At 42.6% G+C, this 144,179-nt stretch overlaps 2 protein-coding genes, 2 long non-coding RNA genes and 1 pseudogene across 11 annotated transcripts; 4 read left to right on the top strand and 1 right to left on the bottom strand.

Annotated features, from left to right (window-relative positions):
• Positions 1-1,803: 1,803 nt before the first annotated feature.
• On the bottom strand, positions 1,804-5,276 carry LOC100300153 (RNA N6-adenosine-methyltransferase METTL16-like; annotated as a pseudogene).
• Positions 5,277-8,993: 3,717 nt separating this feature from the next.
• Positions 8,994-9,968, top strand: OR2BB11 (olfactory receptor family 2 subfamily BB member 11). Its single transcript, NM_001390809.1, has one exon. The coding sequence runs from the start codon at positions 8,994-8,996 to the stop codon at positions 9,966-9,968; it is 975 nt and encodes a 324-aa protein (NP_001377738.1).
• A 42,428-nt stretch (positions 9,969-52,396) lies between these two features.
• LOC132345734 (uncharacterized) lies at positions 52,397-58,173 on the top strand. The gene is made up of 3 exons (XR_009495241.1): positions 52,397-52,543; positions 55,153-55,215; positions 57,932-58,173. It is a non-coding gene; the product is annotated as an uncharacterized lncRNA (long non-coding RNA).
• Positions 58,174-62,413: 4,240 nt separating this feature from the next.
• IFI47 (interferon gamma inducible protein 47) lies at positions 62,414-140,271 on the top strand. Of its 8 annotated transcripts, XM_059888195.1 has the most exons (11): positions 62,414-62,611; positions 95,884-96,224; positions 98,454-98,561; positions 104,589-104,849; positions 132,389-132,664; positions 136,680-136,955; positions 137,067-137,164; positions 137,493-137,525; positions 137,773-138,768; positions 139,369-139,500; positions 139,805-140,271. In XM_059888195.1, the coding sequence occupies exons 3-7, from the start codon at positions 98,498-98,500 to the stop codon at positions 137,141-137,143; spliced, it is 954 nt and encodes a 317-aa protein (XP_059744178.1). In that variant the 5' UTR covers positions 62,414-62,611; positions 95,884-96,224; positions 98,454-98,497; the 3' UTR covers positions 137,144-137,164; positions 137,493-137,525; positions 137,773-138,768; positions 139,369-139,500; positions 139,805-140,271.
• On the top strand, positions 113,161-121,787 carry LOC112447402 (uncharacterized). The gene is made up of 2 exons (XR_003035592.2): positions 113,161-113,407; positions 121,580-121,787. It is a non-coding gene; the product is annotated as an uncharacterized lncRNA (long non-coding RNA).
• Positions 140,272-144,179: the final 3,908 nt, after the last annotated feature.

Below are 144,179 nucleotides of genomic sequence, written 5' to 3'. Positions count from 1 at the left end.
CTCATGCAAAGAGTTGACTCATTGGAAAAGACTCTGATGCTGGGAGGGATTGGAGGCAGAAAGAGAAGGGGACGACAGAGGATGAGATGGCTGGATGGCATCACTGACTCGATGGACGTGAGTCTGGGTGAACTCCAGGAGTTGATGATGGACAGGGAGGCCTGGCGTGCTGTGATTCATGGGGTCGCAAAGAGTTGGACACGACTGAGCAACTGATCTGATCTGATCTGATTGCTATTTTCTTAGTTGTTTAGGGTGTGTTTTTGTTGAACTTTTTTTTCTCTTATGCTTCTTGCTAGAAAAGTTCCTTTAGTATCTGTTGTAAAGCTGATTTGGTGGAGCTGAATTCTCTTAGCTTTTATTTGTCTATAAAGCTTTTGATTTCACCATCAAATCTTAATGAGATCCTTACTGGAAGAGTAATCTCGCTGTTCAGTCAACAAGTCACAATCGACTCCCTGAAACCCCATGGACTGCAGTATGCCAGGCTTCCCTGTACTTAACTATCTCCTGGAGTTATTCAAACTCATGCTTATTGAGTTGGTGATGCTATCCAACGATCTTATCCTCTGTCACCCCCTTTTCCTCCTGCCCTCTATCTTTCCCAGCATTAGAGTCTTTTTTGCCATGTGTCTATTTGCCATGAAGCTATAGGACTGAATGCCATGATCTTAGTTTTTTGAAGGTTGAGTTTTAAGCCAGCCTTTTCACTCTTTTCTTTCACCCTCATCAAGAGGGTCTTTACTTCCTCTTTGCTTTCAGTCATTAGAGTGGTATCATCTGCATATCCAAGGTTGTTAATATTTCTTCTGGCAATCTCCATTCCAGCTTGTGGTTCATTCAACCTGCATTCTGCATGATGTTAAATAAACAGGATGACAATATAGAGCCTTGATGTACTCCTTTCTCAATTTTGAACCAACCCATTGTTCCATGTCTGGTTCTAACTTGTTTTTTGCCTTGCATACGGGTTTCTCAGGAGACAGGTAAGGTGTTCTGATGTTTCCATCTCTAAGAACTTTCAAGTTTGTTGCGATCACACAATCAGAGGCCTTAGTATTATAGTCAGTGTAGCAGAAAGTAGATGTTTTTCTGAAATTCCTTTGCTTTCTCTATGTTTCGATGAGTATTGTCATCTCTGATTCCTCTGCCACTTTAAATCTAGCTTGTACATCTGGACTTCTCAGTTCATGTACCATTGAGGCCTAACTTAAAGGCTCTGGGGCATTACCTTGCTCCCATGTGAAATGAGTGCAATTGTATAGTAATTTGAACATTCTTTGCCATTGTCTTTTTTGGGGATTATTATGAAAACTGACCTTTTAGAGTTCTATGGTTGGAAGTAATCTTGGCTATAGAGTAGTCAAGTCAAAGTCAATCAGTTGTGTCTGACTCTTGCGACCCCATGGACTATGTAGCCCGCAAGGTTCCTCTGTCTCTGGGATTCTCCAGGCAAGAATACTGGAGTGGGTTGCCATTTCCTTCTCCAAAGGTGATCAGCTTAAGTCAGGTTTAAATCCCTTATGAGTTTGCTGATGGCATTTTGTTGATGCTGATCACCACAATTCTTTCTCTGAACTACCATACTACAATGCCTTGTAATTTTTTTTTTTTTTAAAGGAGGCAGGTGTTTAAAAATGCACTCATTTGTTGGTTTTTTAAGACAATTCCACATAATGTTACTAGTGGGCTAATGATGGAATTCAGCTTGCCACCCCTCCTCCCCCAACTCCACCCCCACCAGGCCACTCTTCAAAGCAAGCTGCTTTATAGAACTTCCCCAAATGTGTGAGAATTTTGGAGTTAACTAGCAACAAGTCTGAAAATTTGGTTATGTATATAAGTACAAAGCTGGTTCATCAAATCCCTGTTCTGGCCTTCAACCCAGGGCATTTCAACTAAGGTGTCATCTACCTCCTTCTTAACGTTTATCAGACACTTGAATAAGTAACGTCCAGCCACTCCTTGGAGATGGTTCCCTTTTTCAGATACTGGGCTGCTGAAGGGCTCAGGAGCCTCATGGTCCTGGGCTCCATTACTAGAGCCTTTACAACCTTCCAGAACCTCCATGCTCCCCTTTTCCTCACTCCTTTCATCCTCCGTGGGTTCTCGGTTTTCCTCCTGGGAAAGCGAGTCCTGGCTGGGGCCGTGGCCCCTCACAGTGGCAGACTCACCTTCCGGTGGAGCAGGGCCCCCCAGGTCACTCTCCTGGGGGCCCTGGGCAACATCCTGGCTACTGCCAGACTCTGAGGGGGAGACTTTTTCTCTTCCAAGGCTTCAATCACATCCTTGGGAGCTAGGGGCACTTCTCTCAGTTGTCTCACTCAGTCTCTTTTCTTCCTCCTTAAGTGAATCCAGGAGTTTTCTATGGCCATTAGGAAAAGGCTGATTTCCTCCTTTCCACAAAGAACTCATTTATGCTGGACCTTTAGATCAGTGAGGATTTTTTCAATCCATGTTGTCACAACCACGATGCCTTCCACTATCTCAGGGACCAGAGATGACGCTTTGAGGGCTAATTCTTTCATCACAGACCCCAGGACTACAAACGTAATGGGCTTCCTTGGCTTTTCTAGTTTTCTTCACTTACTGGGTTGTGATGGTACTGTTACGTCATCATAAAAACTCCAAGCCAAAGCCCATCTCATTGTCCGACCCTAGCAGAATTCAGTATAGGTGACTTTAGGAACCCCTTGTATGCGAAGTTCTTCCTTCAGAGGAGGCAGGCTGCATTTCTTTCCCAGCACACAGCTATACCATCTTAATCTTTTTTTAAGCTGTAAACTGTCATGGATGGTCCTTTTAACAAACTCTAATTCACCTCCTTCTGGCATGATCTCTGTGATTCCTCCTGTATTTATGGAACTGGGTGGGGATCTTCGAGGATTTCAAGAATTTACTCCCTTGGCGTCCAACTGATTGGAAAAAAAAGGGAGGGTTGCACATGCAAAAGTCATAAATTATCTCAGATTCTTCTTTAAAAGCATCCATCAGGAGTGTCTTCTGTGGTACTTTAACCACTTTTATAAGATCAGGTAAGTTATTCTGCTCCACGTTCTTCTTTGCGTAGTTGAAGCACATATCATCTACTTCTGTTGCAAGGAAATACCAGCCGTTTAAGGTTGTTCCAAGTAAAGGACAGATGCAGGATGCCCCAGTACCTATGTCAATTCCTCTTCGGAGGGTACTTTTGTCACAGTTCTGATGACCGATCAGATCTTCTACCCAGTGAATATAATTGAGTCTCAAGGGAACTGTAGAAATCAGTCTCTCTGGAGGAATATCAGTAGAAAATCCAAAATCTTCCCTTAGCAGAGTACAAGTCAGAGCTCTGACTGCTTCGAGGTCTTTAAAATTAAGACTCACTCTTCCATTCAAATTTATCTGAACATCTATAGAGTAATCTTGACTATATATATATATATATAATATATATGACTATATATATATATAATATATATATGACTATATATATAATATATACATATTTCCCCCCCTTTCATACTTTAAATATATCCTGTCACTCCCTTTTTATCTACAGAATTTCTGCTGGAAAATCAGCTGTTACCCTCATAGGGATTCTTTGTATGTTATTTTTTGCTTTTCCTTTGCTGCTTTTAATAGTTTTTCTTTGTGTTTAATTTTGATTAGTTTGATTAATATGTGTCTTGGTGCATTTCTCTTTAAATTTATTCTGTACAGGACTTTCTGGACTTCCTGGACTTGGGTGGTTATTTCCTTTCCCATGTTAGGGAAGTTTTTGACTATAATATCCTAAAATATTTTCTCATAACTTTTCCTTTTCTTAGGGATTTAATATTTAATTTAATATTCAATATTAATATTGTCCCAGCAGTCTCTTAGACTGTCTCTTTTCATTCTTTTTTCTTTATTCTGCTCCTTAGCAGTTATTTCCATCATTCTATCTTCCAGTTCACTGGAATCATTCTTCTGCTTCAGTTATTCTGCTATCAATTCCTTCTAGAGTATTTTTAATTTCAGTGATTGTGTTGTTCATCACTGTTTGCTTTTTATTTCTTTTATGTTTTTGTTAAATATGTTAAATATTTCCTGAATTTTTTCTATTCTATTTTCAATATTTTTAAACATCTTTACTATCATTACTCTAATTTCTTTTTCAGATAGGTTGCCTATTCCCTCTTCATTTATTTGGTCTTGTAGTTTTTCACCTTGATTCTTCATCTGTAATCTATTTTTTGTCATTTCTTTCTTTCTTTCTTTCTTTCTTTTTTTTTTTTTTTGATGGGTGTGTCTCTGCTCCTGTCTCACTAGTTGTTTGGCCTGAGGTTTCCAGCAGTGGAGTTTGCAGCAGTGAAGGGGTCCACAGAGGAGAGGGACCCTGGAGGGAGGAGGGAACCAGAGAATAGAGGGTGACCCTGGAGGATGGAGGGAGACTCCTGGATAGCAGAGGGATCAGCCTGGAGGGAGGAAGAGGGCCTCAAAGGAAGAAGAGGGCCCTGGAGGGCAGAAGAGAAACTGGCCCAGTCCAGAGGCCAGATGGGTGTCCCTAGAAAGAGGATGGGGGCCCCAGGAAAAAGGGGTCCCAGAGGGAGTTGGAAACTAGAAGGCAGAGGGCAGCCTGGAGGGTAGAGGGGGGCCCTGGAGGACGGAGTTGGCTCCAAAGGGTGGAGAAGGTGGCCTGGGGACCTTAGGAGGCTCCCCAGGGCTGAGCGGGTGGGAGAAGACCAGTCAGTTATCTGTTCCTGGAATCCCGCAAGGTCCTCCCCTAACTGGCCCACCTTTTCCTCTCTCCACAGGAACCTCCTCCCTCCTTCTCATGTCCATAGGACCCACACAGGTAGAGGAGCCCCTGAAGAGTAGAGAGTGCCCCAAAGGGGTGAGGGCTCAACTGGAGGTAGATGGGGCTTCAGAGGCCCAGGGGTCCCCAGAAGGCTCCCTGGGACCAAGTGAAATGGGAACCACAAGGGATTCCTTGATGGATCCTCTGATCCCATCAGGGGTCTCTCTTGGCCAAGCAATCATGTTGCTCCTAGCACCCAAAGACACCCAGATGACTCCCCCTCCCCCAGCAGCCCCTCAGTCAACCTGGCTGAGTGATGGAGAGCCCCAGAGGCTTCCCTCAGTGGATCCTCCAATCCCAGGAGATTCCTCCCTTTTGGCTGTGCCAAAGTGTTTCTACCGGCACCCAAGGAACCAAAACCACTCCTGCACCCAAACAGTTTTTTGAGCCCAAATCTCTCCCCTTCCCCCAGCAGCCCCTCAGCCGCTGGTCCCCCAACTTCAGCCTCCCCCATTTCCCCCTACCCAGTACCAGGTTGCCCCCTGGGCTTCTCCTGCAGCCTGTCTGCCAGAGGCCCCCCACCAGCACCTGCTAAGTATCCTAGGCCTGAGGAGACACAGACTCTGTGTCTTCCCTCATTGTCATCTTGATTCTGCCCCCTGTCCATTTTTTGATTGGGTTGTTTGTTTGTATGCTGTTAAGCATCATGAACAGTTTGTAAATTTTAGAGAGTAATTCCTTGTTAGTCACATCATTTGCACATATTTTCTCCCAATCTGTAGGTTGTCTTTTCATTTTGTTTATTGTTTCCTTTGCTGTGCAAAAACTTTTGAGTTTAAGTAGGTCCCATTTATTTATTTTTGTTTTTATTTCCATTATTCTGGAAGACAGATTGAAAAAGATACTGCTGTGATTTGTCAGAGAGTGTTATGCTGGTGTTTTCTTCTGGAAGTTTTATAGTGTTTGGCCTTATATTTAGGCCTTTAATCTATAATGAGCTTATTTTTGTGTATGGTGTTAAAAAATGATCTGATTTCATTTTTTTGCATGTAAAACTGTCCAGTTTTCCCAGCACCATTTGTTGAAGGGACGATGTTTCCAATATTGTGTAGTCTTGTCTTGTGTAGTCTTTGTCATAGATTAACTGACCATAGGTTCATGGGTTTATTTATGGGTTTTTTGTTATGTTCCATTGATCTATATTTCTGTTTTTGTGCCAGCACCATGCTGTTTTGATGACTGTAGCTTTGTAGTATTGTTGGAAATCAGTGAGCCTGATCCCTCCAGCTCTGTTTTTCTCTGTCAAGATTGCTTTGGCCACTCAGGTCTTTTGTGTCTGCATACAAATTTTGAGATTTTTGTCATTGTTATTCTATATAACTGAGTATTTTCAAAATTTTTATTTATTTATTTATTTGATTGGATTGGGTCTTAGTTGCAGCATGCAGTATCTTTAGTTGCAGCATGTGAACTCTTGGTTGTGACGTGTGGGATCTAGTTCCTGAAAAAGGATTGAACCTGAGCCCCCTGCATAGGGAGTATGGAGTCTTAGCCACTGGGTCACCAGGGAATTCCCTGGTCTTGCAAGTGAATATTTAAAAAAAAAAAAAAAAACTTTATTTCTTTTAATATACTTAAATTTCACTTGTGGAAAGCCATTAGGAAAGAAATTATTTGAAAACCAAGATGGCCAGTTTTCATGATGATGAATAGCTATGTTTGTCCTGAGGGACAATGCCTTTTGAATCTGTGTGAGAGAAATATCCCTTCTGTATGTGGCTGCTACTGGAAAAGGTAAATTTTACTATGTTCAGGTCAATTCAATAAAGATTTAACAGAACATACTTGTTGATGAGTCAGAAATTCACCCAAATAAATGAGGCTCCATAAGAAGCCAAAATGAGGGACGTATTTAAGCAACCCAGGATAATAAAATACCAGATAAACAAAGTGATTTACCCTGCCCACCCTCCCACATAGAGTCTTGTTTTAAGCAAAATGCAAGGCAATAGAAAAAAACAAATTGTTTAATGGGTATCTAGGGACTCCCTTCCTCTGTGGTTTCCTACTTTTCTCAAGGATCCTCTGGAGTACTTACTTTTATCAAATGTATGTGTAATTGTCTATATGATCTCAGAAATATTGCTTGCACATGGAAAACAAAATGCTCCAGTCTCCCACAACAAGCCTTCTTGGGGAAGTAACCAGGAGCATCACTTCTTTGGGGGAAGCATGTTGTGTTGAGGAAAACCCAGTGTGTGTAGGTACACAAGTGCAGGTAAAATGAAGAGACTGGCCTGGCTTCCAATAATTCTACCTACTGTTTTGCCTCTCTTCAAGGGAGTATTTCCACTTAATAGAGTCCTTTGTAGCATCTTGAACAACCAGAGGGGAATATTTTGTTCAATTAACTGGGCGCAACTTAAGGATATGGAACAAACATTAGGAACATTTTTATTAAACTAAATCACCTCTTGCATCTGGTTCTTTCTTCAACTTTCACCTCCTTGTCTCACTGTTCGTAAGAGTTTTCCATAACTTCTGTCTAGAAATTTAGTAGTCAGCTGATGGGAAAATGCAATTATTGGGTCCCAGGAGTAAGTAAATCTAGTAAACATCAATGAAACAACATTAAGAGTAAATTGTCAGTGTTACCTTCATTTTCAGTGGTAAAATGAAAATGAAATTTACACATAATCACAGTTGCCACCAGGAGGTACTTGGTGGTATTGGTTGGGAAAATGGGAAATCTTAGAGCTTTTCATATCCCAATCAGAGCTTTCCCTTTGAAATTTGTCCCTTGTAGATTGAAGTTTTCTTACTGCCTACATACAACCTGAGTAACTAGTGATACAGACATAAAAGTTAAAGTTCATGCTTAGTTGCTTCTAATCTGTTTCAAGCTACTTAGAGTAGAAAGTTCTCCATTTCTATTTCCATAAACTTGTAGAGAGGAACATCCTCCCTCTTGAATGTAGGCACAATCTTATTTCTCATTTAGAGTTTATGAAATCTAATTTCATTATTATTTCTGAATTTATCTTGATGTGGTTTATATAAGTTTCTATGAAAAAATATAAAGGAGAACACAGCTTTGACTATATTGGTTGATTTCTTGGCTAATGTATATTGTTTTAGAAAATGACCCCCTAGATTCAAGTACAAGACAACAGTTTCATTTTGACATACTCTATTTCATATTTATCTATGGTTTCTTCCATAAATATATGTAACTAGATCCACAGGTAGAGGAGAGCTAAGAAAAAATTTATGTATTTACCTATTGCATGTCTAGTCATGAATGTAAGAAATTGCTACATATGACCTCAAGGCATTCTTTATAGTGAAAATAGTTTGTGATCATAGGAAACCCATAGATCTTTATTACTGAGTCTTAGTAGAGCGTATTAAATAGGATACTAAGAAATTATGAAATATCTGAATACCCAGCATTAAGATCATAAAATTGAGAATGATAGAGGCAGGAATTCTGAGAAATGTAATAGATCATATTAATTGTTTCTAATTCTCTCTTCATGCCTCATCATTTTAGAGTTTGCTGTCGGTGGAGCTTACTTCCCCATCATATTGATGTTGGGTTTCTGCTTGTGACTTACTTTAGTCAGTGGAACATGGTAGAAAGTAATAGAGTCAGCTTTAAGTTCTGCCCTTAGGGGAAATCCCTGGTGACTTAGAGGGTAAAGCATCTGCCTGCAACACGGGAGACCCAGGTTCCATCCAAGACCCAGGTTTGATCCCTGGGTCAGGAAGATCCCCTGGAGAAGGAAATGGCAACCCACTCCAGTACTCTTGCCTGAAAAATCCCATGGATGGAGGAGCCTGGTAGGCTACAGTCCATGGGGTAACAAAGAGTCAGACACGACTGAGCAACTTCACTTCACTCACTTAGGGGAAATCAGGTAATTTGCTTGTCCCTTTTTGGCTCCTGCCATCTTCTTTGAGAAGAGCAAGCCCCAGAGTGAGAGACTTATGGTGGAGTATATCTGTACTTGACGGGCATCCTAAAGCAAAATGCCTCCACCTGACTTACAAACATGGGAGCAAGAAAACACATGTTTACTATCATAAGCCACTGAAATTTGTGGAGTTACTTTTTACCTCATATTATTACAGCAATACCTGACCAATAAAAATATTTTCAAAAGCTTTTATTTTATTTTACTTCTGTTTCCCTTTCCTTCTTCTTATAGCTCAACCAGATCAGTCAACCATGGAAGAAGAAAATGAGACATTAACAGCAGATTTTATTCTCTCAGGACTCTTCCCCAATATGAACTATGTCAGTATTCTTATCTACATTATCATCTTAATTTATCTTGCTGCAGTAACAGGAAACTTCTTCCTGTTCCTCCTGATATGGATGGACTTGAGTCTCCACACTCCAATGTACTTTCTGCTTAGTCAGCTTTCTCTCATAGACCTGGCCCTCATCAGCAGCACTGTTCCAAAGATGATGGTAAACTTTTTCTCTGGAAGGAAAGACATCACTCGGGCAGCCTGTGGAACCCAGGTATTTTTCTTTTTTACTCTTGGGGGTGCTGAATGTATCCTCTTGACTCTCATGGCCTATGACCGATATGTGGCTGTCTGTAACCCCTTGAGATACGCAGTCATTATAAACCATGGGGTCTGTCTGAAAATGGTCATAGTGTCTTGGACTGGGGGAATTTTAGCTTCCACAGCCCACACATTCTATACTATGAGCCTGCCTATCTGTGGCTCCAGAGAAATCCACCATTTCTTCTGTGAGATGCCAGCAATCATGAAGATCTCATGCAAAGACACTTCCATCTATGAAGTGGTGGTCTTCGTGATGGGCATTTGTTTCATCATCATCCCTTTTGGATTTATTATGGCTTCCTACATGCTCATCTTCCACACTGTCCTTCATATGAAATCCCCCCAAGGCAGGAGCAAAGCCTTGGCCATCTGCTTCTCCCATCTTACAGTGGTAAGCTTTTATCTAGGACCATGTGTTTATATGTACATGACACCTGGTTCTTCTCATACCCCTGATCAGGAGCAGGCTGTGTCTGTATTTTGCACTGTGCTCACACCCATGCTCAATCCATTCATCTATAGCTTGAGAAACAAAGATGTTTTGGGGGCTTTTCAGAAGGTCCTGAGGAAGCATCCAGTCTTTAAATGGACCACATACATATCAAAGTGGAAAACAGTTATCTAGAGGGTCAAAAACAAAGACTTCAAGAGCATCTCAGTGGCATTTTCAAGCATGAGGAACTTTGCTGTAACCCCATACACAAACCACATTATTGAATTCAATTAACAATATTAATTCAATAATAAATAGTTCATAAGGAGCTTTTTCTCAGTTTCTAATAGCTTGTTTTCAAAACAGATCAATCCAATTGCTATTAATCAAATCAGCTCATAAGCACAGACAAATTTCCAATCTTCTCTTCTTAAACATCAAATATTTAGACATTTTTAAGTGTCCTTAAGCCTCAGCTTTATTTGGCATTATTGGTAATTCAAGTCTTGTTAATTTCCATTGTTAGAAGTACAAAGTTCCTGTGAAAGACATATGTGACTGATGTAAAAAAAGAATTGATTTTATCAAGGACAATAAAAAGATAATTTTTTTTCTGTTAAATACCTGACTCTTTGCGACCCCGTAGGCTGTAGCCTCTGTCCATGAAACTCTCCAGGCAAGAATACTGGAGTGGCTAGATAGTCCCTTCTCCAGGGGATCTTCCTGACCCAGGGATTGAACCTGGGTCTCTCACATTGCAAGAAGATTCTTTACCATCTGAGCCACCAAGGAAGCCCTAAATACCCTAGAAAACGCAATATGTTGTCTCTATTCTCTCTGCCTATCTTGGATAGAAGCTTTTCTTGGACAAGCTTTGGATTCTTCATTCATTGAGTGCATTTGTAACTCAAGATAAAAAGTAGAAATAAGAGTATCAGAAGGCTACACCTACCCATCAGCTATTTAGAGGAGGTACCCTCTGCCTATGCCAAATATTTCCCAGACTCTGGAATCAGTCCATATTCACACCTGTTTTGTTTTTTTTTTTCCCCCGTATGGGATACTTTTAAGCTCTTATAAAGCACTGTCATTTATCCATAAAAAATGTGTAAATAAGTCAACTTTGATGCACAGAGTTAAAAAATTGGAGTATTTTTGAAGAAACTTATGTAAAGCAATTGCAAGTTTCATCAAAAAATGAAACACATTGAATTACGAATGAGGCTGAAGTAACCAATAAAAGTTAGCAACATTTCACAGTTGATTATATAAATATTAGAGAGATGTTGCATTGAACTCCCAAGAGGAGATCCATGACTGCATGTGGAAACACATGCAAACCCAGATTGCTAACTAAGATTAGAGTGGGTGATGCCTCTATTGCTTAGGACATAGACTATAGACTCTCTATTGCTTAGAACATAGACTACAAGCAGGAAAGCGGACCAGCTGCTACTGAGAACATGGGCTGTAAAAAGCATTCGGGCAAGGCTCTCTCTAACATTGTGTCATGTGAGGCAATCCCACATTTCACATGACAAAAGAGGATAAAGTCAGGTTAGAATTGTGAGTCCCAGTAATAAGGCCCAAGACAAGATTTTCTAGATGCAGAAAAGATTTTATTTAGTTTTCTATGTCTATGAAAATAGTCCTTGATATCAGGCCATATGAATCATAATAAAACTTTGTGATTGAAATACATTACAAAATCTAAGCTTGTTTTCTACCTTCATGAGTCTGTTTCTGCTCTGTATATAGATTCATTTGTATTATTTTTTAGATTCCACACATAAGTGATATCATATAGTATTTTTCTTTCTCTGCCTGATATACTTCACTAAGTATAATATTCTCTAGGTCCATCCATGTTTCTGCAATTGGCAATATTTTATTATTTTTTTACAGCTCAGCAATATTTTATTGCATATGGATAACACAACTTCTTAAGCCAATCATCTGTTGATTGATTGGGCACTTTGGCTATTTTCATGTCTTGGCATTTGTAAATAGTGCTGCTATAAATATTGAAGTGCTTGTGTCTTTTCAAATTAGAATTTTCATTTTTACCAGATATATACTCAGGATCACATGATAGCTCTACTTTTAGTTTTGAATGAAAAATCCAGACTGCTTTCCATAGTGGATGCAACAATTTATAGTCCCACCAATTTAAGCTGGATTTGGAAAGGGCAGAGGAACCAGAGATCAAATTGCCAACATCCATCAGATAATAGAAAAAACAAGACAGTTCCAGAAAAACATATACTTAGGCTTTATTGACTATGCCAAAGCCTTTGACTGTGTGCATCACAACAAACTGTGGAAAATTCTTCAAAAGATGAATACCAGACCACGTTACTGCCTCCTGAGAAATCTGTATGCAGGTCAAGAAGCAACAGTTAGAACCAGACATGAAACAATGGACTGGTTCCAAACTGGGAAAGGTATAAGTCAAGGCTGTATATTGTCACTCTGATTTATTTAACTTCTATAAAGAGTACATCATGAGAAATGCTGGGCTGGATGAAGCAAAAGCTGGAATCAAGATTGCCAGGAGAAATATCCATAACCTCAGATATGCAGATGACACCACCCTTATGGCAGAAAGTGAAGAGGAACTAAAAAGCCTCTTGATGAAAGTGAAAGAGGAGAGTGAAAAAGCTGGCTTAAAACTCAACATTCAGAAACAAAGATCATGGCATATGGTCCCATCACTTCATGGCAAATAGATGGAGAAACAATGGAAACAGTGTCAGACTTTATTTTCTTGGGCTCCCAAATCACTACAGATGGTGACTGCAGCCATGAAATTAAAAGACACTTGCTCCTTGGAAGAAAAGCTATGACAAACCTAAACAGCATATTATAAAGCAGAGGCATTACTTTGCCAACAAAGGTCCATCTAGAGTAAAAGCTATGTTTTTTGCAGTAGTCATGTATGGATGTGAGAGTTGGACCATAAGGAAAGCTGAGCACTGAAGAACTGATGCTTTTGAATTGTGGTGTTGGAGAAGACTCTTGAGAGTCCCTTGGACTGCAAGATGATCAAACCAGTAGATCCTAAAGGAAATCAGTCCTGAATATTCATTGGAAGGAATGATGCTGAAGCTGAAACTCCAATACTTTGGCCACCCAATGCAAAGAAATGACTGATTGGAAAACACCCTGATGCTGGGAAAGATTGAAGGCAGGAGAAGGGGATAACAGAAGATGAGATGGTTAGATGGCATCACCCACTCAATGGACATGTATTTGAGCAAGCTCCAGGAATTGGTGATGGATAGGGAAGCCTGGCATGTTGCAGTCCATGGGATTGCACAGAGTCAGACATGACTGAGTGACTGAACTGAACTGAACTGAAGTACCATCTCTCTGCAGCTTCTTCTTTGTCTTTGAATGTGGAATATCTTTTTTTGGTGGGTTCCAACATACTTCTGTTGATGGCTGTTCAACTTCTAGTTGCAGTTTTGGTGTTCTTGCAGGAGGAGATGAGCGCACATTCTTCTACTCCACCATCTTGAGCTAAAAGCCTGAAGTAGCGTATGTCTTTAGACTAAAGAGCGTTTTTTAGTTTTTCTTTTAGATAGATCTTCTAGTTTTAAATTGTCTCAATGTTTATTGATCTGGAATGTCTTCTTTGTATATTTTGGAATTTTTATACATTTTTTAAAGGTTATACTCCATTTACAGTTATTACAAAATATTACTGTATTCTTTGTGTCATACAATACATACTTGTAGCCTGCTGCTGCTGCTGCTAAGTCACTGCAGTCGTGTCCGACTCTGTGCGACCCCATAGACGGCCACCCACCAGGCTCCCCCGTCCCTGGGATTCTCAAGGCAAGAACACTGGAGTGGCTTGCCATTTCCTTCTCCAATGCATGAAAGTGAAAAGTGAAAGTGAAGTCGAACAGTCGTGTCCGACTCTTAGCGACCCGATGCACTGCAGCCCACCAGGCTCCTCCATCCATGGGATTTTCCAGGCAAGAGTACTGGAGTGGGGTGCCATTGCCTTCTTGTACCATTATTTGTACCACTCACTCTCACATCCTTTTATTGTTCCTCCCTACTCACCACTGAAAACCACTAATATGTTCTCTGCTCCCTTTTTCTGTTGTTTTTATATTCACTAGTTTCTAGTATACTTTCGATTTTACATATAAGTGATATCATATAATATTTGTGTTTTCTAACATTCCACTCAACATAATGCACTCCAAGTCCACCCATGTTTCTCCAAATGGCAAAACTTTATTCTTTATGGCTTAGTAGTATTCATTGCATATATCTATATGTACCACTACTTTATCCATTCATCTGTTGATGGATACAGGTTGCTTCCTTATCTTGGCAACTGTAAATAATGCTGTTATGAACATTGGAGTGTATGCATCTTCTTGAATTAGTGTTTATATATATATATATATATATATATATATATATACACTCATGAATGGAATTGCAGGGTCATTGGGAATTTTATTTTTAGTTTTTTGAAAAAACTCTACACTGTTTCCCACAGTGGCTGACCAAATATTATGTTCCCAGCAACAGCACAGGAGGGTCTCATTTCCTCCACATCCTTACCAATATTTATTACTTGTGTTCTTTTTCTGATAACCATTCTAATTGGTTTGAGGTAATATCTTATGGTTTTGACTTGCATTCTTTTGATGATTAGCAATGTTAAGCTATTTATCACTAACAAAACAAAAAGGCAGCCTACTGAATAAAAGACAATGGTTGCAAATGACATGTCTGATAAGAGATTAATATCCAACATATATAAACAGATCATACAAGTCAACATCAAAAAATAAAACAACTCTAAAATAGGCAGAACTGAATAGACATTTTTCAAAGTGGAAATGCAAATCATCAATAGTCAAATGATACCTTTATTGTATTTTTTACATATACAATTGTGCTGGGTATAATATTCTTGCTTCACAGTTTTTTTCACTGAGCACTTGGCAGAAATTTTTTGACATAAAATTTAAAATATTTCTTTGTGGTACTTACATACAATGGAATATTACTCAGCCTTAATAAGGAATGCATTTGAGTCAGTTCTAGTGAGGTGGATGAACCTAGAGCCTGTTATACAGAGTGAAGTAAGTCAAAATAGAAAAACAAATACTGTATATTATTGTGTACACATGGAATCTAGAAAGATGATACTGATGAACCTATTTGCAGGGAAGCAGTAGAGATGCAGACATTGGGAACAGACTTATGGACCTAGTTGGGGAAGGAGAGTGTGGGACAAATTGAGAGAGTAGAATTGAAACATATACATTACCATATATAAAATAGGTAACCAATGGCCATTTGCTATATGAAGCAGGGAGCTCAACTTGGTGCTCTGTGACAATCAAGAGGGATGGGATAGGGTGGGATGTGGGAGGGAGGTTCAAGAGTAAGGGGACATATGCATACCTATGGCTGATTCATGTTGATAAATGGCAGAAGCCAACACAACATTGTAAAGCAATTATCTCTAATTAAAAATAAATTTAAAAATTTTAAGAAAGGAAAATTCCAAGAAAGAAAAGAGGCTAAAGAAAGTCATATGGAATGCACAATGATGTTATTACAATGGTAGCTAATGATGGTTTGAAAACAGCAGGGAGAAGTGTGTTCCAGACTGCTTCAGTTTGTGAGATATATGTTCATGAGTCCAAATAAATGGTTTGAAGAGGGTCAAAATGAAACGTGAGATGTACATCATATTAAGCCCAAACAGGTTGAGAGTTTATGATCTGTGCTAATATTCCTAGTGCTAGAGGATTATGTTTACCACTTTAAAATCAAATGGTGCTTAACAAAGAGGAACACAAATGTCACAGTCATAATTAAAGTTAAGTTTAAGGTTAGTTGGGCTTCCCTTATGGCTCAGCTGGTAAAGAATTTGCCTACAATGCTGGAGACCTGGGTTCAAATCCTGGGTTGGGAAGATCCCCTTGAGAAGGGAAAGGATACCAACTCCAGTATTCTGGCCCGGAGAATTCCATGAACTTATATAGTCCATGGGATCACAAAGAGTCAGACATGACTGAGTGACTTTCACTTTCACTTAGAGTTAGTTATAAAAACAATGTGGTTGGTAGGTGTCAAAGTAACAAAGAAAAATTGACATTTACTGAAGAATGGGTACCCTAAAGTTGGCAGTTGAAATCACTACCAAACTCTCCCGTGAAATGAAACAGAGAATACTGAAGAATGACAGTGACAAAATATGCTGCCACAGTAGTCTGATACTTCAAGTAAAATATCTCTGGAAGGACAGTCCATACCCCAAATTTCAGTACTGCTTGAAATGAAATTGACCTTCCTATTGTCAATAAATATATTGATAAAATATAAAAAGCATCTTGCATTCTGCTTTTTGTGTTTGGTGCCCTGGCTCAGAGTTGTGGCTGAAGGGTCACTTTCCTAAATCATTCAAAGCTGCTTATAGTCTAGGTGTGACCCTGAAAACTAAGTAATACTGGCGACCATGTGTGTAAGACACCAGGAGTTCCTGGAACTAGCAAGGATACACGGAAAATCTGACATTGAGCTTTACTCATTCTGAATTGAGGGTTATTGTTTGACTTCTGTTTTTTGTCATCAGGCCAAAAGACCTAGGAAAATGAGCTCCCACATGGAACAATTTGGGACCAGCTCGTCCTACTCTGTTTTTTCTAGGAATGAGATAAGCCCCCTTTGGGGGATCCCTATGCTAATAATCCAAAGACCAGAGATGTCATGTTTCTACGTATGGCATGAAAATTATGGGCTTGGAGGGAGATGGGCTGATGGCATCCTTTCCTTATAATTATATCTAGAGAGCCTCATATCACATACATGGACTCACTTCATTGACTCAGCCTGGTGAGTTTCTGTTTTGCAAGTTCATTAATGCGAGTGCTCAAGACTCAGGTGTCTTGTGGGATGAGGCAAAATTTTCTCAATGAAGTGATAGGAGGATTCAGTTCAGTTAAGTTCAGTTGCTCAGTCGTGTCCAACTATTTGTGACCCCATGAATCACAGCACGCCAGGCCTCCCTGTCCATCACAAACTCCCGGAGTTCACCCAGACTTACAACCATTGAGTCAGTGATGCCATCCAGCCATCTCATCCTCTGTCGTCCCCTTCTCTTCCTGCCCTCAATCCCTCCCAGCATCAGAGTCTTTTCCAATGAGTCAACTCTTCGCATGAGGTGGCCAAAGTACTGGAGTTTCTTCCAATCCAGTCCACTATGATGAAAAAGACATCATTTTTTGGTGTTAGTTCCAGAAGGTCTTGTATGTATTCTATATGACAAAATAACATTTTGTGCAATGTTTTACTGTTATATCAATGTAAAAGTTATTTTCCTCATCAGATTTACTGTATACTGTGAATATCTTTATAAGATCTATGAGTGGACATCAGTAACATAAAATAATAATGGAAATTGAAGGAGACAACATGAGAAAGATTTGTTTAAGTGATAATAGATTAGTAACAAGAAAAATAAAGCTGGCAATATTATTAACGGAAAATGTTACCCACTATGATTAGTTTATAAATAGACCTTTATGAAATGTAGACAAAGCAAGTAATATATAAAATCTGCATCAGAAACCATGAATAAGTAAAATGAATTTCACATTGCATGGCAATTGAATTTAATGTATGGCGCAGGTGGAGACACGATGTTTGCTGGAAAGAATACATATAACTTGAAGATATTAATTCTCAGCCCCATTCCCCAGGGAAAAGTCATAAGAAAAGAATGTGTAACTGCATAAGCAGAACAACAAAAACAACAACAAAAACACTGGAGTGTTTTCATCATAAATCTTATACTACAAATTCTAATAAACTCAAAATCCTGTCAGGCAATGTATTTTTCTCACTACTATGTCTCATATTTTATAACATCATAATTTTGTTGTTGTTCAGTTGCTAAGTCATGTCCAACTATTTGAGACCCCATGGACAGCATGCAGCATGCCAGGCTCCTCTGTCCTCCACTATCCTCTGGAGTTTGCTCAAATTTATGTCTGTTGAGTCAGTGATGCTGTCTAACCATCTTACCCTCTGTTCCCACTTCTCCTTTTAACTTTAATCTTTCCCAGCATCAGGGTGTTTTCCAGTGAGTCAGCTCTTCCCATCAGGTGGCCAAAGTACAGGAGCTTCAGCTTCAGCAACACTCCTTTCAATGAATATTCAGGGTTGATTTCCTTCATGACTGAATGGTTTGATCTTCTTACAGTCCAAGAGACTCTTAAGAGTTTTCCAGCACAATTCAAAAGCACCAATGTTTTGGTGCTGAGTCTTCCTTAAGGTCTAACTCTCACATCCACACATGACTACTGGAAGAACCATAGCTTTGACTGTACAGACATTTGTTGGCAATATGATGTCTCTGCTTTTTTTTTTATTTTTTTTTCCATTTTGTGAATTCTTTATTCTTTTTTTTTTTAATTTTATTTTATTTTTAAACTTTACATAATTGTATTAGTTTTGCCAAATATCAAAATGAATCCGCCACAGGTATTCATGTGTTCCCCATCCCGAACCCTCCTCCCTCCTCCCTCCCCCTACCATCCCTCTGGGCTGTCCCAGTGCACCAGCCCCAAGCATCCAGCATCGTGCATCGAACCTGGACTGGCAACTCGTTTCCTACATGATATTTTACATGTTTCATTGCCATTCTCCCAAATCTTCCCACCCTCTCCATGATGTCTCTGCTTTTTAATATGCTGTCTAGGTTTGTCATAGCTTTCCTTCCAGGAGCAAGCATCTTTTAATTTCATGGCTGCTGTCACCATCTGCCGTGAATTTGGAGCTCAAGAAAATAAAATCTGTCACTGTTTCCACTTTTTCCCCATCTATTTGCCATGAAGTGATGGAATCTATGCCATGATCTTAGTTTTTTGAATGTTGAATTTCAAGCCAGTTTTTTCACTCTGGTCTTTCACCCTCATCAAGAGGCTCTTTAGTTTCTTTTCACTTTCTGACATTAGAATTCAGAAGAAAATGGGAATTCACTCCATGTATTCTTGCCTAGAGAACCCCTATGGACATTATGAAAAGACTCTGTACTAGGATTTGGCATATGTTCCATAGATTTCATAATTGTTCTATTCATGTTTCATTTCACTCAGTCTTGCAAGATGATATGTTTCCAAAAATTACCCTTTTTTCCCAGTTTGTGTAATTTGTTGCCATATAGTTTTTTGTAAGAGAGTTTTATGATAGTTCATAGTTCAACAGGAAGTTTGTAACTTTCCCCTTTTTTATATTTGAAGTTATTTACTTTGTCCCTCTCTTTACCTTGATGAGTCTGGATAAAAGTTTATTAATTTTCCTTATCTTTTCCAAGAACTATAGTTTTTTTAGTTCCACTGATCTCATTTTTTTGGTCTCTGTTTCATTTCTCCTCTGATCTTCATTATTTTCTTCCTTCTACTAAGTTTGGGCTTTGTTGGTTTTTATTCTCCTAGTTTATTTAGGTGCAAAGATTGATTGTTTTTTTTCTGACTTTTCTTGTTTCTTCAGGTAGTCTTAGTTGTTCAGTCATGTCCAACTCTTTGTGACCTCACGGACTGTAGCCCACCAGGCTCCTCTGTCCATGGGATTCTCCAGGCAAATACTGGAGTGGATTGCCATTCTCTTCTCCAGAATATGACTATGAACTTCCCTCCTAGAACTTCTTTCGCTACATGCCACGTATTTAGGAACATTATGTTTCATTGTTATTTGTCTCAATGTATTTTTGGATATCCTCTTTGATTTCTTCATTGAGAAATGAAGACATTGGTTGTTCTTTATGATGCATGTGTTTATGTTTTTCCAAGCTTTCTTTTGTCAATTAATTTCTAAATTTATACTGTTATGGTCAGAAAAAGAGTGCTTCATGTGATTTCAATTTTTAAAAATTTATTGAGACTCGTTTTGTGACCTAAAATGTGATCTTTCCTGAGGAATAATTTTTTTGTACTTGTAAACAATGTATGTTCTGCAATAATTTACTAAAGTTCTCAGATGGAATATTTTATATATATATGTGTGTGCCTGTGTGTGTGTATCTTTAAAATCAATCTGGTCTGTTTTGGCCTGTGTTTCATTCTTGATATTCTATCTGGATGATCTGTGGTATAAATAGGGTGTTAAAGTTCCCTACTATCGTTGTATTACTGTCAGTTTCTCCCTTTTTGCCTGTTAATATTTTATTTCTATATTTAAGTACTCTTAAGGTTGGTGCACACATTATTACAAATTTTATATCCACTTCTTGGATTAACCTTTATCATTATTTAATGTCCTCATTTTTCTTCTATTTCATTCTTAGTTTTAATGTTTATTTTGTCTTACATGATATTGCTACTCTAGCTTTATTTTCACTTCCATTTCTATGGACTATCTGTCTGCATCTTTCACTTTGTGTGCGTTTAAGATCTGATGTGAGCCTCATAGCAGCATATAGATGGATTTTGCTTGTTTATTCATTCAGCCACCAATACATCTTTTGTTTGGAACATTTCCTCAATTTACATTTAAGGTGATCATTGATAAATATGAACTTATTGCCATCAAAAAGTGTTTTGTGAGATGGAGCCCGTTGTTTATTGCAGCACTGTTTACAATAGCTAGAACATGGAAGCAACCTAGATGTCTTTCGACAGATGAATGGGTAAAGAATTGTGGTACATATACACACTGGAATATTACTCAGCCATAAAAATAAATGCATTTGAGTCAGTTCTAATGAGGTGGATGAACCTATAGCCTATTATACAGAGTGAAGTAAATCAGAAAGAGAAAGATAAATATCATATTCTAACACATATATATGGAATCTAGAAAATGGTACTGAAGAATTTATTTATAGGACAACAATGAAGAAACAGACATAGAAAACAGACTTATGGACATGGGGAGAGAGGAGGAAAGGGTGAGATGTATGGAAAGAGTAACATGGAAACTTAACATTACTGTGTGTAAAATAGATAACCAACAGGAATTTGCTGTATGGCTCAGGAAACTCAAACAGGAGCTCTGTATTAATCTAGAGGGATAGGATGGGGAGGAGGATGGGAGGGAGGTTCAAAAGAGAGGGGATATATGTATACCTATGGCTGATTCATGTTGAGGTTTGACAGAAAACAGCAAAATTCTGTAAAGCAATTATCCTTCAATTAGAAAATAAATAAATTTTAAAAATGTTTTGTGATGATTTTTGTAGTTTTTCTCTGTTTCTTTCTTCTTGTTTTAGTCATTTCTCTTGTTGTTTGGTGATTTTATTTAGTGTTATGTTTTGATTGCTTTTTAAAAAAAATTTTTTATGTCTTTATTATTCATTTTTGGTTTGTGGTTACTATTTATAAACTATGAGGTTTATATCTATCTATCTATCTTTTTCTCTTTGTTCCTCTGTCTCTCTTTCTATCTCTCCCTGCTTGTCTCTCTTTCTCTCTCACTCTCTCTCTCTATATATATATAATTTTATATATAATTATAGTTGCTTATACCAGTTTATTTTAGCTGATAGTTGCTTATGTTCAAATAAATTCTAAAAACAGTACATTTTTACTCCCTTACCCCACATTTTATCTTATAGATGTTATATTTTACATCCTTTTACTTAGGATATAGTTATATATATAGTTATATATGTTGTAGATATAGTCGCTTTTACTCTTTTATCTTTGAACTTTTGCACTAGCATTTTAAGGGCCCAGTCCACTGCTTTTACTATATATTTGTCTAAATCAATGAAATTTTTTCTTTAATCTATTTTTATATATCTATTTATTGTCTTTTCTTTTCCACTTAAAGAAGACCCTTTAACATTTCTGGTAAGGCCTGGTTAGTGGTGATAGACTCCTTTAGTTTTGCTTTTATGGGAAACACTTTTTCTCTCCTCCAAGTCTGAAAGATAACCTTGCTGAATAATCTGGTAAGTGTTTATTTTTTCTTTTCAGAACTTTAAATACAGCATACAGTTCCCTTCTGACCTGATTCTTGCTGAAATACTGGCTTATAACCTCATCAGTTTTTCCTTAAATGGGACTAGTTGTGTTTCTCTGATTACCTTTAAAATTCTTCCTTTATCTTTAACATTTGTCACTTTAATTAGGATGTCTTGTTGTGGATTTTTTTGTGTACATCCTATTTGGTACCTTCTGTGTTTTTTGGACCTAGGTATCTGTTCCCTTCCCAAACTAGGGGAAATTTTAGCTATTATTTCTTCAAATAAATTTTCTGCCACGTTCTCTCTTCTCTTTCTAGATTTCCTATAATGCAAATGCTGATATTTTTGATGTTCTCCCGGAGGTCTCCTAAATTATCCTTAATGTTTTAGTTGTTATTTCTTTTTTTTTTTTGGTGGTGGTTGTGATTGGAGATTTTCCACTATTCTCTCTGTCAGATATCTTATGCGTTCTTCCATATTTTCCAATCTGTTGTTTTTCTGCAATGTATTTTTCACTTCAATTATTGTACTCTTCAGCTCTGATTGGCTCTAATTCTGTTGAAGTTTTCACTGTGTTCCTGTATTTTCTCCTGAGTTCAGTGAGCATCTTTATGATCATTACTTAATCCCTTTATTAGGTAAGTCACTTATCCCCATTTCACTGTCTCACTCTTTTGTTTGAACATATTTCTCTGTCTCCTTATTTTGTTTGACTTTTTGTGTTTGTTTCTTTGAATTTGGAAAAATATTTACTTCCTCCAGTCTTGAAGGCATGGCCTTGTGTAAGCACATCCCATATGTAGATGATATGTGCTTTTTCCCCAGCAGGCTGAATCCAGCTGGAGCAGGCACAAGCCAGTTTTTCCTGGAATGTGCTAGAACTGAGCTTGTTTCTTAGGACAGTTGTTCTTGAAGTGAGGAAAATGGAGGGGTTGGTCTCAAGGTGCACTGTGCCAAGACCACATTTGTAGGATGACTGTAGTTTGAGCCAGTGCAGGCCAGATTTTTCAGAGTGCATTGGGTTGGCCTGAGGTTGCCTTGGTCACATGACTAGGGCTAGAGTGAGTATAAGTGGCAGAGGTCCCTGGGCATGCCCAGACAGCTGGAGTTGTCTTGTTAGGGTATCTGTTGCTGCAATAGGCACAGGCTCAGAGACATGCTGGGGTAGCCTTGTCAATGTAGCTGGAGCAAAACACGCTTTCAAGCTACTGCATCTGTTCTGGAACTTGATGTAAATTAGCTTGTGCATAAGCACTCTAACAGCAGAATCCTGGGTTCCAACAGTTCTCTAGCTCTCATCGGTGTAAGCCCTACTGGCTTAAAAGCAGGCATTATGGAGACTTATCCTCTGGGTCATGCTCCCAGGACTGGGATGCCTGGTGTGGGGCTTAAACCTCTCACTCCTTAGGGAGGAGTTTTATATTTGTGATAGCCTCTCCTGATTTGGACACTTTCCAAGTGGCTCAGATGGTAAAGAATCTGCCTAAAATGTGTGAGATCTAGGTTCGATCCCTGGGTAGGGAAGATCCCATGGAGAAGGAAATGGCAACCCACTCCAGTATTCTTGCCTGGAGAACTTCATGGACATAAGAGCCTGGTGGGCTATGGTTCATGTGATCACAAAGGATCGGACACGACTGAGTGACTAACACATTCAAGACAACTGACAGCCCCTGTGCAACCACTGGTCACTCAGATCAGATCAGTGAGCAACCAACACACACAGACTCCTGCTTGTGGGTCACTGCACCAAGGGTGGGGTCCTGACTAAATTGTGCTTTTGTCTTTCCTACCTATCTCAGTGTGCTTTTCCTTATATTCTTCATTTTAGATAGATGTTCTACAAATCTTCAGGCCATTCTCAGGTTTTTATATATGGATTTGTAGTTTTGATGTATTCATGGGATAAGAACAATTTGGGATGTTTCTCCTTTTCCACTCTGATCTCACCCATGTATGGTGACTTTTCATTTTGTTAATTATTTCTTTGCTGAGCAGAAGCTTTTTAGTTTGATTTAATTCTAGTTATTGATTTTTTTCTATCATTGGTGTTACTTTAGGTGTCATTCTAAAAATCACCGTGGAAGAGGTTTCCTCCATGTTTTCTTTTAGGTGTTTCATGGTATCAGATAATATTCAAATCTTTGATCTATATTGATTTAAATTTTTGTGAGTGCCACAAGAGTACAATTTTATTTTTCGGCATGTAGTTATCCAGTTTTCTGCTCATCATTTGTTGAAGATACCATCCCCCTTGGGAGTTCTTCACTCAGCATATATTAGGGTTTAATTCTGAGGACTCTACTCAGTTCCAATGAACTATGGAGTCAGTGTCTTGCTGTTTTAATTACTCTAGCATTGAATCCAGGAAGTATGATGCCTCTTGTTTCTTTCTTCTTTTTCCTGACCGGTTTGGCTATTTGCACTGCTCTGTGGTTCCACATATATTTAGCATTTTTAACTAATTTATATTTAATTGAATGATAGTTACTTTATAATATTGTATTGGTTTCTGTCATACATCAACATTACTCAGCCATGGGTATACTTATGTGCCCTCCCTCTTGAACCTCCCTCCTACCTTTCAACCTATCCCACTCCTCACAGAGCCCTGGCTTGAGTTCCCTGACTCATACAGCAAATTCCCACTGGCTATCTATTTTACATATGGTAATGTATATCAGTTCAGTTCAATTCAGTTCAGTCGCTCAGTCGTGTCCGACTCTTTGCAACCCCATGGACTGCAGCACGCTGGGATTCCCTGTCCATCACCAACTCCCAGAGTTTACTCAAACTCATGTCCATCGAGTCAGTGATGCCATCCAACCATCTCATCCTCTATCATCCCTGTCTCCTCCCTCCTTCAACTTTTCCTAGCATTAGGGTCTTTTCCAAAGAGTCAATTCTTCCAATCAGGTGGCCAAAGTATTGGAGTTTCAGCTTTAGCATCATTCCTTCCAATGAATATTCAGGATTGATTTCCTTTAGGATTGACTGGTTGGATCTCCTTGCAGTCCAAGGGACTCAAGAAATATTTCCATGCTATTCTTTCCATTCATCCCACCCTCTCCCCACCTGTGACCACAAGTCTGTCCTCTATGTCATCATCTCCACTGCTGCCCTATGAAAATGTTCATCAGTACCATCTTTCTACAATTCATATATATGTGTTAATATATGATATTTTTCTATTTCTGACTTACTACACTCTGTATAATAGACTGTAGATTCTTCTACCTCATCAGAACTGACTCAAATGTATTTCTTTTTATGGCTTAGTAATATTCCATCGTATATATGTACCTCCCTTTCTTTATGCACTCATCTTCAACGGACATCTAGGTTCTTTCCATATCCTAGGTATTGTAAATAGTGCTGCAATGAACATTGGTGTTCAAGAGTCTTTTTAAATTATGGTTTCCATAGGGTATATGCTCAGTAGTGGGACTGTTGAGTCACGCCTAGGTGGTGCTAGTGGTGAAGAACCTGCCTGCCAATACAGGAAACATAGGAGATGTGGGTTTGATCCCTCAGTTGGGAAGATCCCCTGGAGAAGGACACGGCAACCCACTCCAGTATTTTTGCCTGGAGAATCTCATGAACAGAGGAGCCTGGCAGACTATAGTCCATTGGGTCGCACAGAGTCGGACATGACTGATGCAACTTAGCACGCACCCACACGTGGAAGTTCTACTTCTAGTTTTTAAAGAAATCTTTATACCGTTTTTCATGGTGTCTGTTATCAATTTCAGGAATTTTTACATTCCCACCAACAATGTAAGATGATTCCCTTTTCTTCATATCTTCTCCAGCATTTATTCTTTGTAGATTTTTGATGATGGTCATTCTGACCAGTGTGAAGTGCTATCTCACGGACGCAGAGTCGGACACAACTGAGAGACTGAACTAAACTGAACTAGCTCTTACAATATACCAGGCTGGTTATTGGAAACTGCTCTTTTGTTTTCCACAAGGTGGCATTATAGTCTTTCTTGCCAACCGTCATGCTCTCTCTTCAGGCATCACTCCATGTTTATCAGAACTTGTTCTCCCAGACACACTTGGGAGTGCACACAAGGCGCCTGTGGCAGAGATGGGAGTTCTGGGCTTAGTGTTCATGCCCATCTGGGTTACCAGTGCACCTGCTAGGGAAATCCCTGGGGATGGTGCCCTGAGAGGCTTATGGGATGTTTTCCTGTTGAGCACAATCTTTTTAATAACCTTTAAATTCTTTTCTGTCTCTTTCCCAATATCCTCCATGCCATCAGTTGTAGAACTCCCACCTTACTACTTGAGAGGCTGGTGGAAAAAACTGAATCTTTCCAGCCGTGACTGTCACTTACTCAACACTTTTCTTTTCCTACAAGGAGTGGTCACCTCCATCTGATAAATCAGTGTTACTCAATATTTCCTTGGGGAAGGGCAGCACAGGGAAAGTTTCTTTTACTGTCCCTGCTGCAGTCAGACTGGCATTTTTCTTTTCACTCCAAGGATGAGCTTGACTTCTGCAAGTTTTCCCATGGGTGAGTGCCTGCCCAGTTCGGCATTTCCCTCATTTTTTGTCTGGTAGCAGACTAAGGAGTCTAGGCAGTTTCTCTGGCTCTGCTAGTTCTGCAGCCATATAAAATTTTACCTGTTGCTACCAGTTTGGCTCATGGAAAAAACTGCTCCCAAGTCCTTGAGAGTAAGATGCTAGGTAACAAGGTCTTGATTCCCAGGAGTCTGGAGCCCAGGATGGAGTAGAGAAGGCAGTACTCTTGTTTATATAAGACCCCTTGTTTCCACTGGGCCTCCCTGGTCATTCTGTCGTGTCTTCCAGATGGTGTAAGTGAGGCAAAAGCAGGAAAAGCAGCACCCCCCTTGCTTGTGTTGTTAAGAGTCTGCTTCTAGCTGGTTTCTGCTTTGAACTCTGGGTGCAACAGGGACAGCAGCTGCTGTAGGGAAAGTGGCAGGTGTGTAAGGAAGTGCTTTCTAAATGTAAGAGCAGGAAGATAGCTAGATATGAGCAGAGAATAACGGTTCATTGATCAGGTGGCAGGAAATCATACATCTTGTGAATGACAGGGAGTCTTGGGCAGACAAAACAGTAACCTCCAGATTGATAGAAACCATATATCTTGGGTGACAAGGATCCTAGAGGCAGACAAAGAAAGGTGAAGAAAGGTGGGAATCTCTGGTGTCAGAAGGTAAGTTTTCCCTCATTATGCTCTCATTACAATATAATTAGGCTTACAGATAAGAAGTTCCCATCATGCATCAATGCCTTGATACATCTAACCAAGATCAGATAAATATTATAAAGCAATCATCAATCAATTGATAGTAAATAAATATTTTAAAATGACGACAAACTGGAAAAAAAAAAAAAAACAAACAAACAAGAACAAAAATCCCTCCTCCCCTTGGGAAAGTGGAACTGGGATAAAAATCAGAAAATACCCTTCCATCCTCAATGGATATTCTGCCCAAACATTTTTAACCAGTTTGCCAAAGGAACTCAGGGCAGTCACTCACATGATCCTGCCCACTCTCCCTTTCTGAGAGTGTACTGTCACTTAATAAATCCTCAGTTTGCTTTCTTGGACTCCGTGTCTTGTCTCTGAATTCTTTCTGCAATGAGACAAGAACCTACTCTCTAGTAAATTAAATAGAACAATGTTGCCTACACAAACACAAGGTTGGATTTACCACCCCCTAGTTCAGAACTCATTCTTTATTGATATGAGGGAATGCTGTGGAATGTAAGTGACTACAGTAATAACTGTAAGAGCAACTGCCTAAGATGAAAGTTGTGACTGCAAGGATTATTTACTACATTATTATATTGCATATGGAAATTGCTTTAGCTAATGAAGAAAGAGACCAAGACTAAAATCCTTCTCAGAGAGCTGTGCAGATCACATGCAGATTTGATCTCACTGTACCAAAAATTACTGCTCCACAGGTTCCTTATCTTAATGGACAAGATACTGGGTCATCTGAGAGGAAACTGGGTTACCCTCACTTCCCAGCCATGTGCCAGGTCTGAAGCCTGACCTACTGGGTACAGGGACCCTGGGGACTGTGGGACAAATACAAGACTGGCAGGGGAAAGGATGAAGATCAAACTTCTTGAAGAAGATTAACTGTATTTTTAGAGTAGCTATAAGCAGTTGAGGCAGAAGAATAGCAACTTATTATAACTTGAAATGAAAAACCACTTGTGCATTTGCCCTAGGCCTGCTTTCCTAAAGAAAAAAAAAGGCTGTTAAAAGCTTTTTAGAAACATTTTAGAAACATTTCAAACAGGCACTGAAGTAGAAAGAATATAATGACCTCTCCTTATACCCACCAACCAGGTTCAGTTCAGTTCAGTTCAGTTCAGTCGCTCAGTCATGTCCGACTCTTTGCGACCCCATGAATTGCAGCACGCAAGGCCTCCCTGGTTACATAACAATTAATACCACGTTTCCTGTGTCTCTGTCCATTTCTTTGCAGAATACAATCCCAAATCAAATCCTAGACAACTTGTTATTCTGCTCCAACATAATTCAGGAAGGAATTTCTAAAAACCAGGGGCATTTTCTTACAGAATGTCATGACCTTGGCACATCAGACAAAATCAGAAGTAATCCTTGGTATTGGTTAATGCCTGGTGCACAATTAAATTTTCATAATGGACATAAACATATTTTGAGAACTAGTTTTTGGATTCAACATCTATATAAGGCCCACTCAGTCCCCTTTCTGTCTGTAACCGCCTCCCCACACCTGCCAGAGGTTAATTCTTTCTTGTAGAATGACCTCTGGAGTCCACTTATGCTTTCTATTTTCTAATAATCTTTGTAGTAGAAGAACACTGTATTTTCTTGTTATTTACTCATATGCTATTTTTAGCTTACACAGGACAACATTCTTGTCCCTAGAAATTCCGAGGTTAGAATTTAGGATATTTGCCTTACTGACTAAAACATATTGCAGAAACTAAAAGTTGAGAATTATGTTTTATTCAGTGACCTCAGTGAGGATCAATAGCCAAGATACAATCTCTCCAATAGCTCTGAGGAACAGTTCCAAAAATGTAAGGAGGGGGCCAGGATATATAAGAGATTTTGCTAGGAAAAAAAACAACAACAACATATAGTTGAACACCAAAAAATTACTGGTAATCACACAAAAAAGCCAGACATCTGAGGTTAATAAGTTTGGTGTTTTTCTATGTAAGGGCAGATCCAAGAGTCTGGGCCTATTGAAATCATTCTTTTGAGATATATCTTAATCATCTATGATGGTACCACATTTTTCTCCATACTGAATTCCCCTCAGGGTATAGCTGCAGGGGCTGATGGCTTTAAGGCCCCAACATCCTTCATTTACTGAAAAGGCAGGTGATCTTTGTCCACACACTCATGTGAGAAGAGAGAAAATGGATTCAGATCATGTCTCCTGGGTTCTGTAGCTCCAGCAGACATAGGGATACTCTGAGGTTGTGTATTAAATGTTAAGTGTGTGCTTTTTCGGGTTGGTGGTAGTGGTGGGTGGGTAGGGGATTATTGCTCAAAGATTTAATAAAGTCCCTTTGACCAGGGAAAGGTGACAATTAACTTAGAAATGCACTCTTGCAGATCCTTTCAAATGAAACAATTCTGGCATCCCACTGCCAAAAGGAACAAAATGAGAGGACAGAAGTGGGAGAGACTAGATAAGGACAGAGAGACAAAAAATGAGCAGAGAGAGAGACTGCTGGGAAAGGCATGTTCTGTGATAGCCCCACAAGATGGGCAGAGGCAAAAACCTACTTCTAATATCAAGCCCCTTGCACCCTGTCAGTGTTTTCAGTTCAAACCCAAGTGGATTCCTCAGTGGGTAAAAACCAGTCCCATAGCCAAGGTCTGGGCAAGATCATTCAGGATTGGTCTGGTTGGAACCACACTGAACAGTGAAAGTCAAAGTCAAACTAATGAAGCGTCATCTGTTATCAGACAGATTACTCCTTTTAATTTTGTATCAGTGAGGTGTAAACACCTCACCTGTTTTCTTGCTGGATTGGTCTTAACAGTTTAAGGGAAAAAAGAGAGTGTAATTCAAGTTTGTTAATTTACTCACTTATGTGAGTACCGATTTGGTCAGCTGGCCAGGTAGTTTGCCAAGTAACCAAGCAAGAAATGAACCATCACACATTTTGAGCCATTACACACTTTGGCTCTGATATAGCAGTTTGACATATGAGGATTCATAGAACTTAACTTCTTCTCTTGACTATACTTGGTTCTGGAGAATTTGTTTTTATCCTTTATGTGAGGGAAAATGTCTGTAATACTGGAAACAAAAAGTGAACAGAGAACTGGGGGTGAGGATGAGAGCAGGTATTCATCCATTCAGGGGCGCATGCCCCAGCATGACCACTGACTTCTCAATCCATCTTCACTTCTTCATTCCAACTGTCATTTCTTCCTCTACCCACAACTCTGATCACTTCTGGCTTGAAAAGGACAGCAGTGAAGTGCTGGAACAGTCTAGACAGGAAGGTGAGTAGCAGGTCTGGAGAGGGAAGGTGTCCCCAGGTGCTTGCCTGCCCTGTGCTGCCATCCCAGATGCCCCCCTCTTCATTCTTCTCTTGTTCTGCTCTCACTCTCCACCACAGGTTGCAGAAAGGTTCCCACAGGCCTGGCAGGTACATCTCAGCATCTCCCCAGTGATGGCCTCCACACATGCTCACTTCTGTATAAGGGAGCCTCATGTCTGGAGGCTTGTCCTAGGCCACTTTTCAGTGTGCTCTGCACCTTGGGTCAGCTCTTTCCTGACCAGTAGCCATCCAAGCATTGATTTCCTGAGGGAAATTTAGACCAAGAATGTCACCTGTCATTTTGGTAAATGAAGAATGTTGTAGCTTCCAAGTTATCAGCCTCTGCAGCCAATTCAGACTGTGCATGCTTAGGGGAACTGTGGATGGGATGGAGATAAATAGGATGCTGTCCCTAGAAGTTAAGATGCATATCAAAGGTGTAATTCAATATGCCTAGGCACTTGCAGCTTCTCATACTTAGAAAAGCATTAAATTCATTAACTTGAGATGTCAGATTTTCTTTCATTAGAAGTAATCTTTTCATGTTCAGACTACCTGGGCTTCTTTGCTTTTGTTTGCAAAAACTCCTATATGTCCTGACTCCTCACTTACCTTTTTGTTTTGCTGAAAGTTTTCACTTTCATCTCACGTTCAAAAGATTTGTTAACAAAATAAGCCACTCGCTATATACAAATAAATAATACAAATATTTATTAAAAAATTATCTAGCTTACTTTCAACATACTAACAGTAAAAGAAAAGAGAAACAGAAAAAGCAGAAGATACATCCCCAAATTGGGTTTTGACCAACATCCAGACTCAATCAGCACTGGGAAGTCCCGTGTCACAGCACATCTGGAGTCCCAATTGGGAAAAATGTCCCAGGCAGCACATCTGCTCTATGGGTGAGACTTCAAAGACTGCAGTTTAGAGTTCCTGCTTATAATCTCAGGATGGATTGCTCTTCTTTGTCTCTGAAGTCTAAACAAGACTATTCATTTAATTTCCCTAACAGTCGGCCCCAGGATTGTTTAGGCTGAAGAACATAGGAACAAGGCAAAATAATAGAGTCTTATTCATTCTATAAGTAACGATGTAGAACATATTTAGGTTTTAGTGAAAACAGTCCATTCACAATAATTGATGGAGTGTTCCAATAAGCAGAGTTCTCAAACTTCAGTTGGTCCATACAGCAGTCCTGCCATAGCCCTGTCACAGTCTGTCAGCAAATGGGTGCTATCAAAGCCTAGATAATTTAACCACCTTTGCAAAATTATATGATTTTATGCTTCTACTGGCCAACAGTAGGGCAGGGGATATTTTTGTGTTACCATTTGGAGATCCATTTGCTATATTCTCAAAGAAACAAACTTACAAGAGGGTTAAAAATGCATAAAAGCAGAAGAGCTGTCAAGGTGCCTAGAAGAAAGGCTAGAGAGGAGAATCAGGACCAGACACTGGCCCATGATGTTAGTGTTTCTGTAGGTATGAGAAGTAAAGTGAAGTGAAAGTCACTCAGTCTTGTCCGACTCTTTGCGACCCCATGGACTATCAGTCCATGGAATTCTCCAGGCTAGAATACTAGAGTGGATAGCCGTTCTAGGTATGAACAGGCTCAAAAATTTGGGCTCATTAAAAAAAAAGAAAAAAAAATCATTACTTGAAAAATCTGACTATCTGAAGGCCTGCTTTGTCCATTTTTTCCACAGAATGAGTGCTTTTCTGATATCCACCCTGAATTCCTTTCAAGGGGTTGTGAAGTTCAGCAGTTGTAGTGGCCATGATTTCATCTTTGCAAGCGCAGTCTACAAGTGCCAGTTTCCAGTCAGCAGGGCCCCTTTATAGCTACTGATTTGACCATGCTTTGGGGGAATTTCATGGCCATTATGTCTCATGGTGCTGGAAAGGCTTATTTCCAGGTCTAGTGAAGATTCCATTGGTATGCCACTCAGTGTGCTGTTACTGGACCAGGCCCTGTGAATAGCAAAAGTCTCCAGACCATTCCTGTCTTGCTAGTCTCTTGGTCCACGAAAATATTCCCTCTTGTCGCTTCTTCCCATATCTAGAGTTACATTATTACAATCATCAATCATTGATCTCATATGGAACTATATATATATATATATATATATATATATAATTTTGTCAGTGGCTCAATCACCTACTTGGTAATGTAAGAGACAGAAATTTTTTGAAACAGGCAACATAGAAAATAATATAACTAGCAGTTATCAGTAGGGTCACAAGCCAGAATTTAAGTCAAGAACTTTCATTAGGTATAGCCCAGTATACCACAAGTTATCTGACTTACTTAAATGATTATAGCCAGGGGTTAATCTCCTGGTTTATACATCATGGAGCATTTGATCTTTATCCAAAGATTAACTACTGATACAAGTTTTAGAAACAAAGTTAGAGTATCCTTTTAACAACTTAATTAAAATCTAAACAATACAACATAACAACAGGGAACTATCTCAGAAGTGAATAACAAGATTAGAATTAGATGTTAGGTGAAACAAACATTTTTCATTGTGAGGGCATTAACCCTGCAGCCAGGGAAGGCTTTAAACCTGTATATAAAAATGAGGTTTGTCAAGGAGATGTCTCAAATTTCCCATAGCCCTGACTGCTTAATTTACAACTTCAGCAATTTACAATTTAATTGCTTACTCATTTTAAACCTCCCGATTTAGGAGGAGATTATTCCCATGTTTTAAGAACATCAAGGGGCTTCCCTGGTGGCTGAGCTTGTAAAGAATCTGCCTGCAATGTGGGAGACCTGGGTTCAATCCCTGGGTCAGGAAGATCCCCCTGGAGAAGGGAAAGGCTACCCACTCCAGTATTTTAGCCTGGAGAAGTCCATGGACTGTATAGTCCATGGGGTCACAAAGAGTCAGACATGGCTGAGCGACACTCACTGTCAAGGACATCAAGATAGCAATAGTTGGACAGTCAGGGGTTAATTTTGTAGAAGCATGAGAAGCTTTATCTACATGTACCATAATCTTCATAGATCCCTGTAAAATAATACTTCTTTACTTCACCAAAGTAGCAAAAGATTTTAAAAAACAAATATAAATCACTTAAATTCAAAGAAATTCACAATCTGTTATCAAAAGCTGCATTCTAAGAAAACTTTGTCCTCTTAACAGAGAGATAAAACCAAATTCCAGTCTGCTACCAGGTTACTGTTAATAACAAAATTTGTTTATCTGGTTAATCTTAGAAAAGTCTTTTTCATAAATTTTGAAAACTAGCAGTATTCCTCTAAAGGCATCAGAGCAAAGCCATGGAAAGTATGTTTAACATCTGATTATATTGCAATTGACAAAGGAACCTGGTAATTGCTGTGACATGTAACACTTTAATATGATAACCAGAATTAAAATTGACAATATTTTATCAGGACATATCAGATCTTTATGAATTCCACAGAATTTAGGATATCTATATTAGTAAAATCAACCATACAGTATAACCTGAGAAGATTTATCATTACTTCAACAGTACTTCCCATGTACTTTCATGTGTCAAATGAACCCATGCAGTTTATTACCTCTATGGGAGATCTCAGGGCTCTCTGAAGCTTCCCAAAGTCAGCTAAAGGTCAAAAGAACTTCATTAGTCTTAGGAAGTTTTGCCAAAAATTAACAGGGTTTATAACACTCAGTCAGATAGGATCATATAGGTCATTGTGAAACAGCAGTTATTTGCTTAGCCACAGTTAACAAAAGATTTCAAAGGTGAACATATAACAGATCACTTCAGAGGTAAAGACATTTAAAATCCATTATCAAAGGCAGTTCAACATCTCAAGAAAAATTATTTTATGCACAGAACTCTTTTCTTGGAGTCCACTTTCAATAAAATATCTCTTTAAAAAAAATCATTTTGTTCATTTTAAAACAACCACCTGTAAGTCAGACCTACTTTCTTTTTTTTCTTAATAAAATGTAATTTCATTTCTCATAGTTTTTTCTTTTCTAAAAACACATCTTATTTTCCTTAAGCAACCATTAACTGTCCTTTATATTAGCATACTGTAGATTGTTGAACATAAATACCAGTGATAATTTCTAAAAATACTTGCTTTCATATACAAAACATCTCAGGATGGCACCAAACATATTCATTAATAGTCCAAAATCTCTCTAGCTGCTCTGTGAGAGGAAGTTAGTGTTCAGTAATTAATGTCTTCAAATCTTATTTTGTTGACCTAGCTATTCAATAAATTTTCATCACTTAGTTTAGCAGAACTCTAGAAATTCAAGTTACCCCAACCTGGAGAGACTAATTTAGACAGACAATTCTAAAATACAATTATTCTTAATAGAGTTAATTTAAAAGCCCTTGTCCCATTTATATTTCTCTTTTTTTAAGAAAAATTTTCTTCACTTGAGTTATTTTCCTTGTTGACAAATTTAGCTTACATTAAAGCTAGGCACAATAAAAGTATTATACAATGTTGATGACTCAAGACATGTCTTAATTATGTCAGGCGAGTGTATTCCCCTCAGTTCTGTCTCATCACAACAAAGATTTGGACTGACGGACATTAAAGCCCTCGGCGTGTCACAGCTCTCAGGTCTTGGACAGACCGTGTTATAGCTCTCAGGTCTCAAAAGGACTGTTTTATAGCTCTTAGACAAATCAGTGTTACAGCTCCGTGTTACAGCTCTATTTTATTTAGATAATAGCAGGAAAATCCATCCTCGAGGCGTGAGGACATGTCGACCCAAAGATGCGAAGAGAAGAGAGCCTGAGACCGCGTGCACACGCGCGCGTGAGAGCCCCAGCCCTTTGGCTCTTCTTTTTATAGGTTTTTTTCTCCCCCTGGGCCTGCCCTATGTAAATTGGACTAGCCAGGAGTGTTGTTTGTTCTGCCTGAGGTCCTCACTCAGGTCCAAGGACCTTCCTTTGTTCTATTTTTGAGGGCTTTTCCCTTCCTTGTCTTTTAGCCACCACCATTCTGGACTTCTGTTTCCTATTCTAACTACCTAACAATTAGATCAGCAAATAAACATTAATACTAGATATTTAATATTGAATATTTCCCAGTTCACGTGAACCTGAAATTCATTTAGGTTAATTTCTCTTGTAATTGATTTGTAACTTAACTATTCTTTAAGCCAATTGAATTAGAGCTCATTTAGAAATCAACCCCATATTATCCAAAAACAAAGACACATACTGAGACATAGATAAATCCAGACAGACAAAGATCTCATAGTTTTCCACTTGAAATTTAAAATGTCTCTTTGACTCTTTTCTCTCTTTTTTTTTTAACCTTGGCTTGAAATTCTAATTTGCTCTGGCAAACTGGGCTCTGTATTTCAAGGACGTGACAAAGGTTGCATGCTGTGCTAAATCACTTCAGTTGTCTCCAAGTCTATGTGACCCCGTGGACTGTAGCCCACCAGTTTCCTCTGTTCATGGGATCTTCCAGGAGATCCTCCCAACTCAGGGATTAAACCCGTGTCTCTTGGATCTCCTGCGTTGGCAGACAGATTCTCTGCCACTAGCACCATCTGGAAAGCCCAGGCAAAGGTTAGCTTCAAGTTTTTATCTAGGCAGGCCTTTGTAAAAAGCTAGCTGTTTTAAATTGCATATGCAAAAAGAACTGGTTTTGCAGTTTCGAAGGAAAAAAAAAATCATTTTAACCAGTTTTCTCCAGAGTCTAAAGAATATCATGGCCATCCTGTGTCATAAAAGTCATTTTTCCTTTCTCCTGTGTTTGATAGTTTTACAGCTAAAATATAGACCAAATAGTGTTCAAATTGACTCTGGTAACAGGGGCAGGGAAAAAAAAAAAGCTTGCTAGAGGAGAAGGAGTGGAGGAAGTTGGGGTTCCCTTGCCCCTACTGAGAGATAGGAAAGATAGAAGGGGATTAGCTGATGGAGAGGGAGACAGTGGCAGATGGGGCCCGGGGTGGGGTTGGGGGCGGGGCGGGGGGGCGAGGATGGGGTGTGGGGAGGGGGCAGAGTGGTGTAAGGCAGCAACAGGACAAAGAAAGGAGAAAGAAAGGGGGATGGGGGACACTGTTAGAGCTGTGGGCTATCTCAAGGGAGAGCCGACTTAAAAAGTGACGATATGATCAACTAAAATATAATTTTGGCATTGTAACATGAACAATCGTCCTCACAAATAGCATAATTCTTTTTTCCAACTGTAACTTATTTTCAGACAATTTCAAGTTAAATTCATGTGCCTTCCAGTAAGGAGAGGAAGATCCAACCTCTCACCTAGCATGGCACATTCTTAACCTTGCTCAGTCATTCTTAACCTTTCTCAATCAGCACAAGCCGCAAACATTCAATAGCTTCTAAAGTTTTGGCCTGCTTTAAGTTTCCAATTCTCACACAATTCAGTGAATACATCCCATTCATTAGCTAATGAGCCAATAAGGTGAATCTTTCCATCCAGGAATAAAAACGTCATCAACCTTAATCTCTTGCTTCTTAAAGAGTGGCATTGTCTCACAAATCCCACTCACAGCGCCAATTAATGTTTTGCCGAAAGTTTTCACTTTCATCTCAGGTTCAAAAGATTTGTTAACAAAATAAACCACTCATTATTTGCAAATAAATAATACAAATATTTATTAGAGAATTATCTAGCTTACTTTCAACATACTAACACTAAAAGAAAAAAGAAATAGAGCAGGAGATACATCCCTAAATTGGGTTTTGACCAACATTCCAGACTTAATTAGTGCTGGGAAGTCCCGTGTTACGGCACATCTGGACTCCCAATTGGGAAAATGTCCCAGGTAGCACATCTGCTCTGTGGGTGAGACTTCAAAGATTGCGGTTCAGAGTTCCCGCTTATAATCCCAGGATGGACGCGAACTGATATCATCATCAATTTGTGACCAAATTGCAAGCCTGGTTTCCTGTTAATGCTGTTTATTTTGCCTTGTAAAACTTGGAATGCTGTTAAGACTGGGATTTGGTTGGCCAGGCCCCTTCCAATTCAGTTCAGTTCCGTCGCTCAGTCTTGTCCGACTATTTGTGACCCCACAGACTGCAAAACGCCAGGCTTCCCTGTCTACCACCAACTCCCGGAGCTTGCTCAAACTTATGTCCATCGCGTCAGTGATGCCATCCAACCATCTCATTCTTTGTTGTCCCCTTCTCCTCCCACCTTCAATCTTTCCCAGCATCAGGGTCTTTTCAAATGAGTCAGTTCTATCAGGTGGCCAAACTATTGGAGTTTCAGCTTTAGCATCAGTCCTTCCAATGAATATTCAGGACTGATTTCCTTTAGGATAGACTGGTTTGATCTCTGTGCAGTACAAGGGACTTTCAAGAGTCTTCTCCAACACCACAGTTCCAAAGCATCAGTTCTTCGGCACTCAGCTTTCTTTATAGTCTAACTCTCACATCCATACTTGACCATTGGAAAAACCATAGCTTTGACTAGATGGACCTTTGTCTCTGCTTTTTAATATGCTATCTAGGTTGGGCCCCCTCCAGGGGCTCAACAATCTCAAGATTCCTCCCCCATTTTATCTCTGCTGCTGCAAGTCTTACACTCATACCAGGCAGTCACTCCCAGTCACTCCTAGTCAAGGCAGTGTCCAGCAGGTTAGAAGCAAGGTCAGAGGCCCACTCCGCTTTGTCTCTGAAGTTAAGCAAGACTATTCATTTAATTTCCCTAACGCTCTTCAAAACAGTCCTTCAGAGCTATCTGAGAGGCTGTTTCCCAAGCTGAAATCTTCAATAATGCCCTTAATAAAAGATAATTCTCAACTTTTAGATTCTACGGTTTTTTGTTTTTTGTTTTTTTAGTTGACAGAAGTAGCTAAGACCACAGAACTTGAAAATGGTTTCTTTCCACCTTGGTTAGTGTGTGTGCATGGGGTCAACCTCTGCTGATGGGTACTGAATTTGGACTAGTAGAAATGGAATTAGGGTGAGGCAGAGACTAAAAGGCTTGTACCCTGGAGTTCCCAACACCCATGAGCTAGAAAATAGGGGGCTTGATTAGGAGAAACCTCTTCCAGACTCTGTTTTTTTAGTTTCTGATCCCTATTAAGTTGGGGTCATACACACCAGGTTAAAGGAGAGTGGGGAGTCAGAGCTGTTGCTCAAATAAACCTGTGCATTTGTGAAGTGGCATATGTCCATAATTGTTTATTACAGATTTACCATAGATGGAAAGAACCCAAAACCTATCCATGGAGACTAGCTAGGTATGTGATGATGTATCCATATGAGTAGACTATTGTGTGACATGAAAGAATGAGAATGTTTTCTATGTGCTGACATAGAAAGATCTCTACACTAGATCATTTAGTGAGAATGGATGTCTATTGTGCTATTTTTGCAGAGGAAAAAAAATCAATGTTATTTCCTCACATATGCATAATGAAGCTATGAAAATATATCTACAAAAAATTAGGCTGACATGTAAGAAGACTCACATGAAATATGAATAACAAATAAATAAACATTTTAAAAGACATAAAAGACTTACATAAAGATTTATTCACATGTTAGAACTTCACTATTGTAGTAGTGTAGTGACCAGTATCGGAGAAGGCAATGGCACCCCACTCCAGTACTCTTGCCTGGAAAATCCCATGGGCAGAGGAGCCTGGTAGGCTGCAGTCCATGGGGTCGGGAAGAGTCAGACACAACTGAGTGACTTCACTTTCACTTTCATGCATTGGAGAAGGAAATGGCAACCCACTCCAGTGTTCTTGCCTGGAGAATCCCAGGGACGGGGGAGCCTGGTGGGCTGCCGTCTATGGGGTTGCACAGAGTCAGACACGACTGAAGCGACTTAGCAGCAGCAGCAGCAGTGACCAGTATGTAGTATGATCAGTCATTCTGTGGATTCAATTCAATCTCAGTCAAAACTTCAGAAGGATGAATGGATTGACAGATGGTTGGATGGACTGATGGAAGGATGGGTGGATGGATGGGCTTGTGTTTTTTTTATATCCCTTCCCTTTTGAACGTCCTTCCCATCTCCCTCTTCATCCCACCCCTCTAGGTTGATACAGAACCCCTGTTTGAGTTTCCTGAGACATACAGCAAATTCCCATTGACTATCTATTTAGTGTAAGTTTATCTATTTAACATAGATAAATGTTAAACAGTGTAAGTTTCCATGTTACTCTTCCCATACATCTCACCCTCTCCTTCCCTCTCCCCATGCCCATAAGTCTGTTCTCTATGTCTGTTTCTCCATTGCTGCCCTGTAAATAAATTCTTCAATACTATTTTTCTAGATTCCATATATATGTGTTAGAATATGATATTTATCTTTCTCTTTCTGACTTACTTCACTCTGTATAATAGGTTCTAGGCTTACCCACCTTATTAGAACTGACTCAACTGTGTTGCTTTTTATGGCTGAGTAATATTCCATTGTGTATATGTACCAAACTTCTTTATCCATTCATCTGTCAATGGATATCTAGGTTGCTTCTATGTTCTAGCTATTGTAAATAGTGCTTCAATGAACAATGGGATACATGTGTCTCTTTCAATTTTGGTTTCCTCAGGGTATATGCCTAGGAGTGAGATTGCTGGGTCATATGGTGCTTTTATTCCTAGTTTTTTAAGGAATCTCCATACCATCTTCCATAGTGGCTTACATTCATTAATTACATTACATTAATTACATTACATTAATTACATTACATTAATTAATTACATTACATTAATTAATTACATTACATTCCCACCAATAGTGCAATGGATGGGTTTACCAATTTAATATTCAAAACTAGAGATAAAGTTCACATAGCATAACATTTGCCATTCTAAATGACCAACTTCCTGGCTTTAACATTCACAGTGTTGCACAATATTCATGTAGTTCCAAATATTTTTATTGGCAATGCAAATTTGGAATATTTGCCAGAACATTTTCAGTACCTGAAAAGGAAACTCTCTACCCATTAAGCAGTTACTCTTATTTCCCCTCTTCTGATTCTTCTAGCACCTCTCAGTTTCTGACTACTGCTACAACAGAGTACAATAACCTGGTAAGCATACAGAAATGGAAATGCATCTTCTCACAGTCCTGAAGGCCAAGAGTCTTAAATCAATATGTTGGCAGAACCATGATATTTCCAAGGTTCTAGGGGAGAATTCCACTGTCTGATTTCTGAGTCTGAAGAAAAATGCACAACCTAAAAGTTTAGAGTTTTTTATTCAGAGACAAAATTGAGGACTTAAGCCTGGAATGCAGGCTCTCAAATATCTCTAAGAGACTTCTCTGAAGAGGTAAGGGAGGAGCCAGGATATATAGGACATTCTGCAAAAATGACCAGGTTGTTGGACCATCAAGAGATTACTGTTGACAAGGGTGTCCACTCTCACCGCTATCATTCAACATAGTTTTGGAAGTCTTAGCTATAGCAATCAGAGAAGAAAAAGAAATGAAAGGAATCCAGATTGAAAAAGAAGTAAAACTCTCACTGTTTGCAGATGACATGATACTATACTTAGAAAATGCAAAAGAAACTAACACAAAAATTATTAGAGTTGATCAGCAAATTTAGCAAAGTTGCAGGATACAAGGTCAATACACAGAAATCACTTGCATTTCTATATACTAACAATGAAAAATCAGAAAGAGAAATTAAGGAATCAATCCCATCCACCATTGCAACAAAAAGAATAAAATATCTTGGAATAAGCCTACCTAAGGAGACAAAAGAACTGTATATGGAAAATTATAAGACACTGATGAAAGATATCAAAGATGACATAAACAGATGGAGAAGTATTCCCTGTTCCTGGATAGGAAAAATCAATATTGCGAAAATGACTATACTACCAAAATGTGATCTACAGATTCAATGTGATCCCTGTCAAATTACCAATGGCATTTTTCACAGAACTAGAACAAAAAATTTCACAATCATATGGAAACACAAAAGACCCCAAATAGCCAAAGCAGAAAGAAGAATGGAACTGGAGGAATCAACCTTCTGACTTCAGGCTATACTACAAAGCTACAGTCATCAAGATAATATGATACTGGCACAAAAACTAAATATATATATATATATATATATATAAAATCCATAAAAGATAAATTCACAGAGGAAGACTGCCTCTAAGTTATTCTTTTGCACATAGTTGTCCAGTTTTCCCAGAACCACTTATTAAAGAGGCTATCTTTGCCCCATTGTATTTTCTTTCCTCCTTTGTCAAAAATAAGGTACCCAAATGTGTATGGGCTTATCTCTGGGCTCTGTAGCTTGTTCCATTGGTCTATATTTGTTTTTTTTTTTTAGTGTAGATTGCCATCCTGATTCTAAAATTCATGTAGATGTGCCAAGGACCAAGAATTAGCAAGGCAACTCTTGGGTTCCAAGACTCGTTCTCTGGAAACCTTTTAGGTACCAAGAACCTGATTCCTTTTGCCAGCTCCATGTAGGTGGGAAAGACATCTTAGGAGAGGAGAAGTGCAAGAAAGTCACAGCCCAGGGAAGTTGTTCAAGGTCCAGGGAGGCTGACACTGTCTATCTTCCTGAGCAGATGGTTTCAGACCTGGAAGACAGCATAGGAACTAAGATTATGTGAAGAGCTGCAGAGGCATGACTAAGAGCAGATTTCAAAGCAGTGGAATGGGAGGAGACTTGTGAGTGCTAAGTCGCTTCAGTCATGTCCTCCTCTTTGCGACCCTATGAACTGTTGCTTGCTAGGCTCCTCTGTCCATGGTATTCTCCAGGCAAGAACACTGGAGTGGATTGCCATTTCCTTCTCCAGGCGATCTTCCTGAACCAGGGAATGAATCTGGGTCTCCTGCACTGCAGGCAGATTCTCTACTATGTGAGCTACCAGGGAAGCCCTATCAGTCTGTTATTACTCACGGCACTGTTTGTCATCTGATGTTCCTGTTTCCAGAGCAGTGAGGACCTTACTATTTGCCAGGATAATTCTGCCTGGTCTTACTCTTCCCTCTCCTTCCTTTCTTTCCTCCTTCTGTAAAGCAATCACCTGGATTACAGGGGATTGCTGGTCACTTGAGGGAGGCAGGAACAGAGAGATTTGGAGCAATCACTTGTTTACTTCCTTTCTGAGCAAATTCAGAGTCAGGGTGCAAGACTCCACTCTGAAGAGACTGACTCTTGCTCCTCAAGATCCAGTTATCAAGAGATTTGATAGACTGTCCAGGTCCTGTGAATAGAGTACCTAGATAGTATCAGATCAAATTAATGGGCACCTCAGAAGTAAACATGTTTTCTTTTTATTGTTTGCATGCATCTAATGTTTTGCCTTAAATAAGTTTAAAAACAAGGTAGAAGCATAAATATAAGGTAAACATTAGGTGTTTAAAAACACACACACACACACACACACAGCTGTTTATGAATTTTCCACCCTGAGGGTAGACGTGGGCAAGCACTGGGTTAGACAGTTCCTTCACTTTGCATGTTGAATTGTGTCTTAGTCCAATTTCCAAGGAAAACGGAGCCTGAGAAAAATATGTGCTGACACTTTAACATATCCCTTCAGTGAGGGCTTCATCAACTTATCTTCTTTCAGCAAATAATTAGAAACACTCCTCATGTGTACCACCACTACAAGGGTGGTCTCAAACTTGAGCATATAGCAGAGTCCTGCAGAGGAGAAGAGGTCCTAAAAACTGGTTCTGGGCCCACCATTGCCTCTCTAATTGAGGAAGTTTACAGTGGGGCCTAGAATTTGAATTCCTAACAAGACCTCAGGGCACGGTGATACTGAAGATATGGGATTATTCTCTGAGAACCACAAACCATCATCATGTCACTTCTAAATTTTACTTCAGCACATGTCACCTCCTCTGCAAAGCTCTGGGCCCTTCAGCTTTAGGCCCTAGCACCCTTAAAAGCCATATCTACAGCTCCCTCCTGCCAGCATTTTGTATAAACAGTGTTTCCTTTCTCTTCTTGATAATTTTATTTTAGAAATAAAGGTGTGAAGAGTCCATGTGGAAATATTGTCTACTGATTGTGCCTGTGGGCAGCTGCTCATCACAGCACAGACTTGATTTTGAAGAAGTTGATCTCCTCCCTCAATAGTTCCATGTGTGTAGAGATAACATTTCTGAAGATCTTGTGTTAACTCTGGGGAATTTCAGAGGAAGAAGCTATGAGTAAGACATAAAGGAAAAATCAGAGAGAGGAAGAGCTGAGGATGTAGAATACCAGATGTGAAATCAGAGGAGTTTTTTATAGCCCAAACATGCCCTTGCCCTGGAAGGAGTCTGGGGTAAAAGAGGAGGTGATCAGCAAAAAACACATGCCCAAAAAAATCTATACCTTTGTGGAGTACCCTAGAACCTGAACCTGAACAGCTTAGGTTCCCATAACCTAGGAAGTGCACGAAACCCAGTGCCCACTTTGGAGTTCCCCTGCAGAGCAACACGGAGCCTCAGCAGTATAGACCAGGATAGCATACACGCTGTGAGCTGGGGCAACCCCAGCGTGGTCCATATACTGCGAACACTCCCCACACACGCCAGTGATATTTGTTTGCAGTATTCCTCCCTTCCCAGAGCACATCTGAACAAGTGAGCCTAAATAAGTGACCACCTTAGGCCCCTTGTGTCAGGGCAGAAATTAAACACTGAAGAGACTTGCAAACAGAGGAAGCCAAAATAAACAAGAAGACGGAACTGCTCTGGAAGTGACAGATGCAACAGATTAAAACCCTGTCGTTACCATTGACTAAGCATTGGAAAGGGCCTATAGAGCTTGAGAAGAAGTATAAGCTGGAATAAGGAACTATCTGAAACTGAACTGACTCCATACTGCCCTCAACAGCTCCAGAGAAATTCCTAGATATATCTTGCTATTATCATTTTTTATTTTTAAGTTCTTTATTACTCTTTTAATTTTCATTTTTATAACTTACTATTACCTTGCAAAAAAAAAAACCCTTCTATTTTTAAAACAAATTTCATATATATATATTTTGTGATTTTGTTTTGTATTTTTAATATTATATTTTTGAAAGTCTAACTTCTACTCTAGATTTTTAACCTTTGCTTTTTGGTATTTGTTATCAATTTTGTACCTTTAAGAATCTAATCTTCAGTACCCATTTTTACCTAGTGGTGTGATTACTGGCTTGATTGCTCTCTCCCCTTTTGACTCTCCTTTTTCTCCCGCACATCACCTCTATCTCCTCCCTCCCCCTTCTTTTCTGTACTTAACTCTGTGAATCTCTTTGCATGTTCTGGGCTGTGGAGAACACTTAGGGAGCTGATTACTGGCTAGACTGGTCTCTCTCCTTTTGACTCCCCCTCTTCTCCTCCTGGTCACCTCTATCTCCTTCTTCCCTCTTCTCTTCTCTGTGTAACTCTGTGAACCTCTCTGAGTGTTCCAAACTGTGAAGAGAACATAGGGAATTGATTACTGGCTAGATTGCTCTCTCCCCTTTTGATTCCCCCTCTTCTCCTCCTGGTCACCTCTATTTCCATCCTCCCTCTTCCTTTCTCATGTAACTCTGTGAACCTCTCTGGGTGTCCCTCACTGTGGAGAATCTTTCACCATTAACCTAGATGTTTTATCATAAAAGCTGTATGGATGGAGAAGTCTTGAGGCTACTGTAAGAATAAGACTGAAAGCCAGAGGCAGGAGGCTTAAATCCAAAACTTGAGAACATCAGAAAACTCCTGACTCCAGGGAACATTAATCGACAAGAGCTCATCCAAAAGCCTCCATACCTACCCTGAAACCAAGCTCCACCCAAGAATCAACAAATTTCAGAGCAAGACATACCATGCTAATTCTGAAGCAACACAGGAACATAACCTTGAGCATTAAAATACAGGTGCCAAAAGTCACAACAAAACCATAGACACCTCAAAACTCACTACTGGACACTTTATTGCACTCCAGAGAGAAAAGATCCAGCTCCACCCACCAGAACATTGACACAAGCTTCCCTAACCAAGAAACCTTGACAAGCCACTCGTCCAACCCCACCCACAGGGAGGACCTCCATAATAAAGAGGAACCACAGACTTCCAGCATACAGAAAGGCCACACCAAACATAGAAATTTAAACAAAATGAAAAGAAAGAGTAATATTCAGTAGGTAAAGGAACATGATAAATGCCCACCAAACCAAACCAAAGAGGAGGATATAGGGAGTCTACCTGAAAAAAAATCTAAAATAATGATAGTAAAGATGATCCAAAATCTTGAAAACAAAATGGAGTTACAGAAAAATAGCCTGGAGACAAGGATTGAGAAGATGCAAGAAATGTTTAACAAGGATCTAGAAGAAATAAAAAAGAGTCAATCAATAATGAATAATGCAATAACTGAGATCAGAAGCACTCTGCAGGGAACCACCAGTAGAATAACTGAAGCAGAAGATAGGATAAGTGAGGTGGAAGATAGAATGGTGGAAATAAATGAAACAAAGAGAAAAAAAGAAAAAGAATTTTTAAAAAATGAGGACAACCTCAGAGACCTCTGGGACAATGTTAAATGCCCCAACATTCGAATCATAGGAGTCCCAGAAAAAGAAGACAAAAAGAAAGACCATGAGAAAATACCTGAGATAATAATTGAAAACTTCCCTAAATGGGGAAGGAAATAGCCATCCAAGTCCAAGAAAACCACAGAGTCCCAAACAAGATAAACCCAAGGCAAAATACCCCAAGGCATATACTAATCAAATTATTGAAGATCAAACACAAAGAGCAAATATTAAAAGCAGCAAAGGAAAAGCAACAAATAACACACAAGGGGATCCCCATAAGGATAACAGCTGATCTTTCAATAGAAACTCTTCAAGACAGGAGGGAATGGCAAGACATACTTAAAGTGATGAAAGAGAAAAACCTACAACTCAGATTACTATACCAAGCAAGGGTCTCATTCAAATATGAAAGAGAAATCGAAAGCTTTACAGACAAGCAAACACTGAGAGAATTCAGCACCACCAAACCAGCTCTCCAACAAATGCTGAAGAATCTTCTCTAGAAAGGAAACACAGAAAAGGTTTATAAAGTTGAACCCAAAACAACAAAATAAATGGCAACAGGATCATACTTATCAATAATTACCTTAAATGTAAATGGGTTGAATGCCCCAACCAAAAGACAAAGACTGGCTGAATGGATACAAAAACAAGACCACTATATATGCTGTCTACAAGAGACCCACCTCAAAACAAGGGACACTTACAGACTGAAAGTGAAGGGCTGGAAAAAGATATTTCATGCAAATGGAGACCAAAAGAAAGCAGGAGTAGCAATACTCATATCAGGTAAAATACACTTTGAAATAAAGTCCATGAAAAGAGACAAAGAAGGACACTACATATTGATCAAAGGATCAATCCAAGAAGAAGATATAACAATTATAAATATATATGCACCCAACATAGGAGCACCACAGTATGTAAGGCAAGTGCTAACAAGTATGAAGGAGGAAATTAACAATAACACAATAATAGTGGGAGACTTTAATACCCAACTCACACCTATGGATAGATCAACTAAACAGAAAATTAGCAAGGAAACACAAACTTTAAATGATGCAATGGACCAGTTAGACCTAATTGATATCTGTAGGACATTTCACACCAAAATAATGAATTTCACCTTTTTCTCAAGTGCACACAGAACATTCTCCAGGATAGATCATATCCTGGGCCATAAATCTACCTTGGTAAGTTAAAAAAAATTGCAATCATTTTAAGCATCTTTTCTGATCACAATGCAGTAAGATTAGATGTCAACTACAGAGGGAAAAAAAAACTATTAAAAACACAAACATATGGAGGGTAAACAACACCCTTCTGAATAACCAACAGATCACAGGAGAAATAAAAAAAGAAATAAAAATATGCATAGAAACAAATAAAAATGAAAACACGACAACCCAAAACCTATGGGATTCAGGAAAAGCCATGCTAAGGGGAAGGTTCATAGCAATACAAGCTTACCTCAAGAAACAAGAGAAAAATCAAATAAATAACCTAACTTTACACCTAAAACAACTAGAAAAAGAAGAAATGAAGAACCCCAGGGTTAGTAGAAGGAAAGAAATCATAAAAATTATGGCAGAAATAAATGAAAAAGAAACAAAGATTACAGCAAAAATCAACAAAACGAAAAGCTGGTTCTTTGAGAAGATAAATAAAATAAACAAACCATTAGCCAGACTCATCAAAAAACAAAGGAAGAAGAATCAAATCAACAAATTTAGAAATGAAAATGGAGAAGTCACAACAGACAACACAGAAATACAAAGGATCATAAGAGACTACTATCAGCAACTATATGCCAATAAAATGGACAACTTGGAAGAAATGGAAAAATTCTTAGAAAAATATAACCTTCCAAAACTGAACCAGGAAGAAATAGAAAATCTTAACAGACCCATCACAAGCAAGCAAATCAAAACTAATCAAAAATCTTCCAGCAAACAAAATGCCAGGATCTGATGGCTTCACAGCTGAATTCTACCAAAAATTTAGAGAAGAACTAACACCTATCCTACTCAAAATCTTCCAGAAAATTGCAGAGGAAGGTAAACTTCCAAACTCATTCTATGAGGCCACCATCACCCTAATACCAAAACTGGACAAAGATGCCACAACAAAAGAAAACTACAGGCCAATATCACTGATGAACATAGATGCAAAAATCCTTAACAAAATTCTATCAAACAGAATCCAACAACATATTAAAAACATCATATATCTTGACCAATTGTGCTTTATCCCAGGGATGCAAGGATTCTTCAATATTCACAAATCAATTAATGTGATACACCACATTATCAAATTGAAAGCTAAAAACCATATGATTGTCTCAATAGATGCAGAGAAAGCCTTTGACAAAATTCAACATCCATTTATGATTAAAAAAAAAAACCCTCCAGAAAGCAGGCATAGAAAGAACATACCTCAACATAATAAAAGCCATATATGATAAACCCATGGCAAATATTTTCCTCAATGGTGAAAAATTGAAAGTATATCCTCTAAAGTCAGGAACAAGACAAGGATGCCCACTCTCACCACTACTATTCAACATAGTTTTGAAAGTTTTAGCCACAGAAATCAGAGAAGAAAAAGAAATAAAAGGAATCCAGATTGGAAAAGAAGACATAAAACTCTCACTGTGTGCTGATGACATGATCCTCTACATAGAAAACCCTTAAGACGCCACCAGAAAATTACTAGAGCTAATCAATGAATATAGTAAAGTTGCAGGATATAAAATCAACACACAGAAATCCCTTGCATTCCTATATACTAACAATGAGAAAACAGAAAGAGAAATTAAAGAAACAATTCCATTCACCATTGCAACAAAAAGAATAAAATACTTAGAAATAAATATACCTAAAGAAACAAAAGACCTATATATAGAAAACTATAAAACACTAATGAAAGAAATTAAAGATGACACAAATCGATGGAGAAATATACCATGTTCATGGATTGGAAGAATCAATATAGTGAAAATGAGTATACTACCCAAAGCAATCTATAGATTCAGTGCAATTCCTATCAAGCTACCAACGGTATTTTTCACAGAACCAGAACAAATAATTTCACAATTTGTATGGAAATACAAAAAACCTTGAAGAATCAAAGCAATCTTGAGAAAGAAGAGTGGAACTGGAAGAATCAACTGGAAGTCTGCCTGACTTCAGACTATACTACAAAGCTACAGTCATCAAGAGAGCATGGTACTGGCACAAAGACAGAAATAAAGATCAATGGAACAAAATAGAGAGCCAGAGATAAATCCATGCACCTATGGGCACCTTATTTTTGACAAAGGAGGCAAGAATATACAATGGAGAAAAGACAATCTCTTTAACAAGTGGTGCTGGGAAAACTGGCCAACCACTTGTAAAAGAATGAAACTAGAACACTTTCTAACACCATACACAAAAATAAACTCAAAATGGATTAAAGATCTAAATGTAAGACCAGAAACTATAAAACTCCTAGAGGAGAACATAGGCAAAACACTCTCTGACATACATCACAGCAGGATCCTCTATGATCCACCTCCCAGAATAATGGAAATAAAAGCAAAAATAAACAAATGGGATCTAATTAAACTTAAAAACTTTTGCACAACGAAGGAAACCAATAGCAAGGTGAAAAGACAACCTTCAAAATGGGAGAAAATAATAGCAAATGAAGAAGATCATGGCATCTGGTCCCATCACTTCATGGGAAATAGATGGGGAAACAGTGGAAACAGTGTCAGACTTTATTTTTTGGGGCTCCAAAATCACTGCAGATGGTGATTCTGTCCATGGAATTAAAAGACACTTACTCCTTGGAAGGAAAGTTATGACCAACCTAGATAGCATATTCAAAAGCAGAGACATTATTTGCCAACAAAGGTCCGTCTAGTCAAGGCTATGGTTTTTCCAGTGGTCATGTATGGATGTGAGAGTTGGACTGTGAAGAAAGCTGAGTGCCGAAGAATTGATGCTTTTGAACTGTGGTGTTGGAGAAGACTCTTGAGAGTCCCTTGGACTGCAAGGAGATCCAACCAGTCCATTCTGAAGGAGATCAGCCCTGGGATTTCTTTGGAAGGAATGATGCTAAAGCTGAAACTCCAGTACTTTGGCCACCTCATGTGAAGAGTTGACTCATTGGAAAAGACTCTGATGCTGGGAGGGATTGGGGGCAGAAGGAGAAGGGTACGACAGAGGATGAGATGGCTGGATGGCATCACTGACTCGATGGACATGAGTCTGAGTGAACTCTGGGAGCTGGTGATGGACAGGGAGGCCTGGCATGCTGCGATTCATGGGGTCGCAAAGAGTCGGACACGACTGAGCAACTGAACTGAACTGAATATTCCATTGTATATGTGTAACACAACTTCTTTCTCCATTCATCTGTCAATGGACATCTAGGTGGCTTCTGTGTCCTAACTATTGTAAATAGTACTGCAATGACCATTGGGGTACATGTGTCTTTTTAGATTGTGGTTTCCTCAGGGTATGTGGAATTGTTGGGTCACATGGTAGTTTTATTCCTAGTTTTTCTTTCTTTTTTTTTTATTTTAAAAAATTATTAATTTATTTTTAATTGAAGGTAATTGCTTTACATACTGTGTTGGTTACTGTTAAACATTAACATGACTCAGCCATAGGTACACCTATGTCCCCTGCTGAATCTCTAAGTCTGATGGCCCAGATGAAGTTGCTGGGCACTCACTCGCAACTTTTCTTTTCCCACACAGGATTGGTCACCTCCACCAGATAAATCAGTCCCATACAGTATTTTCTTAGGGAGGCAAGCAAAGGAAATATTGCTGTGACCAACTCTACTGCAACAAGACTTGCATTTTTCTTATTGTTTCCCTCCAGTGATGTAACTGGATTCTCCTTTCAGGAACGCCATACTTCTACATATTCTTCCATGGATGAATACCTGCATGGCTTAGCATTAACCTCACTTTTTGCCTAATAACAAACTGAGGAGTCTAGGTAGTTTCTCTGGCTCTGCTAGTTCTGTAGCCATATAGAGATATGTTTGTTTGTACCAGCTTTGCTCATGGGTGAGACTTATGCCAAGCCCTTGGGAATAGTTGCTGTGTCCCAGGACCCTAATGCCCAGGAGCCTGGAGCCAAAATGCAGGAGGGGCAGCAATTCTCTGGTCCATATAAGAACCCTTTTTTCCACTGGGCCTTCCTGGGCCTCAGTAATGTCTTCCAGATGGTGGTGTAAATGAGGCCAAGGCAGAAAATGCAGCAACCTCCTGTTTGTGTTGCTAAAAGTCTGCAGACCATTAATTTCTGCTTTGAGCTATAGGTGCAACAGGGGTATCAGCTGGTGCAAGGAATGTGGCAAAATGTAAGCAAGTGATTTCTAAGTGTTCAGTTCAGTTCAGTTCAATTCAGTCACTCAGTCATGTCCGACTCTTTGTGACCCCATGGACTGCAGCATGCCAGGCCTCCCTGTCCATCACCAACTCCCAGAGTTTACTCAAACTGATATCCTTTGAGTTGGTGATACCATCCAACCATCTCATTCTCTGTCTTCCCCTTCTCCTCCCGCCTTCAACCTTTCCCAGCATGAGGGTCATTTCCAACGAGTCAGTTCTTTGCATCAGGTGGCCAAAGTATTGGAGTTTCAGCTTCAGCATCAGTCCTTCCAATGAATATTCAGGACTGATTTCCTTTGGGATGGACTGGTTGGATCTCCTTGCTGTCCAAGGGACTCTCAAGAGTCTTCTCCAATACCACAGTTCAAAAGCATCAATTCTTCAGTGCTCAGCTTTCTTTATAGTCCAGCTCTCACATACACACATGACCACTGGAAAAACTATAGCTTTGATTAGATGGACCTTTGTTGGCAAAGTAATGTCTCTGGCTTTTAATATGCTGTCTAGGTTGGTCATAACTTTCCTTCCAAGGAGCAAGTATGTCTTAATTTCATGGCAGCAGTCACCACCTGCAGTGATATTTGGAGCCCAAAAAAATAAAAGCCCATCACTGTTTCCATTGTTTCCCCATCTATTTGCCATGAAGTGTTGGGACCAGATGCCATGATCTTAGTTTTCTGAATGTTGAGCTTTAAGCCAACTTTTTCACTCTCCTCTTTCACTTTCATCAAGAGGCTCTTTAGTTCTTCTTCACTTTCTGCCATAAGGGTGGTGTCATCTGCATATCTGAGGTTATTAATATTTCTCCCGGCAATCTTGATTCCAGCTTGTGCTTTATCCAGCCCAGCATTTTGCGTGATGTACTCTGCATATAAGTTAAATAAGCAGAGTGACAATATACAGCCTTGACATACTCCTATTCCTATTTGCAACCAGTCTGTTGTTCCATGTCTAGTTCTAACTGTTGCTTCCTGACCTGCATACAGGTTTCTCAAGAGGCAGGTCAGGTGGTCTGATATTCCCGTCTCTTTCAGAATTTCCCACAGTTTATTGTGATCCACACAGTCAAAGGCTTTGGCATAGTCAATGAAACAGAAATAGATAGTTTTCTGAAATTCTCTTGCTTTTTCAATGATCCAGTAGATGTTGGCAATTTGATCTCTGGTTCCTCAGCCTTTTCTAAAACCAGTTTGAACATCTGGAAGTTCACGGTTCACGTATTGCTGAAGCCTGGCTTGGAGAATTTTGAGCGTTACTTTGCTAGTATGGGAGATGAGTGCAATTGTGCAGTCGTCGTGGTGTCATTGTGAAGTCGCTCAGTCGTGTCTGACTCTTTGCGACCCCATGGACTGTAGCCTACCAGGCTCCTCCCTCCTTGGGATTCTCCAGGCAAGAGTACTGGAGTGGGTTGCCACTTCCTTCTCCAGGTAATCTTCCCAACCCAGGGATCGAACCTGAATCTCCTGCATTCCAGGCAGACGCTTTAACCTCTGAGCCACCAATTGTGCGGTAGTTTGAGCATTCTTTGGCATAACCTCTCTTTGGGATTGGAATGAAAACTGACCTTTTCTGGTCCTGTAGCCACTGTTGAGTTTTCGAAATTTGCTGGCATATTGAGTCCAGCACTTTCACAGCATTATCTTTTAGGATTTGAAATAGCTCAACTGGGATTCCATCACCTCCACTAGCTTTGTAGTGGTGCTTCCTAAGGCCCACTTAACTTTGCATTCCAGAATGTTTGGCTCTATGTGAGTAATCACACCATCGTGATTATCTGGGTCATGAGGATCTTTTTTGTACAGTTCTTCTGTGTGTTCTTGCCACCTCTTTTTAACATCTTCCGCTTATGTTATGTCCATACCATTTCTGTCTATTGTGCCCATCTTTGCATGAAATGTTCCCTTGATATCTCTAATTTTCTTGAAGAGATCTCTAACCTTTCCCATTCTGTTGCTTTCCTCTATTTATTTGCACTGATCACTGAGGAAGACTTTGCTTAATGTCTAGTGCATAATTAAATATATCTTTTTAGAGTTAGTTTTTAGATTAAGAATCTAAATTAGGCCCCCTCTTTCCTCTGTACATCCCCATGCCAGGGACTCATTCTTGTGGTATTTCCTTCCTATAGAATGAACCTGAGTCCACTTTTGTTTTCTGTTTCCTAATAATCACTGTAGTTAAAGTACATTGTATTTGCTTCTTATTTACTCAGATGCTCTTTATAACTTGCAAATGACAACATTCTTGTCTCTGGAAATTTTGCAGATATGATTTGGAATGTTTCCCTTGTTGACTGGATAAAAATTGCAGCATCCCAAAGTTGAGAATTATGTTTTATTTGGTGGCCTTACTGAGGATTAGTAACCAGGAAACAGTCTCTCAGACAACTTTGAGGAACAGTTCCCAAGCATTAAGGGAGGAGTCAGGGTATACTGGATATTTTCCTAAAACACAAAAATCAAAAACTCATAGTTGAACATTAAAAATTACCACTAATCACACAAAAAACTAAAATATATAAAGTTAATAGTTTTAGTTATTTTATATGTAAGGGCAGATGCAAGAGTCTGAGCTTATTGAAATCATTCTTCTGATATGCATCTTAACTATCTAGTGCCAGTATCCTGTTTTTCTCCATACTGAATTTCAGTCAGGATGCAGCTGCCCTGGCTGATAGCTTTAAGATCCAAACATCTTTTGTTTTCTGAAATTACAGGGGACATTCTTTGTCCACACCCTCATATGAGAAAAAGAGAAAATGAGCTCACACCAGGTCTCCTGGGTTCTATGGCTCAAGCAGATTTGAAAGGTTAAAGTGAAGTCGCTCAGTCATGTCCACCTCTTTGCAACCCCATGGATTGTAGCCTACCAGGCTCCTCTGTCCATGGGATTTTCCAGGCAAGAGTACTGGAGTGGGTTGCCATTTCCTTCTCCAGGGGATCTTCCTGACCCAGGGATTGAACCCAGGTCTCCCACATTGCAGGCAGACATTTTACCATCTGAGCCACCAGAGAAGCCCAAGCAGACTTAGGAACCCTCTAAGATTTTGTGTGAATTCTTGAGTGTGACCTTTTATGGGGCGGGGGCAGCGGGGGCCATGGTGGTGGTGGTGGTGGTGGATATTAATTAGACATTTAATAAAAATCTCTTAGTCCCTTCAACCAAGGAAAGCTAAGTGACAGCTGACTTAAAAGGGCACCCTCCCTAAATCCTTTCAAGTGAATCAATCCTGGGATCTCACTGCCATAGGAAAGAAGAAAAATGAGAGGGCAGAAGTAGGAGAAGAAGGCAGTTAAGGATGGAGTCAAAGACTGAGCAAAGAGAGAAAGTTATGAGAAAGGCATTTTCTGTGACAGCCCCTCAAGATGGGCAGAGGTAAAACCTCAGTCTTGCTATCAAGCCCTTTGCGGCCTGCCTGTGTTTTCAATCCAACCCATGTGTAGACCTCAATAGATAAAAACCAGGCCCAGGACCAAGGTCTGGGCAAGCTCATTCATTATTGGCCCAAGTGAACCACATTGTCCACTGAAAGCAAAAACCAAACTGATCGTGCATTATCAGTTAGGCAAATTATTCCTATTACTTTGCATTAGTGAAGTATAAACACCTCACCAGTTTTCAGATTGGAATGGTCCTAACAGTTTAGGAAAAAAAGAGATTGTAATTCAAGTTTGTTAATTTACTCATTTATGTAAATGCTGGTTTAGTCAGTTGGCCAAAGTAAATGAACAAATAAGTGAACAAGAAAGAATGTTACACATTTTAAGCCGTTACATATTTCGGCTCTGATACAGCTGTTTGACACATGAGCACTCATAGAGTTTAACTTCTTCTCCTGACTACACTTGGTTCTAGATTATTTATTTTTATCCTTTACGTGAGAAAAATATCTATAATACTAGAAACAAAATGGGAATGGAGAAGTGGTGGGGGCCGGTATCCAGCCATACAGACATGTGTGAGGAAGCATGACCACCTTCTCCTTGTTCCATATTCATGTCTTCATTCCTTCTGTCATTTCCTCCTCCACCCACAGCTCTGATCACCTCTGGTTTGAGAAGGACAGCATTGCAGTGCCAGGAACAGCCTAGACAGGAAGGTGGGTATTGGTTCTGGAGACGGAAGGGACAGACGGAAAGGTCTCCCCAGGTGCTTGCTGGCCCTGTGCTACAATCCCAGATGCCCCCTCTTCTCTTTCTTCTCTTGCCCTTCCTCTCACTCTTCACCCCAGGCTGCAGAGAGATTCCCACAGGCCAGGTCTGTCACTAGGCAGGTATATCTCGACTCCTCCACAGGGATGGCCTTCACTCATGTTCACTACTGTAAGAGAATCTCTTGTCTTGAGGCTCCTCCCAGGTGAGGAGGCTTCCAGTTGAGCTCAGTGTGCTCTGCATCTTGGGTCAGCTCTTCCTCATCAGCAGCTATCTAAGCATCTATTTCTCGAGGGAAATTTACATTAAAAAAATATCTCCTGGCATTTCAGTAAACAAAGGATGCTGCAGCTACCAAGTCATCAGCCTCCACCTCAGGATGGTGCACACTGAGAGGAACTAAGGATGGAGATAAACAGGATAGTGGCCCTAGATGGCTAAGATGCATATGAAGGAAGTAATTCAGAAAGCCCAGATTCTTGCATCTTCCTGTGAAGTGATAGACACTCAGTCATGTCTGACTCTTTTTGACCCTATAGACTGTAGCTCACCAGGCTCCTCTGTTCATTGAATGCTCCAGGAAAGAATACTGGAGTGGGTTGCCATTTCCTTCTCCAGGGGATCTCCAGGGGATCTTCTCAACCCAGGGATTGAACGCAGATCTCCTGCATTGCAGGTGGAGTCTTTACTATCTATGCCACCAGGGAAACCCCCTCGCATCTTCCTATACATAGGAAAGTATTAGATTGAGGACCAAAATGGCAGAGGAGTACTTAGATATGGAGTGCATATCTCTCTATGAATGCATCAGGAATACAGCTACAGATGCAGCGTTTCCCACAAAATACCAGCTAGATGATAGTAGGAGTCCTTGACCATCAGAGATTTTATGGATACGTGCCTGGCGAGTAGGATGAAAGAAAGTAAGGGGAAGGAAAAGAGCACACAGGACTGGATCTGTTCCTGGAAGTGGGGTAACTGAAGCACAGGAGAGACTCCCACATCCAGGGAAATTTATTGAGACAGAAACAAAGCATTTTAGGCTGTCAGAGGAGGGTGAAGCAACTGATACATGACAGTCTGAATAGAGTAAGAACCACAAAGACAATCCATGATACAGCCTTACATACCTGGGACTGGGATGTGGATCCACTGGTACACATGGGAGCTGGAAGTGAGAGTGTGGGGATTGGAGAGCAATCCTGGGCTGAGGACTGCTGTTGAATGCAGGGAGATGGCCTGATGGAACAGGAGGGAAGAAGTCCACAATGGGGAATGCCTTAGCTGGGAAGCCAGGTGGACACAGAGTCACAGCAGGGGACTTAGCCACAACTGTTGCCTCTTTCCCCACACCTTGGCACCAGCAGCTGCACAATAGAGAAGAACCCCAGCCAGGGCTGCCCTTTGAGAGCTAGCTTCTGAAGCTAGAAAAAGCACCTAATAGAGTTATATCTATTGCACCCATGGCCACCAGCTTACCTGTGCACCTGTCACATTTGGGGTCCTCATGATCCAAGCAGCCACAATACCTCCATCCCTGTCTTCACTGGGGTAGACCCAAGTCCTCAAAGGCAGCCTTGGGAGCAGACTCCTGTGGATGATCCACAAGCAGAGGTGGAGATAAACCCACAGTTGAGCTCCAGGGGTAGAGCAATTAAGGAAGAGGATCAAAAACCTTTCCATCAGTTGCACAAATGCAGATAACATCCAAGTCTACAATCAACTAGATAGACTCTGTCTGTAGAATACATGAAACCACAGTGAGTATTTTTAACAAAAGAGAGCACTGTAGATCTGACAGCCATGCACATTGGAGGCATCTGATTATGTCCAACAAAATAAAACTGGAAGTCCCTTACTTTTTACTTCTGCTCCTATGTAGGACTCAGGAGAACCACCAGAGTAATATTGACTTAGATGCTTAACATTCTTAATATTTTAAAGATCTTAGTTCACTACTAGTATTAATAAAAGAATGCTGAGTAATGGGTTAAGTACTAATATAGTCACAATTATTTATTAACTACATATATGAATAATTTTATTGGTATACAACAGGTCTCATAACCATAAACTAAAAAGAGAAAATGAAAATTCTTGGAAAAATAACATACATAAGAATTTTAGTATTTTCTATTCTTGCCCCATGAGATATCCAGCTCACCTCTTTAACAGATGCCCCTCATTCAAAGAATGACTATCATATCTTAAAAAGGAGTTGATTTTCTTGATCATTAAACGTCATGTTTATTCAATGAGGCTCTTGAGGAGAAAGGTGGACAACCTGGATAGAAAACCAATATAGTTCCCATGGATTCCGGTTGACTACTAAAAGCATAATTAATTTTAATTCATATCTTGGAAGTTTATCTCAACTGTAAGAACCAAACAACTGACTGATAGCTACTAGCAACATACTTCTGTACCTAAAAATATATATATTTGTTATTTCTCTGAATTTTAAATTTAACTATGTGTTTGTTTGTTTGTTTTTTAAGATTTGGACCATTTTTAAAACCTTTATTGAAATTTGTTACAATATTGCTTCTGTTTTATTTGTAACTGTTGGGGGAGCTTGTTTACATTTTAATTTTATTTTATTTTTAACTGGACAAAAATCACAAATATCACTTCTGTTTTATGTTCTGGTTTTTTGGCCATGAGGCATGTGGGATCTTAGCACCCAACCAGGAATTGAACATGCACCACCTGCATTGGAAGGTGAAGTCCTAACCACAGGATGGCCACGGAAACATGCAAAATTGGAGAATTTGCAAAAAATACAATGGAATAGACAGGACAAAAAGACTGACCAGAAATTTGGTCTTAGATCAAACGTCTGAATCAAAGAGAAAGAGGTAATGAAAAGAACACTTTTATAAGAACCCCTCTGCTGTTTTGCACAACATGAATATATTCTTTTAAAAAAGTGAAGTTTAATAAAATATTTTACTCATCTTCATGATAATGTGAACTTGCTAGAATGTGTTATTTAATGAATAATATTTATATAGAGGTTTTTGCACTCGGGTTGGTAGATAATTATTAGGTATATGTTCTATATAGCAAAATAATATTATGTGCAGTGTTTTACATATTAATGAAAAAGTTATTTTCCTCATCAGATTTACTGTATTCTATGAATATCTTTATAAGATCTATGAGCGGACTTCGTGAGCATAAAGTGATAATGTGAATTGAAGGAAGCAAGGGGAGAAAGGTTTGGTTCTGTGAACAGCTCTGAGCTTACTAAAAAGTCCTGTATCCATGGCTAATGTTGAGACTGATCACAGACCGTAGACATTAATTTGAGACTCTGAGTGGCCTCAACTTCACTGCTTAAACAGAGAGTAACTGTGTTTAATTATATTTGTATTTCATCTTACTCTACTGCCTAAAACCAAACCTTGCCTCCCCTCTGATGTAAAAGCTCTGGAACTTGCTACAGTATTAGCAATACTGAGTTTATATCTTCAAAAACATTAACTTGCTTCCAAACAGGGTCTCAATAAGCTGAAAGTAATCACAGTTTGGGGAATGAAAACAGCATGTGAACTGTCATAAGTTATTCCTTCCTTCCTTTATATTGTCAAGTAAAAAATTAGTCCTAACCTGAAAGTAAGAGTTACTTTATTTGGTAGGAAAGTTAAGAACTCTGAGCCTAGGAGAGAGATTCTCAGTAATCTTGAAAGACTGCTCTGAGGAGGTGGAAGAGGGAGTCAGGTTATATACAAGTTTGTAACAAAGTGGGCAAGCAGTTTGAATATCAAAGATTATTGTTAAGTAAGAAAAACTGGATATCAAGGAATTTAGCACTCTTCTATGTAAAGGAATATGTAAGAATCTGGATTATGGAAGTCATTCCTTTCATATGCATCTCAGTTATCTGGGGCCAGGATCTTGCATTTTTACAAAGATAGTTTTCTCTTTCTTGAATTTCCTTAGGGTTCACCAGCTTACCCTGTAGGGCTATCATCAATGATAGCTGTGATCTTTAAGTTCCTTGTGTAGGAAGTGGTGCAAAACCACAATGAAGTTTCCCAAACCAGTTTTTCTCATTCTAAACAAAAGAAGTTTTTATAATAAGTTAGTTTGATTTTATTACATAGGAAACAACAAAACAGTTGTTTACAATGAAAGCACTCTAGGTTCAGTAATTTTTTAGTTTCTTTGGGCTTCCCTAGTAGCTCAGTCGGTAAAGAATCTGCCTGCAGTGCACTTTATCACTTTATGCCCACTGGGTCCCTTCAGTTGGCCAAAACTGTCAACTAAAAAATTAGTCACAGCCTGAAAGCAGAGAGTTATTCCCTGGCATAATCTCAGGGTTATGTTATTTACCTCAGTTGGTAAAATCCCTGGGTTGGGAAGATCCCCTGGAGAAGGAAATGGCAACCCATTCCAGTATCCTTGCCTGGAAAATCTCATGGACAGAGGAACCGGGTGAGCTGCAGTCCATGGGGTCACAAAGAGTTGGGCACAACTGAGCGACTAACACTTACTTACTTACTTGATTTTAAAAGAATCCATCATTTGACCACCAATAAACTGTATCTCAACAGAGAGTCAAACCACTAAGATGCAAAAAGACCTCTTAGAGGCCTTTTGCTGTTGTTCAGTCCTTAAGTCATGTCTTTGTGACCCCATGGACTGCAGCATGCCAGGCTTCCCTGTCCTTCACTATCTCCTGGAGTTTGCTCAAATTGGTGTCCATTTAGTCAATGATGCTATCTAACCATCTAATCCTTTGCTGCTTTCTTATCCTTTTGCCCTCAGTCTTTCCCAGCATCAGTATGTTTTCCAATAAGTTAGCTCTTCACATCAGGCTGCCAACGTGTTGGATCTTCAGCTTTAACATCAGTCCTTCCAATGAATATCCAGGGTTGATTTCCTTTAAGAGTGACTGGTTTGATCTCCTTGCTGTCCATGGGACTCTCAAGAGTCTTCTCCAGCACCACAATTCAAAAGCATCAATTTTGGGGTATTCAGCCTTCTTCATGGTCCAACTCTCGCATTCATATATGATGGCTGGAAAAACCTAGCTTTGACTATGGACCTTTGTTGGCAAAGTGCTATCTCTGCTTTTTAATACGCTGTCGGACACGACTTAGCAGCAGCAGCAGCAAGCTATGACTCATTCCTTTCAGTGCTGTAAAGCTCTATTTATTTTTTTTTACTTTTCTATTCTCTGTCAATGGCTATCCTCTTTTCCCACAATTATGAAGTCCACTATTAGGAACACACTGCTACACATTCCCTGTACTTTTGTGCATAGTGATTCTTAGGAGTGGAGATGCTGTGATCCAAGGTGTATGAATGCACAACTTTTATCAAACTAAACCATATTGTTTTTTTCAAAGTGATTGTAACCTTTTCAATTTTATTATTTTTAGTTGATCAAAGTGATTATTTTGATTTATATTCTCAGCAACTATGTTTCAGAGATCCTACTGATCCACATTCTCACTAATACTCTGTATTATCAAACTTCTATGTTTCCAGTTGAATTGATGTAGAGTGTCATCTCATTTTGCACAGATTTACATTTTTCTAATTACTAAGAAGGCTGCTAAGCTACCTATGTGTTTATTGGCCAGACATGTTTTGTTTTGTTTTCTGTTCTTCTTTCAGAGAATGGTCTGTTAATGTCTTTTGCCCACTTCTACACTAGATTGTTTCTCATGCGCTTAGTGGTTTCTGAAATTTCAAATATACCTTTTTCCTATTGATCCTTAGTTGACATCATGTATACAAATATCTTCTCCAGGTTTTTGGAAATTCTTTAGTTTTTACTGTCCTTAAACATTTCTTTTCATGAACAGAATTTTTTCTTATTAATGTAGTCAAAGGCACCTCATTTGTCAGTCTTTACTATATAGCTATCACTTGGGTGTCTGGCACCTGGGTCTCTGGTTTAAGAAAAAGGTTATCTATACCCTAAGATCAACTATATTTTCTTCTAGAATGTTCCACTTGAAACTTAGACCTTTCCACCTTCCAGAGTTGATTATCAAAAGTGATGTAAAGGTGGGGCAGTACCTTTTTCCACATGGATAACTAGTTTGTCAAACTCCATTTGTTAGACAGTGCTTTCTTTACCCACTGAAATGCCATGCACTTCTTCCATTCCTCAGAATTTCATACATGCCTGAGTTTGACACAAGGCTCAGTACTGTGTTCTATAGGTCTGTTAGTTCATTCTTGTGCTGTTCTCAAGTACAGCATTAATATATACTTGGTTTCTTTTTACAGTGTATTAAAATATACATGAAAATATGCCATAAATGGTATGGCAAACCTTCCCATTTATTCTTTTTTCTTAAAAAATTTGGTATTTTCCCTTTAATCTTCCACATGAATTTAGGAACCCCATGACTGCCAGAGTAATCCAATCCAGGTTTGACTACGTGGCAGTCAGGTATAGGGCTCCTAATGACAAAAGAACAAAAGGACATGAGGGAGAATGAGTACGTGTATATGTATGGTTGAGGCCCTTTGCTGTGTACCTGAAACTACCACAACATTGTTAATTGGGTATACTCCAATATAAAATTTAAAAGTAAGAAAAAAAACATAAAGACAGAAAAAAGTTAGAGAAGACCACATTCTGTCAGACCTCTCCACCATGACCCGTCCGTCTTGAGTGGCCCCACACGGCATGGCTTAGTTTCATTGAGTTAGACACAGCTGTGGTCCATGTGATCAGATTGGCTAGTTTTCTGTGATTATGAATATAAAATATAAAATTAAGAAAAAAAAATAAAAACAGAGAAAGGTTAGAGAAATGTTTCTCCCTCACTCATTGGAAGCTTTGAAAAGTTGCTCACAGCCTTCCTCCTTCCCCGTCCCTTGTGCTCCCTTGGGTGTCTTCATTAGGTGACCTCCCAGGGGTCCTTGGAAACCTGCCTTTCCTCGCCTCTACTACCTCTGTGCCCTCTCCTTAATCACTGAGCTTCCTAAAGTTACACTCTTGTATTTTTTTTTTCTGGGAAATATTTCTGCTGTAGAGAAAGACATAAACATGATTGCCATGGTTTCATTTTCATTTCCTAGAAATGTGGGTTATCAACTATCATCTTTTTTTCCCCACCCCCAAGGAAGGGCTCAAGCCACAGGCTCTTATATTCTCTACTGCCTCCCATCCTGGACGTCATTTCCCAGGCAGGCTAGAGGTTTACCTGTCCTTGCTCTCTACTCTGTCTGCATTTGCCTGGACAAGGACAGCTCTCTGGAGTGTTCCTGTGCTGGGCGCTGCAGGGAGCGATTCACCAGACTGCATTTTCTGCTCACTTAGTGGAAACTTTCAGATCTGAGCTTTGACCAGAAATATCTTTCCTCTTTCAACTGGTAAGTGAGCAAATTCTTTGTACTTGAAGTGATGGGATGCTGGCCTTCTGCTTGGAGGCCTGAAGGGCAGAGCTGGCTGGTGGAAAGCTGAGAGTTGGTGCAGAAGACCTGGTCATCCTCAGGTAGTTAAGAGAGTGAGTGACAAGCCAAGGGCTAGGCAACGATGATGGAAATAAGCAGAGTAACTGGATTCCAGATAGACTTGGGGAGGTCAGAGGATTGTAGATATGAGATAAGAGTGAAAGACAATTATGTGGATGACCCCATGTGCAAACAAAGGGTGGCACTGACATTACCTGGAAGGGAGAAGACTATAGAAGGAAAGGGATGGGGACTTGAGTTAGGTTTGGCCTTGTTCAGTTATTAAAGATCATTCTAGACACACAAGTGGGAGATGTTGTGTAAACAGTGGGATATATGTGAGTGAAGTTAGGGAAGACTTCAGCACCTTCAGCACAGAGGTGGTGCTGCGTAACATGGGACAGGGTAAGAAAACCTAAATGGTGAATGTATGTGGAGCAGCATCAGGACTGAGCCTGTTTTAGGGGGGCAATAATTTTCTTCTACACTTGTGAGTGCATTGGGCTGGTCTCACAACTAAAATGACATGAGACAGATTAATATGAGGAAAAAACAAATTAAATTTTCTATGTTCGGGGACTCCATAATATATAGCACACAGACATTCAGGCAACTGGTGCTTATATGCCATTTGGATTTCAGGAGAAAGGTAAGAGCCTAGGACTTCAAAGGGGAAAACAATTTTAGAAAGATGGAAAAACAAATGTTTGGTAAATGTTTGCCATGCCAGGCAGAAAGCAATGGGAGACAGAGAAGACTTCGATCAAATAGGCCTTGCTAAGTTTCCCCAAGTCTAGTCTACCTAGCACATACTCTGTAGGTATCTCTGGTGATAGTTCTCCTTCCTAGAATAGGCCGTTTATCTAAATTCTTTAAGGCAGTTAAGGTGAAGGTAAAAGCTCTTCTTGAGTCTTTCGTTTCTTAAAATTAATTATTCTAGATAACCCTAATGCCAAGGAGACACATTTGGGGCAGCATATTTTGTTCCCTTACAACATAGACACACCCAATCGTAGATCTCAGTTTGCAGTGGGGAAGTGCAAACAAAACAAGATTGGTCAGCCACAGTTTTTAAACTGCTTTACTTTTAAAAAAATGATTTTGGGGCAGAAAAGTTTTTCTTCTACCTTTCTAGGTTCTTGTAGCTGGTCTAAGAATTAAATTGACATGAGATAAATCAACAGGAGGAAAATAAAAGCAAAAACAATTACTATACATAGGTAAGGGGGGTGGCTGTAGAAGAATATGAGACTCAGAGGCAATCAGGCAATTAGAATGTATCCATTCTGAGCAAAGTTGGTGGGTTTAGGGGGCTAGTACTTCAAAGGTGAGGAAGACAATGCACATAGTAATGGGAAGAGCAAAAGTCTGGTAAACAAGTAGTTGTCTTGCCATATAGAGACAGCGGGACACAGAGCAGAATGTGAGCAAATAGGCCTTGGTCAATTTCCCAGCCTACTATGCCCAGCTCCTATTGGTTTTAGTTACCTCTGGTGATAGCTCCTTTCTTGGAGGAAGCCCCCTATCTAAATGCTTTTAGGCAGTTAAGGGGGAGGTAAAAAGAAAGCTTCCTGAGCGTTCTGTTTCTGAAAAATAAACAATCTAAAATAATCCTAATACCAGAGAAACATTTTGGGGTGGTAATTTTGCTCCCCTACACTGGTCATTTATCTTATTTTTCTTTCACTTTGAAACAGAATGTCTTCTCATTGCTCAAAGTTCCTTCCTTTGTATCCCTTAAGAGTCACATGTTTTTTAAAACATTTAAATGCCCTGCTTCCAGGCTAAGATCCCTGATGCTAGTGTCATCCTCTCAGTCAGCTCCTATTCTTATAATGGGAGAAAGAAAGAGAGGAGAAGCTGGAGAAAGAAAGGGAAAGAGAGGAGAAGTTGCCTCTTTTCCTCTCCCTGAAGCAATTGCCTCAGTTGGAGGAGGGACTGAATCAGGGCAGTTGAGATTTCAACTCTATAACCATTTGGAAATTGTTTATTAGACTGTTTGGAATTTTGTCTACCTGATTGGGACCAGGAGACAGGATATTTTCTGAGCCATTCCTTGCCTCTGCAAACCAGGAGCTGTGTACTTTGCTTCTGAATTTCAGAGACCGTATGATGTCCAGATATACTTGCCTCCCCCTGAACATGTTATGCCCAAAGAAGATGAAAATATTAGAAGTCTAGCCATGTCAGTCACCACAGAACTGTTATCACTGCCACTGAAAACCTTAGCAAGCATTTGCAGAGTAATTCACAGACTCCACACCTTTCCTACTTAAGCAACTGCTTTTATAGTTAAACCGGTTGCAGAGGGTTTTCTGAGTAAAATGAGGCTGAAAACTGCTGGTCCACACCACAGCCTGAGGGCTCTAAGCAACTCTTTTTATACCCATCCTCTATGGAGTCCTCTCCCAAGGCCAAAGGTGGGAAGCCTTACACAAATGCCACAGAAGTAGAGCCCAGAATCAAGGTCATCTCCAAAATTGACTGATCCCCATGTAATCATTGCCAAAATCCCCTCTGATCCTTACAGGCCAACTTTCTGACCACAAATTAGGCAAAATGCCCAGCCCAGGACACACTCTCTAGCACCCTAACAAATCACCTAATGCCACCCTTCCAGCAGTATTTTTCTTTGTTTTGAGACCATAAAAATAAGCTACTAACCCATGAAAAGTGTCAGTTCTCCCTTGAGCCTGCCTGCTGTTCTAACGGTGTCCCATTGTCTCCCTTGTCTGTCAGGAGGTCAGCCGCTGTGCTCACAGCACCCACATTACGCCTCTTGTTCTTCTTCTTTTTTTTTAATAAAAGAGAACACCCCTACTGCCTGACCATAGCTGAACTGCACAGCTGCAAATCCCAGACAAGAATTGGTAGTCCCGTGGTTGCTGAATTTGTGGTCTAAATCAGAAGATTTAATTCTAAATAAAAGATACTTCTATGTCATTTGGAAGCAGGTGTCCAGAGTAACTTTCTTTTTTAAATTAATTTATTTATTTTTAATTGGAGGGTAATTGCCTTACAATATTATATTGATTTCTGCCATACATCAACATGGACCAGACATAGGTATACATATATCCCCACTCCCTTAAGCCACTCAATCCCACCCCTCTAGATTGTCACAGAGCACCAGGTTTGAACTGCCTGCATCATACATCTAATTTCCACTGGTTATCTTTCTCACATATGGTAAAGTATATGTTTCAGTGCTACTCCCTTGATTTGTCCCACCCTCTCCTTCCCCCATCGTGTCCACAAGTCTGCTATGTCTGCATCTCCTCTGCTGCCCTGCAAACAGGTTCATCAATACTCTCTTTCCAGATTCCATATATAAATATTAATACACAATGTTTGTTTTTTTCCTCATTTATTCCACTCTGTATTGTTATACAGGCTCTAGGTTCATTCACACATTAGAACTGACTTCTAATGAGTTCCTTTTCATGGCTGATTACTTAACCATAAAATGAGTTCACTTTTAAAATGAGTTCTTCTTTATGGCTGATTACTCAGCCATAAAAATGGCTGGAGGGGGTTTGGAGAAGAGGGAACTCTTTTGCACTGTTGATGAGACTGTAAATGGATACAACCACTATGGAGAACAGTATGCAGATTCCTTAAAACAAAGTGGAATAAAACTACCATGCATGCGTGTTAAGTTGTTTCAGTTATGTTTGACTTTTTGCAACCCAATGGACTGTAGCCTGCCAGGCTCCTCTGTTCATGGGATTCTCCAGGCAAGAATCCTGGAGTGGATTGCCATGCCCTCCTCTAGGGGATCTTCCCAACCCAGGGACTGAACCTGCATCTCTTATGTCTCTGCATTGGCAGGCAGTCTGTTTACCATTAGCACCACCTGGGAAGCCCCATAAACTACCATATGACCCCAAAATCCCACTACTGGGCCTATACTCTGAGAAAATCATAACTGAAAAAGACACATGTACCAACGTTCATTGTAACACTATCTACAATAGCTAGGACGTGGAAGCAACCTAAATGTCCACCAACAGATGAATGGATAAAGAAGTTGTGGTACATATATGCAGTGCTCGTTGTGCTTAGTAAACTCACTTCCTTCTGCAATACTCTGTCTGGAAATTCTTTTCCAGCCCACATTCAGACTGACACAACATTCTTCCATTTCCTCCTGTTCCCTGCTTTTCTTACCTGAATCCGCGAGCCTAGTCTGGATTAAATGGAGGCCTGGCACTCAGCCTCATGGTCCACACTCCAGCCTGCCCAGTTCTGGTTGTGAACGGATGACATTTAAGCATCTTATGGGCTAAGTGTTTGTCAAAAGGTGGGGGAACATGAAAGGAGGTGGTAGGAGCAAAAGAAGCTGAATCTGGTCTCCTTCCTGGACCCTGTGAATTCCTTTGAACCCAGTCCCAAAACATTTCAGGCATTTAATGGCCAGATTAGCCTTGAAAGTGGAATCCAAACATAGAAAAGCTTTTCAAAATGTGACTCTAAAGTGCAGTCAGCAAGCAACCTTGGTATGTCTCTTGTGGACTCTGCCTAGATTCTACTTTGGATTCCTACTCTGTGTGGGAAGAAGGCATCTTCGCAGAGGCTCACAGACCTCTGATGGGGCCTGTTAGGAGTTCCTCCTGAAGAAGCAGAAGCAGTGTTTGTGTCCAAGGAACAGTTCGACTCTGTAGGTGCCCAGTAGTGACCCTGACAAATTGTGTCATCTCTTGTCCTTAGGAAGATTTATGTGATCTTAGTCGACCTAGGGCTACAAAGTTTGACTATTGATTGTGAGTTGTGCATTCAGGGACATCATGCCCCAGCCCACTGAGAAATGGCCACTCCATACCAGAGTCTAGCAAATGGGGCGTGAGACTTGGAGTGACCCTCAAAATAAGGACCAGCCCAGCCCTGAGGAAACCTGAACGGTATTTTTAATACTGAGGTCTTTCATTCGGTGTTGGTGTGTGTTCATCTGAATCCATAGCTAGTTGTCAAGTTCATCGTGTTTTCATCTTTGCCTTGCAGTTTTTTCTTCGTAGAATGCCAATCTCTCTTGTCCCCACCACCTCCTTTAAGAATTCCTCAGTTTTCCTTTTTCCATCATAACATTGATTGTCTCTGTATGTCAGACAGAATATTCCCAAACTAGGGAAGGAGGGAGAGATTCATGACTACAGATGAAAAAATAAATGCAGCACCAATGTGCAAAGAACTGAGATATTTTCTTTTTTAAAATCCTTTATCACCTACACACTGTACAACCATTCCAAGAAACAGAACACCTTCAATGACTATACCTACTTATATGTTCCTATTTACTCCATGCCCTGTCACCAGCCCTTGGGTAACAACTTCATAAACTATGTGTTTGACAGCTTTGTTTCATTTGTTATGTTATCACTTAATATGCCTGCCCAAACAAGAGTTTGTTATGTTTTCTTGAAAATATATTTAAGGGTATTCTACCTTTTAAAATTTTTTTATTGATTTACAATGCTGTGTTAGTTTCAGGTGTACAGCAAAGTTAATCTGTAAATACTTTTACATATATCCACTCTTTATTAGGTTTTTTCCCCCATATAGACCGTTGCAGAGTATTGAGTAGCATTTCCTGTGTTATACAATAAATCCTTATTAGTTATTTAGTTAAGTAATTTTAATTTAGCTTTTTATTGACACATAGTTGATTTACAATGTTTTTCCAATCTCTGCTGTACAGAAAAATGACAGTTATATACATATAGACATTCTTTTCTATATATTCTTTCCTATTATGATTTATCATAGGATATGGAATATAGTTCCCTGTGCCATATAATAGGACCTTGTTGCTTATCCATCCTATATATCATAGTTTACATCTGCTAATCCCAAATTCCCAGTACTCCCTTCCCCTACACCCTCCCCCTGGCAGCCACAGGTCTGTTCCTTATGTTTGTGAATCTATTTCTGTTTCATAGATAGGTTCATTTGCACCATACTTTAGGTTCCACATATAAGTGATAGCTATGGTTCTGTCTTTTGTTTTCTGACTTTGCTTAGTACGATCATTTCTATTTGCATTCATGTTGCTGCAAAAGCATTATTTTGCTTTTATGGCAGAGTAATAGTCCATAGATTATATGTACAACTTCTTCTAGTCCTCTGTTGAGGGACATTTAGGTTGCTTCCAAGTCCTGGCTATTGTAAATAGTGCTGCAACGAACACTGGGGTGCATGTATCTTTTTGAATTATGGTTTTCTCCAGATATTTGCCCAGGAGTGGGGCTGCTAGATCATCAGTTCAATTCAGTCGCTCAATCATGTCCGACTCTTTGCGACCCCATGGACTGCAGCACAACAGGCTTCCCTGTCCATCACCATCTCCTGGAGCTTACTCAAACTCATGTCCATCGAGTCGGTGATGCTATCGCATCCTCTGTAGTCCTCTTCTTCTCCTGCCTTCAATCTTTTCCAGTATCAGGGTCTTTTCCAATGAGTGGGCTCTTCGCCTCTGGTGGCCAAAGTATTGGAGTTTCAGCTTCAACATCAGTCCTTCTGATGAATATTAAGGACTGATCTCCTTTAGAATGGACTGGTTGGATCTCCTTGCAGTCCAAGGGACTCTCAAGAGTCTTTTCCAACACCACAGTTCAAAAGCATCAGTTCTTCAGTGCTCAGCCTTCTTTATGGTCCAACTCTCACATCCATACATGACTACAGGAAAAATCATAGCTTTGACTAGACGGACTTTTGTTGGCAGAGTAATGTTTCTGCTCTTTAATATGCTGTCTAGGTTGGTCGTAGCTTTTTTTCCAAGGAGCAAGTGTCTTTTAATTTCATGGCTGCAGTCACCATCTACAGTGATTTTGGAGCCCAAGAAAATAAAGTCTCTCACTGTTTCCATTGTTTCCCCATCTATTTGCCATGAAGTGATGGGACTGGATGCCATGATCTTAATTTTTGAACGTTTAGTTTTACACCAGTTTTTCCACTCTCCTCTTTCACTTTCATCCAGAGGCTCTTTAGTTCTTCTTCACTTTCTGCCATAAGGGTGGTGTCACCTGCATATGTGAGGTTATTGTTATTTCTCCTGGCATTCTTGATTCTAGTCTGTGCTTCATCTAGCCTGTTATTTTGCATGATGTACTCTGCATATAAGTTAAATAAGCAGGGTGATAACATACAGCCTTGACGTACTCCTTTCCCAAGATCATATGGTAACTCTATTTTTAGTTTTTTAAGGAACCTCCATACCATTCGTCTTAGTGGCGGTGACAGTTTACATTCACACCAACAGTATAGGAGGGTTCCCTTTTCTCCATACACTCTCCAGCATTTATTTGTGGATTTTTTGATGATGACCATTCTGACTGGTGTGAGGTGATACCTCATTGTAGTTTTGATCTATATTTCTCTTGTTTAGTGATGCTGAGCAGATTTTCATGTTCTTTTTACCCATCTGTATGCCTTTCTTAGAGAAATGTTTCTTTAGAAAGCCTGCCAGATACTATAAAACTCTTTGAAGAAAATATAAGAAGAACACTCTTTGATATAAAAGGTATTCTACTTTTTTTTCCTATTGTTTTTACTAACTTCTGTTTATACATTTTAATCTCAACATCGTGTTACTAAAACATAGTGTTTGTTAACCTATGCATGACAATGGCAGAGAAGGCAATGGCAACCCACTCCAGTACTCCTGTCTGGAAAATCCCATGGACGCAGGAGCCTGGTAGGCTGTAATCCATGGGGTCACTAAGAGTCGGGCACGGCTGAGTGGCTTCACTTTCACTTTTCACTTTCATGCATTGGAGAAGGAAATGGCAACCCACTCCAGTGTTCTTGCCTGGAGAATCCCAGGGACGGCGGAGCCTGATGGGCTGCTGTCTATCGCGTCGCAGAGTCAGACACAACTGAAGCAACTTAGCAGCAGCAGCAGCATAACAGTGGATCATTCTTATCAGTGCTGTAGAACTCAATTTATTTGTCCATCCTCTGTCAATCTGCAGACTGCCATTAGGAATACTTTTTACATGTCACCTGTACTTTTTTGCACACTGACTCCTCAGTACCATCTTAGGAGTGGAGATGCTGGGTCACAAAGTACATGAATGCACAATTTTATAAAATTTATCCATACTTGTTTTTCAAAGTTTCAGAGACCCTAATACTCAGTGTTGTCAAACTTTTAAAATTTTCCAATTGAATTGATATGCACTGTCATCTCAGTGTGGAGAAGGCAATGGCACCCCACTCCAGTACTCTTGCCTAGAAAATCCCATGGATGGAGGAGCCTGGTAGGCTGCAGTCCATGGGGTCGCTAAGAGTCCGACACAACTGAGCGACTTCACTTTCACTTTTCACTTTCATGCATTGGAGAAGGAAATGGCAACCCACTCCAGTGTTCTTGCCTGGAGAATCCCAGGGACGGGGGAGCCTGGTGGGCTGACATCTGTGGGGTCCCACAGAGTTGGACAGGACTGAAGTGACTTAGCAGCAGCAGTCATCTCAGTGTGCACAGATTTGCATCTGCCTCATTACTCTTGCCTGGAAGATCCCATGGATGGAGGAGCCTGGAAGGCTGCAGTCCATGGGGTTGCTAAGAGTCGGACATGACTGAGTGACTTCACTTTCACTTTTCACTTTCATGCATTGGAGAAGGAAATGGCAACCCACTCCAGTGTTCTTGCCTGGAGAATCCCAGGGACGGGGGAGCCTGGTGGGCTGCCGTCTATGGGGTCGCACAGAATTGGACACGACTGAAGCGACTTAGCAGCAGCAGCAGCATTACTAAGGAGGCTGTTAAAGTTTCTGTGTGCTTACTAATCACAGGTGGTTTTTTTTTCCTTTTCCTTTTCTGAGAAAGATCTGTTTATTCCTCTCTTCCACTTCCATACTAGATTGTCTTGCTTTTCAGTGTTTCTACATTTTTAAAATATCTTCTTTGCATTGATTTTTAGTCTAACACATTTGTGCAAATATCTTCTCCCTGTGTCTAAAGAAATTTTTACCCCCCGTAAGCATCTCTTTTCATGAAAAGAAGCTTTTCATTTTAATGTAGTCTAAGCACCTCATTTGTCAATCTTTTTTTATACAGCTATCTGGGTATCTTGTTTAAGAAATTTTTTTACTCTAAGATCAGTTATATTTTCTTCTAGAGTTTTCCATTTGAAATTTCAGTCTTTATTCTCCTTCTAGAGTGGATTATCAATAGTGATAGAAGTAGAGAATCAGTAACATTCTCCATATGGATAACCAGGATAACCAATTTTTCCAGCTCCATTACTACACAGTACCTTCTTTACTCACTGACGTGCCATATATGTCTCCTATTAAACACAATTCCACACACACTTGAGTCAAACATAAGGATCAATGTTGTGTTCTGAGGGTCAGTTGCTTTATCTCTATGCTGGCACCAAAGTGCAGTATAAAATATGCTTTGTTTATTTTCATGATGTATAAAATATACCATACATGGTATGGAAGTTCCTCCCATTTTTTTTTTTTCAAAATGTGAGTTCTAAAATATCAACCACATCTTCCTGTTGTTGTTTAGGCATTAAGTTGCGTCTGATCCTTTGCAGCCCCATGGACTGCAGCATGACAGGCTCCTCTGTCCTCCACTATCTCCCAGAGTTTGCTCAAATTCTTCCTGAGAGAGACGTTTAGGTTAGAGGCTTCCTGATGCCTCCCATTCGGGCCTCATTACCCAGGGAGCGCAGAGACTTGCTAAGCCTTGTTCTTTACAGTGAGCACAGAAGCACACTCTGATTGCATTTCCTGGTAAAAACAGTTCTGGGAAGTGTTCCTGTGCAGCATCTGCTGTTTTCATGGAAACATTTGGATCTGCTCTGTCATAGGAAATCTGTTTTCTCTCTAGAACTGGTGAGGAAGCATGCTGTATATCTGCAGTGGCTAATTCTGGCTTTGTGCTTGAAGGACTGAGGGCAGGGGTGGCTGGTAGAGAGCTGAAATTCCATCCAGAAGTTCATGCCAACCTCTTTGGAAAACAGATAACCCTGGTGTTTAAAGATGCCTTTTCTTCTTCTCCTTTTTTTAAATTGAAAAAGTTGTAAGAAAATTTGGAATAAGAGAATGTTTACTGCTTTCACCAATGGTAAATTATGTAATGCTTGATGCACATTGAGAGTTTTCTGATTCTAGCCTTAATGCTTGCTTGCTTGCTAAGTCGCTTCAGTCGTGTCCAACTCTGTGTGACCCCGTAGACGGCAGCCCACCAGGCTCCCCCGTCCCTGGGATTCTCCAGGCAAGAACACTGGAGTGGGTTGCCATTTCCTTCTCTAATGCATGAAAGTGAAAAGTGAAAGTGAAGTCGCTCAGTTGTGTCCGACTCTTAGCGACCCCATGGACTGCAGCCTACCAGGCTCCTCTGTCCATGGGATTTTTCAGGCAAGAGTACTGGAGTGGAGTGCCATTGCCTTCTCCTCTAGCCTTATTACCATAGAGCTATTTAAATCTCTCTGAGTTTTGATAATTAAGAGGAATGAAAAGTAATTCTTTTCTTTGCCATTTTCTTAATCCATGCAGGCTATGACAAAATACCACAGACTGGGTTCCCTAGTTAAAAAAAAAATCTATTTCTCTTATTTTTGGAAAATTGGAAACCAAGATCAAGGCAACTATAGATTAGGTGTCTGATGAGAGCACACGTCCTAGGTGGGTGCCTTTTCCTGTAAAGTCATGTGACAGAAGGGTTAAGCTAGATCTCTGAGGTCTCTTTTATGAGGGCACTAATCCATTTGTGATGGCTCTGCCTGCATGACCCGGGCAACTTGCAAGGGTCCATTTACTAATACAATCACTTTGAGCATTAATTTCACCTGTGAATTTATGAGAACAGGAGACATATATAAAATCTGTCTGTTACAGTTCAATAGACCTCCCACCCTCTCCTTAGAAAACAGCATTCTTGTCTCACTTTGACATTCATTTCAATATTCTTGAACTACAATTGTATCTCTTCCTGAGTATTCATTCAACTAGCAGTAACATCTGCTCACTTCCTTCATAAGTCATTAGTTAATAAAATCCTTAACATGTATTTATTTTATATTTGAGAATCATGATTTTCCTTACTTTTTTAAGATTGTCCTTGCTCGATATGTAGGATGGGGGTGGAGAGCATTCAGCACACCCCTATTGGAGAGAGCCCACTGGTAATTCCTGAGACAACCTTATGTGTATAAATATTTCTTAAATCACACTTTCTTGATATAACCGTCCTTGCTCATAGTAAATGATAGGAGATTCCATCGATATAATATTAATAACTTCTTTAAATTACCTCGGTTTAAGCAGATACCCATGTTTCAAAACTGTATTGAACTGGGTAGGGAAAATTAGAGCTCTTATTTACTTCCTCTACAGCTTCTTGTTACACATTTTATATTCTACCCATATTGGTCCATGAAGTGAGGTAAATAGATATTAAGCTCCAACTGGACAGCTATACCACAATGACTATGTTTTGGGTTGTTCTCCAGGACATATGGGAAACAGATTTTATAACACATGTTTGGAATATATGTCCTGGTGGTCACCACCTGGTGGATTTGTCTCTGCTTCCTGCCTCTCCCACAAGCTAGGTCCTGTCCTGATTTGCTGCAGATTATTGGAAATGAGATCCTCTGGAAGCCTTCTGTGCTCACTAATGTCTTCACCTAAGTGATTCTTCCTGCAGAATGGAAAGGTGCTGGTCTCTGTATTCAGGGGTCATGACAGTACAGACTGTCTATATTAGTTTCCCCTTGCTGTGTAACAGATTAATTCTATTACAGATCTGGAAGTGAGCAGACAAAATGAACCTTAAGGAGCTACAATCAAAGTGTCAGCAGGGCCTGTTCCATCTGGAGGCCCCAGGAGATAATCCATTTTCTTGTCTACTTCAGCCTCTAGAAGTTGCCTGACAATCCTTGGCTCATTGCCTTTCCTCCATCTTCCTAGATCTTCTCTCCAACCTCTGCTCTATTAGCCTATCTTCTTTTCAGCATTTGGCCCTGCCTCCATCTTGCCTGTGATTCCTGTGATTATATTTAGACCACTTGGATAAGCCAAGATAATCTTTTCATCTGAGCATCATTAACTTACTTACCTTCAAAAACTCCTGAATACACTAAGCCTTTATTCTTGTCCTCAAATTTTTAGATGATATTTTTACCTGCAATAATCAAACATGGACAGCTTAAGCATTAGGTTTTGTCTAGCAGTGGAATTAAAAACTAATGTCCAGTAAAAAGTGCTTTTTGCTATGTAAAGCAGCACACTCCCAAGTTATGGAGTTCACAATGTGGACATCTTAGGAACCATTATTTTGTCTTCCATACTGTCCTGACTCTTTGGACACATAAATTACCAGCATAGAAAACAGGCAGTGTCTTCTGCAACGGTGGAAACAAAAGCCATCAAGAGGTACTACTCAGCCATAAAAGAAGAATGAACAAATGCAATCTGAAGCAACATAGATGGACCTAGATATTACCACACTAAGTGAACTAAGTCAGAAAGAGATGAATATCATATGATATCACTTATACATGGAATCTAAAATATGATACAAATGAACTTATGTAATGCTCAAACTACCACACAATTGCACTCATCTCACACGCTAGTAAAGTAATGCTCAAATTCTCCAAGCCAGGCTTCAGCAATATGTGAACTGTGAACTTCCAGATGTTCAAGCTGGTTTTAGAAAAGGCAGAGGAACCAGAGATCAAATTGCCAACACCCGCTGGATCATGGAAAAAGCAAGAGAGTTCCAGAAAAACATCTATTTCTGCTTTATTGACTATGCCAAAGCCTTTGACTGTGTGGATCACAATAAACTGTGGAAAATTCTGAAAGAGATGGGAATACCAGACCACCTGACCTGCCTCTTGAGAAATTTGTATGCAGGTCAGGAAGCAACAGTTAGAACTAGACATGGAACAACAGACTGGTTCCAAATAGGAAAAGGAGTACATCAAGGCTGTATATTGTCACCCTGTTTATTTAACTTATATGCAGAGAACATCATGAGAAACGCTGGACTGGAAGAAACACAAGCTGGAATCAAGATTGCTGGGAGAAATATCAATAACCTCAGATATGCAGATGACACCACCCTTATGGCAGAAAGTGAAGAGGAACTAAAAAGCCTCTTGATGAAAGTGAAAGTGGAGAGTGAAAAAGTTGGCTTAAAGCTCAACATTCAGAAAACGAAGATCATGGCATCTGGTCCCATCACTTCATGGGAAATAGATGGGGAAACAGTGGAAACAGTGTTAGACTTTATTTTTCTGGGCTGCAAAATCACTACAGATGGTGATTGCAGCCATGAAATTAAAAGACGCTTACTCCTTGGAAGGAAAGTTATGACCAACCTAGATAGCATATTCAAAAGCAGAGACATTATTTGCCAACAAATGTTCGTCTAGTCAAGGCTATGGTTTTTCCTGTGGTCATGTATGTATGTGAGAGTTGGACTGAGAAGGCTGAGTGCCAAAGAATTGATGCTTTTGAACTGTGGTGTTGGAGAAGACTCTTGAGAGTCCCTTGGACTGCAAGGAGATCCAACCAGTCCATTCTGAAGGAGATCAGCCCTGGGATTTCTTTGGAAGGAATGATGCTAAAGCTGAAACTCCAGTATTTTGGCCACCTCATGCAAAGAGTTGATTCATTAGAAAAGACTCTGATGCTGGGAGGGATTGGAGGCAGGAGGAGAAGGGTACGACAGAGGATGAGATGGCTGGATGGCATCACTGACTCGATGGACGTGAGTCTGAGTGAACTCCAGGAGTTGGTGATGGACAGGGAGGCCTGGCGTGCTGCAATTCATGGAGTGGCAAAGAGTCAGACACGACTGAGCGACTGAACTGAACTGAACTGAACAAACTCACAGACATAGAGAACAAACTTAGGCTTACCAAAGAGGCAAGAGGAGAGAGGGATAAATTAGAAGTTCACAATTAGCTGACATAAACTATTAATTGCTGTTGTTGTTCAGTCACTAAGTCGTGTTCAACTCTTTGTGACCCCATGGACTGTAGCCCCCGAGGCTCCTCTGCCCATGGGATTTTCCTGGCAAGAATACTGGAGTGGGTTGCCATTTACTCCTCTAGGAGTTCTTCCCAACTCAGGGATAGAACCCATGCCTCCTGTGTCTCCTGAATTGGCAGGCAGATTCTTCACAACTGAGCCACCTATAAATCCATATATGTGTAACTGGATCACTTTGTTGTACACCAGAAACTAACACAATGCTATAAATCAACTATACTTCAATAAAATAAGTCATCAGAGAAAATAAATTAACTGTAGAGACATGAGTCTGCATGAGGGATGGGACTGGTCGGTTAAGACCAGTGTATTTTCTCAGCTGACTTTGTGTCTGTTCTGTTGCTTCATTCACCTTATCTCCTAATTCTCTCTTCTTTTCCACAGATTATTCAGTTAACTGGCATGGATCCACTCCTCTTAAACGTCATTAAAAAAAATGATTCTAAGCAACTAGCCTCAGAGTTTCTGTCTGGCTACAAAACATTAGTCAGTGAAGTGGGGGGGATCCTCTCTCAGGTAAGCCTTAAACGTATTCTAAAAGGCTTTGAGAAGGGGCAACCGAAAGACGTGGCTGATGAGATTCAGAGAGCACTTCAGAGCGCCGAGAATGCTCGCCAGAATGTGGCTGTGATTGGGCAATCTGGTTCTGGCAAGTCCAGTTTCATCAATGTCTTGCGAGGAATTGGTCATGAAGGGGCTGGATCTGCTTCTGTTGGAGTTGTGCCAACCACCAGAAAGAAAACTCCCTATCCACATCCAAAGTATCCCAACGTGACCTTCTGGGACCTGCCTGGAACGGGGACCCCAGAATCCCTTCCAAACCCTTATCAAGAAGTAGTGGGAGATGATAACTATGACTATTTCATCATTATTTCGTCCTCACGGTTTAGCTCAAACGATGCTTTCCTGGCCCAGAAGATTCAGGAGAAGGGAAAAAAATTCTACTTTGTTAGAACCAAGGTGGATAGTGATTTATATAATGAAAGTAAAAGCAAACCCAGATCTTTCAATAAGGAGACAGTCCTTCAGCAGATCCGAGACAACTGTCTGATCAATCTCAGCAAAATTGTATCTGAGCCGACTGTCTTCCTGGTGTCCAACTTTAAGTCGAAGGAGTTTGATTTCCCAAAACTGCAGGAGACACTGCTGCAGGATCTCCCTGCTGAAAAGCGCTACACCGCTCTCCTCTTGTTGCCAAATTTGTCTGAGTCTTTCATTCAGCTGAAGAGAGCTACGATCAAGGAGAAGCTCTGGCTGACAGCCTTCCGGGCAGCCATTTTGGCCTTCATTCCCTTGACACCTTTCTGCTGTGGCTTTGAATTGTCTGAACACGAGAGGGACTTGAAACAGTATCAGAGCCATTTTGGTTTGGATGAGGAGTCGGTCAGTCAGATTGCCCAGAACCTGGGCACATCTGAGCAAGAGATCTACAGCCTCATGAAGTCCACAGATTTCAACTCACTTGTGAAGGATGACAGTATAATAGCCAATGTCAAGAAGTGTGCTGAGTTTGTTTTCTCAGTTACTGGACTCCTCCCGTCTTCTGTTTTCCAGTTTTATAAAGTCTACTTTCTACATTTGAAATTCATTGATACAGTGGCGGAAGATGCTAAGAGAGTCCTGGCTAAGATTGAGGAGATGAGGTCTGGTAGGATGAAGTAGAGACGGGTGGAGTTGCCTATGTGAATAAGTGAACCTCACATGTTGTGTTCTCTGAGTGGGTCAGGATCTTCTGCATACCACCAAGGCCAATGCTTCCCAATTTGAAAATATCTTCTGTTAGAGTAAGCCTATTGCTCCACATTGATGCTTTACTGCTCTACAAGAGAATTTGCCCATAGCCTGTTTACTGCACTCTCTAAGCTGTTTTCCTTGAATCATGATAGAAATGCACCATGTACCTTTCATTAATCTTCCAGTGTTATAAAGTAGCTTGCTTTTGCATGATTTATTCAGATAATAAAATTTTGGCAACAATGAGGATGACTGTTATCCATTGGATTTTTATGAATTATGATCCCCTGTTATCATTATCATCACTGGGACATTATCATCTCAATGTCCTCCTCATGAAAATGAGGGAAAATACACACATTTGGGACCATGGTCAAGTGAAGAGTTTAGAGAACTACATAGGAGAAATAGTTGAGAGAGGATTAGAGAGTATAGAATGTCATATTTTCAGATATTTCTGAGGATTAGGGGGAAGGAAACCAACTCAGGGTTTATATTTCCAGAACTTTTTCAACCCTGGGTTAACAAGACAATATGAGGGACAGAGATATGAAAGAGTAAAAATGAATTAGGAAGGAAAGCAAAGAATAAGTGAACTGGCAGAAGAGAGAAAATGAGTGCATTTTTCACTCACCAAATTTTATATCAAACTTCTGAAATACGACCTAGCACACATCAACATCACCTATCTCAGTCTTAGGGATTCTCATTCCTGATGTTATAGTAATTATAGTCACATATGTGACTTTTCTTCCTTATTCCATCACTGGTATAGGATAGTGGATCAGGATCTGTACTGAGTAAGATATGTACATGGTAGAAGTCATCCCTCAAATCCCCATATTCTGGAGGTCCTCTCAGAGGGTGGAGGGCACTGAGATGTGGAAGAGGGCATGCGTAGCCCACCATCACTTTACTCCTCCATGCTCGCCCTCTGCTCAGGAGAGGGTGCAGTCAGTGGGGGATGAAGGAGATCACTGTGTGCGCTGCCTCATATTTAATAGGTATGTGAAGTGTTAAAAGGGAAGGAGCTTGTGACCTTCTGTTATGGATGCATTGATTTTAAAAATTCTTTTGTTCCTCACATCCCTGTGCAGTATTTACACTCTCAGAATACAGTCTGTTTGTCAACTTGCCCCTAGACCTCATCTGTCCTTATAAAGAGAATGGATATTGAGGAAATCCTCCTTCTACCTCTACCTCAGCTTGTCAATCAGATGTGGCCAACACAGGGACTCATACAATCTTCTCCTCCTCCAGAAGTCATGACTTTCCAAGGTCCCTGGACCTTTTTACTCCATTTCAGTGGCCTTCCAACAAGGCCACTTGTTGCAAAGGACAATTTGCAAAGGACAAATCAAATGTATCTTGTGTGGGTCCCTTGGAAACACCCTTGCTACAAAACAAGAGTTATCAAATATTTACATCTGTGCTTTTTATTTTCAAAGTTCCCTCTTCCCAGATGAGACAGCAGCGTTAATGAATCTTTCCATCTGGGAAGAAAGAACTCAGGAGGAGGAAAATAGAGAGGCAGTTCCAGTGCTTTGCTTTAATCAACATGGTCCAAGGGTGAAAGGGAAGTTTCTTATACCTAACACGGCATTCAGGAGGGACTGAATGATTTCACAGGCAGAGCGAAGTGGGGAATTGGGAGGTGGCTGAGAAGAAGAAGGGAAGTCTCAGAGTCTGGTGGGAGGGGATGGAACTTTGAGATGTCTCCAAACTGAGACCTGTGAGTCCACCTATCAATGTGTATAAGCATCAGGCTCTTATAAGGGTAGCATCTGAGGTCCCTCCAGACTCTGTCAGAGGAGGCTTTTGTAGCTCCTTCAGGAGATTATATGATAGCTGACCACATTTTAAGCATTGAGTGAACCTGTCTCATTTGGTAGCCTTCAGCCTATAGCCAGACATATCACATCAGTGTACCATACACTTCCTTGGTCCCCATATGTCTTACTCTGTGAGTACAAAACTCCTTTCATGACAGCGAGAGAGCTGGTATTAGTGAGAAAGGAAAGAGGCCTTCTTCTAATCCCTGCAGCTCAGTGTTACTGGCTGAGAAATTACAGTCCCCATCCTGTCGTCTGTCCCAAATCACTGACTGAAAGAAAGAAAGTGAGAGTGGCTGAGTCATGTCGGACTCCTTGCGACCCCATGGACTATCCATGGAATTCTCCACGCCCTTCCCCTCCAGCCTTGCATTTGTTCCACAGCCCCAAGGGGTCCTGCACCAAGTAGTGTAGGCTCCAGGCCTGGCCTCAGCACAGGGCTGAGAAGTGAGAATGGACCAATTTCCTCTCAGATGACCCAGCATCTTGTCCGTTAATACTAGAGCGGAATCTGTGGGTCAGTGACAGTCTGATGTAGTGTGATCAGGTCTGCACGGGTCCCCCCAGCTCTCTGGGAAGGATTTTAGTTTCAGTCTCTTTCCTCATTAGCTAAAGCAATTTCCATACACTTTGTATTAGAGGAGTAAAATAGTCCTTGCAGGCAAAACTGTCATCTCAGGTAGTTGCTTTAGAGTTATTACTGCAGTCAGTCACCCACATTACACAACATCCCCTCTATCAGTAAACAATGATTCCTGAACCAGAGGATGATAAAGCCAACCTTGTGTTTGTGTAAATAGCATTGTGCCACTAATGCTATTTGTGTCTTCTCACAGAAAGAATTTAGAGACAAGAAATAGTGGCCAAGAAAGCAAAGTGAGGATTTATTAAGTGATAGACTTCCCTGGTGGCTCAGATGGTAAGGCGTCTGTCTATCAATGAGGGAGACCTGGGTTCGATCCCTGGGTCGGGAAGATTCCCTGGAAAAGGAAATGGCAACCCACTCCAGTACTCTTGCCTAGAAAATCCCAGGGAAGGAGGAGCCTGGTGCAGGCTACTGTCCATGGGGTCGCAAAGAGTCAGACACACTGAGCGATTTCACTTCACTTCACTTCAGCACACTCTCAGAAGGGAGAGTGAGCAGGCTTATGTGAGTAACTGCCCTGAGTTCCTTTGGCAAACTGGTGATACGGGTATTAAAATGGTTGGATGGAATAGGCACCGAAGAGAGAGGGGTCTTGGATCGTATTTCCTGATTTTCATCCTACTTCTGTTACCAAGCCCAGGCTCTCTCTGCCTCTCACACAATAGACAGACCAATCAGTTGGGAGACAAGTCGTTGGAACAAGAATAAAAGTTTTAGTTGGAAAGCTAGCACACCAAGAAGATAGAAGATTACCCAAAAACCATCTCTTGAACTTCCCTGGGGGTCCAGTGGTTAAGAATCCACCTGCCAGTGCAGGGGATGCAGGTACGATCCCTGGTTTGGGAAGATACCAACTACCAAGGGGAAACTAAGCTGGGCTGCCACAACCACTGAAGCCAGCACAGCCCAGAGCCCAGGCTCTTCAACAAGAGAAGCCCCCACTGTGAGAAGCCTGAGCACCAAAACTACAGAGTAGTCCCTGCTCGCCACAACTAGAGAAAGCTCGTACGCAGCAGTGAAGACCCAGCACAGCCATAAATAAATAATAAACAAACACAAACAAACCATCTCTCCTCAGTACCAATTCGGGTTCCTTTTATACAGAAGGGGGAAGAGTCCCACTGCTCCCCGACCAATGGCTGAGCAGGATCACTGCCGGTTGCTCCTTGACAGTTGCGGAACCACGAAGAGTCGCTGACTGACAGTTGCTTGCTTGGGGGAGGGGCCCACTCGGCACCGACCAATGGCTGAGCAGGGCTGCCATAGCGCTCTCCTGTCGCTCTGCGGAGAAGACAATGAATGGCAACCCACTCCAGCACTCTTGCCTGGAAAATTCCATAGACGGAGGAGTCTGGTACGCTGCAGTCCATGGGGTCGCTGAGAGTCGGACACGGCTGAGCGACTTCACTTTGACTTTTCAGTTTCATGCATTGGAGAAGGAAATGGCAACCCACTCCAGTGTTCTTGCCTGGAGAATCCCAGGGACTGGGGGGCCTGGTGGGCTGCCGTCTATGGGGTCGCACAGAGTCGGACACGACTGAAGCGATTTAGCAGTAACAGCAGCAGTCCCTCTGCTATTATGGTTCCACCTTCCGGAGGTGAGGAGAGATTTTTGTTCATATTTGGTCTTGATTGGAAGTGTCACGGTGTCAGCTTATGATGGCAAATTCTTATCTGCAAAGCTACTTCTATTGTAATGAGGACATAATGAGCAGAAAGTTACAGCTAGAGAGTCCCACCTTTCTGCCTCTTTTGTCTGCCTCTAGGACCCTTGTTACCACAAGATGTGTGGTTTCTTGCCACCTGGTCCATGGCCCCCCTTTTCTCTGCTCATATCTAGCTATCTGCTGGCTTTAACACTTAGAAAAGCACTTGCTTACACACCTGCCACTTTCCCTACACCAGCTGCCACCCCTGTTGCACCTACAGCAGCAAGAGACCAGCTAGAAGCAGACACTTCACAACGCAAGAAAGGAAGGTGCTGCTTTCCCAACTTTTGCCTCATTTGCACCACCTGGAAAACACGACAGAGGGTCCAGGAAGGTCCAGTGGAGAAAGGGGGTCTTGGGTGAACCAGAGGAGTGCCTCCTCTACTGCATCCTGGGCTCAAGCTCCTCTGACCAGCAGCTAGTTTCCATGGCTCTCTCTAAAATCCCACTCTGTCAACACCTGTTCCTAGGTCTCCAGGACACCCCTGTCTGGAAGACTCTTTCCCAGTGATGATGAATCTGTCCCTAGAATGCCATTCCCAAATAAGCCTGGCTATTCCCTGACCCTCCTTCTCCTGCCAAGTATAACTTACCTCAGTTAGGTTTCCCAGGTCACCTCTATTTTATTGTCTCCTGAGGGTTTACAGCACTGCCCACACTAGGGGGGTGGTGGGGATGGAGAATTGAGGAGCTGAAAACAATTCAAGATCAGTCAGTGGCTCCTGAGAAGGGGCCATCTCTAGGGGTAGGAACCTGGATTGGCCCCTGTCCTCTGCTTCCCCTTGTCCAAACCCTCCTAGTGTGGCTTTTGTTCCCCTCCCTGTCTCATTTCCTTCTGAGCCTATTTTATGTGTAGCAAGATGCAGAGGGATGTGGAGCCCTTGTGATTACCCAGGATCCCTACTTCCCAAAGAAGCCTTAAAGCCCAGCTCTTCTACTAGTAACATGATATACCTCTTCTTGTGCAGCCCTGTGTATACCCACCTTTTCCAGTCCCAGCCAGCCCTTCACCCATGTCCACTCTCCTGCCTCACAAAGAGATTTAGTATTTCCAGTGCAGAGACTATTGTCCAAGTTACACAGTTAATAAGGACCAACCCAGAGCTGGATCCCAGGGCTTCTGAGCCCATGAAGGGTGGGAGTATGGTGGCAAGATCACTGGGTTTTCCCTTCAGATTTGCAGGGACCCTGTGTGTGTTCTGGAACCTCACAGCCTTGCTTCCGACCCAGTTCATCTGCTTCCCAGCTCTGTGACCATGAGCAGAAGACTAACCTCTCTGTGTCTCTGTGTCCTCATCTCTAAAGTGGGGGTCATGAAAAGGCTTGAACAAGTGAAGTCAGGACAACTCAGGTCCATCATGACCTAGAGACAGGAACTTCTTCCCCTCCCAGGATCCCACTCTCTGCTGTTCTTGCCGTGTGATATCACAGGCTCACCCCCAGAATCCCTGGGTACAGTGCCTTCATGTGCCTGGAGGACCTAATGGTCACCCAGGCTGACACTGAGCATTGGAAAGTGGAGTTACGCTGGTTCCAAGACTGCCTGCATATCATGATGGGCTACTTCAGTGAGAGCCAGGGTGAGTGATTCAGGAAGCAGCATATCATCACCCCGTAGAGACCCCAGACCTGAGGTCCAGGACTACTCATCTCACCCAGCAGGTCAGGGGGCAGCAAGACATTCCCTGCTTGGCTGACCAGTGCCGGTACCCTGGGGAGGAATAGGCTCTCAAGGTTGGAGTGGTGGAAGCAGCCTTGAAGTAGGGCAGTTCACATAAAAGCACTGTGTGGAGGAGAGAATCATAAAACAGACTCAGAGAGCTTCCAGTTATCCATGTTCAATGTACCAAAAAGCACAAATACAAATTGCATATCCTGAAAGGGTCTTCAGGCTTTATTTTTTACATTTTAACATTTATTTTACATATTAAATATACTTAAAACCTTTTCACACAGTAAATATTCTCATTAATAATAAAATTTTAATAGTGACAGTGTGTTTGAATATGCATCATTATTTTTCCTTTTTTAAATTAATTATTTTTTGGCTGTGCCAGGTTTTCATTGTTGTGCAGGCTTTCTCTAGTAGTGGCGAGCAGGGCTTCATTCTGGTGCTTCTTATTGCAGTGGCTTCTCTTCTGTGTAGTTCAGTCAGTAAAGCATCTGCCTGCAATGCAGGAGACCTGGGTTCAATTCCTAGGCAAGGAAGATCTCCTGGAGAAGGGAATGGCAACCCACGCCAGTATTCTTGCTTGGAGAATCCCATGGACAGAGAAGCCTGGCAGGCTACAGTTCATGGGATCCCAAGAGTTGGACACGACTTAGCCCTTTCTTTCTTTTCTCTGCTTGCAGAACACAGGCTCTAGGTGCTCATGCTCGGTAATTGTGGCACATGGGGTTAGTTGCTCTGAGGCTTGTGAAATCTTCCTGGACCAGGGATTCAACCCATGTCCCTGCATCGGCAAGTGGATTCTTAACCACTGGACCACCAGGGAAGTCCCTTCTGGTTTTATTTTTAAATTTTTATTGGAGTATAATTGATTTATAATATTGTGTTTCGGGTGTACAGCAAAGTGAATCAGTTATATGTATACATATATTCACTCTTATTTTTAAGATTATGTTCCCGTATAGGTCATTAAGAGTATTGAGTGGAGTTCCTTGTGCTAATCTGCAGGTTCTTATTAGTTATCTCATTTACATAGTAGTGTGTATGTCAGTCTCAATCTCCCAATTTATCCCTTCCCCACCCATCATCCCCTAGTAACCATAAGTTTGTTTTCTACATCAGTGTCTCTATTTCTATTTTGTAAATAAGTTCATTTGTACCTGAAAGGATCCTCAGGCTTTGAGCAGAAAGCCAGTCTTGTGAGGCAGCCTCCCTGGGTTCTTACACCCCATCCTACCTCCTGCCCCAGAGAAACCATAATAAGGCTGGAGCCTTCCAGGGCCATGTTCTCCAGCTCATGGTCAGATTCTAGATCCTGGCTGATGGCAGCATCCAAGGGTTTTGCCAGTTTGTGAAGGACTACTGCATCACTTAGAGACTAACTTAGAGACCAATATCTGCCTTGTCATTCTCATTACCAAGTACAACTGGGAGGTGATATGGCCACTGAGAAGCAGAGTCTGGACTGGAGCATGAGTGTGTCTACCTTCTGAAGAGGTTCCTAAAGGACAAGAGCAAGCCTATGGACCAGACTGGTACCTCTCCCTCCAACCCCTCATCACAGCAGCTCACTGTGCCCTTGTAGAATGATGGCCAAGCTATGCTGCTCACTGCTTTTCCAGTGATTAGAGGCTGCGCATCCACAGTATCAACACCTCATTCAGCAAATGTGAAAGCAGTTCCCCATGCAGGGCTTCTGGGGATACGAGGCTGAGGATATCCCAGGGTCCACCTGGGCCTTACTGTCTCCTGGGCAGAGGTTGTTCTCCTACAGGAAGGGCTGAAAATTAATTAGCTTTGAAAAAATTAACTTAAGCAAGAGCATATAGCACTTGTCTTGATTCCATTTCTGCTATGCTATGCTAAGTCACTTCAGTTGTGTCCGACTCTGTGTGATCCCTAGACGGCAGCCCACCAGGCTTCCCCGTCCCTGGGATTCTGCAGGCAATAACACTGGAATGGGTTGCCATTTCCTTCTCCAATGCATGAAAGTAAAAAGAGAAAGTGAAGTCGCTCAGTCGTGCCTGACTCTTAGTGACCCCATGGACTGCAGCCTACCAGGATCCTCCGTCCATGGGATTTTCCAGGCACGAGTCATATATATCTCCATCTCTTCATTTGGAAAATGAGGGTAAATTTTTTAATGGACAAGTTGCATTTATTTTTTGGAGCCTTTTTTGAAAACTTGAAGTCACCACAAATCAATCTCATATAACTCCATTGACATATAAGGAACAGCTACATTAATATCATCATGTTTCACAGAAAGTTCAAAGTAATAGTAATTTAGCACCAAACATGATGGAGTATCTGCTGTGCACCCCACGCTCAAATGTGTGTCGTCTCAGCTAACCAACCTTTCAGTTCCTTGTGGTTTTTAACACTTCCTAAGCAAAACACTTTGCTAAACTCTTCAGTTGCTGCTGCTGCTGCTAAGTCGCTTCAGTCGTGTCCGACTCTGTGCAACCCCATAGATGGCAGCCCACCAAGCTCCCCCATCCCTGAGATTCTCCAGGCAAGAACACTGGAGTGGGTTGCCATTTCCTTCTCCAATGCATGAAGTGAAAAGTGAAAGTGAAGTCGCTCAGTCATATCCGACTCTTAGCGACCCCATAGATGGCAGCCTACCAGGCTCCTCTGCCCGTGGGATTTTCCAGGCAAGAGTACTGGAGTGGGTTGCCATTGCCTTCTCCGAAACTCTTCAGTATATTACAGTTTATCTCTGCATTTAGTGAATTGCCAGAACTTCAAAGATCTGACATATAGAAGAGTCATTTGACTGGCAGTAGAGGCCACCCAGGTGAAGCATTTCAAGCAGGGGTACAGTGGGGTCCTCACCACACAGAGAGAAGTCTCGGGCTCCAAGGGGAGGGTGATGGCAAGTGTGAAAAGCCAAGTGTTCTGGGTTCCCAGAGAAGAAGCCCTAGGCTACAAGTATTCCTTGCTCAGGGTTTGCCCCCAGAAATCAGGGGTGGGGGGAACAGGGACAAGGAATGTACTCTCACCCTGGAAAGGATAAAAGGCCTAATCAAACTTGGGTACCCCATGTGGCTCCTCGTGGTCCAAGGTGTGGATGTTAAGACCCTCTGGCGGGAAGTTCCAGCACCCTGCATCCCACCTGTAGCCATCTCTTTCCCTCCATCAAGGGTTTGCTGGGCTACCCAGGTGGAGCTAGTGGTGAAGAACCTGCCTGCCAATGCAGGAGATGTATGAGACGTGAGTTTGATCTCTGGGTTAGGAAGATCCCTTGGAGGACAGCACAACAACCCACTCCAGTATTCTTGCCTGGAGAATCCCATGGACAGAGGAGCCTGGTGGGCTACATACAGGCCATAGGATGGCAAAGAGTCGGACACGACTGAAGCGACTTAGCGTGCATGCACACGTGGGTTTGCTACCATAAAGCAAGTTTCTTAGATAAGGTTGCCAGGACCATGGTCATTTTAGCTTCTCATGCTTACTGGCCTGGGGTCCTCATCCATTTCCACTTTTCTCTCTCCTTCCAGCCCCACACATGCCCCAGTGCTTCCTGACTGTGGACCTAGACCACCTTTAGTATCTCTTCTCTTGCCTTGTCTTACTCTAAAGGTGAGTTAAGCAGACCTCGGAAGGTGGGAAAGGTGTGAGAGAGGGCAAGACCTCCAGCTCGGAGCACTCTGAGGTTCCTTCCTGCTCTCAGGCAATGCTCCCCAACCTGTTCACCAACTTCCTTTCTTCCTTCTCTCCTCAAAGATCTCAGGCCAGAGCAGTGAAGACTTTGATCAGGGAGCCTATGGTGGATGAAGGGTAGTGAAGGATAAGGTTGTGAAGGGTGAGAATTTAAAAGCTCTTACTGCCTTTACCATGTACCCATGGTAAAAAGAAACCACCGGAATCTGTTTTCAACCTGTGTGATCACCAATCTATAACAAGTCCCCTGTGACCACAGTTCTGAAAGTCAGCCAGTCAGCCAGAGTCCGGAAAGTAAACACTCTCAACTCTGAAAATCCCCAACCTCTGAGCACTGGCTTCTGCAAAACCCACACCAAAACCCACTTCAGCTTTGCTTAAAGAGACAGTGTCTTATAAGCTGTCCATGCTTAATCTCTTAACTGAATCTCACATTCAGTTTTGTGTCTCAGCTTTTAAGTTTTCCTTTCTTCCTTTAACAAGGGGTTTACACAATCAAATGAGGTCCTCTGAAATCCAGGTTGCCTGGGTTCTCTCTGTAGAAGCCAACATATACTACAAAAGCCTGTGGAAGTCCTGGCTGTAGAAATCCTGGCCCAGACTCACTCCGCAGAAGTAATGAATGTTGTTTATGCTAACATTGCTAATTTCAGAATTGTTGATTATTGTATTAACTGACTGAGATAGAAGGTAATTGATTTTGACAACTTAACTTTGATGGTGAGCCTCCCATCCTTCTAGGAGTAGACCTAGAAGGGATTCTGCTCCAATGTCTGGGTCCTTAGCCCTGATGGTGAGCTGTCCTACAGGGATTGATCAGGAATTCTGAGAATCTCAGGTGCACCTACAGGAGAATTCAGCCCTCAGCTCTCATGAGAAGCATTTGATGGAGAATCACCCCTGGATGTCTGGACGGAGATCCAGAGGAGAAAATGGAGCCAGGGATGGGGAAGAGTTTGGCCAATGTCCCTAAAACAAAGACCTTAGGTGAATGGGCCCCTGGACCAAGACTAAGTAACCATGCAAGTAGAGGAGGTCTAGGGGAAATTCTAGAAACACTGCTGATCCCAGGGCAACCAGCAAGTACATAGCAAGGTGCTGGATGGTGCCCAGACTTCTCAGAAAGCCCTTCCCATGGGGTGCTAGATGAGGATGGCCTCTTGGGGTCTTTCTCTTCCTCTGTCACAGAGCTAGTGTCCTACCCTTACCTGGACCCAGGGACAGCTGTCAGTACACCCTTTGTAAATTCCCATTAGGCAATGGCCAATCCCTTCCAATGTCTCCTCTAAACTTCTGTCATAGCGCTTAGAGTGCCCTGTGGCCCTTATGTGCTCCAAGAGTGTTTGAGAGCCTGGAGTCTGGATTCAGATTGCCTGGGTTCAAATCTTAGCTCAGCTTCTTACAAGCTGCCTGAATTAACCTCAATCTGCTTCACTTTCAGTTCAGTTCAGTTCAGTTACTCAGTCATGTCCGACTCTTTGCAACCCCATGAACTGCAGCACGCCAGGCCTCCCTGTCCATCACCAACTCCCGTTCACTCAGACTCATGTCCATCGAGTCAGTGATGCCATAGGGCCATCTCATCCTCTGTCGTCCCCTTTTCCTCCTGCCCCCAATCCCTCCCAGCATCAGAGTCTTTTCCAATGAGTCAGCTCTTCACATGAGGTGGCCAAAGTACTGGAGTTTCAGCTTTAGCATCATTCCTTCCAAAGAAATCCCAGGGCTGATCTCCTTCAGAATGGACTGGTTGGATCTCCTTGCAGTCCAAGGGACTCTTAAGAGTCTTCTCCAACATCACAGTTCAAAAGCATCAATTCTTTGGCAGTCAGTCTTCTTCACAGTCCAACTCTCACATCCTTCCATGACCACAGGAAAAACCATAGCCTTGACTAGACGGACCTTTGTTGGCAAAGTAATGTCTCTGCTTTTGAATATGCTATCCAGGTTGGTCATAACTTTCCTTCCAAGGAGTAATTTAATTTTACTTTTAATTTCACGGCTGCAGTCACCATTTGCAGTGATTTTGGAGCCCAGAAAAATAAAGTCTGACACTGTTCCCACTGTTTCCCCATCTATTTGCCATGAAGTGATGGGACCAGATGCCATGATCTTCATTTTCTGAATGTTGAGCTTTAAGCCAACTTTTTCACTCTTCACTTTCACTTTCATCAAGAGGCTTTTTAGTTCTTCTTCACTTTCTGCCATAAGGGTGGTGTCATCTGCATATCTGAGGTTATTGATATTTCTCCCAGCAATCTTGATTCCAGCTTGTGTTTCTTCCAGCCCAGCGTTTCTCATGATGTACTCTGCATATAAGTTAAATAAGCAGGGTGACAATATACAGCCTTGACATACTCCTTTTCCTATTTGGAACCAATCTGTTGTTCCATGTCCAGTTCTAACTGTTGCTTCCTGACCTGCATATAGATTTCTCAAGAGGAAGGTCAGGTGGTCTGGTATTCCCTTCTCTTGAAGAATTTTCCACAATTTATTGTGATCCACACAGTCAAAGGCTTTGGCATAGTCAATAAAGCAGAAATAGATGTTTTTCTGGAACTCTCTTGCTTTTTCCATGATCCAGTGGATGTTGGCAATTTGACCTCTGGTTCCTCTGCCTTTTCTAAAACCAGCTTGAACATCTGGAAGTTCACGGTTCACGTATTGCTGAAGCCTGGCTTGGAGAATTTTGAGCATTACTTTACTAGCATGTGAGATGAGTGCAATTGTGAGGTAGTTTGAGCATTCTTTGGCATTGCCTTTCTTTGGGATTGGAATGAAAACTGACCTTTTCCAGTCCTGTGGCCACTGCTGAGTTTTCCAAATTTGCTGGCATATTGAGTGCAGCACTTTCACAGCATCATCTTTCAGGATTTGAAACAGCTCCACTGGAATTCCATCACCTCCACTAGCTTTGTTCATAGTGATGCTTTCTAAGGCCCACTTGACTTCACATTCCAGGATGTCTGGCTCCAGGTGAGTGATCACACCATTGTGATTATCAAGGTCATGAAGATCTTTTTTGTACAGTTCTTCTGTGTATTCTTGCCACCTCTTCTTAATATCTTCTGCTTCTGTTAGGTCCATACCATTTCTGTCCTTTATTGAGCCCATCTTTGCATGAAATGTTCCCTTGGTATCTCTAATTTTCTTGAAGAGATCTCTAGTCTTTCCCATTCTGTTGTTTTCCTCTATTTCTTTGCATTGATCGCCGAGGAAGGCTTTCTTATCTCTTCTTGCTATTCTTTGGAACTCTGCATTCAGATGCTTATATCTTTCCTTTTCTCTTTTGCTTTTCGCTTCTCTTCTTTTCACAGCTATTTGTAAGGCCTCCCCAGACAGCCATTTTTTGCATTTCTTTTCCATGGGGATGGTCTTGATCCCTGTCTCCTGTACAATGTCACGAACCTCATTCCATAGTTCATCAGGCATTCTATCTATCAGATATAGGCCCTTAAATCTATTTATCACTTCCACTGTATAATCATAAGGGATTTGATTTAGGTCATACCTGAATGGTCTAGTGGTTTTCCCTACTTTCTTTAAGTCTGAATTTGGTAATAAGGAGTTTATGATCTGAGCCACAGTCAGCTCCCGGTCTTGTTTTTGTTGACTGTATAGAGCTTCTCCATCTTTGGCTGCAAAGAACATAATCAATCTGATTTTGGTGTTGACCATCTGGTGATGCCCATGTGTAGAGTCTTCTCTTGTGTTGTTGGAAGAGGGTGTTTGCTATGACCAGTGCATTTTCTTGGCAAAACTCTATTAGTCTTTGCCCTGCTTCATTCCGTATTCCAAGGCCAAATTTGCCTGTTACTCCAGGTGTTTCTTGACTTCCTACTTTTGCATTCCAGTCCCCTATAATGAAAAGGACATCTTTTTTGGGTGTTAGCTCTAGAAGGTCTTGTAGGTCTTCATAGAACCGTTCAACTTCAGCTTCTTCAGCATTACTGGTTGGGGCATAGACTTGGCTTACTGTGATATTGAATGGTTTGCCTTGGAAATGAACAGAGATCATTCTGTTGTTTTTGAGATTGCATCCAAGTACTGCATTACGGACTCTTTTGTTGACCACAACGGCCACTCCATTTCTTCTGAGGGATTCCTGTCCGCAGTAGTAGATATAATGGTCATCTGAGTTAAATTCACCCACTGGAGAAGGGAATGGCAAACCACTTCAGTATTCTTGCCTTGAGAACCCCATGAACAGTATGAAAAGGCAAAATGATAGGATACTGAAAGAGGAACTCCCCAGGTCAGTAGGTGCCCAATATGCTACTGGATATCAGTGGAGAAATAACTCCAGAAAGAATGAAGGGATGGAGCCAAAGCAAAAACAATACCCAGCTGTGGATGTGACTGGTGATAGAAGCAAGGTCCGATGCTGTAAAGAGCAATATTGCATAGGAACCTGGAATGTTAGGTCCATGAATCAAGGCAAATTGGAAGTGGTCAAACAAGCGATGGCAAGAGTGAATGTCGACATTCTAGGAATCAGTGAACTAAAATGGACTGGAATGGGTGAATTTAACTCAGATGACCATTATATCTACTGCTTCACTTTACCCATCTTCAAAATGGAGAAATAACGATGCTCCTGACTCAGAGGTTATTGAGTGGAATAAATGGCAGCTGTAAGTGAAGGGTTTGGACCAGGACCTGTCTGATCCATCCACCATTATTTATGTGTTGGGGTTAGCTGTTTACTAGGATAATTAATGTAAATCACCTTCATCCAGACTGTGGACTTTCTCCTGGCAGTAACCTTACCTGGTTCCTGCCTGTGCCAAGCACCTGCTGCAGAGCAGACATTCCTGCCCAGCTGAATGGACGGCTGTATCTGACTGCTTACACCTTGAGGCCAGCATGCAGATTCCTTAGTTCTTCACTCAAGACCCTCTGTGATCAGGCCCCCAGCAACCCTCAGCTCTGTGAGCTTTCCTTCCACCTGTCCCCTCCGCCACCCGGCACCTCCCGCTGCTCCCCACACACCACTCTATTTGCATATCCCTGCCCAGAATTGCCTTTCATCCTACACCTTCATCTTCCTTGCCCCCTTTGTCAAGAACTAGGTCAATTCTCACCACCTCTAAGAGCCTGGCCCCTCTTCCTGCTCAGTATCCAAGTTTTACCAGTGGTGGGTATCAAAGCCCCATCAGAATAGCTCTCCTTGTTACAAATATTTTATAACATCATTTTCTTTCTGAAAAGAAATTCAAAGATAATTTAATCTATATACCCATAGAATTTTTGCCTTTCTATACAGTTTATGTGGTTCTCACTGCAAAAATACTAAAGTGGTTTGCCATTCCCTCCTCCAGTGGACCATGTTTTGTCAGAATTCTCCACTGTGACCCATCTGTCTTGGGTGGCCCTGCATGGGATGACTCATAGCTTCATTGAGTTACCCAAGCCCCTTCACCATAACAAGGCAATGATTCATGAAGGCAGAAGGAGAAGAGCGTGACAGAGGATGAGATGGTTTCGTGGCATCATTGACTAAATGGACATGAACTTGGGCAAACTCTGAGAGATGGTGAGAGATAGGGAGGCCTGGTGTGCCACAGTCCATGGGGTTGTAGAGTCCGACTTGGCAACTGAACAACAACCCATAGAATTATAAATTGGAGTCAATGTAGTACTGTAATTATAACAAAAAGTATTAAAAATTAAATTATAATATGTAAAATAATAGCATGTGTTTGAATACTTAAATGTTTCAGTTGACTATATACAAAATAAACTGATGACATAAGTAATTACATGTATGCAAAAAAAATTCTGTAAATATGATAGCTATAAATGCAGATTGATTTGAGTATGCAGTGTGGACAATCTGGAGCATCCCTGAGGGTGACACAGCACTACAGAAAGCCTCTCTTGGTAAAGTACCCCACAGCACTAAGTACAACCTCTCTTTTATCTGCAGCACAGCTGCCTTCCTGAAAGATTCAGTGTGTACTGCTGCTGCTGCGTCACTTCAGTTGTGTCCGACTCTGTGTGACCCCATGGACGGCAGCCCACCAGGCTCCCCTGTCCCTGGGATTCTCCAGGCAAGAACACTGGAGTGGGTTGCCATTTCCTTCTCCAATGCATGAAAGTGAAAAGTGAAAGTGAAGTCACTCAGTCATGTCTGACTCTTAGCGACCCCATGGACTGCAGCCTACTAGGCTCTTTCGTCCATGGGATTTTCCAGGCAAGAGTACTAGAGTGGGGTGCCATTGCCTTCTCCGTCAGTGTGTACAAAGGAAGCAAAAAATGACAGTTGCTTGCTTCCTTATGAGTAGGCCCATCATGTCCTATAGCCAACAGAACCTTCAATACTAAAACCAGGACAGTTGGTTACCCTACTTTATACCTTGAAACAAACCAAAGCTAACTGGGTTGCTTTATTTGATTTAAAGAAAGGGAAGACGCTCAGTCGTGTCCGACTCTTTGTGACCCCATGGACTGTAGCCCACCAGGCTCCTCCGTCCATGGGATTTTCCAGGCAAGAGTGCTGGAGTGGGTTGCCATTTCCTTCTCCAGGGGATCTTCCCCACCCAGGAATGGAACCCGGGTCTCCTGCATCGTAGGCAGATGCCTTACCATCTGAGCCACCATTTGGCCCCCCAAATAAACCTGGATTATCTAGAAAAATAACTTTCAAAGCTATGTCAAACCTAGACAGCATATTAAAAAGCAGAGACATCACCTAGCCAGCAAAGGAGGTCTATATAGTCAAAGCTATAGTTTTTCCAGTAGTCATGTATGGGTGTGAGAGTTGGACCATAAAAAGGGCTAAGCACTGAAGAATTGATGCTTTCGAATTGTGGTGCTAGAGAAGACTCTTGAGAGTCCCTTGGACAGCAAGAAAGTCAAACCAGTCAATCCTAAAGAAAATCAACCCTGAATATTTATTGTAAGGACTGATGCTGAAGCTGAAACTCCAATACTTTGGCCACCTGCTCGTTAAGAGCCGACTCATTGAAAAAGACCCTCATGTTGGGAAAGGATGAAGGCAGGAGGAGAAAGGAGTGACAGAGGTGACATAGTTGGATTTCATCATCAACTCGAAGTACATGAATTTGAGCAAGCTCTGGGAAATGGTGAAGGACAGGGAAGTCTGTAGAGGTGCAGTTCCATGGGGTTGCAAAGAGTCAGACACCACTGAACAAGAGAAAAACAACAATGTCTGCAGCTATGTCACAATCTTTGTGAATATAATAGTCATATCATAAAGCAGATTCATTAATTTTGTAGGTTTTTTCCTTTACACACAAATTTGTATTTGCTTAAATTTTCTGATGCCCACCTTCCTCTATTCTTTTCACTCCACGTGTTTTTTTGACAATATTAAAACTTAACAAACATTGTATTCTAGACTCAGATCATTACAGTCTGGTTCCTTTCCTCCTGTTAGCTGGCAGGACACCATTTGTGTGGTGGTCCCCAGACAGGACTGCACATCTGACACTCCTGCTCCCTCCCTCCGATGTGAAAATCGTCCCCCTCACTCACCCCAATCAGGATCACCAGAGCCCTCCCTATGAATTTTCAAATATCAGAGAACGCTGGGCTGAAAACCATTTTTCTGAACATGAGAGTCCCTAGTGAGAATTCAGGGGTTCTGTGAACCCAGATGGGGAAAATAACCTTTATTTTCACTAACTTCTATTTGAAATTTCGCTGTTCTTCCCTGATGGATGGAGGTAAGAAAGCTCAGTGAGGTTAGCAGGAGCGGTGCCTTGGTCCCCAACAGAAACCACAAGAGTTTTAGAATGACGACAGTAGTCGGAGACACCTCTCGACTTGCCAGACGGCTGTAACGTGAGCTTCACCGCCTGGTCTACTTTGGTGAGGTAGTATACACGAAAGGCTGTGAGGCTGTATTTCACAATTAATCGATTGGTTTTCGTTCCTGTTTTTCATCCGAGGCCCAGCAGAGGGAGCCATCGAGGAGCTGGGGGCGGGTCCCAGTGGTGCGATAGAGTCCCAGCCGGAAGTCTGAACCTGAGCCAGGATGTGGTCGCACCCTCCGCGGCCCAGAGGGAGCTGAGCGCTCACCCGCCAGGGACCCGGGAGCGGACGCGGCCGGCGTTAGCACAACTGAAGGCGCCCCCCCCCCCCGGGGACCGGCGCCCTCGGGCGGTGCGTGAGGCTGGCGACCATGTGGCTTCGTAGTTCCGGGAGTGCGCAGCACCCGCGGCCGCCGCCACCACCATCACTGCTGCGGCTGCTGCTACTGCTGTCAGGACTGGTGCAAAGGGAGCGGCAGGTAACGCGGGGCGGCGGCGGCCGCGGGGGAGCTGCTAGGGAAGGATCCTCCAAGAATACAGAGGCCATTCCGGGTTTGGAGGAGAGGAGAGCATGGTCAGTTGGAGAGCTGACTGACCCAAGATAGCCAAAGCCACAGTTTCCTGGGGATCCCTTGGCCAGTCTGGAGGATGCCGCTCGCACTCGGCTCCCAGACCTGGTCCTCCAGGAAGGCCCCGGAGAAAAGCTCCTTGGGGGCAGGAATCTGAGCGCGGCCTTGGAATCTGCACAAGCCTCTGCTTACTTGCTTGACGAGGCACCTGCCCATTGCTATAGGTCTCCCTGGCTCCCTGCCGAGGTTATCGCGTGTGGCCCGGGCAGCTCCTTGTTGAGGTAGCGGGTGAGAGGAGCAGCGAGGATTTAATTGACTTGGCGGGGAATTTCCATCCTTTTCCAATTTCCATTCTGCACGCAGAACTGCAGGGCTGATCCTCTCCCCGCCCCTCCCATGCCAGATTCCCTACCACCACACCGAGCACCACCCATTCTAACTGCCCAGAGGCCTGAAGATTATTAGCACAGACCGGGAGTGTCCACCGTCACAGCAGTAATAATAGCTGATGTCCTTTATTCCAGGCTCTGTACTAAAAGCTTCAAGTACAAGTAGCCATTTCGGCTGTAGAAAATTCAAAATGTGCAATTTACAGATTTAAAATAGGGCCCGGAGAGGACGCTAGGGGGCAACACTGGGATCCAGATTCGGAAATTTTTTTCCTTTCTTTTTCTCAGAGTTTTTAACCGTATTTGTACTTGGGCCTTGTCTCAGAATGTTTTTTATACATAAATGAAATACATATGATTCCTAAGGATCCAAATTATATTTTTATAAGCTATTAAAATTTTTAGCTATAAGTATAAATTTGTGATATGTAATATATATGCTTCTAAGTTAACACATTAAATCACCAATTAAATAGCTACAGTTCCCAGAATTTGTAAGTATTGAGAGTAAAGCATATTTACGGGTGTCTGAAATCACTGTCATATGATTGGAAAACATCTGTGGATTCTATCATGGACCACTGCACAGGTTCTGCTAATCCTGCTGAACTTCCATTCAGCATGGAAAATGGGCCAAACTTCAGCTAGAGCTTAGTGAAAATAAAGAGGTTATTTTTTTCCTCCAAGTTGAGGCTCCTGAATGCAATAGGAGGATTCAGGGCTTCCCTGGGGGCTTAGTGGTAAAGAATTCACCTGCCAAGCAAAGGAGACACACATGTAAAGAACAGACTTTTGAACTCAGTGAGAGAAGGCAAGGATGGGGTAATTTGAGAGAATAGCATTGAAACATGTACATTACCATATGTAAAATAGATGACCAGTGCAAATTTGATGCGTGAAGCAGGGCACCCAGAGCCGGTGCTCTGGGACAACCCAGAGAGATAGGGTGGGGAGGGAGGTGGGAGGCGGGTTCGATGGGGGGAACACATGTATACCTATGGCCGATTCATGATGATATATGGCAAAAACCAGCACAATATTGTAAAGTGATTATTCTCCAATTAAATTAATTTTTAAAAAAGAATGGTATAATAAATGTCCTTGAACATAAAAAATGTGGGGGAGGATTTCTGTATCTGGGTATTCTGTTTCATATACTAAATATACATCTGTCCTCAGAAAATGAATATGTATTTTTCCAAAGATGTATATGCATGTTCCATTTCTCCTATTTACTACATAATCTGTTATTTAAAAAAAAATGAAAGAAATGGCAACCCATTCCAGTGTTCTTTAAACAACAAACATGTTTGTCAAATGAGTAATATTGCAAAGGGAGAGGTCAGGGCTGCCTAGCTGAGCAGCTGGGCAGGGCTGAGCCAGGCAGGAGTGCATGGGTTCTCCTTCTGGCAGCATATGAGCATCTCCTGGGAGGTTTCAACGCCTGCCAGTGTCCAGCCCTCCTGTACCTCCAAACCAACTAAATCCATGTCAATGGCAGGATTGTCAAAGCTGCCGGGTGGTGTTAGGCAGCCAGATGGAGACATCCCAGTCCTGGCTGCTCTCCTGGCTTTGTGCCTGCCTGCTGGGGAAGTTTCCCGTCACTCCTGAGACAAGACCCCCATGTTTCTCTTCCCTTCCAATGTGCCTCTCATTGTCATTCCATACTATCTCTCCCAGCGAACACAAGGATGGGAAGGATGTTTATGCCTTAAGATTCATACTATCCTTTTCCATTTTCCCCTTGTAGAGAGTCCCTGGGGGTTGCCCTCGGTGGCCGATGGCCCAGCTTCCATGGCAAAGGTGGTGATGGCAGAACTGGCAAACCTGAAGTTGGAAAACAAGTCATGGCCTAGAGGTAAGACCTTGCCCGCCTGCTAAAGAAAGGATAGGATGGTGGAGGCCAGGAGCCCCCAGCCTGCAGGAGACCATGTTCACTGTCTAGGAATCTGGAGGACTGTCTTGGGGTGGGGAAACTCTGCCAGGATAGAGGATACAGAGGCCAGGGCCTCTGGACAGTGTCCCAGGAACTGAGACCTGGCCTCCAGAGAGCTGACCCAAGCATCTTTCCTCACCCCACCCCAAACTCCAGCTGTCTCCTTCCCAAGGCCACCTCTCCCTTCAGAATAGGAAAAGACTGAGACTAAGAAGGTGCTGTGTCCCTGCCTGTTGTTTAGTTGCTCAGTCATGTCTGACCCTTTGCAACCCCTTTGCATGGACTGTAGCCCACCAGGCTCCTCTGTCCATGGGATTTCCCTGGCAAGAGTACTCAAGTAGGTTTCCATGTCTTTCTCCAGGGAATCTTCCTGACCTAGGGATTTAACCTGAGTCTCCCGTACTGTGGGCATTTTTTTTTTTAACCACTGAGCCACCTGGGAAGCCTGCCCCATGCCTGAACTTTTTCTTATGTTCATTATCTCATTGGATGCTCCAGCACTGTGGAGCAGGTCAGTTCATTGAGCCTACCTACAGATGAGAAAACCAACACCTGGAGCATTGAAATAACTTCCTCAGAGCCATGCAGCTAGGGACTGGCAGTGCTATATGGATCGTAGGGGAGGTGTTCAGTTCAGTTCAGTTCAGTCACTCAGTCGTGTCCGACTCTTTGCAACCCCATGAACTGCAGCACACCAGGCCTCCCTGTCCATCACCAACTCCCGGAGTTCACTCAAACTCACGTCCATTGAATCGTTGATGCCATCCAGCCATCTCATCCTCTGTCGTCCCCTTCTCCTCCTGCCACCAATCCCTCCCAGCGTCAGAGTCTTTTCCAGTGAGTCAACTCTTTGCATGAGGTGGCCAAAGTACTGGAGTTTCAGCCTTAGCATCATTCCTTCCAAAGAACACCCAGGACTGATCTTCAGAATGGACTGGTTGGATCTCCTTGCAGTCCAAGGGATTCTCAAGAGTCTTCTCCAACACCACAGTTCAAAAGCATCCGTTCTTCAGCACTCAGCTTTCTTCACAGTCCAACTCACATCCATACATGACTACTGGAAAAACCATAGCCTTGACTAGATGGACTTTTGTTGGCAAAGTAATGTCTCTGCTTTTGAATATGCTATCTAGGTTGGTCATAGCTTTCCTTCCAGTGAGTAAGCATCTTTTAATTTCATGGCTGCAATCACCATCTGCAGTGATTTTGGAGCCCCCAAAAAATAAAGTCTGACACTTTCCACTATTTCCCCATCTATTTCCCATGAAGTGATGGGACTGGCTGCCATGATCTTAGTTTTCTGAATGTTGACCTTTAAGCCAACTTTTTCACTCTCCTCTTTCACCTTCATCAAGAGGCTTTTTAGTTCTTCTTCACTTTCTGCCATAAGGGTGATGTCATCTACATATCTGATGTTATTGGTATTTCTCCGGACAATCTTGATTCCAGGTTGTACTTCTTCCAGCCCAGCGTTTTTCATGATGTACTCTGCATAGAAGTTAAATAAACAGGGTGACAATATACAGCCTTGACGTACTCCTTTTCCTATTTGGAACCAGTCTGTTGTTCCATATCCAGTTCTAACTGTTGCTTCCTGACCTGCATATAGGTTTCTCAAGAGGCAGGTCAGGTGGTCTTGTATTCCCATCTCTTTCAGAGGTGGGGCAGACACAAAAACATCTCCTGGCCTGGGTGGCAAAGGGACTGGCTCCTTCCTCCCCAACCATGGTCAGAGGAAGAAGGAGGCTAGGCTAATGGGGTACAGGACTGCTCCTTTTTGAAGACCAGCCATGTGGCCAAGAGACTAGGAAGTGGAGAGTTAGGGTGGAAGTGGGGAAAAACTAATGTTCACGCAGGCCCTGAAACAACAATGGGCATGTAGCAACTTCCTTAGGCCATGTCACTGCAGGAGCAGATACCGCTGGATGCCTGCCGTGTAGCCCCCACTTCCTCCTGCCTTGGTCTCACAGTGCCTGGCACTGACCCCAGCCTGGCAGGTGGTATCACCTCCAAAGCCAGGGAGGTGGCCTTCCTCAGCTGTTTTTGCTTCACTGTGGGCTGCAGCCCAAGGCATGATGATTCCACTTGGGTCCAGTTAGCAGGTGGCAATCTAGTCCCAGCTGAGATTGTTCTCCTAGGCAAAAATGGCAATGAGCAGTATGTGAGCCCCCACAGAGAGCAGGCTGGACTCTCAAGACTATCTGGTAGGCAGAGCAGAGACTGGTAGGATTTTCAGGGAGGGAAGGGTGACAGGCCCCTCACTGGGTACATGGGAAGCAGTACCTGAAAGTCAACTGAGGCAGGCCACAGTCATGAACTTGTGCTAAAAAGCAGGTCCCTGACTCCCAGGATGGGTACCAGATGCCAGGATGTAGGCCATGGTAAGTAGTCCAGGGCAGAGCAGATTCCAGGAACCAGACCCCTCATGGCAAGGAGGGCCAGGCCAGATCTGGACAAGCCTGGGAAAGATTCAGGATTCAGCCCCTTCCTTCACCCCACATCTGCTACACTGAATCACAGCACCATTTTATTTTTCCCTGCCTTCTTGCAGCAGCCTCGGGACACCTGACATATGCTTCTGACTTGGGACCTTTGCACTGGCTCTCCCCTCTGCAGACCTGGAATGCTGTCAGATCCTTATATGGCTGGTTCCTTCCTGTCTTTTATAAAGAATTCCCTTTTGGAGGAGGCCTTTCCATTCTAGAACTGTATTTCTTGGCACATAGTGCCTTCCTGCATCTTTCTCTGCTGGAATCTGCCTCTCCCTCCCTTTTCTAAGGACACATTTAGGGCCTGCCTAGACAATCTGGGATAATCTCTCCATCTCAAGATCCTTAATTTAATCTGCAAAACTCCTGTTACCATATAAACTAACATTCAACAGTTGCAGGGATATCTCGGGGGGCATTTTTCAGCCTACCCCACTATGCTTTCTGAGCTGTGGAGAGGGAGGCAGGACCAGAGGCCCAGCTTGTACGGCTTCCTCACTACCCAGGAGTCCCAGCAGCTACACAAAGACACAGGATCTTTTCTGTCCCTCACTTCCAGGGCAGGTAGAGCTGCTGCAGATCAGAGCCAAGGAGTGGGTGGATCACCTTGACGTGGAGAAATCATAGCCTCTGTTCTCCCCCAAAGAACTTTGTGCCCATTCACAGCTGCCAGCACAGGAGTACCCCCACACTGCCCTTTGAGTAACTCAAAGATGTGCATGGAAACAGCACCACGAGAGATAATTCAGTCATTTCCCAGGAGGCCCACATCAGTTCAGGCCTGATGTTAACCTTCACTCAAACACTCCTAACATTGACCACTCTTGCCTCCCATGAGGAGGTTCTCCAGGCATGAGAAGACAGCATGCCTTTTCTCAGTTTAGAAGAAGACAGCAGTCCCTGGGGAGAGAATCTGGGCTGCCCTCATTCTAGTACATGCCTTTGAGTACTACACTTGGTCTCCCCTGGGCCTTGATTCCCTTATCTGTAAAATGGGACCAATCACACTGACCTCTTAGGTTTATTGTAAGGATGAACTAAAATAGTGAATGAGGAGGAGTTAAACCAGTGCAGGCACAGCAGTCACCAAAAATAGCAACTCTGATTATCCTCATACCATTCATGTTCTTGTTTTTTGTCCAATTTAGCAACTTCCAGCTGTGTGCTGCTGCTGCTGCTGCTAAGTTGCTTCAGTCTTGTCCGACTCTGTGCGACCCCATAGACGGCAGCCCACTAGGCTCCCCCGTCCCTGGGATTCTCCAGGCAAGAACACTGGAGTGGGTTGCCATTTCCTTCTCCAATGCATGAAAGTGAAAAGTGAAAGTGAAGTCGCTTAGTCGTGTCCGACCCTCAGCGACCCCATGGACTGCAGCCCACCAGGCTCCTCCATCCATGGGATTTTCCAGGCAAGAGTACTGGAATGGGGTGCCATTGTCAGCTGTGTGCTAGGTCCTGGATAAATAGAGGGCAGATGGACTTCCCACCCTCATGAAATCCATAGTTTCACAGGAAGCACAGGACACTCTTGAGATCCCTCTGTGAGACATCAGGCTGAAATCGAGAGGACTTCCTGGAGGAAGGGATGCTTGACTGCAACCTGAGGGATGTGGAGAGTGGCTGAGAGAAAGCAGAAAGGGGAATGCCTAGGGCAGAAGAAACAGCAGGTACAGAGGACCTGGCCAGAGTTTGGTATAGCCTGAAGTAACAAGGAGGCAATAAAAAGAGAGCTGTGAGTGTAGAGATGTGTTTGACTCTTTTCACATGTGAATGTTCAACCAATGAGCACCCACTGTATGCCAGAAGCTGTTCTAGGTGCTGGGGAAACAGAACAATCCATACAGAAATCCCTGCCCTTGGAGAGCTGACACTGCAGAGGAAAGAGTCCATTAACAAGACAAACAAATGCATACTCTCTAGTCAGTGCAAATGCATACTCTCTCCAGTGCTCTGGAGAAAAATAACACAGAGACAGGCGTATTAGGGGATAAAAACTTCTGAGCAAAAGTTTTTTAAAAATACGAAAGTAAGCCAGGGATATCTCTGAGAAATGTGACCTGAGTTTAAGATACAGCATTTATTTGAATAGCTTGAGTCAGGACTGGCTGCTAAGTAGATTTCATCTCCAGCACCAAGTTAAATCAATGAGTTTGGAGTTATGGTAGAGAGGCAGCATTTGGACTCAAAGAGATAAGAGATCAACTAGTCTTGGGCCTCCCTGGTGGCTCAGATGGTAAAGAATCTGCCTACAATGCAGGAAACCTGGGTTTGATCCCTGGGTCAAGAAGATCCCCTGGAGAAGGAAATGGCAACCCACTCCAGGTTTCTTGCCTGGAGAATCCCATGGACAGAGGAGCCCACTGGGATACAGTCCCTAGGATCACAAAGAGTCAGACATGATTCAGCAACTAACACACAGTAATGTCTGCTGTGGGAACAGAAGGGAGTGGGGAATGGAGTCAAGGTGCCACCAGCTTGGCAGTAATGGTTCAAGCTAAGAATGATGTCCAACCTTTCTCAAGCATATCTGGGCAATGAATTAAGCTTAATTAACCACATAAATTTGGAGAAGGCAATGGCAACCCACTCCAGTACTACTGCCTGGAAAATCCCATGGATGGAGGAGCCTGGTGGGCTGCAGTCCATGAGGTCGCTAAGAATTGGACACGACTGAGCGACTTCCCTTTTACTTTTCACTTTCATGCATTGGAGAAGGAAATGGCAACCCACTCCAGTGTTCTTGCCTGGAGAATCCCAGGGGCGGGGGAGCCTGGTGGGCTGACATCTATGGGGTTGCACAGAGTCAGACACGACTGAAGCGACATAGCAGCAGCAGCAGCAACCACATAAATTAAGCTCCCAAGCAACCAACTTTTTAAAAATATCCCACCCTTTTTGTGAGAAATTGGAAACCAGACAATCACACTCACTAGAGATGAATACAAAGTATGAGTAAGTAGGCCCTGCGTGAGGAGCTGAGAAACTTTCTGAGAATAAAGTCCATAAGCCTTAATGCATGACCTTTGGCCTCAATGTTCAACTGGTTCTCTCTATATTAATCTCTTTGGATGCCTTTATGTTTTTTTTTCACTGAAATTGCTAGTGCTTACTCTTGCTAATGGACTTCCCAGGTGGCGCTAGTGGTAAAGAACCCACCTGCCAATGCAGGAAACATAGGGACTCATGTTTGATCCCTGGGTTGGGAAGAGCCCCTGGAGGAGCAGCAACCTACTCCAGTTTTTTTGCCTGGAGAATCCCACGGACAGAGGAGCCTGGTGGACTACAGTCCATGGGGTTGCAAAGAGTTGGACATGACTGAAGCAACTTAGCACGCACACACACATTCTTGCTCATAATAAATTCTCTTGGATAAGTTTCTACTGCCAACCTCACCCAGCACACTGAGGCCTGGTGCAGATCCTGGTCGTCTATGTGAACCCAAGACCAGTTTGTGTTTCCACAGGGACGCACTCCCTCCGCTACCACTACCTGGACCTGTCAGAGCCGGACCCGAGCCTCCCTAAGTTTCAGGCTGTAGGCTACGTGGATGATCAGCCTTTTATCCGGTATGACAGTCGTGTGGACAAAGCTGAGCCCCAGGCTCCATGGATTATGCCCATGAATGCCAAGTACTGGGAGAAGGAGACCAAGAAGCAGAGGAAATGGGCAGAGCTTCATCAGGTGGAGACATGGAGAATGATGGGCTACCACAACCACAGCAGCGGTACGTTGGGTGGACGCCCCATTCTCCTTCCTTCACCCTCTGCACGCTCACTCTCCGGGCAGCTATGTTTGTCAGAGGGTGTGGGGCAAGCCTCTGATACTTGGCTCTTTTCAGTCTCCTTCCCCACAGTCAAGCAGGGGCCTCAGGGCCTCAAAATCCATTGTGGGCTCTCAGGCAGCCAGGCACACAGGCGCAGATCGAAGCAAGCATCATACCGGCAGTCGCTGGGGGCCCATCGAATGAGTCCCTCCCCTCACCCCATTGCCCTACCCTATTAGCTAACCTGGGCTTCTGAAACTCAGCTGATGGGGAGAGATTTCCTCCTCAGCCACATACAGACTCAGAAATCCTCATCTTCCCCATTCCTGTTAAGCATCTTCTTCATTCAACTCCAGGCTCTCTTATGTGTCCACTTAGGTACTGAGTGTTCTCATCTTCTGCCACCAGGGTCGTCACTCATTTCCCCCAGGTGGTTTGCTTCTGAGCTTAACCCCATGCACCAGCCATGTTGCTCTTCTGGAATTCTACCAGTTTAGGCAGGCAAAAGCTTCCTCCCTTGTGGGGATCAGCCTGTGGAAAGGCTTGCATGAATGGAAGGAAGTGCTGATCAGCTCTCTGTTGAAGGAAATAGGAAGCACAGGCTTGTGTTTGCAGCCACATCTTCCATTGGCTCCCTTGTGGCTCAGCTGGTAAAGAATCCGCCTGCAATGTGGGAGACCTGGGTCGATCCCTGGGTTGAGAGATCCCAGGAATAGGGAATGGCTATCCACTCCAGTATTCTGGTCTTAAGAATTACGTAGACTGTATAGTCCATGGAGTCGTAAAGAGTCAGACAAGACTGAGAGACTTTCATTCTGTGCCAGTCATAGGTTACTCTTCTTCATCAGCCTTGGGTTTCCTTATATCTACAGGGTCAGGGATTTGGGATCAACATAGTCTCTAATTAGTCTAGGAGTTGCATCATGTTGAGATACAGGTCTGTATATGTAGATTGTTCACTGACTAAAAATTTCCCTGGTAAGCCCTTACGTGTATTGAGGTCCAGTACTTACTACACTAGCCACTCTAATGTCAAAAAACCCTGTGATTTATTTCCTGTATGTAATCTAATTGCTTCACATACAACCTCTCCTACCCTCCATTCTCTAAAGCAGTTTTATCTTGCTAGCCAGATTTAGATATAAATTTGGATATTTAGATACCCAGATATAGCACACTGCTGTTTAAAACATGGAAATAGGGGCAGGAGGACAGATAGGCTAACAGCTTGTTTCTAAGACTTAAACTGAATTAGGGTTTGAGGTCTCAAGGAAAGCCCTATAGTCTGGCAAGGAGTGACATCACAGCAAAATTTTGCAAAGTGGCAAGAAAGATATGCATGGAATAACACTTCTGGCCCCTCACAGCCTTCACAAAATGTTAGGACATCTATAAGTTTCCAGGTGTCCTAGAAAGTGGTTGCTTAAGTACTGAGGGGACCTCTGGACAAAGAGTCGATGTCAGAAAAAACAGCTCTTCAAGTGAAAGTCTTTGGTTTCTAGCTGGCAGTCAGCAGAAATCAATGCCTTCACATGTCAGATGGTCAGAGAGAACCTGTAATCATGCCAGCAGGTCAGGGCGTGCCACCCTGCACCAAAAACCACTGAGGAGAGATGGGAGTAGCAGTGTATGGATGTGAAGCACCTTTGTACAGCTGGCACGAGGTCACGTGGCATACCCAGAAAGCCATCGTGTAGGAGCGGTGTGGGTGGGGAGAGTCTGAAAGACTGCATTTATCCAAAGAGACTGAATCAACCAAAAGAGGCCTTTAAAATGGACAGGGACTAAAAATACCCAAGACTGTGATTTTCAGTGTCACATGAGACCTTCTGCCCGAGAGCACCGCCTGAGCACACTAAGCTTGAGGGCCTAGGCTTCATGAAGAAACTCAGTGACTAAAGCCCTCAGGGCATGAGTCTGGATAAGGAAGGTGCTAGAGATGTAGGAACAGTACACCAAGACACTGGCTGTGGTTGTTGTTGTTGTTTTATTTTTTGTTTCTTTTTTATTGGAATATAATTGATTGTACAGTGTTGTGTTAGTTCCTGCTGTACAACATCATGAATCAGCCATTGTTGTTCAGTCGTCCAGTCGTGTCCAACTCTTTGCGACCCATAGAGGTGCAGCACGCCAGGCCTCCGTGTCCATCACCATCTCCCAGAGTTTGCCCAATTTCATGTCCATTGCATCAGTAATACCATCCAGCCATCTCTTCCTCTGATGCTTTCCCAGCATCAGGGACTTTTCCAATGAGTCGACTGTTCACACCTGCTTCAGCTTCAGCATCAGTCCTTCCAATAAGTATTCAGAGTTGATTTCCCTTAATATTGACTGGTTTGATCTCCTTGCTGTCCAAGGGACACTCAGGAGTCTTCTCCAGCACCACAGTTCAAAGGCATCAATTCTCTGGCATTCTGCCTTCTTTACAGTCCAGCTCTCACAACAGTACATGACCACTGGGAAGACCATAGCCTTGACTATATGGACCTCTGACAGGAGAGTAATGTATCTGCTTTTCAACACACTGTCCAGGTTTATCATAGCTTTCCTGCCAAGAAGCTAATGTCTTCTGATTTCATGGCTGCAGACACCGTCTGCAGTGATTTTAGAGCCCAAGAAGAGGAAATCTGTCACTAGCTCCACCTTTCCCTTCTATATGCATGAAGTAATGGTATTGGATGACATAATCTTAGTTTTTTTTAATGTTTAGTTTTAAGCCAGCTTTTTCATTCTCCTCCTTCACTCTCATCAAGAGGCTCTTCAGTTCCTCTTCACTTTCTGCCATTAGAGTGGCATCATCCACACAAGAGAGGTTGTTGATATTCTCCCACCTATCCTGATTCCAGCTTGTAACTCATCCAGCTCAGCATTTCTCATGATGTGCTCAGTGTATATGTTAAATAAACACGGTGACAGCAGACAGCCCTATTGTACTGCTTTCTCAATCCTGAACCAATCAACTGTTCCATACAGGGTTCTAACTGTTGCTTCTGACCTGCATACAGGTTTCCTCAGGAGACAGGTAAGAGGTTGGTATCCCCATCTCTTTAAGAGTTCCACAATATGTTATGATCACACAGTCAAAGGCTTTAGTGTAGTTGATAAAAGAGAGGTAGATGTTTTCCTGGAATTTCTTTCTTTCTCTATGAACTAACAAATGTTGGCAATTTAAATCTCTGGTTCCTCTGCCTTTTTCTAAACCCAGCTTGTTATGTCTGGAAGTTCCTTGGTTCTCATAATGCTGAAGCCTAGCATGCAAATTTTAAGCATGACCTGATTAGATGATTAAGCAGGTTCTGATTTAGACCTGGGAGATGAGGCAATTGTCCGATGATTAGGTCATTCTTTAATACTGCCCTAAGGAGGGATACATAATGTGTATATGTGTACATATATCCCCTCCTTCTTGAGCCCCCCTCCCACTGTCCCATTTCCACTCATCTAAGTTATCACAGTTCCAGCCCCTAGGTCATCTCAGAGCACTGAGCTGAGCTCCCTGTGCTGTATGACAACTTCCCACTAGCTGTTTTACACATGGTAGGGTATATATGCCAGTGATATTCTCTCAGTTCATCCCACCCTCCTTCTCCCACTATGTCCACAGGGTCCATCTCTACGTCTGTGTCTCTGTTTCTGCCCTGCCAAAAAGGTTCATCAGTACCCTTTTTCTAGATTCCATATATATGCAGTAATGTACAGTGTTTGTTTGTCTCTTTCTGACGGGCTTCACTCTGTAGTTGTTTCTTAAATGATCGCTCTGACTGCAGTGTGTAGAACAGAATGCAAGAGGGAGAGAATGGGATGTCAGGAAGCCAGTTTGAAAAGCTGTTTTCGTATCTCTGCTGCTGATGGGTTGACTAGGGATTTGAGCAATGGAGTTTAGAGAGATTTCGAAATGGAGGACTGATTATATGGTGTTGGGGAGAGGTGAAGGAGAAGAGGGCTCAAGAGAGAGTTCCAGGCTTCTCTGATAAGAGGTGCCACTTCACAAGGTAAAGAGCCTTAGCAGGGGAAGTAGGTTTACAAGGAACTGCAAAGCTAGAAAAAGGGAATAGAAACTACCTACAGTGTCAGAATTAACCTTGAAAATCGTCAGTGTCCAGAGCAAGGAACATTTTTGTTAGTAATTTAATGATAATGTTAGCCACTCATTAATATATACTATAAATTCAATGGTGCTAATTATCTCCTTCCATTCTGCAATGAACACTCTATTTTTTTAAAAAGTAATATTTAATGATAGACGTACATGAGAGTGCTTCACTTCTAAACAAAGAATGACATAGGAAAGTATTAAATTAAGAAACATTTTTCCCTGCATACTCTCACTCATTTTTCTTGAAATTATATTATCACCTTTGTTTTGTCTTTTGTTCTTTAATTCTAGCTAAATATATATATATATATATATATTCTACAGAGTTTTTTATTTTCCTGACCTCCTTAGTATGACTTTGTCATGTTTAGCTCAGGAATGGTTAGAAGCTGTAGAATTCTCTGATGTGGATGGAGCGAGTGGCACAAACAAAAAACTGAAGTGGAATATTCTCACAATGTTCTCCCTATTCCATATTCTTACAGTCCACGTGTCATAACACTTTCCTCATAGGTCAGATGCAGTTACCTGAACTCCAAGAAATTGCTGGTTCTCTTGGACAAGCTGTAATTTTAGGAAAAACCAATAGTATCCTCGGATTTAATGTCTCTTCCATGTCTATTACTGATCCTATCCCAGCCCCAGTGATTCTGGCTGGGCTAAGGTAGAAAATGCAACTAGAAAGATGCATTTTGCTATTTAAAACATTGCTTCTTTCTTATTTTAACTGTTCTTCTATTTCAGTACAGTAATTTAGAGAGCATGTCTTTCTAATTATTGCCTATTTTTTTTAAGTATTGCCAAAATCATAAAGTAGTTGAAAAGGAGTGGTATCTTCTAAAAAAGTATTTATTGGTGTAAAATATGCTTTGCTTTGCTTATTTACAACAGTGCTTCATGAATATGCTCTAGAGGAAATATTGTAATAATATTGACTTCATGCCTTTGAACATACTTTTAACAAGAACGTTAAACACTTAGCCTGGCCAGAGGAGTTTGCTACTGAATGTAGTTGATCACGTGATCACCACTCTGTCGCTCGTGACCATTCACAGGTGGCTGCCCAGCCGGTTGGAAGGCTTTCATTCCTGTTCATCATGTAGCCCTTGTGACTTCGCTCTCAGTGGTCACTCAGCCAGTGGGCCACACAGCTGGGACAGCCATTTTCTCAACAGCCTTCAGTAAAGGCAGAAAGATGCCGATGTAAGTTATAACTCCAGAGATTTATTTAAGTGGAAGGAATGAAGTTACTTCACTAATCCTGGTACACTGACAACCTGGGAATGGCAACTGCCTCTTCAACGTTGGACTGTTATCTATGAATGTTGTCTTTTATGTTTTTAAAATGTGCCTTCTCTGTGAACTTGCTCCACAGCTTGTTATTTGAACTCTTTGTGTAGGAAAAAGAGCTTCTGTAGATTTAGATTTGAAATGAGACATTTAAAAAGATAAAGTTCTATATATCTTTTTTTTTTAGGAAAAAAAAAGAAGCATGGTAACAGGCCAATTGTTGTAATTCTCTACTCTTTTTTTTCTTTAGGGTAATTGTGTATCAGTTGGGATTACTGCACTGGCTTTGAAGGCCGTACTAAAGGACTCCAATAATAACCAAAATCAGTGGACTTAGTGGGAATACAACAATTCCGTTTAGCAGCTGTTGGGCCAACTACACAGATCTTACTTTCTTAGAACAGGTGAATGTACTATTTTTGATTCCCTCATATGTATACCCATAAATAAGGATAATTATAATTCCTTTAATGAATAAAGTGGTCTATACTACCTGGTCAATAAATTATAGAAATCAGAATGTCTAGCTTACAAAAATATATCTAATATGCAAAATAAGGTGAAAATAAAATTAAGCAATTAAGGGAATTAAAACAGGTAATTTGAGGATGTAAATCAAAATTATATCATGATTCATATTTTCTTCCTTATCCATGTGTAATTCTTCTAAATCATCTATGTAAAATTACATATTACAATTATAGTAGAAAATTTAATATATAGAGTTTTCAGTTCAACAAAAGAAAAGGGTAAGATAGTATCAGGTAAATTTTAATGGCCCATGCTGGAGTTCAGAGTTGGGCTGGAAAGTGGGTTCTAGTCTTTCTATAAGCCAATGCGAAGAGAAAACACGAGTGTTTTCATGATTCATAGCTCTCTAAAATAAAACAGCGCTCTGATGGAATTACAATTTGCTCTGAGACCAGAACAGATGTCTCCTGTGAGTTCTCATGAAGTATACTCATGATCTCTTCAACATGGTTAGCGTAAATATAGTCACAACTCCCACAGTGAGGTTTCTTATATTATTTCCATGTGGACTGATGGCATAGGCTTCAACTGGTAAAAGCCTTTCTACCGTGGCAAAAATGATACATCCAAAAAGTAGGTCTCTAGTGATGATAGATGAATCAATGTCAAAAGGAAGGAAATAGACTCGCTGTGCTGGACACAGACCCAGCATTACTCCGTTTACCTCAACCCAGGGCTCATTTAGGACCTTTATAAGCCCTAACTCCTGAAAAAGTTTTATCTCAGCCTCACTCTCCTCACCAATCTTATTTCAAACACACACACACTAAAAGTCAGAATAAAGCCACAGTAGGGCTTTCCTGGTGGCTCAGTGGTAAAGAATCCATGTGCCCGTGCAGGAGATGGGTTTGATCCCTGATCCGGGAAGATTTCACATGCCACAAAACAACTAAGCCTGTGTACCACAACTGTTGAGCCTAAGCTTTAGAGCCCATGCTCTGCAACAAGAGAAGGCACCACAATGAGAAACCCTTGCACTGCAATTAGAGAGTTGCCCCTGCTCAGCACAGCAATGAAAACCCAACACAAGCCAAAAATAAATTCTCTTTAAAAAACCAAAATAAAGAGTAAGATAAGTTAAAGAAATTCTAACAATAATCTGGATTTTTTTTCATAAGACCTAAATATCAAAAGCTAATATCATTCCAAAAGAGAGAAACTTGATCTTCCTACTGGGCAGCAATATCTCAACCTAGAGTTTTATGGAAATCCAGTGGCAATGAATTCAACATTGTGCCCTGGGGCAAGAGCCTGCAGTGTCCTATAAGCTCTAACAGTCAGCCTAAATGATGAGCTATGAGGCACTTGACAAGAACCCCCTCTGAAAGAAGGTTGCCCACCTCCCTGGGAAGGTGCCCAGTGGCAGAGACCCAACCTGAGGATCAAGGTCTTCATACTACGACTTTCAAAGGCAGTGTTCCAAAGTAACTGGGATCACTAGAGTGCTGAAGCAATAATGTAGATTTTGACGCTTTTCATGATAACAAAATAGTGCTCTCCTTTATCCAGTAAATTTTCCTTTAGAGTTCAAAGCTTCCCTTGGAATGTCTATCTGTTGTTTCTAATTCTCTTCCTCCCTCCCTCCCTTCCTCCTTTCTTCCCTATTTCCTGCTTTCTTTTTTCCCGTAAGTGTAGGCTTTCAGTTCCCTGCTTATGTACAGTAAGGAAGGTCAAATATAGTCATCTCTTCATGATTTTTAGATCGGTTAGCCAGTTTGTAGATTAACCACTGTAAAACTGTACAAACAACAAAGCATATGCAAGAAAAGTGATAAAATGTCTTTCCATTGCTCCTTGGTCAAGTGTACAATGATCAGACAAGGCTCAGCACCCTCAGCTCTCTTCCATACTGTCCTTTGTTTCTAACAGCCAGTCCTGGGCACTAGGAGAGAACCCCTAAGAAGTAGGTATTGACAATCCAGAAGGAAAATCTATCCAGAGTCCTCCTGTCCATAGCTGATGAGCAGATAGAAGTGAAAGTGTTAATCGCTCAGTTATGTCTGACTCTTTGTGACTCCATGGACTGTAGCCCACCAGGCTCATCTGTCCATGGAATTCTCCAGGCAGGAATACTAGAGTGGGGGATTTTCCTGACCCAGAGATTGAACCTGGGTTTCCTGCACTGCAGGTGGATTCCTGACCATCTGAGCCACCAGGGAAGTTAACTATGGCAAATAGAACACTTCTGACTCTGAGACCCTCTCTACCATTGTTTATACTTCAGTTCATTTGACTCAGTTTCCAAAGTACTTCATTAGGGGTTATACAGTATTTGTAAGTTGATGAAAACCCAGTTGGAAGTGTATGACAACAAACAGATAATCAAAGGAAGTCAAACACTGCTTATTTTTCCCCCCCAGGAAAAAATTTTAAGATTGAATTTATCCTGGATGAGTTCGTTCGGGTGGAGTCCCAGCCTCTCGGCCTGGCTTCGCAGTCTGTCTCCAGCCCGGGCAGTAGCAGCAGTGGCAGCAGCAACAGCAAAGCGTCCACTGTGGGTACAGCTGCCCAGATAGTGACTACAGTGATAAGCTGTCTGGTGGGAAGAGTGTTGCTCTTGGAAATATTTATGACTGCAGTTTTGACATTGAACGTACTCTAGGTAAGCACGGTACATGCTGTTTGTCTCCACGTACTAAAGTATCAGAAAATGTTTACTGAAGAAAGACCGCAGCATGGCACCACTATGGTCACAAAGAGTCTCGGCCATTAAGGACGTTGTTGTTCAGCTGCTCAGTTGTGTCTGACTCTTGGTGACCCCATGGACGGTTGCACCCCAGGCTTCCCTGTCCTTCACCATCTCCTGGAGTTTGCTGAAACTCGTGTCTGTTGTGTCCATGATTCCATCTAAACCACCTCATCCTCTGTTGATACAGCTAGTGAATTGAATTTGGTACTCAAAACTGAGACATACACTTTTCTTTCCTTCTTTGTTCTCCTTAATTAGTAATACTTGTTATTGTGGTTCAGCTGCTCAGTCATGTCCAACTCTTTGCCACCCCATGGACCGCAGAACCTCGTGTCTGTTGTGTCCATGATGCCATCCAACCATCTCACACTCTGTTGCCCACTTCTCCTCCTGCCCTCAATCTTTCCAAGCATCAGGGTCTTTTCCGATGAGTCAACTCTTCGCATCAGGTGGCCAAAGTATTGGAGCTTTAGCTTCAGCATCAGTCCCTCCAGTGGATATTCAGGGTTGATTTCCTTTAGGATTGACTGGTTTGATCTCCTTGCTGTCCAAGGAAGTGATAGGTTCAAATGTAAAGACAAAATACCACCCTGTGGAAATGTTATTCCATTATATGATGGGGTATAAGAATGTGGGGAGTGAGAAGTTCAGGTTACGTCAGTATTCTTTCAAGGTGCAAAAGCTCAGCTCCAGTTGGTTTGGACAATAAAGTGAACTCGCTTAACTGAGACACTCAGAAGTAATCTGATTTCTGGCAGAGCAAGAACCAAAGACTCAAATGACATCATCCAGAGCCTGAGTCTCTGTCTCTCTGCTCCATTCTCCTCAGTGATAGATTCACTCCCAGACTCTCTTTCTGCATCATCCACCCCAACCCTCATGTACAAATACCACCAGCATCTTCATGTTTACATTCTAATGCAGCTAATGCAGAAAGAACAAACCTCTTGCCCAACACTTCCAGAAAAAGTCCCAAAATTATTGTCATTGACTCAGCTTGGGTCACATGCCCATTCCTAAACCATTCTCTGTGGCCACACATTGCCATAAATTTGTGAGGAGATACCCCACGTCCAAGGGCAGAGAATCCCCAGCAAGTTGGTAGGAGGAACGAAATCGTGTTTTGAATCAAACCCCCTACTGGTCAGAGAGGCTCAGAGGGTTCAAACAAACCTTGTGCACACCAGGACCCAGAGACCTCACAGAGACTGAGACAAAATGGTGTTTGTGCGTCTCCTGTGGAGGTACAGGTCTGCAGTGAACTGCACCTGGGGCAGGGGCTCTGGATGCAGCAGACATGGGTATGGCATAAGCCCTCTTGGAAGAGGTCTCGTTAACCCCACCATACAGCTGCCAGAACTTACACAGAACTGGGGAAACAGACTCTTAGAGGATGCAAACAGAACCTTGTGCCTACCAGGTCCCAAGAGAAAGGAGCAGTGACCCCACAAGAGACTGACCCAGACTTGCCCCGGGGAATGTGCAGGAGTCTCCAACAGAGGCATGGGTTGGCAGTGGCCTGCTGCAGGGCTGGGGGCACTGAGTGTAGCAGTGCATGCATGGGACCTTTTGAAGGAGGTCGCCATTATCTTCATTACCTCCCTCATAGTTTGGCCCCAAGTCAAATAAAAGGAAGGGAACACAGCCCCACCCATCAACAGAAAATTGGATTAAAAATTTACTGAGCCTGGCCCTGCCCATCAGAACAAGACTTAGTTTCCTCAGTCAGTCTCTCCCATCAGGAAGCTTCCATAAGCCTCTTATCCTTCTCCATCAGAGGGCAGACAGACTGAAAACCTCAATCACAGAAAACTAACCAATCTGATCACATGAACCACAGCCTTGTCTAACTCAAGGAAACTCGAGCCGTGCCATGTAGGGCCATCCAAGATGGATGGGTCATGGTGGAGAGTTCTGACAAAACATGGTTCACTGGAGAAGGGAATGGCAAACCACTTCAGTATTCTTGCCTTGAGAACCCCATGAACAGTATGAAAAAACAAAAAGAGAGGACACTGAAAGAGGAACTCCCCAGGTCAGTAGGTGCCCAATATGCTACTGGAGATCAGTGGAGAAATGACTCCAGAAAGAATGAAGAGACAGAGCCAGAGCAAACACAACACCCAGTTGTTGATGTGACTGGTGATAGAAGTCTGATGCTGTAAGAGCAATATTGCACAGGAACCTGGAATGTTAGGTCCATGAATCAAGGCAAACTGGACATGGTCAAACAAGAGATGGCAAGAGTGAACATCAACATTTTAGGAATCAGTGAACTCAAATGGACTGGAATGGGTGAATTTAACTCAGATTACCATTATATTTACTACCGTGGGCAAGAATTCCTTAGAAGAAATGGAGTAGCCATCATAGTCAACAAAAGAGACCGAAATGCAGTACTTGGATGCAGTATCAAAAACAACAGAATGATCTCTGTTTGTTTCCAAGGCAAACCATTCAATATCATAGTAATTGGAGCCTATGCCCCGACCAGTAATGCTGAAGAAGCTGAACAGTTCTATGAAGACCTACAAGACCTTCTAGGACTAATGCCCCAAAAAGATGTCCTTTCCATTATAGGGGATTGGAATGCAAAAATAGGAAGTCAAGAAATACCTGAAGTAACAGGCAAATTTGGCCTTGGAGTACAGAATGAAGCAGGTCAAAAACTAACAGAGTTTTGCCAAGAGAACGCACTGGTCATAGCAAACACCCTCTTCCAACAACACAAGAGAAGACTCTACACATGGACATCACCAGATGGTCAATACCTAAGTCAGATTGATTATATTCTTTGCAGCCAAAGATGGAGAAGCTCTATACAATCAGCAAAAACAAAATCTCAAGCTGACTGTGGCTCGGATCATGATCTCCTTATTGGCAAATTCAGGCTTAAATTGAAGAAAGTGGGGAAAACCATTAGACCATTCAGGTATGACCTAAATCAAATTCCTTATGATTATACAGTGGAGGTGAGAAATAGATTCAAGGGATTAGATCTGATAGACAGAGTGCCTGAAGAACTATGGACAGAGGTTTGTGATATTGTACAAGAGCAGGGATCAAGACCACACCCAAGAAAAAGAAATGTGAAAAGGCAAAATGGTTGTCCGAGGAGGCCTTACAAATAGCTGTGAAAAGAAGAAACACGAAGGCAAAGGAGAAAAGAAAAGATATACCCATTTGAATGCAGAGTTCCAAAGAACAGCAGGGAGAGATTAGAAAGCCTTCCTCAGTGAACAATCAAAGAAATAGAGGAAAACAACAAAATGGGAAAGACTAGAGATCTCTTCAAGAAAATTAGAGATACCAAGGGAATATTTCATGCAAAGATGGGCTCAATAAAGGACAGAAATGGTATGGACCTAACAGAAGCAGAAGATATTAAGAAGAGGTGGCAAGAATACACAGACTAACTATACAAAAAAAAAAAATCTTCATGACCCAGATAATCACGATGGTGTGATCACTCACCTAGAGCCAGACATCCTGGAATGCGAAGTCAAGTGGGCCTTACAAAGCATCACTACGAACAAAGCTAGTGGTAGTGATGGAATTCCAGTTGAACTATTTCAAATCCTAAAAGATGATGCTGTGAAAGTGCTGCACCCAATATGCCAGCAAATTTGGAAAACTCAGCAGTGACCACAGGACTGGAAAAGGTCAGTTTTCATTCCAATCCCAAAGAAGGGCAATGCCAAAGAATGCTCAAACTATGGCACATTGCATTTATCTCACCTGCTAGCAAAGTAATGCTCAAAATTCTCCAAGCCAGGCTTCAACAGTACATGAGCCTTGAACTTTCAGATGTTCAAGCTGGATTTAGAAGACAGAAGAACCAGAGATCAAATTACCAACATCTGTTGGATCATCGAAAAAGCAAGAGAGTTCCAGAAAAACATCTATTTCTGCTTTATTGACTATGCCAGAGCCTTTAATTGTGTGGATCACAACAAACTGTGGAAAATTCTTTAAGAGATGGGAATACTAGACCACTTGACTTGCCTCCTGAGAAATCTGTATGCAGGTCAAGAAGCAACAGTTAGAACTGGACATGGAACAACAGACTGGTTCCAAATAGGAAAAGGAGTACGTCTAGGCTGTATTTTGTCACCCTGCTTATTTAACTTCTATGCAGAGTACATCATGAGAAACGCTGGGCTGGATGAACCACAGGCTGGAACCAAGATTGCCGGGAGAAATATCAATAACCTCAGATATGCAGATGACACCACCCTTATGGCAGAAAGCGAAGAAAAACTAAAGAGCCTCTTGATGAAAGTGAAAGAGGAGAGGAAAATGTTGGCTTAAAGCTGAACATTCAGAAAACGAAGATCATGGCATCTGGTCCCATCACTTCATGGGAAATAGATGGGGAAACAGTGGAAACAGTGACAGACTTTATTTTTTTGGTCTCCAAATGGTGATTGCAGCCATGAAATTAAGACGCTTGCTCCTTGGAAGTTATGATGAACCGAGACAGCATATTAAAAAGCAGAGGCATTACTTTGCCAACAAAGGTACGTCTAGTGAAAGCTATGGTTTTTCCAGTAATCATGTATGGAGGTGAGAGTTGGACTATAAAGAAAGCTGAGTGCCAAAGAATTGATGCTTTTTAACTGTGGTGTTGGAGAAGACTCTTGAAGAGTCCCTTGGACTACAAGGAGATCCAACCAGTCCATGCTAAAGGAAATCAGTCCTGTATATTCACTGGAAGGACTGATGCTGAAGCTGATAGTCCAATACTTTGGCCACCTGATGCAAAGAACTGACTCAACTGAAAAGACTCTGATGCTGGGAAAGATTGAAGTTGGGAGAAGGGGACGACAGAGATTGAGATGATTGGATGGCATCACCAACTCAATGGACATGAGTTTGAGTAAACTCCGGGAGTTGGTGATGGACAGGGGGGCCTGGCATGCTGCAGTCCATGGAGTTGCAAAGAGTCAGACATGACTGAATGACTGAACTGAATTGAACTGAATAATTTAGAAGGAGAATAAAGTATTTCAGTACTAAAAGCCAAGACTAAATTTAAAATTAAAAAAAAAAAAAAAAGTCAGGATGAAGGGAAACAATAAGGCTGGCTTTCTGGGAGAGTGGCAGAACAACTGGAGCCTGGGGCTTCAAGAAGAAATAATCCGTTCTTCCCTCCTCCTGGTAGAAACTAATTAGAAACCAGCTGTCAAGGGAGAAGCACAATTTGAAAAGTCCCAGCCCTGCCTCTTATAGATAATAGAGAGGATGGGTTTGGAGCTGAAGGATCAAAGGTAAACAGCAGCACACAAGTTATTGTATTTTAATGCCAGTTTTCTTGTCCCTAGAATTCTAGTAAGAGTAAACTTGCTGTCTGTTTTAGAATCTTGTGATAGGTACTGTTTAAGTTCATTTCTTTCTTCCAAGAAGCATTAAAATATAAAGTATAAATACTGCTTATTATTATTATATTTGTACAGTATTATTATATCTGTACATTTTGTGTTTCTTCATTAAACGGATTTTTTTTCCTAATTATCTTCATTGACTTCCTCCCTACTTGTATCTACAACTTTGGAATTTTACAAAATTCATAAAATCCTACTTTGAAGTCATTGGTAAATGATATTGTTCATGGTGTTTTTTAGGACTTTTTTCGCAGATAAAAAGTTAGCAGCCTCCCCTTTGCTACTAAATAATCCATAATTCTTCAATCAAGACATGAGAAGACTTAAACACTGTCTTCGTCCTTTCAGGCTGCTATAACAAAATACCAAAGATTGAATGGCTTAAGAACAACAGAAATTTATTTCTCACAATTCTGGGAGGCCAGAAGTCTGAGATCAGGGTGCCAGCATGATCAAATTAGGGCCCTCTTCTGGGTCACAGACTTCCACTGTATCTTTATGTGGTCGAAGGGGCTGGGGAATTCTGTGGAGTCTCTTCGCATTCATGGAGGCTCTGCCCTCAAGACCTAAGCACCTATCAAAAGCCCTATCCCTAATACCATCACATTGGACATTAGATTTTAAAACATAAATTTGAGGTGGGGCTTCCCTGGTGGCTCAGCTGGTAAAGATTCCACCTGCAGTGCAGGAGACCTGGGTTCCATCCCTGAGTTGGGAAGATCCCCTGGAGAAGGGAAAGGTTACCCACTCCAGTATTCTGGCCTGGAGAATTCCATGGACTGTATAGTTCATGGGATAGCAAAGAGTCAGACACATGACTGAGCGACTTTCACTTTCTTTCCCATTCAGATGGGGTTTCCCAGGTGGCACTATTGGTAAAGAATCTGCCTGCCAGTGCAGGAGACTTAAGAGATTCCTGGGTGGGTTCAATTCCTGGGTGGGGAAAATCCCCTAGAGGAGCAAATGGCCACGCACTCCAGTATTCTTGCCTGGAAAATTCCATGGATGGTGGAGCCTGGCGGGCCACAGTCCATGGGATTGCAAAGAGTCAGACACAGCACACACTCACATATTCAGCTCATAGCAACAGTTGATGAAATTCTGTTTTTCTTTTTTAATAACTTTGCATTCTGGATTAACAATATTTTAGTTTTAAGAGAGTCCTGAAATTATGCTGGGAGCCAGCACGGGAGTTCCCACCCATGACAAAGGTCATGCGGAGAGATCTGACATGCAAAGGTGAATCAGAACTCAAGGGGCCCCCCTGGACCTGCCTGAGCATCTACCCCAAAACCAAAATCTGTCTGTTTTACTATTTCACGACTTTCACCAACTCTTCTGACATTAACGGGGGGCTATTCCCAACCACCTTTCTCTGTAAGAAAATCAACTTAAAACCCTAGTTAATAAGTCTCCTGGACATAATAGGTGTGTTTCAATTCAAACCCTTCTGATGACTTTCTAGCTTGCCTGACAGGTTTGTTCGGACTCCTGCAGCTACACATGTGATTGTTCACAGCCTCCAACCACAAGAGGCACAGGAAGCTTAAGATATTCTAACAATGCAGAGCTTCTCAGAGAGTTAAAATTGTTAGAATAGAACTAGTAGAGGATTTCTTTGTTGAGCTAATGCTTGCTGCCAAGTTTCCATATCCCTTACCTATTATGTCCCTGGGAGTATATTGATTAATACAGTTGGTATATAGAAATGTAAGTAGTAGCTTTAATGTTAGTAACCTTGGACCCTTGAATTAATTCTTTTCTTGTTATAGCCCACCACACTTTTGCCCTATAGGAATGCAACTTTATCTAATGCTTTCAGAGGGTGGCGCCTGACTTTAGAATAATCACCTTTAGAGAAAAATAAGTTTTCTGAAGAAAGGGTCATAAAATGTTAACAGGCCTCCTGGCCAGAAGATGATGTAAATCACCTAAAGCTTTTGCGTATGATAAGTTTGCAGAAAGAAAGCCTGGCTTCGATAAGGATGAAGGACTGCTGACCTTGCATGACTCTACCCCCGCCCCACCCCCACCCCCCCATTATCCTCTATGCACAACTTAAGGTATAAAAACTACTTTGGAAAATAAAGTGTGGGCCATGCTCATCAAGCTTGGTCTCCCCATGTCATTCTTTCTCTTTCATTTTCCTTTTCAGGCTGATTCCCTGGAGCACAGGGGCCTTCTGTGTTCACTTTCCTGCCTGGGCTTCTAAGACCCACTTGAGAAGGTGCCTAAGGTGGGGCATCTTCAGCTATTTGAGAGGGCGCCTGCAGCCTACATGAACAGAGCAAGTCCCATGCTGGGGCTTTATTGGCTTTCTGCATAAACCAAGGAATATCAGCCTCTTTTCTCTCCTCTGTTTTCTTAACTGCAAAATTCTTTCCTTATCTCCTTCTCTATTTCTCTCAGTCGCCAATGCCGTCCTCCCAAGGGAATCCCTGGATCTAACCGGGGCTGGACCCCGGCAAAATTATACTAAATAAATAAGAAAACTTGAATGTGAAAACTACAATATATAAGGACCACTGTTCTCTCTCCACAGTTCCACACAAGAGCAACTTAAATTGGTAAACTCTGAAATAGTGATTTTTGTCTTATTAACCATTCCATGAAATAGTAAGAAAGTTAAAATTAATTAAACATATTTTAAAATTACACTATATGTTCTTAAAAAATGTTTGTATTGTTTTTAACTTTCCAGGAAGCAACTGAAGTGCTATTCTGAAGAACAGGTTGAAAACACAAATATAGAAACTGCATATTTAGGAACTGTTGTGTTGCACATCAATAAAAAGTCTAATGTTTTCAAGAAAATATGCTAAAAATATTTTGACAATATATAAAATGTATTACTTAGCTTTAATCACAAAAATCAGACTTCCTCAAAATATAAATTTCTTTTGCTTCTTTGTGTTCGTATGTTATTTCATTTTAAAAACTTTTAGAAATATTTGATTTGTAAGTAGATATACCACCTCCAAGTTGCTGTCCCAACAGATCATAAAATCCTTTAAAGAGTTGAAAGAGCTGTCTAGTTTTGACTCAATTTCTCTAGATCAAATTGAAAGCATTCTGAATTTTTATATTGTACCGGGGATCTGTTTTTCTCTATCCTCATAAGGCTATAATTTCTGATGATCTAAGCCATTTTAATTTCTAAGGATTTTGGAGAAATGAGATTGTTTTAAACCTTTTTTTTTTTTTTTCAGTCAAAGTTGATATTTTTCAAATCCACAGAAATGCCAGGAATTCTAGATTATCCTAGATTTCTGAGTCTGCCACCCCTGGTCAGTCTTCTAAGAAGAGCTTTCCTGGTGTCCTTTGTTTGAACAAATCCAAACTCCTCTGCTATCCCCTTCTTCCCACTCAAAAACTGTCACTATGAAGAGTGTGACCTCCTGCAACCCAAGATTATACCAAAAGAGATACTTATTTTCAAGAGATAAATTAGAGAGTGCAAAAAAGCCACAAATTACCATGGCTAAGTTAACCAAAAAGCTCTCATACTATAAAAATTACACTTTCTACTCAGAAAAGTCTAAAGGAAATGCTCAATTTAGAAGAATAACTCTAATCAAGGCTTTGTGGCCATGTCACAAGCAAGGAGAAGTGACATTCACAAGTCACCTTCCAGCAAGTGACAGGAAGCATATGGAACAGCTGGGAGAATGCAGCAAGTCTCAGAGCTCTTTCTACAGGATACCGCTCCCTAGAATACTCGCCCCAGGTCATTGTTAATCTTGCTAAACATGAAAAGTTTAATCTTGCTAAATCATGAAAAGTTATTCAGTTCAGTTCAGTTCAGTCACTCGATCATGTCCAACTTTTTGCAACCCCATAAATTGCAGCACACCAGGCCTCCCTGTCCATCACCAACTCCCGGATTTCACTCAAACTCACTTCCATCGAGTCGGTGATGCCATCCAGCCATCTCATCCTCTGTTGTTCCCTTCTCCTCCTGCCCCCAATCCCTCCCAGCATCAGGGTCTTTTCCAATGAGTCAACTCTTCGCATGAGGTGGCCAAAGTACTGGAGTTTCAGCTTTAGCATCAGTCCTTCCAAAGAACACCCAGGACTGATCTCCTTTAGAATGGACTGGTTGGATCTCCTTGCACTCCACGGGACTCTCAAGAGTCTTCTCCAACACCACAGTTCAAAAACATCAATTCTTCAGTGCTCAGCTTTCCTCACAGTCCAACTCTCACGTCCATACATGACCACAGGAAAAACCATAGCCTTGACTAGACGGACCTTTGTTGGCAAAGTAATGTCTCTGCTTTTGAATATGCTGTCTAGGTTGGTCATAACTTTCCTTCCAAGGAGTAAGTGTCTTTTAATTTCATGGCCGCCATCACCATCTGCAGTGATTATGGAGCCCAGAAAAATAAAGTCTGACACTGTTTCCACTGTTTCCCCATCTATTTCCCATGAAGTGATGGGACCAGATGCCATGATCTTAGTTTTCTGAATGTTACCATGTAATAAATCCAGGTATCTTTGTATATATTTACTTTGTATACATTTACTCAATAACAGGCATTCTAGTGAGAAGACTACAAAAAATAAGATTGTGTCTTCACCTTCCAGGAGTCTGCAAGGTAGTTGGGGAAATAGTAGCAGAAAAGGTGATATACAATACACAGAAGTGTAACATGGTACACGAGAGAAAGACGTAGGTGCTGGAGGGGTACAGTGGAAGGGCACTTGGCTGGAGGAAGGGCATCTTGTGAGGATGGAGATGGATGAGGGACAGATTCCAGAAGACCATGATGCCTGAAATAAGTGGTGAGATAAACATGAGATTAGCCAAGTAAGAGCGTTCTGACAGAAAGTGTGGGGGTAAGAACGAAGGCTGAAACACCACTAGATAGCAAGTTCCTTGGAGGTAGTGAGGCTCTTCCTTACTCAACATTTGTTTGCCATCTTATGAGATGTCTGACACTAGGAGATGCAGACTCACTGTTCTGCATCTGTGTGCATTCTGCATTGTGTGAATGCAGCACGGAGCTTGGGGAAATCAAGACGCCATCTGTCGTATGGGCACTGCCATGTGTAAAACAGATAGCTAGCACAGCACTGGGAGCTCAGATCTGTGGTCTGTTGATGACCTAGAGAAGTGGGATAGGGGGTGGAGTGAAGTCTAAAAGGGAGGGGATACTGGTGGCTCAGCAGTAAAGAATCCACTGCTATGAAGGATATGCAGAGACTTGGGGGTTCAGTCCCTGGGTCCGGAAGATCCTCTGGAGGAAGAAATGGCAACCCACTCCAGTATTCTTGCCTGGAAAATCCTGTGGACAGAGGAGCCTGGAAGGCTACAGTATATGGGTCACAAAGAGTTGGACATGATGACTGAGAGACTAAACAACAACAAATATGTATACACATGGCTGTTTCACTTCGTTGCATAGCAGAAAACTAACATGACATTGGTAAAGCAAATTATGCCCCAGTTAAAAAAAAAAAAAAAAAAGAAGCCATCCTGATGTTACTGGAGCACCAGTCTACTCCGTGAGGAACAGCTTTCATGTCCCGAGAGAATTGATGAGACCACACACTTGTTAATTGAGGACCCTAATAATTCCCTCAGTTCCACCCCAAAGAGGCAAGAAAAACTCTACCATTAAAATGAGGAGAGAGAGAGACTGACAAGAAAGACTTAAAAACCAGATTTCCTAGTGAAAATCCAATTTATTCTCCATTTCACAACACTTCCTTTGCTTGGAAAACTAAATTCCAAGAACTACAATTGTGACATCTAATAAACAAATTCCTACATTTGGCTTCCTGGAAGAGGTGCAGAAATCTTCACATCTAAACACTGTGAAAGCCACAAAATTGGATTACTCTCTTGTAGGCTTTCCCTTACTTCAGGCTGTAATTCAGTCCACTGGATTTTTTTTTTTTAATTTCCATAGATTTTCAATAAAAGAACTTTTTCTAATGTAACAGAGCAAGGGCTCATGGGCCTGTGGCACAGAAAGCCAAACTCGGACAGAGGGTGTTTTGCAACAAAGTAAGGGTTTCTTTGGCAGGGATGGGCAAGCAAAGAGAAAAGGAGCAGCTCCAGAACTCCCCAGTGGCTTTTAAACAGGGTTTAGGGAAGATAATTAGGATGAAGATAACAGGGTCTCAGGACGCCTAATCAGCTCATGGACATTCTGACTCACTGGCGGTGGTGAAGTAACAGGGTGATTTTCAGGAATCTCTGTCATCAACCATCTGGCCCAGGCTGGGGTCTGCATGCTTGTGGATAGCATGCAGTCATCCTCCTCCACTGGGGTGAGGGTGACTTAGTTTTTACTGAGAAACTCATAGATATGCATCAGATTGCTTTATATATTCTTCAGGAGGGACGAGGAGTCTTGTGACTCTACCTGCTCCTATCATTAGGGTAATGGGGGATATTGAAAGGACTTTTATACCTGGAAAGACTCCACAGGGTTCTAGCTTGGTTTCAGCCCCGCCTCTTTCTTTGAACTCCTCAATCCTGAGGGGAACAGACGGTAGGACAAGAAAGGGGGAAAAGTTTGGGATAGACAGTACTACCCGTATCTCAGGGAACTCAGTTTTAAGAGGACTGGATTTCTCTAGACAAATCATCTGTGAAGAGTAAAGGGACATTTCTAAAAATTTGCTTCTTAGCCACAGACTTTTGGTTAAAAAGTTTTTCTAATTCAATTGCTCTAGGATTCTGGCCTGTCTGCTTTTAAAATTTTTCCCTAAAATTATTATAGCGATTACTTGCTCAGTTGCTCAGTCGTGTTCCCAACTCTTTGCGACCCATGAACTGTAAGCCCACCAGGCTCTTCTGTCCATGCATATTTCTGGCAACAATACTGGAGTAGGTTGCCATTCTCTACCTTCCCAACAGTTATATAGTCAGTCAGTTCAGTCACTCAGTCGTGTCCGACTCTTTGCGACCCCATGAACTGCAGCACACCAGGCCTTCCTGTCCATCACCAACTCCTGGATTCACTCAAACTCATGTCCATTGAATCGTTGATGCCATCCAGCCATCTCATCCTCTGTCGTCCCCTTCTCCTCCTGCCCCCAATCCCTCCCAGCATCAGAGTCTTTTCCAATGAGTCAACTCTTTGCATGAGGTGGCCAAAGTACTGGAGTTTCAGCCTTAGCATCATTCCTTCCAAAGAACACCCAGGACTGATCTTCAGAATGGACTGGTTGGATCTCCTTGCAGTCCAAGGGATCTCAAGAGTCTTCTCCAACACCACAGTTCAAAAGCATCCGTTCTTCAGCACTCAGCTTTCTTCACAGTCCAACTCACATCCATACATGACTACTGGAAAAACCATAGCCTTGACTAGATGGACTTTTGTTGGCAAAGTAATGTCTCTGCTTTTGAATATGCTATCTAGGTTGGTCATAGCTTTCCTTCCAGTGAGTAAGCATCTTTTAATTTCATGGCTGCAATCACCATCTGCAGTGATTTTGGAGCCCCAAAAAAATAAAGTCTGACATTTTCCACTATTTCCCCATCTATTTCCCATGAAGTGATGGGACTGGCTGCCATGATCTTAGTTTTCTGAATGTTGACCTTTAAGCCAACTTTTTCACTCTCCTCTTTCACCTTCATCAAGAGGCTTTTTAGTTCTTCTTCACTTTCTGCCATAAGGGTGATGTCATCTACATATCTGATGTTATTGATATTTCTCCGGACAATCTTGATTCCAGGTTGTACTTCTTCCAGCCCAGCGTTTTTCATGATGTACTCTGCATAGAAGTTAAATAAGCAGGGTGACAATATACAGCCTTGACGTACTCCTTTTCCTATTTGGAACCAGTCTGTTGTTCCATATCCAGTTCTAACTGTTGCTTCCTGACCTGCATATAGGTTTCTCAAGAGGCAGGTCAGGTGGTCTTGTATTCCCATCTCTTTCAGAGGTGGGGCAGACACAAAAACATCTCCTGGCCTGGGTGGCAAAGGGACTGGTTCCTTCCTCCCCAACCATGGTCAGAGGAAGAAGGAGGCTAGGCTAATGGGGTACAGGACTGCTCCTTTTTGAAGACCAGCCATGTGGCCAAGAGACTAGGAAGTGGAGAGTTAGGGTGGAAGTGGGGAAAAACTAATGTTCACGCAGGCCCTGAAACAACAGTGGGCATGTAGCAACTTCCTTAGGCCATGTCACTGCAGGAGCAGATACTGCTGGATGCCTGCCGTGTAGCCCCCACTTCCTCCTGCCTTGGTCTCACAGTGCCTGGCACTGACCCCAGCCTGGCAGGTGGTATCACCTCCAAAGCCAGGGAGGTGGCCTTCCTCAGCTGTTTTTGCTTCACTGTGGGCTGCAGCCCAAGGCATGATGATTCCACTTGGGTCCAGTTAGTAGGTGGCAATCTAGTCCCAGCTGAGATTGTTCTCCTAGGCAAAAATGGCAATGAGCAGTATGTGAGCCCCCACAGAGAGCAGGCTGGACTCTCAAGACTATCTGGTAGGCAGAGCAGAGACTGGTAGGATTTTCAGGGAGGGAAGGGTGACAGGCCCCTCACTGGGTACATGGGAAGCAGTACCTGAAAGTCAACTGAGGCAGGCCACAGTCATGAACTTGTTCTAAAAAGCAGGTCCCTGACTCCCAGGATGGGTACCAGATGCCAGGATGTAGGCCATGGTAAGTAGTCCAGGGCAGAGCAGATTCCAGGAACCAGACCCCTCATGGCAAGGAGGGCCAGGCCAGATCTGGACAAGCCTGGGAAAGATTCAGAATTCAGCCCCTTCCTTCACCCCACATCTGCTACACTGAATCACAGCACCATTTTATTTTTCCCTGCCTTCTTGCAGCAGCCTCGGACACCTGACATATGCTTCTGACTTGGGACCTTTGCACTGGCTCTCCCCTCTGCAGACCTGGAATGCTGTCAGATCCTTATATGGCTGGTTCCTTCCTGTCTTTTATAAAGAATTCCCTTTTGGAGGAGGCCTTTCCATTCTAGAACTGTATTTCTTGGCACATAGTGCCTTCCTGCATCTTTCTCTGCTGGAATCTGCCTCTCCCTCCCTTTTCTAGGGACACATTTAGGGCCTGCCTAGACAATCTGGGATAATCTCTCCATCTCAAGATCCTTAATTTAATCTGCAAAACTCCTGTTACCATATAAACTAACATTCAACAGTTGCAGGGATATCTCGGGGGGCATTTTTCAGCCTACCCCACTATGCTTTTCTGAGCTGTGGAGAGGGAGGCAGGACCAGAGGCCCAGCTTGTACGGCTTCCTCACTACCCAGGAGTCCCAGCAGCTACACAAAGACACAGGATCTTTTCTGTCCCTCACTTCCAGGGCAGGTAGAGCTGCTGCAGATCAGAGCCAAGGAGTGGGTGGATCACCTTGACGTGGAGAAATCATAGCCTCTGTTCTCCCCCAAAGAACTTTGTGCCCATTCACAGCTGCCAGCACAGGAGTACCCCCACACTGCCCTTTGAGCAACTCAAAGATGTGCATGGAAACAGCACCACGAGAGATAATTCAGTCATTTCCCAGGAGGCCCACATCAGTTCAGGCCTGATGTTAACCTTCACTCAAACACTCCTAACATTGACCACTCTTGCCTCCCATGAGGAGGTTCTCCAGGCATGAGAAGACAGCATGCCTTTTCTCAGTTTAGAAGAAGACAGCAGTCCCTGGGGAGAGAATCTGGGCTGCCCTCATTCTAGTACATGCCTTTGAGTACTACACTTGGTCTCCCCTGGGCCTTGATTCCCTTATCTGTAAAATGGGACCAATCACACTGACCTCTTAGGTTTATTGTAAGGATGAACTAAAATAGTGAATGAGGAGGAGTTAAACCAGTGCAGGCACAGCAGTCACCAAAAATAGCAACTCTGATTATCCTCATACCATTCATGTTCTTGTTTTTTGTCCAATTTAGCAACTTCCAGCTGTGTGCTGCTGCTGCTGCTGCTAAGTTGCTTCAGTCTTGTCCGACTCTGTGCGACCCCATAGACGGCAGCCCACTAGGCTCCCCTGTCCCTGGGATTCTCCAGGCAAGAACACTGGAGTGGGTTGCCATTTCCTTCTCCAATGCATGAAAGTGAAAAGTGAAAGTGAAGTCGCTTAGTCGTGTCCGACCCTCAGCGACCCCATGGACTGCAGCCCACCAGGCTCCTCCATCCATGGGATTTTCCAGGCAAGAGTACTGGAATGGGGTGCCATTGCCAGCTGTGTGCTAGGTCCTGGATAAATAGAGGGCAGATGGACTTCCCACCCTCATGAAATCCATAGTTTCACAGGAAGCACAGGACACTCTTGAGATCCCTCTGTGAGACATCAGGCTGAAATCGAGAGGACTTCCTGGAGGAAGGGATGCTTGACTGCAACCTGAGGGATGTGGAGAGTGGCTGAGAGAAAGCAGAAAGGGGAATGCCTAGGGCAGAAGAAACAGCAGGTACAGAGGACCTGGCCAGAGTTTGGTATAGCCTGAAGTAACAAGGAGGCAATAAAAAGAGAGCTGTGAGTGTAGAGATGTGTTTGACTCTTTTCACATGTGAATGTTCAACCAATGAGCACCCACTGTATGCCAGAAGCTGTTCTAGGTGCTGGGGAAACAGAACAATCCATACAGGAATCCCTGCCCTTAGAGAGCTGACACTGCAGAGGAAAGAGTCCGTTAACAAGACAAACAAATGCATACTCTCTAGTCAGTGCAAATGCATACTCTCTCCAGTGCTCTGGAGAAAAATAACACAGAGACAGGCGTATTAGGGGATAAAAACTTCTGAGCAAAAGTTTTTTAAAAATACGAAAGTAAGCCAGGGATATCTCTGAGAAATGTGACCTGAGTTTAAGATACAGCATTTATTTGAATAGCTTGAGTCAGGACTGGCTGCTAAGTAGATTTCATCTCCAGCACCAAGTTAAATCAATGAGTTTGGAGTTATGGTAGAGAGGCAGCATTTGGACTCAAAGAGATAAGAGATCAACTAGTCTTGGGCCTCCCTGGTGGCTCAGATGGTAAAGAATCTGCCTACAATGCAGGAAACCTGGGTTTGATCCCTGGGTCAAGAAGATCCCCTGGAGAAGGAAATGGCAACCCACTCCAGGTTTCTTGCCTGGAGAATCCCATGGACAGAGGAGCCCACTGGGATACAGTCCCTAGGATCACAAAGAGTCAGACATGATTCAGCAACTAACACACAGTAATGTCTGCTGTGGGAACAGAAGGGAGTGGGGAATGGAGTCAAGGTGCCACCAGCTTGGCAGTAATGGTTCAAGCTAAGAATGATGTCCAACCTTTCTCAAGCATATCTGGGCAATGAATTAAGCTTAATTAACCACATAAATTTGGAGAAGGCAATGGCAACCCACTCCAGTACTACTGCCTGGAAAATCCCATGGACGGAGGAGCCTGGTGGGCTGCAGTCCATGAGGTCGCTAAGAATTGGACACGACTGAGCGACTTCCCTTTTACTTTTCACTTTCATGCATTGGAGAAGGAAATGGCAACCCACTCCAGTGTTCTTGCCTGGAGAATCCCAGGGGCGGGGGAGCCTGGTGGGCTGACATCTATGGGGTCGCACAGAGTCAGACACGACTGAAGCGACATAGCAGCAGCAGCAGCAACCACATAAATTAAGCTCCCAAGCAACCAACTTTTTAAAAATATCCCACCCTTTTTGTGAGAAATTGGAAACCAGACAATCACACTCACTAGAGATGAATACAAAGTATGAGTAAGTAGGCCCTGCGTGAGGAGCTGAGAAACTTTCTGAGAATAAAGTCCATAAGCCTTAATGCATGACCTTTGGCCTCAATGTTCAACTGGTTCTCTCTATATTAATCTCTTTGGATGCCCTTATGTTGTTTTTTCACTGAAATTGCTAGTGCTTACTCTTGCTAATGGACTTCCCAGGTGGTGCTAGTGGTAAAGAACCCACCTGCCAATGCAGGAAACATAGGGACTCATGTTTGATCCCTGGGTTGGGAAGAGCCCCTGGAGGAGCAGCAACCTACTCCAGTTTTTTTGCCTGGAGAATCCCACGGACAGAGGAGCCTGGTGGACTACAGTCCATGGGGTTGCAAAGAGTTGGACATGACTGAAGCAACTTAGCACGCGCACACACATTCTTGCTCATAATAAATTCTCTTGGATAAGTTTCTACTGCCAACCTCACCCAGCACACTGAGGCCTGGTGCAGATCCTGGTCGTCTATGTGAACCCAAGACCAGTTTGTGTTTCCACAGGGACGCACTCCCTCCGCTACCACTACCTGGACCTGTCAGAGCCGGACCCGAGCCTCCCTAAGTTTCAGGCTGTAGGCTACTTGGATGATCAGCCTTTTATCCGGTATGACAGTCATGTGGACAAAGCTGAGCCCCAGGCTCCATGGATTATGCCCATGAATGCCAAGTACTGGGAGAAGGAGACCAAGAAGCAGAAGAAATGGGCAGAGCTTCATCAGGTGGAGACATGGCAAATGATGGGCTACCACAACCACAGCAGCGGTACGTTGGGTGGACGCCCCATTCTCCTTCCTTCACCCTCTGCACACTCACTCTCCGGGCAGCTATGTTTGTCAGAGGGTGTGGGGCAAGCCTCTGATACTTGGCTCTTTTCAGTCTCCTTCCCCCACAGTCAAGCAGGGGCCTCAGGGCCTCAAAATCCATTGTGGCTTCAGCAGCCAGCACACAGGCCAGTGCAGCAAGCATCATAGGAGCTGGGGGCCCATGATGTCTCCCCCTCACCCTTGCCTACCCCTTAGCTAACCTGGGCTCTGAAACTCAGCTGATGGGGAGAGGATTTTCCTGCCTCATCCTCACTCATGCAGTACCCCCAGGCCCTCTGGCACCACCTCAGCTTCCCCCTCTCAGCAACAGTGCGCTTGGGCCCACCACCAGGGCCGCTGCTTATTCTGAATGAAGTGCTTATGGAGCACAGCTTGTTTACACAACACCATCCCTCTCTGTGCCTGGATACCCAAATGCCCAGACTAAAAGCCTCAGGTCCCCAGAGGCCTCAGAATCAGTAGATACAAAGGATATAAAAGATTGAGACTGAGAAGGGCTGTGCATCAGCCAAGGGCCCCCAGAATAAGCATGGCATGACACCCACAGGTGGGCTTCCCTGATGGCTCAGCTGGTAAAGAATATGCCTGCAATGTGGGTGACCTGGGATTAATCCCTGGGTTGAGGAGATTCCCTAGAGAAGCGAAAGGCTACCCACTCCAGTATCTGGCCTGGAGAATTCCATGGACTGTATGGTTCATGGGGTCACAAAGAGTCGGACACAACTGAGCAACTTTCACTTTCACTTTCAAGTAGTGTGGGATATGAAATAAGGATGTGTCTAATTATGAACTGGGGTGTTTGTCCCACATGAGAGGCCTAGCAGGTTTCTCAACCCAGGGTGCTTATGAAAATTACTTGGGGGATTTTTATCTAAATGATGATGCCCTGTCCCTCTACTTTTTTGATGTCCTTGTGGGTGGTGGGCTTCTCCCTGGCTATCAGGGACTTGACCCCCAGTCCCCACTAGTGACAGCTTTCTTACCTGTACTCACAGGCATGCACAGCACTCACCGCATGTTTGGCTGTGAGATCCAGGAAGATGGCCACTCCAACAGCTTCTGGCAGTTTGGCTATGATGGGCAAGACCACGTGTCACTGGACATGGAAACTCTGAGTTGGGTGTCAGCTAACCCCGTGGCTCTGTTGACCAAGCGTAGAATGGAGACAGAGCACTGCTATGCTGAGTACAACAAAGCCTACCTGGAAGGCCCCTGCCTCGCCTCCCTGCGCAGATACCTGGAGCTGGGAGGCCAGAGATTCACCCGGAGAGGTAAGGTTCAGCCTGTGGCAATGTAGATTGGCCCCATGCTCCCATTCTCAAGAGCCATCCCATTTGACAGACAAGTCTCTGGGGAATGAGAGGTGGGCTGCGTCCCCAGGCTGTGTCCCCCTGGCCCAGGCAAGCCCTCTGGATCCAGAAAGATGGCCAGCTAGCCAACTGTTTTTTGCTGCAGACTAAGAGCAAAGCCCAGACCTCAGGTCTTCGCTCCAAATAAGATAGAGTGCAGAGTTCTGGAGTCTCCCCTGTTCCAAAGTGGTCTTGGGAATAAAGTCTCTTAATCTGGGTCTCGTTTTCTTCATCTGCAGAGAAAGTGGGTTAAACTAGGTCCTCCTAAAATCCTTTGGGGATTTACCAGCCTGTAACTCTGCTCCTTGGGAAACAGATCTCAGGTTCCAGGAGAACAGCAGCCCTCACCTCTCCCTAGACCACTGGGGACTGACAGGAAAGCTTAAGCTTTTTTCCCCTTTCTGCCCTCACACCCCTCATGCTCAATGTGCCCCCAGACTCCAGGTGCATCATAAACTTCTCCTGACCCCAGCCAACAAGGCTAGAGACACAAAGGCTGGGGTGGACACTAGGGAAAGTGGGTGCTTGGGGGTGCCTAGGGTGAAAGCCTTTCTGGCTGAGGTTGCCAGGGGTGGAGCTGATCACAACACCCAGGACACCATGGATGCTGGCAATTGAATGGCGGGACGTGAATCAGCTGAGGTAGTAGGATATTCCTCAAAGGGAGGACAGGACAGATAACATCAGGAGTAGAAGATGTGATTGTGAGAGCAGGGCATGGTGGACAGAGCTCAGGCATTGGAGCCTAGCCTCCAGATAGCACATCCCAGCTCCAAGATTAACTGGCTGTGTGACCTCCTGCCAGTTACTCGCCTTCTCTGCACTTGAGTTTCCTCATCAGTATAATGAGGATAGTAATAATAGCCGCTGCCTCTCCAAAGCACCATATTGGTGTGCATTAGAGTACTGTGGAACTCTCATTTAGGTGTGCATTAGAGTACTGTGGAACTCTCATTTAGCACCAGGTTTGTCCTATGTCCTTCACCTGGGAGATTAGTGAGATTCTTCACAGAAGCAGAACCAACAGGCTACATGGAGAGAGAGAAAGAGTTGTGTTCTAAGGAACTGGCTCATGTGACTATGGCGGCTAAGTTTCAACATCTGCGGTTGGCAAGCTGGAGACCCAGGAGAGCCAATGTTGCAGTTCCAGTCTGAGACTAAAGGCCTGAGAACTGGGAGAACTAGTGGTATGGTTCCTTCAAATGCTAGAAAGTTTGAGACCCAAGAAGAGTCAGTGTTTCAGTTTGAGTCTGAAGGCAGGAAAAGACCAATGTTCCAGCTCAGCAGTCAGCTAGTGGAGCTCCCTGTTACTCAACCTCTTTGTTCTGTTCAGATTTTCAGTTGAGTGGATGGACCCACTCACACTGCAGAAGGCAGTCTGCTTCACTGAGTCCAATGATTCAAATGTTAATCTCAGGCAGAATACTCTTCAACATAAATTGCAGCAAGATCCTTTTTGACCTGTCTCCTAGAGTAATGACCCACCTCCTAGACAAAAATAAACACATGGGACTTCATTAAACTTAAAAGCTTTTACATGGTAGAGAAAACATAAACAAGAGGAAAAGACAACCCTCAGAATGGAAGAAAATATTTGTGAACAAAGCAACAGACAAAGGATTGATTTCCAAAATATACAAATAGAACATGCAGCTCAAATATTTAAAAAAAAAAAAAAAAATCAAAAAATGAGTAGACCTAAGTAGACATTTCTTCAAAGAAGACATACAGATGACCAACAAATACATAAAAAGATGTTCAATGTCACTCATTATTCAGTTGAGTTCAGTCGCTCAGTTGTGTCCGACTCTTTGCGACCCCATGAACCGCAGCACGCCAGGCCTCCCTGTCCATCGCCAACTCCTGGAGTCCACCCAAACCCATGTCCATTGAATGGTGATGCCATCCAACCATCTCATCCTCTTTTGTCCCCTTCTCCTCCTGCCCTCAATCTTTCCCAGCATCAGGGTCTTTTCAAATGAGTCAGCTCTTCGCATCGGGTGGCCAAAGTATTGGAGTTTCAGCTTCAACATCAGTCCTTCCAATGAACACCCAGCACTTATCTTTAGGATGGACTGGTTGGATCTCCTTGCAGTCCAAGGGACTCAAGAGTCTTCTCCAACACCAGAGTTCAAAAGCATCAATTCTTCAGCACTCAGCTTTCTTTATAGTCCAACTTTCACATCCATACATGACTATTGGAAAAACCATAGCCTTGACTAGATGGACCTTTGTTGGCAAAGTAATGTCTCTGCTTTTTAATATGCTGTCTAGGTTGGTCATAACTTTCCTTCCAAGGAGTAAGCATCTTTTAATTTCATGGCTGCAGTCACCATCTGCAGTGATTTTGGAGCCCCGAAAAATAAAGTCTCTCACTGTTTCCCTATCTATTTACCATGAAGTAATGGGACTGGCTGCCATGATCTTCGTTTTCTGAATGTTGAGCTTTAAGCCAACTTTTTCACTCTCCACTTTCACTTTCATCAAGAGGCTCTTTAGTTCTTCACTTTCTGCCATAGGGTGATGTCATCTGCATACCTGAGGTTATTGATACCCCGGCAACCTTGATTCCAGCTTGTGCTTCTTCCAGCCCAGCGTTTCTCATGATGTACTCTGTATATAAGTTAAATAAGCAGGGTGACAATATACAGCTTTGACGTACTTCTTTTCCTATTTGGAACCAATCTGTTGTTCCATGTCCAATTCTAACTGTTGCTTCCTGACCTCCATACAGATTTCTCAGGAGGCAGGTCAGGTGGTCTGGTATTCCCATCTCTTTAAGAATTTTCCACAGTTTGTTGTGATCCACACAGTCAAAGGCTTTGGTATAGTCAATAAAGCAGAAGTAGATGTTTTTTTGAAACTCTTTTCTACTGGGCCATGCTCAGCAAATCTTTAATCCAATTTTCTATTGATGGGCAGAACTGTGTTTCATGGCAAATAGATGGGGAAACAATGGAAACAGTGAGAGACTTTATTTTGGGGGGTTCCAAAATCACTGCAGATGGTGACTGCAGCCATGAAATTAAAAGACACTTGCTCCTTGGAAGAAAAGCTATGACCAACCTAGACAGCATATGAAAAAGCAGAGATATTACTTTGCCAACAAAGGTCCATCTAGTCAAAGCTATGGTTTTTCCAATAGTCATGTATGGATGTGAAAGTTGGACTATAAAGAAAGCTGAGCACTGAAGAACTGATGCTTTTGAACTGTTGTGTTGGAGAATACTCTTGAGAGTCCTTTGGACTGTGAGGAGATCAAACCAGTCAATCCTAAAGGAAACCAACCCCAAATATTCAATGGAAAGACTGATGCTGAAGCTGAAACTCCAATACTTTGGTCACCTGATGGGAAGAACTGACTCATTTGAAAAGACCCTGATGCTGGGAAGGACTGAAGGAAGGAAGAGAAGGGGATGACAGAGGATGAGATGGTTGGATGGCATCATCGACTCGGTGGACATGAGTTTGAGCAAACTCCAGGAGTTGGTGATAGGACAGGGAAGCCTGGAGTGCTGCAATCCATGGGGTCACAAAGAGTTGGACATGACTGAGTGACTGAACTGAACTGATTAGATACCTACTGTATGCAGGAAGTCACAGAGGAAGTAAATAAAGTCACTGAGAAAACCCTAGGATCTCTGTAGAAAGAAGGGGGTGTATCTAGGACCCAACAGCCCCACAGAGGTAGGTCCTTGGAGGTTGGGGACAGGAAGTCAGTCCCCTTCATGGCAATTAACAGGTCAATGCTTCTTTGTAACAGCTGGAAATCAGTCATCCCTGCCTGCAACAGTGATTGGGTACCTCCCCTAGAGAGAGACCTTGTCCCCATTTCCTTGTCCTCCACCCTGGAAGATGCTAGAGGAGCCCAGAATTAAGCATAAGGGATAGGCAGAGAACAGCCACTCAGCAGTCTTCCTCCCTCCTCTCCTTGCAGAACCACCCACAGTATGGGTGACAAAGCACTCAGCCCAGGACGGGGGTACCACCCTCAGGTGCTGGGCCCTGGGCTTCTATCCACAAGACATCACACTGAGCTGGTGGCTGGGTGAGAAGAAGTTGAATTCAAAGCTTGAGTATGTGGAGGCACGCCCCAGTGGAGATGGCACCTATCAGACGTGGATGGCCGTGTGGGTGCCGGCTGGAGATGAGACCCAATACACATGCCACGTGCAGCACTGCAGCCTGAATCACACACTCACTGTGTCCTGGGGTGAGAAGCTGGGCTTGGCCGGGAGGGGCTGAGGAGCGGAAGGGGAGGGTCCTAGGGGACCAGAGACAGGCCCATGATCTGGGAGTGCTCACTTTTCTCTGTCTTTCTTAGAAATGCCCTCTCATCCAGGACTTACGGCCATGGTTATCTCTCTCATCCTGATCTTGCTGGTGTTGGTGGTGGTGTGAGTTTGACCAAGTGCCTTCAAGGTAGGTGGGTAAGGAACAAAGGAGTGGGAAGCCCTCTGGCTGGTACAGCCTTTTAGGGAACAATACAATGTATCCTTCCCTGCAACAGCAAGAACTGTTTTCTCTTGGGAGCAGCAACTACTGCTGAGGTCCTGCCCCCTGTCCCCCACCTGTAGAAAAGCCCACATGTCGCCACCCTACCCCAGTTGCACACCACCAGGAGGACCTTGTGGATCCCACAGTCAGGGGAGACCTGGGACTGACTTGGGAAAAGGCCCAGCTGGGGAGAGGAAGAGGGATGGTGGGGACCCAACACTCACTGGGTCTCCTGTGTTCTTTTTCTCCACAGCCAGGAATAAGGAACCTTACGAGCAACCCCCAGGTGACTGTGGTATGGACCAGCTGGGGAGAGGAAACCCTAAATGTTCCCAACACGGCGGAGATGCCTTAGAACTCAGGATGGGGGTGGGGCATGGGGTGTATGCTTTCCCAGGCCTCAGCCCCCTGCCCCATGCCACCATCCTGCCCCTAGGCAGAGGGGGTAGGGAGCACTCCAGAGAGCCACCATCTGGGTTTGGAAGAGGGCTGGGGAGCCTGTTGGGATCACCTCCCTTCCTTTCTTCCTGCAGGTTAAGAGGACCCCCATAATTCTCAAAGCCCAGCAAGATCAGGAGCTGCTCAACTCATCTCCTGACAGAAGTCACTGTCACAGATCAAGGAAGTGTTTTGTGGGGTGTTAGGGGGCCTGAAGGCCTCCTGCCGTCTAATTATTTCTGTCTTGGGGGGTGGGAAGGGGGGGCAGTAGTAATCCCTCAGGTCCTCTTACACTTGACAGTTTGCAGAGTGATTTCATGTTAATTGTAAATACCACTTGAGCTTCTCAGGCACTCTATGAGTTTGGCAATGTTACTCTTATTCCCACTTGCCCAACATGAAAACCAAGGGTCTGGGCAGTCAGGGAAAAACCCGAAAAATATCCAAGAGTTATAGCGGCAGCATCATGTGTGAAGCTGCTAGCATCAGAAAGAAATGGCTGAATGCCTGCCTCTTTCATAGGTGTGTTCTGTATATATGTATGATCTCCTTTTGTATAGATTAGAGTGTTGGGTGTGTGAGGGTATAGGGGAGGCAGTAAGGGTAGGTGTGTGAAACTGAGGAGGTGTGTTAAGGTGAGGATGTGTGGGTGTGTATGTTTGAGGGTGAGAGGATATATGGGGTGCATGTGAGGGTGAGTGGTATGTGTGGTGTGTGGTATTCTTTTGTATTTGAGGAGAAGCTCAGAAGACAGGTACCTGGAGACCTGTTAGTTAGTCCCAGGCAACTGAAGGTTGGGAAACAATTCAGTTTCCCTATGTCCTATCCTTTTGAACGGTTGAATTTTTACAATAGGCACAGGTTACTGTTACAGTAAGGAAAGACCCCTTTTCTCTATGTCATGTGAAAATGCCTATGAAGGATATGTCTGGAGAAGGCCCAGCCTCACCTTTGCATATTCAGTGGAGCAGAAACCCCTTGTCCCCTCAATGAACAAGAATCCAATCTTAGGGCCATTTGATGTGCCAGCAGCTGGGACTCCAGAGCCAAGGCAGAGAGATAGCGCGCTCCATTGTCATAAAGGACACAAGGTCAGACCCCTTCCAGAGCACCCTCTGCCTCCCCTTCAGCTGACTCCAAAGTGTGACAGAGCCTCCTGTGGGGAGTTTGAAACCTCTGTGTCTATAGCCCTGGGAGGCCCAAAGGCCAAGGATGTGAATGATTGTAATACTAGAAAAAGACTCAACCTGCCCTGGTGGCCTGTGGGACCTAAGCAGTGAGCTTGTAATGACTGACTTGTACTGAAGACATGTCTTATATGTCTGTCTTTCTCACTGATGTTGTCATGCCCCATATATGCTGTGCAAACCACTTACTAAGCAGAGTTCTAAGCACTTTATTACATGTTAGTTGCTCAGTCGTGTCCAGCTCTGTGAGACCCCATGGACTGTAGCTCACCAGGCTCTTCTGTCCACGGAGTTCTCCAGGCAAGAATACTGGAGTGGATAGCCATTCCTTTCTCCAGGGGATCTTCCTGACCCAGGGATCGAACCTGGGTCTTCTGCATTGCAGGCAGATTCTTTACCATCTGAGCCACCAGGGAAGCCCTTTATTTTATACTTTATTGTATTCTAAGCTGTTTAATCTTCCAAGCATGACTGTGAGGGGGAATTAATACTCCTGTGGTACAGATGAGGAAACTGAGGCCCAGGGTCCCACAGCTGATTCATGCCAGAGCTAGGATGTGAGGACTGCTGCAGCCTGGCCACCTCACCACTGCACCAAAGCCTCAACAATAACTGAGCTGTTCTGTAAATGGGCAAGTAAGTACAGGTCTATAATCCTTTATTTGCAATTCTGAAATCTACAAAAACCTCTGGAAGCTAGAAGTGTCTTCCCAAATTTGTCATCAAAACATGACCTGGGAGAGGGGCAGGAAGGGAAAAAAAAAATCCTAAAGGGAAGTGAGGTTCAGTGCTTCCACTGCCAGGGGCACAGTTTTGATCCCTAATCAGGGAACTAAGATCCCACATGCCCCATTATGGAGCAAAAAAGAAAGAGTCAAGTGGGGTTATTCATATTCTTCATTTACTTCCTCTAATGTGCCTTTTCACATTTTTTTCACAGAAATATTGATTTGGGGGATTATTAGATGTCACCCCAGACATCTCTGGTTGCTGCTGCTAAGTCGCTTCAGTCATGTCTGACTCTGTGCGATCCCGTAGACGGCAACCCACCAGGCTCCCCCATCCCTGGGATTCTCCAGGCAAGAATACTGGAGTGGGTTGCCATTTCCTCCTCCTATGCATGAAAGTGGAAAGTGAAAGTGAAGTCGCTCAGTGTCCGACTCTTAGCGACCCCATGGACTGCAGCTCACCAGGCTCCTCCGTCCATGGGATTTTCCAGGCAGAGTACTGGAGTGGGGTGCCATTGCCTTCTCCATTATATAATATTCAGCATTCACATCTTGGTATCTTTCTAAAGCCTAAAGAATTCTAAATTCTAAACTATATCCGACTCTAAGGGTTTTGGGTAAGGGATTGTGGACCTGTATTAATACGGTTTTGTGGTAATAAACATGTTTTATTTTTTCAGTTCTCTGGCTGTATGGTGAGATGAGTTATAACAAAGGTCAGGTCTGGTCCCCAGCAATGGGAGGCACAAGTGCCCAGGTGGACCCTCAATGCTCCCTCAGCCCTGGGTACACTTAGGGCCTCCTGAGAAAAAGTGGAAGTTTCTTCTCTGGGGAAGGAGTAGAGGCAGAACGTTTTTGGGAAGAAGCAGATAGAAGGAGGCTTCTGATTAGTCTTTCTCTCTTTAAATTGGTATAGCCTGGTCACCCTTCTGTACCCCAAGGTTATGGGGGTTCAGGTTCCTCTATAGACCCTCCAGAGCCACCTCCCAGTTTTGATCTCACCCAACCAAGTGTAGCCCTTAGACTGACAATCTGCATGGCTTCTTTGATGCAAGGAGGTGGTATATTCAGGGAGTCTTAGATATAGGGTCTGGCTTCTGTAATTATGCACTGGGCAGAATAGGCTGGAAGTTCATGTCCAGTTCTGGGCTTCCCTGTGTCTAGGACCCTGAATACTTCTGGGGCTGTGGAATTAAAGGGACAGAGAGGCCATAAACTAGAACAGTGCCATAAGAGCCCCTGTAGGACAGCAGCAGGGCCCCAAGCACCTGCCCCTTAAAGGTATGGTCTTTCCTTCTTCCATTAGCTTCATTGGCTAATTGGCTTAGAAACTGCCAGAGGGCAAGGGATGTGCAGTCTACATCTGTCCTGGATATCCATCCACAAACCCTGGTTTTTACACCTCACTGCCTTATCCTGCTGGTTCTACTCATTCTGTCCACCCAGCCTCTGATCTCCTCATCAGAACATAACATTTGCAAGAAAACCTGGGGCTCTGGGACCAGGGGTCTGATAGAAATGCCTGAGGCAAGGAGACAGCTGTTACACTGCCTACCCTGGCCTGAGGGGCCTTCCTCCCCTTTCCTGAGTCCCACTAACCCTTCCCTGGTGGAGTAGCCCCCACCCCAAACTTGACACCCCAGGCAGAACCTACCAGCCTTTTTGCTGCCAGTGGCACCACTGTCCTGATGTTCAAGAAGTGTGTGTTCCATAAACAGATTATGAAGTCTTTGGTAACTGGATCGCTTTTATTTTGTTTTAATCATACCTCCCTTATAGACTAGTTCAGTGGTGGCCCAAAGGACCATAAAATACATTTTAGGAAAACAAAACAAAATAAAAAATATATATAAATACAAAATAAAATAATACATTTTGGACCTAAAAAGATCCTGAAGCACTTCTTTGAACCCCTGATAATTTGACCCTCTCACTAACTGCCCCACCCCTATCACACTACTTCCCTCTGCTGAGGTTTTGAGGCCTCTCACGTTAGAGTCCTTCCTGTCCAGGCTGTGAGCTCTCTCTCAAGCACATTTCTTTTACCTCCATCCACACCCCAGCATATATTGGTTTATGTCTGGTGCAGTTGCAAAAATTGAAATAAAGGAACATGATTCAGTTACCACCCCACAAACAGTAGGAGTGAACGCAGGGATCTAATGGCACCAAGGGATGAGCAGGCTTAGAAAGCATGGCTGTCTCCCATAACCCAGGTTTTGCTCAACCCCCATTTTTGTTTTTTGGCTTTTTAAAAAATATTTATTTATTTGCCTGCATCAGTCTTGGTTGTAGCATGCAGGACCTTTGCTGTGTCATGCATTGTGGTACACCAGCTCAGTAGTTGTGGAGTGTGGACTCAGTTGCTCTGGGGCGTGTGACATCTGAGGCCCCCAACCAGGGATCAAACACAAGTCCCCTGCATTGCAAGGTGGACACTTAACCACTGGACCACCAGGGAAGTCCCTCCATCCCCATTTTTGTTTCACTGCTTAGTAGCAGCTAGTCAATGGTGTCAACCAAAGTCTGGTGCTCTGAGCCTAGCTGAACCCACCTGGACATCTGCCTCTCTTGGCTTCCTTCCCCAGCCACTGCTGCCAGGAGAGAAACTTGTGAGGGGACAGAAGGAAAATGCACAGGGAGTTTGTCTTAGCTCTGAGTGTTCCTCTCAGCTTCACCGATGGACACCATGGTCTCAGGAGTGGACAGAGGCAGGAAGGCAAGTAAGGAGGGTTCTGAGTGCCCTAGAAAGGGCATAGGAATCTGGCAGGGGTAGGATGGCAGCTTTGCAAGAGCTCCTCCCTCAAATTCTTGATCTGAGGGAACAGCCTTCCTATCCAGCAGGGCACTGACTTTGTGTCCTGAGGGCACGGCCACAGGCCTCTCTAGGGAACTGCTTCCTTCTGTCAGCCATTCTGGGCTGTGGCTCAGAACTGTGAGGTCTCTACTCACAGACACACCCCTGGCTCAACCTGTGGGTGGACTGCTAAGTCATACTTCTAAGCCTCAGGCCACCCTGATGGCCTCCCTACCCCCATTTGCGCAAATCTCACATGCTAACCACTCACTCAGGAGTCCTGTCCCAAACCACAACTTCTTGAGGGGCTATTCCATTCAGAACAGAATTCTCTGGTTGTTCAGTATGGCCCGGTGCTGTGATTATGCGTCGAATGAAGGAATTCACTAATGAATAATATGAATCATGGGTATTCAAAGAATATCATTAGAATCCAAACTCTCCAAACAGCAAGGCTTTCTTACAATATCATCTCCAGTGCAGCTTGACTCACCCAGTTTCCATCAGTGTTCCAGCCTTGCCTCCCTTCCTCCCAAGGCCATCCAGAACTCAGAGACCTGGACGTGCCTGCCCTGGGTACCATGATGAATTATGCAGGATATCCAAGCAGCCACAGCCCGGTCAGATGGGAACTAATGACAAAGGCCAACAGGAAGGCCCAGCCCTGGCCTGGTATTTTTTTTCTCCTCTAACTTTCTGGAAATGTTCACAGATCAGTGTGGCAACAAAAGCATAATCAAGGACATAGGCTCATTCACAACTGTGTCTTTCTAGACTCTCCTTGCCCCAAACTGCCACACAGTACAAAGGGAACCACACAACCTCATCTCAAAGCAAACAGCCAGGGAGGAGGGGGTCAGCCTTTCAGCTGTCTATGCCAAAGGCCTGTCCCTCCAGGTCCTTTTACTCCACAGTGCCAGAGTCAGGATAGGGAAGAGACCCAGGAAGCCCGAGCTCTCTGCACCGCAGCCAAGGCAGAGAAGAAGCTGGGCCTGTATTAAGGAAAAGCAAGGCTGACCCACTGGTCATACTCACTCTGTCCAGCCAGGACCTCTGGAATCTGACAGAGAGAAGACGGTGCTAGGGCATGGTGGACAAGCCTGAGTCTTGAACCCAGAAGGTAGAGACAAACCAGAATTGTAACATTAGAAGGCATTCTGGGGACTTCCCTGCCATTCTGGTGCTTAGGACTCTGTGCTTCCAATGCAGCAGCTTGCAACTTCCATCCCTGGTCAGGGAACTAAGATCCCATATGCCACGTGGCACAGCAAAAAAACCACCACCAACAGCAAAGTCCTGCTGTATAGCACAGGGAACTATATTCAATAACCTCTAATATACCGTATTGGAAAAGAATATATATAAGTATATATGTGTAACTGAATCACTTTGCTGTATGCCTCAAACTAACACAACATTGTAAATCAACTACTTTGAAAAAAAACAACAAGGCATTCTAGAGGTCCTCCATTCTAACCCCATATCCCAGGGTTCAGTAAACTTTTCTTGTAAAGTGTCAGACAGTAAATATTCTAGACCTTTCTGGCCACAGTCTCTGTCTAAATATTCACCTTTGTTTTCTTGTTTTATAACCCCTTTAAAATTCAAGAATTGCTCTTTGCTCTTGAGCCTTACAAAAAGAAACCAAGGGCCAGATTTGCCAACCCCTGTGTGGTCAAGCCCATGCTCTACTGCCTCTCGGATACCTCTGACAAAGTGGTTTCCAGTGTCTGTGTGACAAATGCTTGCCTCCTCACCATAAATTGGAATATAATCATCTGCCATTGTAT

The sequence above is a fragment of the Bos taurus genome, chromosome 7, assembly GCF_002263795.3.
Source record: "Bos taurus isolate L1 Dominette 01449 registration number 42190680 breed Hereford chromosome 7, ARS-UCD2.0, whole genome shotgun sequence".
Classification (NCBI taxonomy): domain Eukaryota; kingdom Metazoa; phylum Chordata; class Mammalia; order Artiodactyla; family Bovidae; genus Bos; species Bos taurus.
The sequence above is the reverse complement of the archived record's forward strand: the minus strand, read 5'-3'. Positions and strand labels throughout refer to the sequence as shown.

Bases quoted from the DNA above. Each gene is read 5' to 3' on its own strand.
- OR2BB11 (NM_001390809.1), top strand. From the start codon at position 8,994: ATGGAAGAAGAAAATGAGACATTAACAGCAGATTTTATTCTCTCAGGA.
- IFI47 (XM_059888189.1), top strand. From the start codon at position 98,498: ATGGCAAAGGTGGTGATGGCAGAACTGGCAAACCTGAAGTTGGAAAAC. The intron at 98,562-104,573 runs GTAAGACCTTGC...ACCCAAGACCAG, and splicing joins AAACAAGTCATGGCCTAGAG to TTTGTGTTTCCACAGGGACG. The intron at 136,956-137,066 runs GTGAGAAGCTGG...TGTCTTTCTTAG, and splicing joins CACACTCACTGTGTCCTGGG to AAATGCCCTCTCATCCAGGA.